The sequence below is a fragment of the Saccopteryx leptura genome, chromosome 8 (genome assembly GCF_036850995.1).
Source record: "Saccopteryx leptura isolate mSacLep1 chromosome 8, mSacLep1_pri_phased_curated, whole genome shotgun sequence".
Taxonomy (NCBI): Eukaryota; Metazoa; Chordata; class Mammalia; order Chiroptera; family Emballonuridae; genus Saccopteryx; species Saccopteryx leptura.
Genome location: NC_089510.1, coordinates 85,628,454 through 85,770,379, shown reverse-complemented (window position 1 = coordinate 85,770,379; position 141,926 = coordinate 85,628,454). Strand labels below are relative to the sequence as shown.

General features: G+C 40.1%; 1 protein-coding gene and 1 non-coding gene across 2 annotated transcripts; one reads left to right on the top strand and one right to left on the bottom strand.

Annotated features, from left to right (window-relative positions):
* Positions 1–26,808: 26,808 nt before the first annotated feature.
* Positions 26,809–111,254, top strand: PRKCI (protein kinase C iota). Its single transcript, XM_066347038.1, has 18 exons — positions 26,809–27,139; positions 54,608–54,729; positions 61,243–61,332; positions 63,818–63,868; positions 65,609–65,694; positions 67,004–67,144; positions 67,761–67,815; positions 69,348–69,406; positions 88,827–89,003; positions 89,433–89,530; positions 92,278–92,364; positions 95,720–95,855; positions 101,522–101,609; positions 102,586–102,711; positions 103,939–104,018; positions 105,214–105,303; positions 105,678–105,793; positions 108,646–111,254. Exons 1-18 carry the CDS (start codon positions 27,039–27,041, stop codon positions 108,731–108,733), a joined length of 1,791 nt encoding a protein of 596 aa, XP_066203135.1. The 5' UTR covers positions 26,809–27,038; the 3' UTR covers positions 108,734–111,254.
* LOC136380222 (U6 spliceosomal RNA) lies at positions 107,794–107,898 on the bottom strand. The gene has a single exon (XR_010746898.1). It is a non-coding gene; the product is annotated as a U6 spliceosomal RNA (small nuclear RNA).
* Positions 111,255–141,926: the final 30,672 nt, after the last annotated feature.

Here is a 141,926-nt window from a genome sequence, read left to right as displayed (position 1 = left end):
TGCTTGAATATTTGGATGAATGAGGCATAAAATTTCAGTGTACCCTGTAAGTTGGAATGATACTATGTGAAGACTTGCTTTGTCTATTCCTTGAAAGTAATATACTAAAACAAAATATTTTTACTAAACCAAATACTATTGAGACTGAAAAGACAGTCTAGTTCTGTCACCTCTCAGTATGTGAATCATATGCTTATCAGTCTTATATTCCCTTATCTACCTGTGGGTGGCACTGTATACAGTCAGCTGTGTTTCTTCAACACTGAACATTGAAGCTAGAATAGAGATTAGATACCATGTGACCCACACTGAGGAAGAATCCATGGCAAAAGAAGAATCTGAACTCTGATCTCCTATCCACCCAGTCCAGAGTATTTACCTTGTGCAGCAAAACCTTATTTCAAGCACGCAGGTGCTCAATAAACACTTGAAGATGCCATATACTTTCATTTTCATTCTGCTTTTATGCTTAATGTTTGCTTAGCATAATGGCAGCCTAGAAGAGTTGTTAGATAAGCAGGGCTTTAGAAACCCTAGATATGAATCCTGGCTCTTCCACTTGCTAACTGTGTGACCTTTTACGATCCTGTGTGCTCTAAAAGTTTAGTATCAGGGTTATGTTCACCTCATAAAATGTGTTAAGAAGTATTGCCTCTTCTTCAATTTTTGGAATGAGTAATTCTACATTTACTTTAGTTAGGAATAAAACTTCAAAAAAAAATCCTCTGCCATAAAGTGAAATAGACAAATGTCAATAAATGTAAGAACCTGAGCTGGAGACTTAGCCAGAGTGTGAGCCTAAACTGTGGCCAGAGCAACAGCTGCACCATGACCCTGAGGACTGTGAGCTTGAACTCGAACTTGACCCTGAACTTGAACTTGAACATGACTTTGAACTTGAACTTGACTGCAGCTGGACTTGAACTTTCACACTAGCATGAACTTGAACTTGACCATGACCATGACCATGAGTTTGACTGCAAATTTGAACTGGAGCTTTACCATGAACTTGAACTTTGAACTGTTACCTTCTTGTACACACACAAAAATGAACATCAAAGACAGCTTTGGAGTTAAAAGGAGAAGTCATAAAGAGAATCTGAGGTTCAAATAAACGTATGAAGCTGAGCTGGAGCCAGAGCTGGAGCTGAGCTGCACCGTGAACATGGGCCTGAATGTGAACCTGAATGTCACCATCATCTTGACCTTGTTCATGAACTTGAGATCCTGACTGTGAACATTTAGTTTTGTACATACACTAAACCAAACATCAAAGACAGCGTTGGAGTTCAAAAAGAGAAGTCAAAAAGACAAACAGACTCTGTGAATTTGTGAAGGGCACTGTTTTCTTAGCAGTAGTGATAGGTTTCTTAAGAAAGAATAAAGAGAGAAGTTATTAAGAAAACTGAGTATTAGGCTTTACTTGATCATCCCACAAAATGATGAACTCCATGAAGGCAGCCAGGATCTTATGAGTAATTCTACATTTATTTCAGTTACAGTAAAACATCTAAAAAATCCTCTCCCATAAAAGTGAAATAGACCTTAAATTAGATGTTAAATAAATGTAAGAACCAGAGCCTGAGCCTGGAAAAGAAAAACCAAAAGTAAAAAATTTTTTTGACAATTGGTTGTCTTTTTTAAAAAAGATTTTATTTATTGATTTTACAGAGAGAGGAGGTGGGGGTGAGTAAGAGGTGTCACCTCTTGGTTACTTCATTTAGTTATTTGTCAAGGCACATTGTTTGCTTGTCATATGGTTTCAAACCAGTGACCTTAGCATCTCAGGTGGACACTTTATCCATTGCACTATTACAGGCCAGGCTGGATGAATCCTTTGAAGCTAAAGAGAAACTCACAGATTAGAACCTCAAGTCATTTTCAACAAAGACTAGGACTTAATGTAGATGCAATATGGACTACTTTGAAGGAGTGGAGTTTTCAGCATCTGTTACCTCTTCATCCAAAATAAACAGGTTGTATTACATACTGAGTCCTGAATTGTTATCTCTCTTTTCTCTTCTTTTCTTTTCTTTTCATCAAAAGGAAACAGCAGCTTCGATTACTGGCCAGGGCACACAGGAGAAGCGCCCATCTGCTTCTCCACCCCTCCCCCTCTCCTTCCTCTCTGTCTCTCTCTTCCCCTCCTGCAGCCAAGGCTCCATTGGAGCAAAGATGGCCTGGGCGCTGGGGATGGCTCCTTGGCCTCTGCCCCAGGCGCTAGAGTGGCTCTGGTCGCGGCAGAGCGACGCCCCGAGGGGCAGAGCATCGCCCCCTGGTGGGCAGAGCGTCGCCCCCTGGTGGGCGTGCCAGGTGGATCCCGGCCGGGCGCATGCGGGAGTCTGTCTGTCTCTCCTCGTTTTCAGCTTCAGAAAAATACAAAAAAAAAAAAAAAAGGAAACAGCAGCAAACAAATTTAGGGAGAAAAAAGGAAAAATAAATTTAGAAAGCCTGACTTGTGGTGGTGCAGAAGGCACAATAAATAAAATGTCGACCTGGAACACTGAGGTCGCCGGTTTGAAACCCTGGGCTTGCCTGGTCAAGGCACGTGGGAGTTGATGCTTTCCACTCCCCACCCCCGCCACACACCTCTCTAAAATATATAAATAAAACCTTTAAAAAATAAATTTAAAAAGACATATTTAGCCTGACCAGGCTGTGGCGCAGTGGATAGAGCATCGGACTGGGATGCAGAGGACCCAGGTTCAAGACCCCGAGGTCGCCAGCTTGAGCGCAGGCTCATCCGGTTTGAGCAAAGCTCACCAGCTTGGACCCAAGGTTGCTGGCTCGAGCAAAGGGTTACTCGATCTGCTGTAGCCCCCCGGTCAAGGCACATATGAGAAAGCAATCACTGAACAACTAAAGTACTACAACGAAAAACTGATGATTGATGCTTCTCATCTCTCTGCGTTCCTGTCTGTCCTTGTCTATCCCTCTCTCTGACTCTCGCTCTGTCTCTGTAAAAAACAATAGCAACAACAAGAAAACCCAACCCAGATGGATCCCAGATTTTGAGAATAAAAATTATTAAAATATATATATATTTATTCCAAATATAGCCTAACATCATCACTAAATAAATACAGAAACAAGTATTCAAAGACATGGAATTTGAGCGGTTTCTGTGACCAGCATGGAATGTTGTTGGTTATTTTACAGACTGATGGAGGTGAAAAAGTTAAATACATATGACCACTTGTCTGCTATTAATCCTTTTTATCTGTGATAAAATAATTACTTCAAGTCAAATACCTTTTGGTTAATATCTTGAGAGATAAAAGCCCATTATCTCAAGGGAGAACAATACCCTCATAACCTCATGTGGGAGTCTTTCATCACTTCAGCCCATTGAGATCTAAGATTATTTAAAACTGTGAAGCTCAAGAATGGGTTATCTAGATTTAGTTCAAATACCTCTTTTTTTTTTCTTTTCTTTCTTTCTTTCTTTCTTTTTTTTTTTTTTTTTTTTTGACAGAGAGAGAGTCAGAGAGGGAAAGAGATAGGAACAGCCAGACAGGAAGGGAGAGAGATGAGAAGCATCAATTCTTCGTTGAAGCTCCTTATTTGTCCACTAAATGCTTTCTCATATGTGCCTTGACCCGGGGGCTACAGGAGAGTGAGTGACCCCTTTCTCAAGCCAGGGACCTTAGGCTCAAGCCAGTGACCTTGGGCTCAAGCCAGTGACCATGAGGTCTGTCTGTGATCCCATGCTCAAGCCAGCGACCCCTTGTTCAAGCTGGATGAACTCATGCTCAAGCCAGATGAGCACGTGCTCAAGCAGGTAATCTCGGGGTTTCAAACCTGGGTCCTCCACATCCCAGTCTGACGCTCTATCCACTGTGCTACTACTGCCTGGTCAGGTTAATTCAAATACTTCTTTAATTTTTATTTATTTATTCACTTTAGAGAAGAGAGAGTGAGAGTGTGAGAGGGAAAGGAGGAGGAGCAAGAAGCATCAACTCCCATATGTGCCTTGACCTGGCAAGTCCAGGGTTTTGAACTGGTGACCTCAGCGTTCCAGGTCAACGTTTTATCCACTGCGCCACCACAGGTCAGGCTTCAAATACTTCTTAAGTTCTAAATATAACAGATTTAAAATGCACTAAAAACAGTAGGTATGTTTACAATGAGATATAACTTGTTAGAATTTGTTTGAGATAGTTGTAAATTAAATATTAGAAAGAAGCGAGTTTACTTCTTTCTAGGAAAAGATCGGAGAGAACTTCATGGAAAAATCTTTCACAAAGAACAGTAGTGCTCTTGACTTTTGTCCCAGAGGGAGATGTTATCTTTATTATGCTGCACCATAAGCAACCCTGGAAGGACACACTACCTTTATATTCCAAGCTGTTTGCTATACAGTCAATCTTGAAAGGGTAGTCTAGAACAAGTAGTCAGTACATAAAATGATGGCAGAAATGTGAGAGGATGATAGAAAACTATCTCCTAACAGAGACAACTAGGCTACTGCAACAAAAAGGCTGAGGGAAACTCTGGACTAGGGAAGCAATATGATAGTTAAAGGAAGAGGAATAAATCACATAGGGTGGCTTAAAAGAGCTGAATAGGGTTTGCTTGAAAAAGGGGTTAGGATGCATATCTGAGAATTTAGATAAGGATAAAGAATACATATTTTTACAGAAAAAAATAACTATGCTTGTATAGATGCTGTCTTTATAATTAATTGACAAGTAGAAAATGAACCATAAATTTACATATAAATGATTCACAAAAGGATTGTGTTATAATTATTATCAGTTAAACTATTAAAGTTTTTACTTGGAAATTGGATATAGAAAACACTGGTTTCTTTATAGGATATATTATCTTTGTCATTAATCTTTCATTAGGAAGTGAAAACATTTATTCGCAAAGATATATGCACCATTATGTTCATTGCAACATTATTCATGGTCAAATACCTTTTGGTTAATAACGTGGCCAAGACATGTAACCATCCAAAGTGTCCTTCAGTATATGATTGGATAAAGAAGATATGGTGTGTATACACACACACACACACACACACTATGGACTACTACTCAGCCATAAGAAAAGATGAAATACTGCCATTTGTGACAACATGGATGAATCTTGAGAACATTATGTTATATGAAATAAGCCAGTCAGAAAAAGCTAAGAACCATATGATTTCACTCATGTGGGATAGAAAACTGAAACTCATAGATACAGACAACAGTATGGTGGTCACCAGAGGGAAGTGGTGTTGGGGTAATAATGGGTAAGGGGACCAAATACAGGGTGACAGGAGATGATTTGACTGGGTGGTGGGCACACAATGCAATATACAGAGCATGTACCATAGAAATGTACATGTGGAACCTATATAATCTTATTAACCAATGCCACTCCAATAAATTTAATTTTTAAAAAAGACATCTCGGATCTCAACACTCTGAGGGTGAGGCTGGTTTAACTTCTCTCTTACCCTTGGGTGTTACTAGCAGTTAGATTAACTCTTCCCTGGTAGTTTCTGTTATAGAACTTGGCAGAAAAAAATACAATAAAGGCCAGCAAACTCTTAAATATTCCACTTGGGGGGACTAGATCAAGTCAAGGCACTTCCACGGTGGCTTACAGTGGAAGTGTGTTTTAAAGACATCCATCAATAAGTTGGAAAAACAAAAACAAGAAAAGAACTAGCCCTGCCTGACGAAGCGATGGTGCAGTGGATAGAGCATCAGACTGGGATGCAGAGGACTCAGGTTCAAAACCCCAAGGTCACTGGCTTGAGCACAGGCTCATCTGGTTTGAACACAGCTCACCAGATTGAACCCAAGGTCGCTGGCTTGAGCAAGGGGTCACTCGGTCTGCGGTAGCCCGCCAGTCAAGGCACATATGAGAAAGCAATCAATGAACAACTATGGTGCCGCAATGAAGAATTGATGCTTCTCATCTCTCTCCCTTCCTGTTTGTCCCTATCTGTCCCTCTCTCTCTGTCTCTGTCACACACAAAAAAAAAGAAAGGAAAAAAAAGAACTAGTCCTGTACATTTCCAGCTAGTGCTATTTGGCAATTCATTTAACCTAAATAAATCATCATCACTAAAACAGAGATTACAGTAATCTTTACCAGATGAGCTTTTGAGAAAAATCAATTAATTTAAATGTGATTGTATTTGTCAAAATGTTTTATAGCTGCAGTGAATTACTGTATATGCACTTGTTTAAAGTTTACTCTTACTGCCTGACTGGTGGTGATGCAGTAGATGGATCATTGACCTGAAACGCTGAGGTTCCAGGCTCCAAACGCTGAGGTTCCAGGCTCCCTGAGGTCACCAGCTTGAGCAAGGGGTCGCTGGCTTCAGCCCAAAGGTCACTGGCTTGAAGCCCAAGGTCACTCACTTGAGCCCAAGGTTGCTGGCTTGAGCAAAGGGTCACTGGCTTGTCTTGAACCTCCCAGTGAAGGCCCATATGAGAAGCAGTCAATGAACAATTAAAGTGAGGCATCTACGAGTTGATGCTTCTCACCCCCCCTTCCTTCCTGTCTCTGTCTCTCTCTCTCTCTCTCTAAATGAATAAAAATAAATAAATAAAGTTTTTTAAAAAATAGTTTACTCTTACTGCAATATACTGGAGAAACATTTTTTCAGAGTAAGAATTAAGAAGAATTTTTCTTGTTGTAATTGTAGAAATGTTCAAGGGCAAGACCAGAGGGGGAAACACTAAAAATTGACTCAAGGAAAGAATAATAATTCACTGTCAATTTACATAGTGAAGTTTTGGATTAAAAGGGTACTTCCCATCAATGAACTTTAATGAGCTTTGAAATATTTATTTACTTTCGTAATACTCTGAAGTCCATTAGGTTAAAGCTGTCGTTTGCTCCTTACAAGGGAAATAAGCACAGAGCAAGTTATATACCTACTTGAGTCTGCATGGAGTGCTCAGACTGGAGATTACTGCTTCCACAGTAAGTACCTTATTTTGCTGAAATCATCAAAGGTTTGGTTTTATCAAAATACTTGCTGGTGCAAGCAATTAAAATATAGACATCAAATAATCATTAGGAACTCATTATCAGTGAGTAGACCACAGCAAGTCCTCTAAGATGCAGGCCTTAATTTACACTTAATGAAGAATCTGCATGCTATCTTGAGGTCCCAGAGCTACCATTCTTGTCTTTTCTGTGCCACCACTGCTCTGTTCTCATTTAAAGGACAAAAATTTTCACATTCCCCTTTTCCCTAAAACTTCAGCTGATTTAGGACTAAATCTAAAAGTCCTTCCTTGGCTTACAAAGTCTTTTTTTTTTTTTTTTTTTTTTACAGAGACAGAGTCAGAGTGAGGGATAGACAGAGACAGACAGGAACAGAGAGATGAGAAGCATCAATCATTAGTTTTTCATTGCGCATTGCAACACCTTAGTTGTTCATTGACTGCTTTCTAATATGTGCCTTGACCGCGGGCCTTCAGCAGACCGAGTAACCCCTTGCTCGAGCCAGCGACCATTGGTCCATGAGCTGCGCTCAAGCTGGTGACCTCGGGGTCTCGAACCTGGGTCCTCAGCATCCCAGTCCGACACTCTATCCACTGCGCCACCGCCAGGTCAGGCCCAAAGTCTTTTTTTTTCTGGCTCTAAAACACCTTCCCCGGCCATGGCCGGTTGGCTCAGTGGTAGAGCGTTGGCCTAGCGTCCAGAAGTCCCAGGTTCGATTCCCGGCCAGGGTACACAGGAGAAGCGCCCATCTGCTTCTCCACCCCTCCCCCTCTCCTTCCTCTCTGTCTCTCTCTTCCCCTCCGGCAGTCGAGGCTCCATTGGAGCAAAGATGGCCCGGGCACTGAGGATGGCTCTGTGGCCTTTGCCTCAGGCGCTAGAGTGGCTCTGGTTGCAGCAGAGCGACACCCCAGATGGGCAGAGCATTGCCCCCTGGTGGGCATGCCGGGTGGATCCCGGTTGGGTGCATGCGGGAGTCTGTCTGACTGCCTCCCCGTTTCCAGCTTCGGAAAAATGCAAAAAAAAAAAAACCCCACAAAAAAACACCTTCCCCTACTTTCAACCACCTTTAGCCTCATTGCATTTCTCATCAGGCACATGCTAGGCGTTTTTACTGCTTTGCTTTTACACTCAGCATTAATTCCACCTAAAATAGCCATAAGAAGAGGTTAAAGGGAGAAAGAGAAGGCTACACTCAGAGCTGAGCAAATGACCACTTGCTCAAGCCAGTGACCTTGGGCTCAAGCCAGTGACCTTGGGGTCATGTCTGTGATCCAGTGCTCGAGTTGGAGACCCTGTGCTCAAGCTGGTAAGCCAGCGCTCAAGTTAGAGACATTGTGGTTTCGAATCTGGGTCTTCAGCATTCCAGGCCAACACTCTATCCACTACACCACCACCTGGTCAGGCACCTTAATATTTTCAAGCTTCACCTACACAATAATATGTTCAGCATTTCATTCCTTTTTATAGATGAATACTATTCCATTTTGTGGAAATACCACATTTTATTTACCCATTCTTTAGTTAATGGACATTTGGTTTCATATCACTTTTTAGCTATTTTACATAATGCTTCTATGAGCATTCATGCACTAGTTTTTGTGCAAACATATGTTTTTTTTGTTTGTTTTTTTTAAAGCCAGATTTTTATTTTATTTATTCATTTTAGAGAGGAGAGAGAGAGGGGGAGAGAGAGAGGGAGAGAGAGAGACAGAGAGAGAGAAGGGGGGAGGAGCTGGAAGCATCAACTCCCATATGTGCCTTGACCAGGCAAGCCCAGGGTTTCAAACTGGCGACCTCAGCATTTCCAGGTCGACGCTTTATCCACTGCGCCACCACGATCAGGCCAGACATATGTTTTTAATTCTCTTGGTTATATAATCAGAAGTGGAATTGTTGGTTATATAGTAACTGTGTTCAACATCTTAAGCCATTAAACTGTTTCCAAAGTAGCTGCACCAATTTACATTCCCACCAGAATGTATGAGGTTTGCAATTTCTGCACATCTATGCCAGCATTTGTTATTATCTGTCTTTTGCTTATAGTCAACATAGTGGTTGTCAGTGGTATCTTACTGTGATTTTGAGTTGCATTTTCCTAACAACTAATGATGAATATTTTTCATGTTTTTATTGGCCATTAGTATGTTTTCTATGGAGAAATGTCTATTTAAATCCTTTGCCCACCAAGAGAAATTGAGTTATTTGTCTTTCATTGTTTAATTGTAAGAGTTACTAATATATCTGAACCCTATTCCCTTATCAGAGATATGATTTGCAAATATATTCTCCCATTCTGTAGGGTAACTTTTCACTTTCTTTTTTTTAAGTGAGAGGAGGGGAGATAGTGACAGACTCCCGTGTGCACCCCAACTGGGATCCACCTGGCGACCCCTGTCTGGGGCAGGTGCTCCAGTACCGAGTTATTTTTAGCACCTGAAGCTGTTATACTCAGATTAACGGAGCTATTCTCAGTGCCCAGGGGGCCACGCTTGAACCAATTGAACCACTGGCTGCGGAAGGGGAAGAAAAAGAGAAGGGGGAGAGAGAGAGAGGGAGAGAAGCAGGTGATTGCTTCTCCTGTGTGCTCTGAGCAGGAATCAAACCTGGGACGTCCATATGCTAGGCCAACACTCTGTTCACTGACTGAGCTAATGGCCAGGACACTTTTCACTTTCTTATTGATGTCCTTTGAAATACCAATGTTTTTAGTTTCAATGAAGTGCAATTTATTCTTTTCTTTTGTTATTTATGCTTTTAGTGTCACCCGAATTAACCATTGCCTAATGTAAGGTCACAAAGATTTACTACTTTTTTTTTTTCTAAGAATTTTATAATTTTAGCACTTACATTTAGAACTTGATTCATTTTAAGTTCATTTTCCCCATTGAATTATCTCAGCCCTTATCACATGTTTTTATTTTATTTATTTATTTATTTAGAGAGGTAGGGAGAACAGTCAGGAACATTGGAGCTGCTCGGGTATGTGCCCTGACCAGGGAATTACACCAGCAGCCTCCACACCAGACAACACTCCAACAAACCAAGCTATCCAGCCAGAATTTTATTCTATTCTATTTTATTTTATTATTTTATTTTGTTTTTTAGACAGACAGAGAGAGGAAGGGAGATCGAGAAGATGAGGAAGGAAAACATTCATTGGTTGTTCCACTCAGTTGTGCTTTCATTGGTTGCTTCTCGTATGTGCCCAGACCAAACATTGAACCTACAACCTTGTTGTTCGAGGAAGGTGCTCTTAACCAACTGAACAACTAGCCAGGGCCATCACATGTTTTTAAATAAAAGTTGGCATATGTCTGCTACTGTGCACTCCTTGACGACAAGTTTCTTTGTATTTCTACTTCCATGTCTACTGTGGGACTATGACATACTAAATTCTCAATAAACACATTCAATGAATGACATGCTGATTGAAGATTCTTATTGTTAACCAACAAGTATCAAGTGCCATAGACTTTGCTAAGTATTGGGGAAGTTTTATACATGAAACTCACAGTGTAGTGAATTTTTCAAACCAAAAGTTTTCATGGGGTCCCAAAATCTTACAATTTTAGATTTATAAATGGGTCTTTGAGATTGTGGACCCCCTCATTTGCCAGTAAGGAAATGCAGAACTTGGAGGGCTAAATAGTAGTTTGTGACCTATCTCATGTAAATTTAACAGAAGGTCCCAGGTCGCTTTGAACTCACATCCTGACTAGTACAAATTAACAGAGAATTTTTTCAGTTAGTCCTTGATAAAGTCCTTTCCAGATAAAAGACAATGCTTCCGTTTCGTAGCACACTTATCTTCTGAGATAACCGCTATCAGATTTTTAAAAAATTCTCCGTCCTATAGCTGTACATAATTACTCCTTTCTCTGAATATCTATAGATTTTACTTACTCTTCTACAAAATTAACAATTTGTTTTGTACTGCCCTATTGCTTTGGAATATCATATAATCTTTTCTTCTCTCTTTTTTAAAGATTTTATTTATTTATTTATTTATTTTTAGAGAGAAGAGAGAGAAAGAGAGAAGGGAGGAGGAGCAGGAAGCATCAATTCCCATATGTGCCTTGACCGAACAAGCCCACGGTTTCAACCCAGCAACCTCAACATTCCAGGTCGACACTTTATCCACTGTGCCACCACAGGTCAGGCCATAATCTTTTCTTTTTAATTGATTTTTAGAGAGAGAAAGAGGAAGGGAGAGAGACAGAGACAGAGGGAGAGAGAGAGAAATATTGATTTGTTTTTCCTCTTATTCATGCCATCATTGGTTGGTTTTCGTATGTGCCCTGACCAGAGGTTGAACCTGAAACCTCTGCATGTGAGAATAACACTCTAACAAACTGAGCTACTCGGCCATTATAATAATCTTGAATAATCTTGAATATTCTTGAATTATTGTTTATTGCAGGTTTATATGTGGCCTTCCTAAATAGACTACTTCGACTTGACTCAGGGAAAAAATTTGGATTTTACACTTTATTGTATGAAATATCAGCTATTTCCTGATATTATTTGTGTATTAAGATAATTCTTTTTTTGTATTTTTCTGAAGTTGGAAACGGGGAGGCAGTCAGACTCCTGCATGCGCCCGACCAGGATCCACCTGGCATGCCACCAGGGGGCGATGCTCTGCCCATCTGGGCATTGCTCTGCTGCAACCAGAGCCATTCTAGAGCCTGAGGCAGAGGCCATAGAGCCATCCTCAGCGCCCAGGCCAACTTTGCTCTAATGGAGCCTTGGCTGCGGGAGGGGAAAAGAGAGACAGAGAGGAAGGAGAGGGGGAGGGGTGGAGAAGCATAAGGGCGCCTCTCCTGTGTGCCCTGGCTGGGAATTGAATCCGGGGCTCCTGCACGCCAGGCCAATGCTCTACCACTGAGCCAACCAGCCAGGGCCTAGATAATTCATGTTTAAAATTAGAAGCTATTAGGTTAAAGTTTCATTCTGTTTCCCCCTTTCAGAGATAATAAGGAAGCTTACACTTAGATGCTCTAAAGAAGAAGCACATTCTCTCATTTTCTAGTGATCCTCTATTTACTTTCCTAGGTACAATTATTAGCATATACATTTAGCCTGAGGCAATGGCACAGTGCATAGAGCAGTGGTAGTCAACCTGGTCCCTACCGCCCACTAGTGGGCGTTCCAGCTTTCATGGTGGGTGGTAGTGGAGCAACCAAAGTATAAATAAAAAGATAGATTTAACTATAGTAAGTTGTTTTATAAAGATTTATTCTGCCAAACTTAGCGAAATCCGACATATAGTACTCGATAAGTAATTATTATTACATGCTTTAACTTGCTGTAACTCTGCTTTATAAATTTTATAAAGTAAAGTTACTTTCCTACTTTATAAATCACCATTACTGTGGAACCGGTGGGCGGTTAGAAAATTTTACTACTAACAGAGATACAAAAGTGGGCGGTAGGTATAAAAAGGTTGACTACCCTTGGGATAGAGTGTCAAACCCCGAGGTCACCAGCTTGAGCACGGGCTCATCCAGCCTGAGCATGGACTCACTAGCTTGAGCAAGGAGTCACTGGCTTGAGTATGGGATCATAGTCATGACCTCATGGTCGCTGACTTGAGCCCAAGGTCACTGGGTTTTTTTTTTAAGGTCACTGGTTTGAAGCCCAAGGGAGCTGGCTTGAGCAAGGGGTCACTCGCTCTGCTGTAGCCTTCCCCCCCTCCTCAGTCAAGGCACATATGAGAAAGCAATCAATGAACAACTAAGGTGCCACAATGAAGAATTGATGCTTCTCACCTCCCTCCCTTCCTATCTGTCCTATCTGTCCCTCTCTCTATCTCTCTCTGTTTCTGTCAAAAAACAAATAAAAAAAAATAAAGTATATATATTTAAATATTTCTTAATATTACCATTTCCTGTTTTAAAATTCTATTAAAAGCATTAAGCCCAACCAGGCAGTGGCGCAGTGGATAGAGCATCGGACTGGGATGCGGAGGACCCAGGTTCGAGACCCCGAGGTCTCCAACTTGAGCATGGGCTCATCAGGTTTGAGCAAGGCTCACCAGCTTAAGCCCAAGGTTGCTGGCTCGAGCAAGGGGTCACTCAGTCTGCTGTAGCCTCCCAGTCAAGGCACATATGAGAAATCAATCAATGAACAACTAAGGTGCTGCAACGAAGAATTGATGTTTCTCATCTCTCTTTCCCTTCCTATCTGTCCCTCTCTCTGACTCTCTCTGTCTCTGACACACACACACACACACACACACACACACACACACACACCATTAAAAAGCTTGGCAGAATTTTCCCAAGAACTCAGTAAATTAAACTAACACTCAAAGAAATTCTGTTGTAGTTTTGAATTACTGAGTCAGAAAATAAAGACATGTTGCTTCTCTTCTTACCTCAATCTTTCTTTCTAGTTATGAGGTGAAGGTAGGAGATGGAATAATCTAGTCTCATATTAAATAATGCCTTGCAGAACATAACCAACATCTTTGGAACTGTTTAACTGAGTTAAAAAATAAAATTAAGATTAAATAAAAGATTGGCTAATGAGAAAAAATATGCCATTACATGATACTCAGTACACTGTTATGCCTCTACAGGGTACAGCAAGCATGTTAAATGACCGTGATAAGAACAAATTATGTGTGGGTTGAAGTGATTCTCTAATAACAGTGAATACAGAAAGCATTTTAGTATGCATTTGGATCACAGGAAACAAACAAATAAAAAACAAACCTCAGAGTTTTGTGAATTTAATTCTCTTCCTCATCTGTCAATGAATGAAAACTATTGGCTCAATGATAAAAATCATTCTCATCTCACTTCTCCAGACTTCATTTGTAAAATGAGGGCTAGACTTCTTGCTCCTCAAGTTGTAATCAGTGGGCCAGCAGCATCAGCACCAGGACCAGCAGCATCAGCACCAGGACCAGCAGCATCGGCACCAGGACCAGCAGCATCGGCACCAGGACCAGCAGCATCAGCACCAGGACCAGCAGCATCAGCACCAGGGGAAAGTTGGTTTGAAATGCAAACTGGATCCCATCCTACAGCTTCTAAAGCACAATCTTCATTCTCACAAAATCCCTAATTTGCATGTATGTTTGAGAAGACTGGCCCGGAAGATATAATTTCCAGCTGGTAAATTTTACCATATGATTCTCGCTGAAAGAGTTCAAGTTAGGAAACATGAGAGCCACCTCCTTAGAAGTTATGTTTGACTTGAGTAAACTGATTGCTCAGCAAGTTGAACTAACCTTTCAGGTCCCAGCTCTAACGAGGCAAAAGAAAATAAAGACTTGCTCTGCTTGTTTGGTGTCTCCAGTTTCTTTCCTATCACACTAAGATTAATTTTAGTATTTAAAAGGACATAAATCAACGTAAAACTATATTAAATTAAATAACTTAACATTTGTTAAATTCCTACAAAACTTTCTAAGTGCCAAAAAGAACTTAAAAGGTAAGATTCCTACTCTTGAGGTGTCTAATGAAGATGGTAGCTTTGCTTTAAAAGTCATAGTGGGCCCTGGCTGGTTGGCTCAGTGGTAGAGCGTCGGCCTGGCGTTCAGGGGTCCCGGGTTCGATTCCTGGCCAGGGCACACAGGAGAAGCACCCATCTGCTTCTCCACCCCTCCCCCCCTCCTTCCTCTCTGTCTCTCTCTTCCCCTCCCGCAGCGAGGCTCCATTGGAGCAAGGATGGCCCGGGCACTGGGGATGGCTCCTTGGCCTCTGCCCCAGGCGCTAGAGTAGCTCTGGTTGCAACAGAGCGACGCCCCGGAGGGGCAGAGCATCGCCCCCTGGTGGGCAGAGCGTCGCCCCCTGGTGGGTGTGCCTGGTGGATCCCGGTCAGGCGCATGTAGGAGTCTGTCTGACTGTCTCTCCCCGTTTCCAGCTTCAGAAAAATGCAAAAAAAAAAAGTCATAGTGCCTGGAGCTCTTCGTTGATTTATTTACAGGCTGATTCATAATTTGTTATTATCCAGAATAGGAAGCCATACCAAGTCAGTAAAATATCTCATGCTTAAGTTGCAGGGTGATAAATACAATGTGCAGATGAACTAACAGGCAGCTTTATCTCTGGAGTGCTATTCCCTTTGACATTATGTATGTGATTAAGCAGCCAGATATCATTATAGACTCTGAGCTCTGCTTTTAAAAAAATTAATTTATACTTCCAAACACATTTTATGAGGCCAACATAACCCTCATACCAAAACCTGGCAAGGATGGCACAAAGAAAGAAAACTACAGACCAATATCTCTAATGAATACAGATGCTAAAATACTAAACAAAATACTGGCAAATCGAATACAACAACATATTAAAAAAATAATACATCATGATCAAGTGGGATTCATCCCAGAATCTCAAGGATGGTTCAACATACGTAAAACGGTTAACGTAATACACCATATCAACAAAACAAAGAACAAAAACCATATGATCTTATCAATAGATGCAGAAAAGGCTTTCGATAAAATACAACACAATTTTATGTTTAAGACTCTCAACAAAATGGGTATAGAAGGAAAATATCTCAACATGATAAAGGCCATATATGATAAACCATCAGCCAACATCATATTAAATGGCGTAAAACTGAAAACTTTCCACCTTAAATCAGGAACAAGACAGGGTTATCCACTCTCTCCACTCTTATTTAACGTGGTGCTAGAAGTTCTGGCCAGAGCAATCAGACAAGACAAAGAAATAAAAGGCATCCATCTCAGAAAAGAAGAAGTAAAGGTATCACTTTTTGCTGATGATATGATCCTATACATCGAAAACCCAAAGGACTCCACAAAAAGATTACTAGAAACAATAAACCAATACAGTAAGGTCGCAGGATACAAAATTAACATACAAAAGTCCATAGTCTTTCTATATGCCAACAATGAAATATTAGAAAACGAACTCGCCTGACCTGTGGTGGCGCAGTGGATAAAGCATCAACCTGGAAACACTGAGGTTGCCGGTTCGAAACCCTGGCTTGCCTGGTCAAGGCACATATGGGAGTTGATGCTTCCTGCTCCTCCCCCTTATCTCTCTCTCTCTCTCTCCCCCTTCCTCTCTAAAATGAATAAATAAAAAAAAAAAAAAAAGAAAACGAACTCAAAAAAATAATCCCCTTGATGATTGCAACAAAAAAAATAAAATACCTAGGAATAAACATAACAAAGAATGTAAAGGACCTATATAAAGAAAACTACAAGGCATTGCTAAGAGAAATAGAAAAAGACACAATGAGATGGAAAAATATTCCTTGTTCTTGGATAGGAAGAATAAATATAATTAAAATGGCCATATTACCCAAAATAATATATAAATTTAATGCAATTCCCATCAAAATTCCTATGACATTTTTTAAAGAAATGGAACAAAAAATCATAAGATTTATATGGAACTATAAAAAACCCCGAATAGCCAAAGCAATCCTAAGGAAAAAGAATGAAGCTGGGGGCATTATAATACCTGACTTTAAACTATATTATAGGGCCACAATAATCAAAACTGCATGGTATTGGCAGAAAAATAGACACTCAGACCAATGGAACAGAATAGAAAGCCCAGAAATAAAACCACATATATATGGTCAAATAATCTTTGATAAAGAGGCCAACAACACAAAATGGAGAAAAGAAAGCCTCTTCAACAAATGGTGTTGGGAAAACTGGAAAGCCACATGCAAAAGAATGAAACTCGACTACAGCCTGTCCCCGTGTACTAAAATTAATTCAAAATGAATCAAAGACCTAAATATAAGATCTGAAACAATAAAGTACATAGAAGAAGACATAGGTACTAAACTCATGGACCTGGGTTTTAAAGAACATTTTATGAACTTGACTCCAATGGCAAGAGAAGTGAAGGCAAAGATAAATGAATGGAACTACATCAGAATAAAAAGTTTTTGCTCAGCAAGAGAAACTGATATCAAAATAAACAGACAGCCAACTAAATGGGAAATGTTATTTTCAAACAACAGCTCAGATAGGGCCTAATATCCAAAATTTACAAAGAACTCATAAAACTCAACAACAAACAAACAAACAATCCAATAAAAAAATGGGAAGAGGACATGAACAGACACTTCTCCCAGGAAGAAATACAAATGGCCAACAGATATATGAAAAGATGCTCAGCTTCATTAGTTATTAGAGAAATGCAAATCAAAACTACAATGAGATACCACCTCACCCCTGTTAGATTAGCTATTATCAACAAGACGGGTAATAGCAAATGTTGGAGAGGCTGCGGAGAAAAGGGAACTCTCATCCACTGTTGGTGGGACTGTAAAGTAGTACAACCATTATGGTGGTTCCTCAAAAAACTGCAAATAGAACTACCTTATGACCCAGCAATCCCTCTACTGGGTATATACCCCAAAACCTCAGAAGCATTGATACGTAAAGACACATGTAGCCCCATGTTCATTGCAGCACTGTTCACAGTGGCCAAGACATGGAAACAACCAAAAAGCCCTTCAATAGAAGACTGGATAAAGAAGATGTGGCACATATACACTATGGAATACTACTCAGCCATAAGAAATGATGACATCAGATCATTTACAGCAAAATGGTGGGATCTTGATAACATTATACGGAGTGAAATAAGTAAATCAGAAAAAAACAAGAACTACATGATTCCATACATTGGTGGAACATAAAAACGAGACTAAGAAACATGGACAAGAGTGTGGTGGTTACCAGGGGTGGGGGGAGGGAGGATGCAGGAGGGAGGGAGGGAGAGAGTTAGGGGGAGGGGGAGGGGCACAGAGAAAACTAGATAGAGGGTGGCGGAGGACAATCTGACTCTGGGCGAGGGGTATGCAACATAATTTAATGACAAGATAACCTAGACATGTTTTCTTTGAATATATGTACCCTGATTTATTAATGTCATCCCATTAACATTAATAAAAATTTATAAAAAAAATTTATTCATTTTAGAAAGGAGAGATAGAGAGACAGAGAGAAGGGAGAGATAGAGAGACAGAGAAAAGGGGGGGCAGAACAGGAAGCATCAACTCCCATATGTGCCCTGACCAGGCAAGCCCAGGGTTTTAAACCGGCGATCTCAGCATTCCAGGTTAACACTTTATCCATTGTGCCATCACAGGTCAGGCCTGAGCTTTGCTTTTTCTCCTGGTATCTCTGTGACCCTAAATAAGATATGGTTTAATTTCAAGGTCAGCAGAAATTCCACATGAAAATATTTGAGTTCAGTAGGAAGTAGGTGGAGGTGATAAAGAAATGAACTAGTCCTTCATAAGGGAAGAAAGGTTGGCAACCTTGTGGGAGAGTCCCAGGAGTTCACTCCAGATACTAGATTCCTGAAGGAGGCCAGTGCTGGGGTGGGTGAATTGCTGAAGAAGGAAAATTTTATTAGATTCGGTTTATATTTTCTTTTTTGGTTTTTTTTTTACAGAGACAGAGTATCAGAGAGAGGCACACATAGAAAAGGAGAGATGAGAAGCATCAATTCTTCGTTGCAGCTCCTTAGTTGTTTGGTGAATGCTTTCTCATATGTGCCTTGAGGGGTGGGGTGGCTTCAGCAGAGCGAGTGACCCCTTGCTCAAGCCAGCAACCTTGGGTTCAAGCCAGTGACCCCTCGCTCAAGCTGGCGACCTTGGGGTTTTGAACCTGGGTCCTCCGCGTCTGACACTCTATCCACTGCACCACCACCTGGTCAGGCTAGGTTTATATTTTCAGTTGAATATGCCATCCTCTTGAACAGGTTTGCCATTTCAAATTAGAACATGTGATGGTTTAGTTCTATTAGTGACAGTATACATGGTGCGCAAACACCATCAAACAATGATACTTCTAAATGAAGTTTCTTTGTTTTTTTTGTGTTTTTTTTTTTCACAGAGGCAGAGATAGACAGAGACAGACAGACAGGAATGGAGAGAGATGAGAAGCATCAATCATTAGTTTCTTGTTGCGCGTTGCGACTTCTTAGTTGTTCATTGATTGCTTTCTCATATGTGCCTTGACCGTGGGCCTTCAGCAGACCGAGTAACCCCTTGCTGGAGCCAGCGACCTTGGGTCCAAGCCGGTGAGCTTTTTGCTCAAACCAGATGAGCTTGCACTCAAGCTGGCAACCTTAGGGTCTCGAACCTGGATCCTTCCGCATCCCAGTCCAACGCTCTATCTACTGTGCCACCGCCTGGTCAGGCTGAAGTTTCTTTGTTTTGATGGAGGCTTTCAACATCATTTTACCAGTCAATTTTGTGTCTTTCAGGCTAGTCAGACATAGTGGGTTCTTCTGGTTACCAAAGAAGATGAGGTAGTACTCAGGAGCTGTTGCAATTATTATTATTTTTTTTTTATAAATAAATTTTTATTTTAATGGGGTGACATCAATAAATTAGGGCACATACACTCAAAGAAAATATTTCCAGGTTATCTTGTCATTTAGTTCTGTTGCATACCCATCACCCGAAGAGAGATCGTCCTCCGCCACCCTCCATCCAGTTCTCTCTGTACCCCTCCCCCGCAATTATTTTTTTGTCATTTACAGAGACGGATTAAAGTCGGTTGAGGCCCCAGGAGCAGAAGAAAATAGTGGGCCCCTTAAAAAAAGAGAGAGAGACAGGGAAAATAAAAATAAAACTTAACCATATTTTTAAATAAATAAAAATATTATATACTATTATTAATGTTAAATTGCACATACAAAACCAAACTTAGTGTCATTAGAAAAAAGGGTAAAGTTGGGGTTTTGTGGGGCCCTTCAAGAGTTGGGGCCCAGGGTATGAGCCCAATGCGTCATTAGATCTGCCTCTGGTCATTTACTGGCACATAACTTGCTACTTAGCATTTTCCCCTCTTTATTGGTATATGTCCTAATATTCTATCTAGATTGTAACTTTCTTGAAAAGGAGAGAGCATAGTACCTGGCACCAATTAACCCCATTGGAGTCAATTATGTTGAGTTTTCTTAAATCCCTTTAATATTCAGTGACTTTCATTAAGTAAATGTTTTATAATTTTATTGCTGACTCTTTTTCTTTTTTGTTTGTTTGTTTGTTTTTTGTATTTTTCTGAAGTTGGAAATGGGGAGGCAGTCAGACAGACTCCTGCATGTGCCCGACCGGGATCCACCTGGCATGCCCACCAGGGGGTGCTGCTCTGTTGCATCCAAAGCCATTCTAGCGCCTGAGGCAGAGGCCACAGAGCCATCCTCAGCGCCCGGGCCAACTTTGCTCCAATGGAGCCTTGGCTGCGGGAGGGGAAGAGAGAGACAGAGAGGAATGGGAGGGGCAAGGGTGGAGAAGCAGATGGGCGCCTCTTCTGTGTGCCCTGGCTGGGAATCAAACCCAGGACTCCTGCATGCCAGGCTGATGCTCTACCACTGAGCCAACTGGCCAGGGCCATGACTCTTTTTCTTTTTTTTTTTTAATATATTTTTTAGATTTTATTTTTACATTTTGAGAGAGAGAGGAAAGAGAGAGAGAGAGAGAAGAGAGAGGAGCAGAAAGCATCAACTCCCATATGTGCCCTGACCACATAAGGGCAAGGTTTTGAACCAGCAACCTCAGCATTCCAGGTCAAGGCTCCATCCACTGCGCCACCACAGGTCAGGCTTTTTCTTAATGGAACTCTCCACTGATGGTTCATTAAAAAAAAATCTCTTCTGGCTCTGGCTGGGTGGCTTAGTGGACAGAGCATTGTCCCAGTGCACCAGGAACGTGTCTTTGATCTCTGGTCAGGGCACCTACAGGAAGCGGTAAATAAGTGGAACAAATCAATGGGAAAAATATCTCTTCATTCATGTGTTTTTTTGCATTAACAGAGGACTACTTTATATTTTAAGAATTAAATTTAGTCCAGTCCCAGGAAATCCTTATCAAGGAAAGCAAATGCTTATCCTTTTCTAATAGATAAAAACAAAAAGGATAAAAAACAAAAAGGAAGCAAAGTGGTATTGTTCAGTGTCAACAGACATTCAAAATCTATTATGTGCTAGATGAACAAAATAAGTTCCAACCTTATGAATGTGCCAGCAAGAAAATAAACTATGATACTGTGCAATACATACTGTAATTGATATGGAAACAGAATGTAGAGTAGGAGTGTGGAGGAAGAGGAAACATGAAGAATAAACACCTGAGAGCAGAGGTAAGGAGAGTAGAATTCAGCCAGGAGTGGCAAGAATTGAGCTAAGGAGAGCATTTCAGACCAAGTTGAGGGCATTACATATACCAGGACAGGGATATGTGTCACTGGCATCAATGAACAAGCCTCCTTTTCTGTGATTATCAAGGAACATATGACATGAGTTTTCAAGTTATTTTAAATTCAAAGTGAAGATATTTTATTTCAAAGGCAAAATAAATTGAGGCCCAAACTGCTGTGTCATTATTTGTAGTGTGGCAGGGAGATTGGGAATTGTAATGGAAATAAGTTTGTGCAGCTGGAGTGAAGGGAGTACCCAGGTAACTTGGAGATACTTTGGATCAATGTCAATAGGGTAGTGTAAAGGCATAGGAGAAAGAAGGGGAAAAGAGAACTCTTGGGGGGTATTGCTCACTATCTATGTTAATTAACAGAATAATGACTAAACTTTCTCATATAACCTCAGTTATCAGGGCTTTAATCAGGAGTTTTGGTCATAGCTTCTTCTCTTGAAGGTTAAGTAAAACAATTAATGTGATATTAGGACATGATCACACAGGACTTGTGTTGACTATTACCTTATTTGCTATTCTACAAGCAGGTTTCTGTTCCACCTAGGGACAAGCACTCTGATGATGATAAAATGAGAGAATTTTGGTTCAAAATATTTTAAATCCTTTAAGCCTGTGGATTTAAGTATTAATTACTTTTTTCTTATCAACTGTATTGCAGTTAGCCAAAGGTGAATATAATTCAGCCCAAGGCCTAGTGTCCACAGGTCAGAAAGTCTCTACAAATGATTAGGACTTACAGTTTAAACACTTTTCTCTCCTTTTGATGACACTGCCAGATGCTCAGTATAACCACTGAAAAATGTTAAGGGCAGCAGGCTTTCCCCAAACTGAGAATATAAGTAAGCATCATTGTAAGTACAACAGAAAGAAAATGGGCTGTGGGAGGTTTGTTCACAGTGTCTTTTACGAATTCTCAATTTAATTATTTGACTCTCAGTTGAGAAACAGGCGTGAAAGATCCAGTAGCAGGGTATATTAGGTGATATAAAGAACATGACAGACAGAGTTTCATATTTGATCCTGGCTGCAGGGCTCACTAGTAAGGCTGATTAAAACAGAATATACAGGTTTACCTATTTTGATCAGTCACTTTTCTTTCTTTCTTTCTTTCTTTCTTTCTTTCTTTCTTTCTTTCTTTCTTTCTTTCTTTCTTTCTCTCTCTCTCTCTCTCTCTCTCTCTCTCTCTCTCTCTCTCCTTCCTTCCTCCCTCCCTCCCTCCCTCCCTCCCTCCCTCCCTCCCTCCCTTCCTTCCTTCCTTCCTTCCTTCCTTCCTTTCTTTTGAGAGAGACAGAAAGACAGAGAGAGAGATACAGAGAGAGGGACAGGAAGAGACAGACAGGAAGGGAGAGAGATGAGAAGCATCAATTCTTTGTTGCGGCATCTTAGTTGTTCATTGATTGCTTTCTCATATGTGCATTGACCGGGAGGTTCCAGCCAAGCCAGTGACCCATTGCTCAAGCCTGTGAACTTGGGCTCAAGCCAGCGACCTTGGGTTTAAAGCCAGTGACCATGGGCTCATGTCTATGATCCCACGGTCAAGCTGGGGACCCCATGCTCAAGCTGGTGAGCCCACGCTCAAGCTGGCAACCTCAGGGTTTCGAGCCTGGGTCCTCTGTTTCCCAGGCTAATGCCTTATCCACTGTGCCACTGCCTGGCCCGGGCTGACCAGTCATTTTCTTTCTTTCTTTTTTTTTTATAATTTTTTTATTTTATTTATTTTTACAGGGACAGAGACAGAGTCAGAGAGAGGGACAGATAGGGACAGACAGGAACAGAGAGAGATGAGAAGCATCAATCATCAGTTTTTCATTGCAACACCTTAGTTGTTCATTGATTGCTTTCTCACATGTGCCTTGACCACGGGCCTTCAACAGACTGAGTAACCCCTTGCTCGAGCCAGCGACCTTGGGTCCAAGCTGGTGAGCTTTTTGTTGTTGTTGTTCAAGCCAGATGAGCCTGGGTTCAAGCTGGCAACCTCGGGGTGTCGAACCTGGGTCCTTCCACATCCCAGTCCGACACTCTACCCACTGCGCCATTGCCTGGTCAGGCTGACCAGTCACTTTCTTATTAAAACAGATCAATCTCGCCCTGGACGGTTGGCTCAGTGGTAGAGCGTTGGCCTGGCGTGCGGGGGAGCCGGGTTCGATTCCCGGCCAGGGCACATAGGAGAAGTGCCCATTTGCTTCTCCACCCCCACCCCCCTCCTTCCTCTCTGTCTCTTTCTTCCCCTCCGGCAGCGAGGCTCCATTGGAGCAAAGATGGCCCGGGCGCTGGGGATGGCTCCTTGGCCTCTGCCCCAGGCACTAGAGTGGCTCTGGTTGCGGCAGAGCAACGCCCCCAGAGGGGCAGAGCATCGCCCCCTGGTGGGCAGAGCGTCGCCCCCTGGTGGGCGTGCCAGGTGGATCCCGGTTGGGCGCATGCGGGAGTCTGACTGTCTCTTCCCGTTTCCAGCTTCAGAAAAATACAAAAAAAAAACAAAAACAAAAAACAAAAAAACAGATCAATCTCTAGAAAGGAAGCCAAATTTTCCTAAATACAGTTATGTGATTAATGTGATTCCAGGGCCTTTTTAAAACTTTTCACACAATCTGGTTTTCTTAAACCAAAGAGATGATTCAGCCCGATCAGGAGGTGGCACAGTGGATAGAGCTGGGATGCGGAGGACCCAGGTTCAAGACCTCAAGGTCTCCAGCTTGAGCGCGGGCTCATCTGGTTTGAGCAAAAGCTCACCAGCTTGGACCCAAGGTTGCTGGCTCGAGCAAGGGGTCACTCGGTCTGCTGAAGGCTCGCGGTCAAGGCACATATGAGAAAGCAATCAATGAACAACTAAGGTGTCACAATGAAAAATTGATGATTGAAGCTTCTCATCTCTCTCCGTTCCTGTCTGTCTGTCCCTATCTATCCCTCTCTCTGACTCTCTCTGTCTCTGTAAAAAAAAAGAGAAAAAGATATTAAACATAGAGTCATCTCAGGACTTAGCAATTATATTCTTAGATACACACTGAAGAGAATTAAAAATATTCCACACAAAAACTTACACATGAATGTTCATAACATCATTAATGTAGAATACACATGCAAAGAAATATTATTCAGTGATATATAGGAATGCAGAACTGATACATCATACAACATGGATGAACCTGAAAAATATGAGCTAAGCCAAAGAAGCCACACACAAAAAGCCACACATTGTATAATTTCACTTTTATAAAATGTCCAGAATAGGTAAATCCATAGTGACAAAAAATGCACTAGTGGTTACCAGAGGATAAGGAGAATGAGGAATTACAGCTGATGCATGTGTAGTATCTTTTGGGGGAATGAAATTGTTCTGGTATTAGTGTTGATGAGTGTCTGACTTTGTGAATATACCAAAAACTATTAAATTGTACACTTTAAATGAATGAATCGTAGGGTATGTGAATTATATCTCAATAATGCTGCTTTAAAAAAACCTAAGGCTTTCCCTTATAATCATAACTAAAAGCTTTCATCATTCAGAAAAGGAAAATTTATTTATATGGTGTGGTTGATGCAAATTATCAATATTTATAGATTCTTGTTGATGACAAAGTAGGCAATAAGCCTGTTGTGAAAAAAATAGTTACCTTCAAAGCATACTATGAGGCCAATGATGAAGGATCTTTCAAGTTGTTAAGGAATAAGAGCCCAAAATAAAAAGGTTCTCATGCCTTACCTTTCTTTTTTTTCTTTTTTCTTTTTACAGGGACAGAGAGAGAGTCAGAGAGAGGGATAGACAGGGACAGACAGACAGGAACGGAGAGAGATGATAATCATCAATCATCAGTTTTTTGTTGCGACACTTTAGTTGTTCATTGATTGCTTTCTCATATGTGCCTTGACCGCGGGCCTTCAGCAGACCAAGTAACCCCTTGCTTGAGCCAGCAACCTTGGGTCCAAGCTGGTGGGCTTTTGCTCAAAGCAGATGAGCCCGCGCTCAATCTGGAGACCCTGAGGTCTCGAACCTGGGTACTTCCGCATCCCAGTCTGATGCTCCATTCACTGCGCCACAGCCTGGTGAGGCTGCCCTACTTTTCTAAAGTCTCACTTCCCGTATAGCATAAATTTTCTTTTCTAGAACATTATATAATCTTTCAAAATTGTCACAATCATACTAAATATTCCACGAATCCAATTAAAATTTCACCTGTTTACTTCTGAAATAGTTCATATTCCATAGTTAATTGACTCATATTAACATACTGATGCAGATCCCAATTGCCAAAAACCCTAATAGCAAGTCTTTCAATGGGAATTTTTATTAAAGGCACATAATCCGCCTGACCTGTGGTGGCGCAGTGGATAAAGCATCAACCTGGAAATGCTGAGGTCACCGGTTAGAAACCCTGGGCTTGCCTGGTCAGGGCACATATGGGAGTTGATGCTTCCAGCTCCTCCCCCCTTCTCTCTCTCTGTCTCTCCTCTCTCTCCCTCTCTGTCTCTCTCTCCCCCCTCTCCTCTCTAAAAATGAATAAATAAAATTAAAAAAAAAAAAGGCACATAATCCAAGTTCTTAACAGTTCAAGAACATACCAGGCTAAGTGTCACAAATAACTCTGATGAGTCATCCCCCAACCCTATTTTATCATTGTCAAGAAAGTTATTTCCTTGATTAATACAGCCCTTATAGCATGGGTTGGTACCATGACTGATGCAGGGGCTGAATTCATGTTACCTCTAATTCTGGTATGAGACAGAGCCAAACTCAGTGGAACGTCAGGGATTATGCTACAAGGACGAATTCCTTAAAAATCCTTTGTTAGTCAATGTGAACAGAGAAAATGCTGATGGATGGATAGATTGATTAATTGAATAAATATTCATCGCGTACTTGATTCATGCAATGGCAATATGCAAGGGCCTAGATACGGGTTCCACGAATAAAAGTCAGTCTTCCACCGTATCTTCTAGTTGAGTTTCTTCCTTTATTACATTTGTTACATTATTTAATTTTTTCTATAAAAGAGGCTATGCTGAACAGGTGATCATATTTTTGTTCCTAAAAAAGGCACTGTATATATATATAAAAGGCACTGTATAATTGAAATGATTTATGCCATTGGAAGAGAGATTTCATCACAGAAAAAAAAATGTAGATCGTGACGAAGCTCATTCATTTACAGTGACTGGAGATACCGAAGCTGGATTGAGAATTTCCACACCGACGGTTCCTGGGGCGCAAGCAAGAGACAGATCGTCAGTGAGAAGGTAGGGCACTCCGCACGCTAGGAACCTCCTGTCCCATAATCCCGCCGGGCCTCCAAATCCCAGAAACCCGCTCAGGAAATCTACCGGAATCCAAGTCGGCTGACCACGGACGCAACCAAGTTAGTAAACTGGGGTGAGATGCCGCAGCATTTGTCCCCTGCCATTTTCCCTATAGAAAGAGGGCTTTTTACAGAACTCTAGTCACAGATCCATCACCTTCTCTCCGACACGTCTTCCACGAAAGACCCTCTCTTGGAGTGTTTGCTGTCATGGTTAGCATCTCCCATTCTCTCTGCCCCTTTTCCTTGCCCTCCGGAAGAATGGTTCAGCCGGGCAGCGAAGGTCCCCGAGTTGGCTGGGTGTTTGCGCCCGCCCTCCCCCGGAATGTGGGCCTTTGGAGCGATCGAGGTGGGAGGGCCCCAGGCTGGGAGGCGTGCTGGGTCCGGGTGGCTGTAGAGGCGGTGGCGGCCGCAGGCGGTGGGAGGAGCCGCGTGGTTCCGGCTGTCCCGGCCAGCGACCCTTGGGTCGGCGCCGCGCGCGGGGAGCACGGCTAGGCGAGCGGACTGCCGCGGCTCTGGGGGAGGCTCAGGCGGCGGAGCGCCCCACCGCGCCCGGCGCGCCCCCGGCACCCTCGGCCTCCGGCGTTGAGGCGGGGGAGGAAGGAGATGCCGACCCAGAGGGACAGCACTGCCATGTCTCATCCGATCGCAGGCGGCAGCTTCGGAGACCATTCTCACCAGGTCCGGGTGAAAGCCTACTACCGCGGGTGAGTGCCCCGGAATAGGGGCGGCGGGGGAAGTGAAGGGCCAGCTCGACCTGGCCTGGGGGCGGGGAGGGTGAGGGGCTGGAGGTGCTTTGGCGAGATGGTCTGGGAGGGCGACCCCGGGTACTCGGGTTGGGAGTTCGGAGGAGGAGCGCGGGGCGCTGGCGTGGAGCACCCTCAAGGGCGCAGGGTGTCTGGGAGTCTCCCAGCTGAGGGTCCCGAGCAGAGACCTTGGAATAGAGTAGGTCCACCTAGTGGGTTCGAGAGACCCGCCTAATAAAAAATTTTCAAGGGTTTACGTCATTAAGTCTGGACGTATTGGGGGTTGAGAGTTGATGCCTCAGTGAACTAAGTTTGCTGTGGCTTAAGACACAGGAATGCTTCAGTTTGCTGGCCCTTTTCATTTCCAGCAGGCCTAAAGCCTCCAGTTCTAAGTCAGGTTTACCTTCATCGCCTAGCCCTAGAAGAGTTCACAAAGTATCTGGACTATGGTCGGGCTGCCAGTAAATTAGACATAGGAGATATTATTTAAGAGTAGGGTTGATGCGTTTTCAGGGATGTGCATTAGGTACTTATGTGTTTCCAAGATGAGATTGTTTATGTGCAAAGTAAACTTTTGTGAACTCTTTTTTGTCCTTGTTGCTTCAGGGACCATCCGCTAGGTAGGGGCGAGATAATGCAAAGTGAGAACAGGACGAGCCTAGGCACAGCTCAAAAATCTGTGATCTTTACTCACTACCTAAGTTACAGAAATAATACAGTTCTGAGGCGGTTATATTAAATCATATTACATCATCAGTGACCTGGTGTGTCCCCCTTTCCTTGAATTAAGTTCTGATTTGAAATTTCTTTGAAAGAATAATACTTAGGAGAATTAGAAAGGTGATATGTTAGTGTGAGGATAAAGGTTTGAAACCAAGGGTTAACAGAAAACGCAACCGTTTTGGCTTGTGTTAACTGCTTGTACAAGCAAAAGTAAATTGCATTAAAAAACTCAAGCACTCCTGGCTGAAACTGCAGTACATACATTCCTGAAAGGATCAGTGAAGATAGCAAACTTTCAAAATGCCTCTCGTTGTGATTTCAAAGATAATAAATAAGACCTTAAATGTGTTACTGATTTTAATGTAAGGGCATACTAGTTGAGTTCGTTTACTGCCAGCAAGCCTCTGACCTGTGTGTATTATTAGCTTGACTGTATCGAGAAGTAGTTTGCAGGGATTATTTTGGACAGTTTCAGAGTTTTTGCTTAAATTGATCAAGGAGGGCTTGATTTTCAAACAACACCAAGAATTGTATGTAGGTTTTTAAAAAAACATTCATAATTGTCACAGTTGAGGATGGGTAGCTATGAACTTCACACTGTGGGGAAAAAAGGCTTTGCTTTCTTTATCTTACCTTTAATTTGATAGATGAGATATTTCACTTTAGAATATGTTCCATTTTATAAAGTCGACAGCCCATGAGTCCTTAGGTACAGAGAATGAAATACAGTATCTGTTTGTTTTTTAGGTAGCTGATTATTGACAGTTTAAAAACTAGATTAAAAGATGAATATACACACAGGGTAGGAAAGTGCAAATTGTACAGATATAAAAAGTGTTCCCTATCCCACCTTTCAACCTCCAGAAAAAACTACTGTTGACCGTATATTTCTGATTCTTCTGGAAGTTGCCTTTATTACTTTAAAAGTTATCGTTCTGTTTTGTGATTTATCAACATTAGGTGATATCTTAATCTATTATTTTTAGTTCTCTGGTTTACCTTTATGACTTTAAGTAATATAAATTCTTATTAAATTTAGATAGTTTCCAATAATTCCAACTATGAAAGATGGAATGGTGCTTCTTTCCTATTTTTATTAGTTTTACAAATGTAAATAGGCCTAATTAGTAAATTAAAATCATTTTGTAAGCTTCTTTGGAAAGAAATCAAAGTCTGCTATACTTTTGGAATGTGTTATCATATTTTCTTGGTTTATTGCTCCAATTACTTTTTAAAAAGAAAATAAAGAGATATAAACTTTTTAACACTTGACTAAAATTTCTCCAAGACATTCAAGTTAATTTCTTCTTTGTTTTTTAAACTTATGAATTTTTGCTAAGGGATGGAAGAACCCCTTGCCCTTAATGCTTTTAATTCAATGAAAGCTTTCTACACTTGATCTTAGCCAAAAGGCCGAGAAGCGATTCAATGAAAGCTTTCTAATAATACCTTCATTTCAAGGCTCATTTGAAGACATCAGCACTCTAAATTGTACTGATTTCTGTCCTCTGAAATTAGAGGACAGAAATGAGAGATCTGTTAAGATTATATGTTTATTAGAAACAGTCTAAACTGATGGTTATGATATTATAGTCAGCTGCTCATTACCACAGATGAAACTAAAATGAATCACCAATGAGGATAGTTAATAAACAGGTTGGCTAAGTAGAATAGCTACCTGATTTTAAAAATAGAAAATCCTTTTGTTTTGTCAAGAAATGTAAGGACAAACTGCATTGGAAAAAGTTATTTTCCTCCAGATCTTCTGAATGGCTGTTATCAAAGAGCTTCCCCTTAGTTCTTTCTAACAATAGTTCATTCCAGTAAATATTGGAATAGCAGCATTTTCTTTTAGTGAATACATTGCTCTCTCCTTTCAAAGATGAGTATAGTGTTATTTTGTTAAATTTGCTCTTAATGCAAATGTGATGTCTCTGGATATATAATAGACATTTAATTAGATTTTTTTCTACGTTTAAAACAGGAGATTAATAGCGCTGGGAATCTGATTTTATTGGAGAGCACCTGGGAGTGCCTGTCTCACAGCTGGTACTCCCTGGTTCCTTGCTACGGATTTTGTCAGTGAGTGGCCTTCCTTCAGTCACTACCTTGTAGTGTTAGTTTGGAGGAAGAGAAACAGGTTTTGTTGGTTAATGATAGATTGCCACTGGATATGATTATCCTTATATAAAGTTACTTGATATTATGGGATCAAATTTAACAAGAAAATGTCCAGACTGCTCATTTCTTTGCATTATAAGTGTAAGGGATATTTTGCAAAAAGCTTGTAAAAAATGCTTTTTAAACCATGCTGTTGAACAATTTTAACAATCCAGAGGATTCTTTGTGTGCACATTTACAAGTAAAAAGATTGTTAACTCCTTGCACATTTGGAATGTGTAGCTGGTTCAGTGAAGAAATAGGCAGAACTTTTTTTTTTTTTTACTGTTAACAAGTCTTGGCATGACTTGTTTTTAAAAAGTATTGCAAAATAATTTTAGTGATCTACTTTAGTAATGGTTCTAAGAAATTAAAATAATGTATTGAGTTGAGAGTTGGGGGAACGAAGTTACTGGTCCTGGAGCTTCTGGCAAGGCGCACGAGCTACAGGGCAGTTGGTCCTTGCTTTACTGGAGAGAAGACATGGTGGCCTGGCGCCAGGAACCATCAGCAACACCACCCTCAGACACTGGAATGAGGTGACAGGGAGGTGAATAACCCTCAGACACTGGAATGAGCTGACAGGGAGGTGAATAACCCTCAGACACTGGAATGAGCTGACTGGGAGGTGAATCGCTTGCTAGTAGAGAGGACTGAAGCTGTAGAGTTGAGGAAGAGGCTGGTGAGGCCAGGACTGACCATGTGCAAGTTGAAGTTCTGATGACTCGAAGAGGCGGAAAGCAGTTTTTTACCGAAAAATTCTCCCTAGAGGCCATGACAGCTTTCTAATACCACTCCCAGACCTCTTTTTAAGGAAGATAACTTGAGTGTCTTTTTTTATGATTGAAATGAGCCTAGTTAAAACATGAATTTTAAAAATTCCAGTCTTACTTACATTTTCACATATTACTTGTGTTTAAACTCAATTTTAAAAATTTTGTTGAATGCCTACTATAAACTAGGCACGTGGTACTAGAGTGGTCTCAGAAAATGTAATGGTGGATAATACAAGACTCTGCCAGTGAAGAACTGAGGAACTTGTAGGAGGAAAGACAGAAGAATTAATAAAGGTGTGTGTGGGTGTGTGTGTAAGGTACTTCTTTCAAGAATGGATATTGGGGAGGAGTTTGGGGTGAGAGAAGCCTTCCTAGAGGCTTTTAAAGGATAAATAGGTTTGCTGGATGGATGAAGATGTTGGGTGGGCATCATTCCAGGCATTGTACAGCTGCACGATATGTTTGGGGAATTAAAATCAGTTTGGTTGTTTAGTCCCATATGCATTCCGTATTAGGACATGAAGTGTGAAGTGGGCACTTACGAGAAGTGAGGCTAAGGATCCTGTTCATAGGCACTGGTTCGTGAGGACTCTTGAATATCTGGTGCTGCAGGTTTCAGACTTTTTCTCATTGGTGAAGAGTTTAAGCACATAAAATGCACATTTTCATTTTTATTTTTTAATTATTATGTGGGTTTTTTTTAAATTTTTTATTAATGTTAATGGGATGACATTAATAAATCAGGGTACATATATTCAAAGAAAACATGTCTAGGTTATCTTGTCATTAAATTATGTTGCATACCCCTCGCCCAGAGTCAGATTGTCCTCCGTCACCCTCTAGTTTTCTCTGTGCCCCTCGCTCTCCCCCTAACTCTCTCCCTTCCTCCCTCCTGCGTCCTCCCTCCCCCCACCCCTGGTAACCACCACACTCTTGTCCATGTCTCTTAGTCTCGTATTTATGTTCCACCAATGTATGGAATCATGTAGTTCTTGTTTTTTTCTGATTTACTTATTTCACTCCGTATAATGTTATCAAGATCCCACCATTTTGCTGTAAATGATCTGATGTCATCATTTCTTATGGCTGAGTAGTATTCCATAGTGTATATGTGCCACATCTTCTTTATCCAGTCTTCTATTGAAGGGCTTTTTGGTTGTTTCCATATCTTGGCCACTGTGAACAGTGCTGCAATGAACATGGGGCTACATGTGTCATTACGTATCAATGTTTCTGAGGTTTTGGGGTATATACCCAGTAGAGGGATTGCTGGGTCATAAGGTAGTTCTATTTGCAGTTTTTTGAGGAACCACCATACTTTCCTCCATAATGGTTGTACTACTTTACAGTCCCACCAACAGTGGATGAGAGTTCCCTTTTCTCCGCAGCCTCTCCAACATTTGCTATTACCCGTCTTGTTGATAATAGCTAATCTAACAGGGGTGAGGTGGTATCTCATTGTAGTTTTGATTTGCATTTCTCTAATAACTAATGAAGCTGAGCATCTTTTCATATATCTGTTGGCCATTTGTATTTCTTCCTGGGAGAAGTGTCTGTTCATGTCCTCTTCCCATTTTTTTATTGGATTGTTTGTTTGTTTGTTGTTGAGTTTTATGAGTTCTTTGTAAATTTTGGATATTAGGCCCTATCTGAGCTGTTGTTTGAAAATAACATTTCCCATTTAGTTGGCTGTCTGTTTATTTTGATATCAGTTTCTCTTGCTGAGCAAAAACTTTTTATTCTGATGAAGTCCCATTCATTTATCTTTGCCTTCACTTCTCTTGCCATTGGAGTCAGGTTCATAAAATGTTCTTTAAAACCCAGGTCCATGAGTTTAGTACCTATGTCTTCTTCTATGTACTTTATTGTTTCAGGTCTTATATTTAGGTCTTTGATCCATTTTGAATTAATTTTAGTACACGGGGACAGGCTGTAGTTGAGTTTCATTCTTTTGCATGTGGCTTTCCAGTTTTCCCAACACCATTTGTTGAAGAGGCTTTCTTTTCTCCATTGTGTGTTGTTAGCCCCTTTATCAAAGATTATTTGACCATATATACGTGTTTTTATTTCTGGGCTTTCTATTCTGTTCCATTGGTCTGAGTGTCTATTTTTCTGCCAAAACCATGCTGTTTTGATTATCGTGGCCCTATAATATAGTTTAGTCCCATATGCATTCCTTATTAGGACATGAAGTGTGAAGTGGGCACTTACGAGAAGTGAGGCTAAGGATCCTGTTCATAGGCACTGGTTCGTGAGGACTCTTGAATATCTGGTACTGCAGGTTTCAGACTTTTTCTCATTGGTGAAGAGTTTAAGCACATAAAATGCACATTTTCATTTTTATTTTTTAATTAATTATTATGTGGGGTTTTTTGTTTTGTTTTGTTTTTTGCGAGAGGGACAGATCGGGACAGACAGGAAGGGAGAGAGATGAGAAATATCAATTCTTCATTGCAGCATCTTAGTTGTTCATTGATTGCTTTCTCATATGTGCTGTGATGGGGCTGGCAGTGGCTACAGCAGAGCAAGTGACCCCTTGCTCAAGTTCAAGCCAGCGACCTTTGGGCTCAAGCCAGCGACCATGGAGTCATGTCTATGATCCTATGCTCAAGCCAGTGACTCTGCTTAAGCTGGATGAGCTTGCGCTCGAGCCAGTGACCTTGGGTTTCAAACCTGAGTCCTCTGCATCCTGGGCCAATGCTCTATCCATTGTGCCACCACCTGGTCAGGCTAGATTTTCATTTTTAGAAAGATCATACTTGGAACCTGTATGGGAGATGAATTGGCCATGGATGAGACTAATTTGGAGACTTTGGAAGTCGTCCAGGTGATAGATTTGAGGAAATGGAAAAGAAATATGGATTCAGTGGTGATTTTAGGGGGTAGACTCAATATGAATTAGAGACTGATTGCCTGTAGGGAAGAGAGGGTGGCTTGATAACTCATTTCTTCATTGAGAGAGCCTAGGGAATATAGAAAGAAGAGGTTTATGAGAGAAGGTTATTTATTACCTAGAACAAGTAACTGAATTTTGAGCTCAAGGTGCTTTGGTAGTATCCAGGTAGAAATGTTTGGAATTACCCTCCAATCATGGTGTACCTACTCTATGCACACAGTGCACTGTCCATGACAGCTAACCTATGTCGGATTGTGACTGAGAATGATGATAAGACAAAAATGCCACCATTGGCCTACTGTTAGATTAGAAAGCCAAGGCACTTAGCTAAAAATTTAAAATACAGAAATACATAAAGTGGAATGTTCCTCACTCCCTAGGGTAGCCACTGTTAACAGTTTGGGATATTCTATATCATATCTATATATCTAGAAGTACACCCTTTTATCCAATAAATACACACCCACTTATCCAATTAAATGGCTACATATTTTTCACATGTTTCTGCTATTGATGTTTTTCATTTATGGTCATCTTTGTTTATCAGGATAGACAGATGATTAGCTATAAATACATACATAGATACATGGATATATAGATCTATTTACTTTTTTTGTAATTCATACATAGTGTTCCACAGTATTGTTGCACCATAATTTATTTAATCTTTTTTTTGGTTGATGAACACATAAAATTGCTTTTATTAAATCACTATTTCAAATTATGCTGAAGGAACATTCTTATATTTAATATACTTACAAACATGATCAAAGATATGCTCATTTTAAAACTTGATATTATCCTCCAAAAACTTGGGAATTTATATTCCCAACAACTGTATGGATGAGGCATTTTCTTACGCCCCCATTGCATGTTATTGGTCTTTTAAATTTTTGCAAATAAGATTGGCAAAACATGCTTATTTAAAAAACAAGTATCTTTTTATACATAGTTATTCATTTGTATTTCCTCTGGGAGTTGTCTATTCATGTTTTTTTCCAATTTTTTTCTCTTAGAGTCTTTTTCTTTTTAAAAAATTTATTGGAAGGGACATGGACATCTTGTCTGTTTAAAAGTTGCCAGCATTTCTCTAACCTGTTGGTTGTCTGGAGTTTTTCATTTTTATTTATATCTGTCCTTTTCTTTATGGCTTCTGTGTTTACTCTCTTAGGTAGATATGTATCGCATCTTAGAATAGTCTATTTATCTTCTATTAATTATACAGCTTAAGTAATTATCTTTTCAATAAATCTGGTATTTGGTGGTTTAGTTATTTATGGTATACTGATACAACTTAATTTTTTCAAAATATATTCTACTAATACTAATATTGAATGGATTGCTCTATCATCCTGATTTGAAATGATAACTTTGCTATATACTAAATTTCTCAGAGCTGAATAAGTATTTTCTCTTTTTTTCATTGATTTTTGAGAAACTTGTTTTTGCATATAACATCATTGGTTTGATTATTGTATTATTTTTATAGCTAATTTTGATATATGTTATGGTAAGGCCCATTTCATAAATTTTTCTATTTCCATATTTTTTTGGCTATTGTATATTTTCTCTTCCAGATGAAAAGAAATCTTATTGGTATTTTGATTTGGAATTGCATTGAATTTATAGATTAATTTGAGAACTGCTAATTTTATAATATACAGTTTTGTCTTACTAGTATCTGGTATAAAACTTATTAATTTCCTCCATGCTTTTCAGTAAGGTCCTGTAGGTCTTGCACATTTCCTGTTATGTCTTTTCTTAGATATTTTATAAATTTCTGTTGCTTTCATTCCATTTTATTATATACTATTTTTGTATGTTTAACTCAAACTGGCCACCTTATTAGTTCTAATAATTTCTTTCTCTTAAAGATTTTATTTATAAATTTTATAGAGGGAGTGGGCACGAGAAGTGGTCGCTTCACTCCAGCGGTTCATTGGTTGCCTGTTGTGTGTGCTGTGACCAGGCAAGCCGGCAGCCTCAGCACTCCATGTCAGCACTCGGTCCACTGCTCCATCGCAGGCCAGGCAGTTCTGATCACTTCTTAGTTGGTTGTCTTTGAATTTAGAGGTAGTAATGTCATCTACAAATAACAGTTTTACCTCTTCTATATATCTCGTTTATTTTTCTTATCTGAACCATTTAGCTAGGTTTTCCAGACAGTGTTGCATTTTAGCAGTGATTGATTGTTTAATAAAATAAGATCAGTAGAGAAAACTTGCCTGACTAGGCGACAACGCAGTGGATAGATGGTTGGACAGGGACGTGGAGGACCCTGGTTCCAAACCTGAGGTCGCTGGCTTGAGCATGGGCTTGCCGGTTTGAGCGCCGTGTCACTGGCTTGAGCGTGGGATCATAGATGTGACCCCATAGTCGCTGGCTTGAGCCCAAGGTTCCTGGCTTGAGCAAGGGGTCACTCGGTCTGCTATAGTTCCCGTCAAAGCACATATTAGAAAGCAGTCAATGAACAACTAAGGAGCAGCAACGAAGAATTGATGCTTCTCATCTCTCTCCCTTCCTGTCTGTCTGTCCCTATCTGTCCCTCTCTCTGACTCTCTCTCTCTGTCTCTGTCAATAATAATAATAATAATAATAATTAGAGAAAACAATTATCTTCAAAGATTCTCAGTCTTTTTGCCTTTGAAGTATGTTAAAGAGCATAGAACTAACTTCTATGATGTACCCACATGTACCAAGTGCTTTAAACTTTAAAACCTTTTTTTCACTTATTGAGAGAGGGAGTTAAAGGGAGAAGGTATAGGAGAGAGAGAGAAGCATAAACTCATTGTTCCACTTAGTTGTTCCATTTAGTTGTGTACTCATTGATTGCTTCTCTTAAGTGTCCTACCCTGACTGGGGATGGAACCCACGACCTCAGTGCCCTGGGACGATGCTCTATCCACTGAGGCTCTCTCCACAGCCTAAACTTATTTTTGTTCAATCTTCACAACAATATTCAGAGGTAGATATCATTGTCCCACTTTATGGATGATAACATTGCAGCCTAGTAAACCACAGTACAAAGCTGAGTGTTTCTGTGCCCTTTTACTATATTGGTGGGCTTTTTAAGATTATTATTATTCTTTTATTGTCAGACTCATATTTCACAGTTATCTTTTTGAGTAAATTTTCTATCTCCTTGATTATTAAAAAGTAGAAGTTGCTTTATGACTTCTTATAACTAATTTAGGGAGTGATGCTTTGAGATTGTATGAATGAATATTCTATTCCCTTAAAACCTTTCACCCACTGGTTTTACCATCTCTGAATAATCCTGCCTAAATCTATTATATTGGTGATTTCAAATAAAATTTTGTTTTTGCTTATACATAAACTTTAGAAAAAAAGCTTATGTTGAAATACCAGAAGGGCTAAATGTGATTCTTTTTGCTTATTTCTAAATGCAGTTATTCCTAAGGAAAAACTTTAGATTTTATATTAGAATATAGGAACATAATAATTGCTTAAAGTAGTTTGTCTTCTGAAGCCCAGTAGCAAAATTAAAAATGCTTTTAAAAAAATTGAACTAGAAGTGTATCTGAATTTGTCATTTTGGGAATCTTTGTGGTGAAACAGACTGCTCTGTTGAAGACTGGTGGAAATAGGTCGTTTATGCTAACGCTGAAGTTAAAACAAGAAAAAGAAATCTTTCATGTATAATTTGCTTTATACCTTTAATTTGTATCTTTATTTTGCAGCTAATTTTTAGCTTTGGTATTATGATAAGGGCTTGTTGATTATGGAGTATATGAACATGGTGCTTCCCCACTTAGAGAAGTGTTTATAGCCTGACCTGTGGTGGCGCAGTGGATAAAGCGTCGACCTGGAAATGCTGAGGTCGCCGGTTCGAAACCTTGGGCTTGCCTGGTCAAGGCACATATGGGAGTTGATGCTTCCAGCTCCTCCCCCCTTCTCTCTGTCTGTCCTCTCTCTCTCTCTCTCTGTCTTTCCCTCTCCTCTCTAAAATGAATAAATAATAATAATAATAATAAAATTTAAAAAAAAAAAAAAAAAAAAAGAAGTGTTTATATAAAACTCCCTTAAACGTTTTAGCTCCTGGAACTTAAGGAGTGGCCATTGATAAAACATAACTCCTTTATTGAGTCTCTTTAGGAGCTATGCACTTATGTTTTCTAAGGGTTACACAGATATTTTAAAAATATTTGTATGTTCTGAAGAGTTTTAGCTCTTGAAAAATAAGATTTCTGAAAAATTCCTATTGTTTGTAGACACGCTTATGTTTGTGTTCATTTTAACTCCATATGGAATTTAATAAGGAGGTCATAGTTTTGAGGACGTCTGATCATACTAATTTTTTTCCCTTTGCATTAAAAAATGATAATTTCTGGCCCTGGCTGGTTTGCTCAGTGGTAGAGCATCGGGTCGGCATATGAATCTCCAGGGTTTGATTCCTGGTCAGGGCACACAGGAGACGTGACCATTTGCTTCTCCACTCTCCTTCCCCTTTCTCTCTCTCTCTCTCTCTCTCTCTCTCTCTCTCTCTCTCTCTGCCTCTCTCTTAGCCATGGCTCAGTTGATTTTAACACATTGGCCCCGAGTGCTGAGGATGGCTCTGTGGATCCTCTGCCTCAGACACTAAAAATAACTCGGTTGAGAGCACGGGCCCAGATAGGCAGAGCATAGGTCCCAGACAGGGTTGCTGCGTGGATCCTGGTTGGGGCACATGAGGGAGTCTGCCTCCCTGTCTCCCCTCCTCTCACTTGGAAAAGAAATGATAATGTCAAACTTGTTCTTTGCCAAGTAAATTTTATGGGAACCTTTCTTTTTCTTCTCATTTAATCTGAAATATATCCATTTCTTCCAGCCCTTCCCTTACCTACTGGTAATAACCCTGAGAGTATTGTGAAAGAAAAATTGCTTTAATTAAGCAGATTCTTTTTGATGTCATTAGAAAAAGGAATTGTTTTCTACTTTTATTTTTTAAATAAAGTTTAAAATACAATATTTCTACATGTATAAGACACACCCTTTTTTGAAAAATTTGGGGTCTAAAAACTGGGTGTGTCATATACAGTGGTTGTGGCATTTCAAACGCCATGGATGGAGCTGAGGACGAGGCAATATATGAAGACAGTGATTCATCATCAGACACAGATGAGGACAGGCTAATGGATGGGAGTTTTGACAGTGATGAGGAGTTATGAATTTTATGATGAATAAAACTTGAGTTCAATAACTTTATGTAATATATTTTTTTTTCAAATTTTGGGCCCCAGAATTAAGGTGCATATTATACTTGGGAGCATCTTATACATGGGAAAATATGGTTTTTAAAGCAATAATTTATAAAAGTAATTCAGAATTGTTTTGTCTTATATTTATTTTATTAGAAAATGAATTTTATAATCCTCTCTTTCCATGGTAGAAAAATTAATAGTCTATACCATTGAGAAGGGTTTAAGTACAAGTACATCTTTCCATCTGTGGTCTCGCCCGAATCGCCAGATCCACCGCCCATTAACTACTTTTATAGTTTTGTTTTGTTTTATTGAATCTGTTGATCAATATGAAAGATAAGGAATTGAACACTTTTTCATTGCTTCCTCTTCTATTTTTAGTTCTTGTGGTTACGTTTATAAATTAAACAATACACCTTCTCTTGCTTTTCTTTTTTTTAATTGTGGTTAAAAAAACGTAATTAAATTTTCCTACCACCTTAACCATTTGAAAGTGTACACTTCAGTAGTGATAACTACACTCATATTGTTATACAACCAGTCTCCAGAATTTTGCACTTTGCAAAACTGAAACTCCGTACATAGTGAACAACTTCTCATTTCCCTCTCCCCAACACCTGGCAATACTATTCTCCTTTGTGTTTCTCTGAATTTGATTACTCTAGATACCTCGTAAGTGGAATCATACAGCATTTGTCTTTTTGTGACTGGTCTTTTTCACTTAGCATAATGTCTTCAAGGTTCACCAATGGTGTACCATGTATCAGAGTTTCTTTTTAAAGCTGAATACCCTTTGGGTTTATATATTACATATTGTCTATCCATTTATCTGTTAATGGACACTTGGATTACTTCCACATTTTGACTATTATGAATAGTGCTGCCATGAATATGGATGTCCACATATGTTTTGGAGTCTTTGCTTTCTGTTCTTTTGTATACAGACCCAGATGTGGACTTCCTGGATCATATGGAAATTCTGTTCTTACATTTCCACCCGCAGTGCACAAGACTCTTCTTTCTCCATGTCCCTGTCAACAGTTGTTATTCTGGTTTTTTGATAGTAGCCATTCTACTGGGTGTGTGCTGATATACCATTGTGGTTTTAATTTGCATTTTTCTAAGGATTAGTGATGTTGAACCATAAGTTTGTTGGCCATTTGTATATACTCTTTGAAGAAATGTCCATTTATGTTCTTTGCCCATTTTTTATTTTATTTTTTATTTTTTTATTTTTTGTATTTTTCTGAAGCTGGAAACCGGGAGGCAGTCAGACAGACTCCCGCATGCGCCCGACTGGGATCCATCCGGCACGCCCACCAGGGGGCGATGCTCTGCCCATCCAGGATGTCGCTCTGTTGCTACTAGAGCCACTCTAGCGCCTGGGGCAGAGGCCAAGGAGCCATCCCCAGCGCCCGGGCCATCTGTTGTTCCAATGGAGCCTCGGCTGCGGGAGGGGAAGAGAGAGAGAGGAAGGAAAGGGGGAGGGGTGGAGAACTAGATGGGCGCTTCTCCTGTGTGCCCTGGCCAGGAATCGAACCCGGGACTCCTGCATGCCAGGCCGATGCTCTACCACTGAGAAAACTGGCCAGGGCCTTATTTTATTTTTTAAATTTTTTTATTTAGTGAGAGGAGGGGAGGTAGAAATAGACTCCTGCATGTGCTGGACCAGGATCCACCTAGCATGCCCACAAGGGGGCGATGTTCTGCCCTTCTGGGGCCCTTGCCCCAGTTGCAACCAGAGCCATTATTTTTTTTAGCACCTGAGGCAGAGTCCATGTAGCCCTCCTCAGCCCCAGGGGCCAACTCGCTCCATTGCATCATGGCTGCAGGAGGGGCAGAGAAGAGAGAGAAAGAGAGAGAGAGAAGTGAGAGGGGGAGGGATGAAGAAGCAGATGGGTGCTTCTCCTTTGTGCCCTCTCCAGGAATCAAACCCAGGACATCTACACGCTGGGTTGACACTACCACTGAGCCAACCAGCCAAGGTCTTGCCTTTTTTTTTTTTTTTTTTGTATTTTTCTGAAGCTGGAAACTGTCAGACAGCTGGGAAAGACAGTCAGACAGACTCCCGCATGCGCCCGACCGGGATCCACCTGGCACGCCCACCAGGGGCGACGCTCTGCCCACCAGGGGGCGATGCTCTGCCCCTCCGGGGCATCGCTCTGCCGAGACCAGAGCCACTCTAGCGCCTGGGGCAGAGGCCAAGGAGCCATCCCCAGTGCCCGGGCCATCTTTGCTCCAATGGAGCCATGGCTGCGGGAGGGGAAGAGAGAGACAGAGAGGAAGGAGGGGGGGTGGAGAAGCAAATGGGCGCTTCTCCTATGTGCCCTGGCCGGGAATTGAACCCGGGTCCCCCGCACGCCAGACCGACGCTCTACCACTGAGCCAACCGGCCAGGGCATTGCCCATTTTTTATTGGGGATATTTTTTATCTTGCTCTCTCCTTTTGTTTTTGTATTACTTGTTTTAGCTGGAGTATTGACTGTTCACTAGGAAAGAAACATTTTTGCATTTACACTTTCACTTTTTTCATATCTTGATTTTTCTTAGTAATTTTTACATTGTAAAGGTTTATAACATTCTACTCTCTACCTCAGTTTTTTTTCTTTAAAGTAATTTAAAAAAAGCATTTATAATGAATGCTTATGTAAGTGTAATGCACTTGAAGAGCCAAGTGATGGATTAACTGCTTAGAGAAGAGAAAGTAATCTTGTATCAATAATACTTCTCTTTTTGGAGGAGACAAGATGGCGCTGGAGTAGGCAGACGTACCAACTTACACCTCCCAGAACCAAAGTGGATTAAAAACTAATTTTAAGAAACATCATCTGGAAAAACCAACTTTAGACAAAACTAAGAGGACTCTTCAACCAAGAAACACTGAAAAAACCACAGTCTGGTAGGAAAAGCAGAAACGCGGAGAGGGCTGCCCAGCTCCCCGGAGTGAACGGCAGCCGGGAGAGACTCGCGTGGCGGGAAGTGAGTTTAGCAGAGAGGGGACGGTCCTGAATCCCAGGAACAAAGCCCCAGCCTGCAGCCCCAGAGCCTAGAAGAGGCGTATGGACAGTATTTAGCTGGAAACAAGTCAGGATATTGTTTGTGAGAAAGAGACTGATTTCTCATACCCAGGATTCTTCTTAAAGGGACCGTGCAGAAAACCTCTCTCACAACCACTCACCCGGGGCTCCGGGGTATGGGGAGAAAGGAGAGGACCAGAGTAGCAGGAAGAGAGTGTAATCTAGGAGGCTCAGGGAGAAACATTTTGAGAGACAGCCACCCTAACCCCTGGGATGAGGCACTCCCCAAATCTGAAGAGAATATTTCCCCTGGAAACAGCAATACGAGCAAAGGGAAGTAGGACACCAGCCAAACAAGCTCTCCCACAGCACTCAGAGCAGAGTCGTTTAGAAGGAGGGAGCTTCCGGTACTACAGTAGTGAGTCTTAGGGTCTGAGCTGCAGTGCCCCCACCCACATGACTGAGGGCTTGCCCAAGGGCAGGCAGTGGTGGGACGCGGAAGTGCGGTTCTGTTGGCAAGGACGGAAGCCTGCTGGCCACCACTGAGGCTCAGGTGTGAGCTCGGTCTTGCATGGCTGGGGAGGAGAGGACGTGCAAAAGTGGTCAAGCCCAGCTGCGGGCAGCCTGCAATCCAGCCTGCGGGAGAAGGGCGGGAGCCCCGGAAGGGGTGGAGACTTGCCCTTGAGCAAGGGCGCAGGAGCGCAGCCTTGCCCCGCCCATGTAACCGAGGTTTGTGGCCTGACTTGGGAGCTGGCTCCTCCCACGGGGGTGGAGCCAAATGCCCAGAACAGGTAGAGTCCTGCTACTGAGCATGGGCACACAGTCCCACCCGGCCTGTGGAGCCAAGGCTTACAGACTTCCCACGAGTGGGCTCCTCCTGCAAGGGCGGGGCAAAAGCCTGGAATTAGGCGGAGACCCACAGCTGAGCAAAGGTGCTCACCCCAGCCCTCAGGGCTGAGCATAACGCCACCCGCAGGGGCAAGACCGCGAAGGCCAAGACCGAGGGTTGTACACCCAAGCAGTAACACGTGATCACAGCCACTCCCCTGAAGGAGAGGTGGAGACCACAGCAAGAGCCCCAGTGGGCAGGCACTGGCAACGCCCATACCCAAACGCCCTAGGCAGCAGCAGCAGAGGGAGTGATGGGCCTGCAGATAGACCACACATAGGGAACACAGAGGCCACAACCAGTGGACTCCAGTGGCCAACACCTTCTTTTACACAGACAGTATGAGAAGGCAGAGAAATGCAACACAAATGAATCAAGAGAAATCCCAGAAAAGGGCCTGAATGAGTCAGATATAACCAAATTACCAGATGCAGAGTTTAAAATAATGATTGTTAGGATGCTCAAAGATATTAGAACAATAATAGATGGTCATTATGAACACCTAAATAAAGAGAGAGCAAATATATAAAAGGACATAGAAATAATAAAAAAACAGTCAGAAATGACAAATACAATATCAGAAATGAAGAACACAATGGAAGGAATTAAAAGCAGGATGGATGAAGCTGAGAATCGAATCAGTGAGTAAGAGGACAAGATAAATAAAGGAATGGAAGCAGAGCAGAAAGAAGAAAAGAGACTCAAAAACTCTGAGGAAACTAAGAGAGCTCTGTGACAACATGAAGAGAAATAACATCCGCATCATAGGGGTTCCTGAAGAAGAAGAGAAAGAACAAGGGATAGAGACTGTTCAAACATATCATAGCTGAAAACTTCCCTCAATTAAGGCAAGAAAACATCTCACAAGTTCAAGAAGCACAGAGAACTCTATTAAAGACAAACCCAAAGAAATCTACACCAAGACACATCATAATTAAAATACCAAAGCTAAGTGATAAAGAGAAAATATTAAAAGCTGCTAGAGAAAAAAAAAGACTATCACCTACAAAGGAGCCCCCATAAGGATGACTTCCAACTTCTCAACAGAAACACTTGAGGCCAGAAGGGAATGGTAAGAAATAGTCAAAGTAGTGCAGAACAAGAGCCTACAACCAAGACTACTTTATCCAACAAGGCCATCGTTTAAAATTGAAAGAGAAATAAAAAGCTTTCCAGACAAAAAAAACCTCAAGGAATTCACTACAACGAAACCAAGGCTGCAAGAAATGCTAAGCAGCCTGTTTTAAACAGATCAGAGGTGAAAAAGAATATAGCAAAAGAGGAATACAGTTTTAAAGAATAAAATGGCAATAAACAATTACATATCAATAATAACCTTAAATGTAAATGGATTAAATGATCTGATCAAAAGACATAGGGTAGCTGCATGGATAAGAAAACAGGTCCATTACATATGCTATCTACAAGAGACACACCTTAAAATAAAAGATGCAAAATAGACTGAAGATAAAAGGATGGAAACAAATATTTCACGCAAATGGAAATGAAAAAAAAGCTGGGGTAGCAATACTTAGACAAAATGGACTTTAAAACAAAGACTATAGTAAAAGATAAAGAAGGTCACTACATAATGATAAAGGGAGCAATCCAACAGGAATATATAACCGTTATAAATATCTATGCACCTAATATAGGAGCACCTAAATATATAAAGCAGACTTTGATGGATTTAAAGGGCGAGATCAACAGCAATACTATAATAGTAGGGGATTTCAATACCCCACTAACATCACTAGATAGATCCTCAAGAAAGAAAATTAACAAAGAAACAGCAGACTTAAAGGACACACTAGATCAACTCTATTTAATAGATATCTTCAGAACCTTTCACCCTAAAGCAGCAGAATATACATTCTTTTCAAGTGCTTATGGTACATTCTCTAGGATAGACCACATGTTAGGGCACACAAGCAGTCTCAACAAACTTAAGATTGAAATCATATCGAGAACTTCTCTGATCACAATGGCATGAAACTAGAAATCAACCACAACAGAAAAACTGAAAAAATACTCAAACACTTGGAAACTAAATCGCATGTTATTAAATAACGAATGGGTTAACAATGAGATCAAAGAAGAAATTAAAAAATTCCTAGAAAAGAACAATAACGAGTATACATCAACTCAAAATTTATGGGACACAACAAAAGCAGTCTTGAGAGGGAAGTTCATAGCATTACAGGTATATATACCTCAAGAAGCTAGAAAAAGCTCAAATAAACAACTTGACTCTACATCTAAAAGAACTAGAAAAAGAACTGTAAGTAAATCCCAAATGTAGTAGAAGGAAGGAAATAATAAAGATCAGAGCAGAAATAAATGACATAGAGGCTAAAGAAACAATACAGAGGATCAATTAAATCAGGAGCTGTTTCTTTGAAAAGGTAAACAAGATCGATGAACCTTTACGCAGACTCACCAAGAAAAAAAGAGGAGGACTCAAATAAAATTAGAAATGAGAGTGGAGAAATACCAACTGACACAACAGAAATACAAAATATTGTAAGAAAATACTATGAAGAACTGTATGCCAAAAAGTAGACAACCTAGATGAAATGGACAAATTCCTTGAAACATATAATTTTGCAAAATTAATCTGGAAGAATCAGAAAACCTAAACAGACCGATTACAACAAATGAGATTGAAACAGTTATCAAAAAACTCCCAAAAAAGAAAAGTCCTGGGCCTGATGGCTTCACAAGTGAATTCTACCAAATATTCAAAGAACTACTAACTCCTATCTTTCTCAAGCTATTTCAAAAAAATCAAGAGGAAGGAAGACTTCCAAGCTCCTTTTATGAGGCCGAGTATAATTCTGATTCCAAAACCAGGCAAAGACAACTCAAAGAAAGAAAATTATAGGCCAATATCCCTGATGAATTTAGATGCTAAAATCCTCAATAAAATATTAGCAAACCGGATCCAGCAATATATGAAAAAAATCATACACCATGATCAAGTGGGATTTATTTTCAGGAGGCAAGGCTGGTACAATATTTGCAAATCAATCAATGTGATTCATCACATAAACGAAAGGAAGGAGAAAAACCACATGATAATTTCAATAGATGCAGAAAAAGCATTTGATAAAATCCAGCACCCATTCATGATCAAAACTCTCAGCAAAGTGGGAATAAAGGGAACATACCTCAACATGATAAAGGCCATCTATGACAAACCCACAGCCAACATCATACTCAATGGGCAAAAATTAAAAGCAATCCCCTTAAGATCAGGAACAAGGCAGGGGTGCCCCCTTTCACCACTCTTATTCAACATAGTTCTGGAAGTCCTAGCCACAGCAATCAGACAAGAAAAAGAAATGAAAGGCATCCAAATTGGAAAAGAAGAAGTAAAACTATCATTTTATGCAGATGATATGCTGTTGTATATAGAAAACCCTAAAGTCTCAGTCAAAAAACTACTTGACCTGATAAATGAATTCAGCAAGGTGGCAGGATATAAAATTAATACTCAGAAATCAGAGACATTTTTATACACTAACAATGAACTGTCAGAAAGAAAAATTAAGGAAGCAATCCCCTTTACTATTGCAACCAAAAAAATAAAGTACCTAGGAATAAATTTAACCAGTGAGATTAAAGACTTGTACTCAGAAAATTATAAAACATTGATAAAAGAAATCAGGGAAGATACAAATAAGTGGAAGCATATACCGTGCTTATGGTTAGGAAGAATAAACATCATTAAAATGTCTATTACCCAGAGCAATTTATAAATTCAATGCAATACCGATTAAAATACCAATGACTTACTTTAAAGATATAGAACACATATTCCAAAAATTTATATGGAACTAAAAGAGAACATGAATAGCCTCAGCAATCTTGAAAAGGAAGAATCAAGTGGGAGGTATCACACTTCCAGATACAAGGCCATTGTACTCAAAACAGCCTGGTACTGGCATTAGAACAGGCATATAGATCAATGGAACAGAACTGAGAACCCAGAAATAAACTCACACTTTATGGACAACTGATATTTGACAAAGGAGGTAAAAGCATGCATTGGAGTAAAGACAGCGTCTTCAACAAAAGGTGTTGGGAAAATTGGAAAGCTACCTGCAAAAAAATGAAACTAGACCACCAATTTACACCATTCACAAAAATAAACTCAAAATGGATAAAAGACTTAAATGTAATCTGTGAAACCATAACCATCTTAGAATAAAACATAGGCAGTAAGCTCTCTGACATCTCTCGTAGCAATATATTTGCCGATTTATGTCCATGGGCAATTGAAATAAAATACAGGATAAACAAATGGGACTATATCAAACTAAAAAGCTTCTGTACAGCTAAAGACAATAAGAACAGAATAAAAAGACAAACTACACAATGGGAGAATATATTTGACAATATGTCTGAGATGGGGTTAATAACCAAAATTTATAAAGAACTTGTAAAACTCAATACCAGGAAGACAATCCAATCAAAAAATGGGTGAAAAAAATGAATAGACAGACACTTCTCCAAAGAGGACATACAGATGGCCAATAGGCATATGAAAAAATGCTCAACATCACTAATCATTAGAGAAATGCAAATTAAAACCACAATGAGATATCACCTTACACCAGTCAGAATGGCGCTCATCAATAAAACAACACAGAATAAGTGCTGGCAAGGATGTGGTGAAAAGGGAACCCTCCTGCACTGCTGGCGGGAATGCAGACTGGTGCAACCACTGTGGAAAACAGTATGGAGATTCCTCAAGAAATTTAAAATCGAACTGCCTTTTGACCCAGCTATACCACTTTTAGGAATATACCCCAAGAACACCATAGCACTGTTTGAAAAGAAGAAATGCACCCCCATGTTTATGGCAGCATTGTTCACAATAGCGAAGATCTGGAAACAGCTCAAGTGTCCGTCAGTGTACGAGTGGATTAAAAACCTTTGGTACAAGCCCTGGCTGGTTGGCTCAGCGGTAGAGCGTCGGCCTAGCGTGCGGAGGACCCGGGTTCGATTCCCGGCCAGGGCACACAGGAGAAGCGCCCATTTGCTTCTCCACCCCTCCGCCGTGCTTTCCTCTCTGTCTCTCTCTTCCCCTCCCGCAGCCAAGGCTCCATTGGAGCAAAGATGGCCCGGGCGCTGGGGTTGGCTCTGTGGCTTCTGCCTCAGGCGCTAGAGTGGCTCTGGTCGCAACATGGCGACGCCCAGGATGGGCAGAGCATCGCCCCCTGGTGGGCAGAGCCTCGCCCCTGGTGGGCGTGCCGGGTGGATCCCGGTCGGGCGTATGCGGGAGTCTGTTTGACTGTCTCTCCCTGTTTCCAGCTTCAGAAAAATGAAAAAAAAAAAAAAACCATAAAAAAAACAACCAAACAACCTTTGGTACATATATACTAATGAATACTACTTAGCCATAAGAAATGAAGACATCGGCCCTGGCCGGTTTGCTCAGTGGTAGAGCGTCGGCCTGGCTTGCGGAGTCCCGGGTTCTATTCCCAGCCAGGGCACACAGGAGAAGCGCCCATCTGCTTCTCCACCCCTCCCCCTCTCCTTCCTCTCTGTCTCTCTCTTCCCTTCCTGCAGCCAAGGCTCCATTGGAGCAAAGTTGGCCCGGGCGCTGAGGATGGCTCTGTGGCCTCTGCCTCAGGTGCTAGAATGGCTCTGATTGTGCAAAGCAATGCCCCAGATGGGCAGAGCATCGCCCTCTGGTGGGCGTGCCGGGTGGATCCCGGTGGGGCGCATGCGGGAGTCTGTCTGACTGCCTCCCTATTTCCAACTTCAGGAAAAAAAAAAAAGAAATGATGACATTGGCAACAACATGGATGGACCTTGATAACATTATACTGAGTGAAATAAATAAATCAGAAAAAACTAAGAACTGTATGATTCCATACATAGGTGGGACATAAAAATGAGATTTTGAGACTTGGACAAGAGTGTGGGGGTTACAGGGAGCGGGGGAGGTGAGGGAGAGAGTTGGGGGAGTGCAGGGGCACAAAGAAAACCAGTTAGAAGTTGACGGAAGACAGTTGGACTTTGGGTGATGAGAATGCAGCATAATTAAATGTCAAAATAACCTAGAGATGTTTTCTCTGAGCATATGTATCCTGATTTTTCAATGTCACCCCATTAAAATTAATAAAAAAAATTAATACTTTTTTAAGGTTCTTCTTTTGTTGTTGGGGGCTCCTATGGTTTCTGGGTCTGTTTTATCCCATGTATTTTCAGTTATATAGGACTTTCTCATACTTTCTTGTCTGCTGCTTCTGCCTATTGTGTTTTCAAAGGCTTTCATTTGTCATTTCAGTGTGCCCTTCAGTTGAAAGATATCGATGTGTGTTTCCTCTATTGTATTAAACCAGAAGCATCTGTGTTTGGACTATTTTTATCTCTCTAATGAGGTTTCACTTCTATTTAAAGTATTTCAAGAATATGTAATATTTTAAAATTTACTAAACACATATAGAATATGCTATATGCTAGGAACTATTGTAAGGATTATAAGTACTCAATCTGTTAAATTCTTTTTTAAAAATTTTTATTAATTTTGACATATTGTGTTAACATGAATTCAAGTGTCCCACTCAATGTTAAGTTCTTATAATATCATATGAGATACTATTATTCTTATTTTGCAGAAGAGGAAATTGAGCTACAGAGAGGTTACGTAGCTCATTAAAGGTTGCATGGCCCTGGCCAGTTGGCTCAGTGGTAGAGCGTCGGCCTGGCATGTAGGAGTCCCAGGTTTGATTCCCAGCCAGGGCACACAGGAGAAATGCCCATCTGCTTCTCCACCCCTCTCCCTCTCCTTCCTCTCTCTTTCTTCCCCTCCCGCAGCCAAGGCTCCATTGGAGCAAAGTTTGCCCGGGCGCTGAGGATGGCTCCATGGCCTCTGCCTCAGGCGCTAGAATGGTTCTGGTTGTGACAGAGCAACGCCCCAGATGGGCAGAGCATCGCCCCCTGGTGGGCTTGCCGGGTGGATCCCGGTCCAGTGCATGTGGGAGTCTGTCTGACTGCCTCCCTGTTTCCAGCTTCAGAAAAATACAAATAAAAAATAATGTTCTGACCATCTGGACCACTGTTCTGTTGCTTGGCAACCAAACTGTTTCATCACCTGAGGCTGTCTCAGTGCCTGGGGCCAAACTGCTCGAACTTTTTTTTTTTTTTACAAATTAGCTTCTTTTAAAAATTTTTATTTTTATTTATTTATTTATTTCAGAGAGCGAGAGTCAGAGAGAGGTATTGATAGGGACAGAGAGACAGGAATGGAGAGAGATGAGAAGCATCAATCATCAGTTTTTCACTGTGACACCTTAGTAATTCATTGATTGCTTTCTCATAATGTGCCTTGACCGTGGGGCTACTGCAGACCAAGTAACCCCTTGCTCAAGCCAGCGACCTTGGGTCCAAGCTGGTGAGCTTTTTGCTCACACCAGATGAGCCTGTGCTCAAGCTGGCGACTTCGGGGTCTCAAACCTGGGTCTTTTGCATCCCAGTTTGACACTCCATCCACTGAGCCGCCACCTTGTCAGGCCAAACTGCTTGAACCTTTAGAGCTATGTCTGCAGGAGGTAAAGAGAGAGTGAAAGCGAGAGAAGGAGGAGGAGGACGGGTGGAGAAGCAGATGGTTGCTTTTCCTGTGTGCCCTGACTGGGAATTGAACCAGAGACTTCTACATGCCAGGCTGACGCTCTAGAGCTGAGCCAACTGGCCAGGGCCCTTTCTGGAATGCTTTTTATTTTTACATTTTCCATGTTTTCTTTAGAGTCCAACATGTGACACCTCCATTCATTTAACATATGTATTAACTGAACATCATCTCTGGACCAGACACTGCTTTAGGTATTGATGACACAGCAGTGAGCAAAACAGAGTGCCTGCTGTCATGGATTTTATGTTTAGTTGGGGGAGACTTAAAATATGTATAATTTATATATGCTGGCAATGTATTTTCTCCAAAGAATCTGAATAACAAACAGAGTTAACTAGCTTCATGTACTAAAGTAGATTAATTTCCAAAACAAGGTTTACATTTTCATTAGCCACCTCTTCAAAGTGTGATTAACTATTTTTATCCATTATGTTTTTGTCAAAAATATATATGGTAATAGGTGCTGTGGAAAGTGTAGGAGGTTTATTCAGGAGTGCTCTTATAATTGACAGCTATGGAAGAAAAGGGAAGGAAGGAAGCAAGTTGAGGTAGGAAAGAATTGAGATGCCCTGAAGTCTCAACAGAAACCTCAGTTGACCCTCCAGAGAGTGAGTTCTGAAGATGCGTTGACATTTCAGGACTTATCTGAGTCACGCCTAAATCTTTATACCCCCAACATTGAATCAGTCGTTGGTTGTGGGCTGTTTCTAGGAAGGGAGTGTGACCATATGCTAGGGGTGAAATCTTTGAAGGAGACTGACAACTGGGGTTTGTCTACTGGTAATACTCCCAGCAGCTGGTGTAATACATGTTCCCTTGCTAATGGGTGATTTGGGTGGCAGGTCAGGAGGGGAAGGTCAGGTTAAAGCATCCACCACAAAAGTCATTAGACTTGGATTTGAATTCATATTCTAATTCCTGACTGTGAGACTCTGGCAAGTATTCTAGAGTTGAAAGTATTTTGCTTTCTAAATTGGTAAAATAGGATTAGTATGTCTAATTTGATGTTTATTTTGAAACAATATATATATAAAGCTTGTTTAAACATCTGAAACATACTCAGTATTCTATAAATGTTTATAGGCAAAGGAAACATAAAGTGATATTTCCTTATCCTAAGTGAATTTTCTGGAAGATGGGTTTCTCCTGGAAAATATTTTTTCTACAGTTAGTTAAGAAATGTTTGAGTCCTAATTATGTTAATAATTGTTTGAATATATTAAAAAGCTTCAAATATTTGTTTTCCAGTTGTTTATAGTTTAATTGAGGATGTGTTATCAATATTTGATGAGTTAAATAACAAAAGATGGAACATAGGGTACATGTTGGACAGGTTTAGAAGTATAGATCCCTGGTTGGCACACCGCGGCTCGCGAGCCACATGTGGCTCTTTGGCCCCTTGAGTGTGGCTTTTCCACAAAGTACCACATGTGGGCACTACCTCAATATGGAATGTACCTACCTATATAGTTTAAGTTTAAAAAATTTGGCTCTCAAAAGAAATTTCAATCGTTGTACTGTTGATATTTGGCACTGTTGACTAATGAGTTTGCCGACTACTGGTATAGACCATTGGGTTTGTTTGTTGAAAAAGGTTTAATGGAAATTGATGTTGAAGTGTCTGTTAAAGGTTTATTCCCCACCTCCCTTCATAAACTAAGCCTTAAACTTAGGAAGTGTCAGGATCAAAGCTTGCATCATCAGGGTCTTATGAGTGAGGCCTGTGAGTTAAACCAGATGTCTGTAGTAGAGTATTTTTGTTGGGAATGATGTGATCAAATTGAGAATAGAAATTAGAACCAGATTATCAAGAGTTTTCAATAGCACAGAGAGTTGCAATTATAGATTTAGGAGACCCCTACATAGAGATAATAGTTAAAGCATTGAATGTGAAGTATGTTTCAGAAAGAGTGAGAGTAAGGGAGAGAGAGAGAAGGAATCAGTGAATGAATTAATGAATATGAGAGCAGTGTAAAGACTGTCTTGTGATTCAAGACAAAAGGAGACTTAAATGTTAAAGAAGACAATTGTAGAAAGAGAGCCAGGGAAGCATACTGTCATGAAAGCCAAGGCAAGAGGGTTCTAAGAGGCAGGTGTGGAAATCCATAAGATGCTTAGGGAGGGAATGATTATTAAGAAAAGGCCATTCAGTTTCTATGCTTGGCTCTCTTCTTATCTTCAGTAGCCCCTAGGACTGCAGTTTCAACTTTTTGCCTTTGATTAAAACATTTAATTTTCTATTTCCTGCTCTATGTGCCAATTAGCCATGTTTGCTCACAGTTCCTAACAGTGTCATTTCCTTCGTTTCTTTGAAACATACTTATTGAGTAACTGTTCTGTGCTAGGCACTATGCTGGCCATTCGGAATACACGTATAATGTACTTTTATCAAGCTTACATGCGAGCGGGGGTATGTGGTGAACTATAAACATTGGGTTATCTGTTCGGTGGTAGAAGAGGTAGCCAGGGCCAGTTCACATAGGGCCTTATAGACTTCAGGGGCTTTGGATTTTATTCTGCATGAGAGGCAAAAGGCATTTGAAGAGTTTAAAACAGAAGGACATGAACTACATTAATTTTGTAAAACCCTTAGAACAAAGTGTGACATATGGAGATCATCATTGAAGTGATAAATTAGCATCATTCTGTCTCTTGAACTTACCTTTGGAAGGATGACTATGGTTGGCCACTGCAAGATTAAATCATTTGGAGGCTTTTCATGGCTCCTTGGAGGAAACCCCGGGCTTCTGCTCTAAAACATTTTGTTACATTTTAAGTTTTATAATGAATAGCTGCTATATGACTCACATACTTTTGCTTACACTTTTGTGTTTATTCTTATGTTTTTTTATTTAAAAACTAATTTGGACCTATGGGAATTTTTTTGGAAAAAAGGTGAACATAAAGGTGTGAGATCTAAAAGTCATGCCATAGAAAGAATGGTTGACAGTCTCATGGGTGGTTAGTCATGTGGAAGTAAGGGCTGAGGAAGAAGACAGGACAGATCTTTGTCAAATTTTTGAAGATCCATCTCTTAGACAAAGGATAGACTTTTTGGGAAGAGGAGATCTGGGACAGTGCTTGAAACAGTCTTCTGTTAAATATAAGGCAGAAGTTATTCATGTATGGAGTACAGTGCCTAATAAAAGAATGATCTTCTGGGCCCTGGCCAATTTGCTCAGTGGTAGAGTGTCGGCCGGGTGTGTGGATGTCCCAGGTTCTATTTCCGGCCAGGATACACAGGAGAAACCCCCATCTCCTTCTCCACCCTTTACCTTCTTCTTTCTCTCTATCTCTCTGTTCCCCTCCCACAGCCAAGGCTCCATTGGAGCAAAGTTAGCCCAGGTGCTGAGGATGGCTCCATGGCCTCCGCCTCAGGCACTAGAATGGTTCTGGTTGCAACGGAGCAACGCCCCAAATGGGCAGAGCATCGCCCCCTGGTGGGCATGCCAGGTGGATCCCGGTCAAGTGCATGCAGGAGTCTCTGCCTCCTTGCATCTCACTTCAGGGGGAAAAAAAACAACAACGATTTTCTGACCAGGAGGTAACGCAGTGGATAGAGCGTGGGACTGGGATGTGGAGTACCCGGGTTCGAAACCCTGAGGTCTCTGGTTTGAGCGCGGACTCACCAGCTGAGTGTGGGGTTACTGGCTTGAGTGTGGCATCATAGACATGACCCCATGGTCGCTGGCTTGAGCCCAAGGTCGCTGGCTTGAGCAAGGAGTCACTCAGTCTGCTGCCCTCCCCCTCACCTGGCAAGGCACTTATGAGAAAGCAATCAATGAACAACTAAGGAGCCACAACGAAGAATTAATGCTTCTCATCTTTCTCCCATCCTATCTATCGGTCCCTGTCTGTCCTTCTCTGTCTCTCTCTCTATATCTGTCACAAAAAAGTAAAATAAAATAAAAGATCTTCTGATAACATTAAAGCAGTGGTGAGACTACGCTCTGTTAGAGCACTTGCGTGGAAATTGAATTAACATTTCTTACCAATTTAATTTTTACTTTACAGAGATGGTTTACTGGAAACAGCACGTGTTCAAGTTTTCAGCATTCAGTAATGTGTAGAATGTTACTCATTTTAATCATTGTCAAACTTAAAACTCCGTTTCTTTTTCAGGGATATCATGATAACACATTTTGAACCTTCCATCTCCTTTGAGGGGCTTTGCAGTGAGGTTCGAGACATGTGTTCTTTTGACAACGAACAGCTTTTCACCATGAAATGGATTGATGAGGAAGGTGAGTGGCAAAGAGAGGGCGGCAAGTGGAAGCATTTGATTTAAGATTCTATTCTGTCATTTGTTTTTAAAATATAATAAAAGTCCTAATTTTTTAAGGGGAGAAAAGGTATACTAAAATTTTGATGCCATTTTAACTTTTTTTAAAAGTATTTAAATTGAAAGACTACCTAAATGTACCTACCATCTTTGTTTACCCCTTGCACCCTGAAATAGAGTGATGTAGTGTGACTCTTTATCCAGGAATAAGGGAAACATCCTATCAAGTAGTATTACATTTTACTTTAATTTTGAATATGTGTTGTCTTATATTTTACTAGACCTTCAGTAATGTGAAAGTATTTTTTAGTGAATATTACTTTAAAGAAAATATTATGGAATAAAAGTGATTATGACAAACATTATTTCAAAAACGGTGGCAGAAACTCCATACCTTAATGACTTGTGCTCAGAAAGTATTTGCTGAGTATCTGTGCCGAGGGTAAGGTGTTTTCTATCCCCAGACCTGCTCAGTGTCACAGGCAGATGGACATGTGAACAGCAAATGTGGTGAGTTAAACATAATGTATAGGGGCCTTAGAATACAAAAGAAGCAGCATCTATATATGCCTGAAGTATCTGTGAGGTTTGAGCTAAACTAGAACAAGGAGTGAAAGTTCTTGAAGTGGAGGAGGTGAGAGGAACAGCATTTACAGTGAAGAATAAGATACAATAAAAGGGCACAGAGGTTTGAAGAATACAGTATGTGGGAAAGAATAGTAACTCACTAAATCTAAAGTGTAGGAAGTAGTGAGGTATGAACTTGAATTAGATCCTTGCTACTCAAAGTGTGGTCTGCAGAGCTTACTAGAAAGGGAATCTCAGGCCTTATCACAGACTAGTGAATTGGAATCTTTATTTTAACAGGATCTAAGGTGAGTGGCATGAATATTAAAGGTTAAGAAGCATGGATCCCTGAAGGTTTGACAAACTACATTAGACTTTATTTTACACATTGGGAACGTCAATGAAGTGTAGTTTAAAATACCCTAAATATACTAATTGTATAATGGTTTTCTGTTAATTATGATATGAATGAAATTTCATTTTAAGGAATGTCATTATAATATTTAGTTCAATATTTGGGGCCATTTCTATGTTCCTTGATTTGTAGAGTTCCAAGCTGTAGATTGTCATTTTTTAAAGACATATTTAAAGTTTTTCTGAAGTAATCCGTGTTCACTATTTGGGGGCAAAAACTGGGACAGATGTTTATGAAGTTTAACTATCTTGGCCCTTTTGCTTCTTTCCTCCTTCTCCAATTCCCCTTCTAAAAGGAAACCACTGGTAACAGTTCAATATATATCTTTCTAGATATTTTCAACAACAAATGTTCATTTCTATGCACTATTGATAAGCACGCCTTTTATAAACAAAAAAATTATATACAAACCATGAAGCTATTTTTCCTTTACATTGTGTATTGGACATTTTTTCACTTCATTGTGCATCAGTTTGGATCATTACCTTTTTAAAATCTGCATAATATTTCATGATTTATTTATTTAATCCCTTATTGGTAGACATTTGGACTATTTATAATTTTTCACTACTATATCAGTATATAATAAACATTTACTTTTTTTACTCTTCTGAAATGAGATGCAGGCAGGCAGAGAGACAGACTCCCGCATGCACCCGACCGGAATCCACCCAGCATGCCCACCAAGGGGCGATGCTCTGTCCATCTGGGGCGTTGCTCAGTGGCAACGGGAGCCATTCTAGAGCCTGAGGCGGAGGCCATAGAGCCATCCTCAGCTCCTGGGCCAACTTTGCTCCATTGGAGCTTTGAATGCGGAGGAAAAGGGAGAAATAGAAAGGAGAAAGGGAAGGGTGGAGAAGCAGGTGGGTGCTTCTCCTGTGTGTTCTAGCTGGGAATTGAACCCAGGACATCCACATGCTGGGCCGACGCTCTACAGCTAAGCTATAATGAACATTTTTATATGTAATTTTGTGCTATCATATAGGGCTCACAGTGTGGCAAATTCGCAGAATATGCATATCATAAATTTGGTAACTAGGGACAATTTGATGTCAGAAAGAGTTAAACCAGATCATGACACGGCTACATCGACTGAGAACATCTCTTTCCCTTTGGCTTTGCCAAAGGGTATTATGAGTCCTTGACAGTTTTTGAAATTTAATAAGTAATGCTCACTTGATATTATAAATTTTTTATTTATTTATTTTTGTTTTTGTTTTTTCTGAAGCTGGAAGCGGGGAGGCAGTCAGACAGACTCCTGCATGCGCCCGACCAGGATCCACCCAGCATGCCCACCAGGGGGCGATGCTCTGCCCATCTGGGGCGTCGCTCTGTTGTGACCAGAGCCATTCTAGTGCCTGAGGCAGAGGCCACAGAGCCATCCTCAGCGCCCCGGCCAACTTTGCTCCAATGGAGCCTTGGCTGCGGGAGGGGAAGAGAGAGACAGAGAGGAAGGAGAGGGGGAGGGGTGGAGAAGCAGATGGACGCTTCTCCTGTGTGCCCTGGCCGGGAATCGAACCTGGAACTCTTGCACGCCAGGCCGATGCTCTACCACTGAGCCAACCGGCCAGGGCCTAAATTTTTTATTATTTAAGGGTAAAACTGAGTGTCTTTATCTTTTCAACAACTTTTTGACCAATTCTATCACAAGGTTATTTTCAATATTGTTAATTATAAATGGTATGGATATATTAACACTATGTCTTCAGCCTGAAAATGAGACTTTATAGTTGAGCGTAGTACAAAAAATATAGTTAGCATCAATAAACTGAATTTTACCATGAACCAGTGTTGTTTTCATTTTAATCCTCTTCTGATTATTTCATTCTATTCATTTGCCATTTAGAGGTTTTGCAGTCAGTGGTTTTCAAATTGTAGTACACATAGGAATCACTAGATAGTGCATTTTATTAAAAAGTTGATTTAGAGACCATTCATTAAAATCCCTTAATAGTGCCTTATACTTTGCATTACCTTTGCCTGGAGAGTTCCGTTCCCAGCTTGTCACATGGATGGCTCTTTCTTGTCATTTGGGTCTTAACTCAAATGTCATGTCTTCCAAGAAACCTCTTATCCCTCTTCAGTTTGTTTCTTGTTTCTGTGGTAGAATGTAAGCTCGTGAGAGCAGAGATCATGGCTTTCACCAGGGAGCTCTAGTGCTTAGAGCAGTACTCAATATACTCAATATACTATACACCAAAAAAGAAAAATGGGAACTGTGTGACAGGTTAATACGAGCCTTTCCACAATGTAGTTTAATGTCTCTTATTAGAGATTTAAGCATTGGGAGGTGCTATATTCTGTTTTTTTCTTAAAAATAGCATATTTTAATGAACCAATTCACATAGTAAATTAAATTAATTATCAGATTAAATGGTCTTATCCTTTTACAATGCATAGTTTTTCTCTAGCTATTAAGTGTCCTAATTTTCTGGAGAAAAACAACAAAACTGTAGCTTTTGCTTCATTCAAGTAAAAGGTTAAACTTTCCATTAAGGTCTGTTGATTTCCTTCTTACCCTGGTTATTACCACTTCAACATCACAGCATTCTTGAACATTTTTTACAAATATGTATTTTAAGTAATGGAACCCCTTAGAGTAGGGGGTGCAATAACTTTTACAGTGATCTGTAGTGCTCTGAACCCACGCCCAGAGCCAGTGGGAAGGTCCTGGTGGGAGCAGGGAGTCTGTAAACCTGGCAGACTCAAACAACAGGGAGAGCAGTGTGGTGGTGCTGTCTCAGAAAAATATTGAAGGTTGCCAACTTTGGTTTTAGGCCATGTTGATTCTTTTAAATGTGGGGCATTGAATTTAGTCATATGTTGAAATACCTAATACAACTAGTGTTGTATATGTGTTTCATGTTCTGTGTATTGTCAGGTTATCTCATAACTAATCAGATCTTGCATCTTTACCAAACACTTTGAGGTCCAGTGCTCTAATTTACTTCTTTCTTTTTAAAGGTGAGAAGAAAATGTAGATAGACTGAAAAATGACCAGTTCTGGTGGTTAATAAATAGATTTCATTACCTTGAAATCTATTGAACTGAGCAAGTCTCACTGTGCATATATGCCTGTTTCAGGATGTGAATTCAGATTTTAACAATAGAGTAGGCTTTAAATTTTTTAAAAATTTTAATTTCTTGATTTTAGAAGAGAGAGAGAGAAGGAGAGAGGAGCAGGAAGCTTCAACTTGTAGTTGGTGCTTCTAGTTTGTGCCTTGACCAGGCAAGCCTGGGGTTTTGAACTGGTGACCTCAGCATTCCAGGCCAACACTTTATACACTGCACCACCACAGGTCAGGCTAAGAAATAGCTTTTCTTTTCATCTTTGCTTCATGATGACTCTATGGAATGAATGTTTTACTTCTGAGTAATGTGTCCTGCTTTATCAGGCATTAAACAGTTGGCCCCAAAAAGTAATACTTGAATCAGAGACATTCAGTCCAATAAAAACAAAATAGATTTGAATGTACGTAATATCAGTTATTAACTCTTATTTCTACACTCCTTGTGGTTATTCAGACGTATCAGTCTCTAGGTACAAGTTGAAAATAGGTTCTTGGTCTGGCCTAGGTGTCAACCAACAGCAAGTAGATATTGGTTTGGCAAAAAAAGGCAATATCTAGCAAAAAGGAAAAATTGATTTTTTTTTGAAAAATGATACCTTTAACAATAGTTAATTCCATTTATGGCCTTTGATCAAAGTGCAATAAAAAAAGCCAGACATGTAATGGATTAAGAATACTATGAGTCATTTTAAATATATGATCTTTAGTTTTCCCATCATACTTGCAATATTGGTAATAGCCTTCTTTCTACAATACATCGGGAAAATTGAAGCTCAGAGAAGTAATTTTGTAGAAGTCACACAGAGAAGTGGGATCTGGAGCCCGGGGGAGAGCCTGGGCACAAATTACTGCAGGATACCTCTTTGGGAGATTTTAGACCTCTTTAAGAGATTTTTGATGATTCTTGTGTGGGAGAGAGATTTTTGGTGATTCTTGTGTGGGAGAGTGATTTTGATGCTTACTGTGTGGGAGAGAGATTTTTGAGAGGAAGACTCAAACATGCCTTTGCCTGAGCAGAGCCAGGCAAAGCCAAGATAAAAGTGGAATAAGGAAGACGAATGGAACAATACCCAGAGAAGCTAGAAGGAAGTAGGGCTTTTGTGGCCAAGCTAGAGAACAGGACACTCATTTCTTTGAGATAGCAGGACAGGCGATGACTTCATTTTTCTCTCAAGTACTAGACCAATTCTCTGCTAAGAGTGATTGAGGTTTGGACAGGGTTGGTAGCATCGAGTATGTGGTAACAATTGGGGTAACCACAGGAATGTTCAAAAGAATGACAGGGTTGAGGACCCAGCTCAGGCCGCAGCTGTGTTCACAATGACGTTTTCATCGAGGAATGCCATCCTACCGGGAAAGGTGTTCTCTTGTGGGTTGCCAGGGAAGACTCAGTTCTTTAGCTGGTTGACAGAGGGAGGTGTTCCTTCCTTCCTTCTCCATTCTGTAAGTTTACTAAAACTATACATTTACATTTAAAAACTCAAACAGGACTGTTCTTCAGTCCAGAGTACTTTATTAGCCACACTTCCTTTCCTTTAGTCTCTTGAGCAGGCTCTCGGGTGAAGGAAGAATTTGACAAAATGATTACGTGGGCACCTCTAACAGACCATGTTGTGGCAATGGAACTATATACTTTTGCTTCTTTTAAAGAAACAAGTAACAGAAAGCTTGTCCCTGGCTGAAAGTCATACTGCAGTAACAATCTAAAATGTGATCAGTGGTAGGTACTGATAGGTATATTTTGAATGTGTACATTATTGAAATGAAATAGTTTTGGGTACTTTTTGTGTTTTTCCGAAGTGAGAAGCGGGCAAGAGGCAGACAGATGGACTCCCACATGCGCCCGGCTGGGATACACCCAGCATGCCCACCAGGGGGCGCTGCTCTGCCCATCTGGGGCGCTGCTCTGCTGCAGTCAGAGCCATTTTAGCGCCTGAGGCGGAGGCCATGGAGCTGTCCTCAGCCATCCTCCCATCCTCCCAGCCCAGCCAGTGGAGCCTTGGCTGCAGGAGGGGAAGAGAGAGAGAGGGAGAGGGAGAGGGAGGGGAGAGGGGAGAAGGGAGAGGGGAGAGGGGGAAGGGTGGAGAAGCAGATGGGCGCTTCTCCTGTGTGCCCTGGCCAGGAATCGAACCTGGAACTTTCAGATGCCAGGCCAACACTCCACTGCTGAGCCAACCGGCCAGGGCGAGAATTAAATAGTTTTATATGTGTACAATTTGATATCTATGAGCCTCAATATTTTGTTGAAATAGAAATGAAGTTATATTACCCAAATGTCTAAATAAATAAAGATTTGTCCTTGGCAAATATTTCTCTTTGTATATATGTTAATTTTTTTCTCAATATTTTATGTAACAAATTGTTTACTAATCATTACCTTTAGAGGATTAAGAAAGTGAACTTTACTTTCTATATTTTGTAGGAGACCCGTGTACAGTATCATCTCAGTTGGAGTTAGAAGAAGCCTTTAGGCTTTACGAGCTAAACAAGGATTCCGAACTTTTGATTCATGGTAAAGGAGTAGTCATTTCTTCTAGAGCAATAATTAAGAAAAATAAAAACAACCCTGTATTCTCGACCAGTTTAAAGCATAATACTGATGTCATTTCTTAATCTCTATTTCTCATCGCTCTATAAATGTCTTTATTCAGTAGTTTCTCAATTGCTAGAGGTGACAAAATCAGCTTTTTTAATCTTGGGAAATTTGTTGTTTGATTATGCCCCCTTGGATAATTAAAACTCAGTGTTTCACAGCAAAGTTGAGGATGGAACTTAAGAATCAGCCTAGTTGAACCTGAGTCATCCCCTTGCAGTTTTACAGGTTTGCAGTTTATGCAAATAATGATCTCTAAAGGTAAAATGTGTTAAGTGTCCTTTTGTTTAAAGGTTAACAGTGAAACTATTTACATAGTTAAAATAGACATTAGTATGTTAAAGGTCAGCAAGCCAGAGAGGTGGGTCATAAGAAACCTAAACTCAGCCACCGTGTAACTGGGACAGTATAAACCTGGGTTGTAAATCTAGGTATTCTGATTACAGATCTGTGTTCTTTTTTCTACCATACTACCCCTCAATATTTTATCTCATGTAGAACCCACTTAATGTACTGCATTTAATTGAAATATAGTGTCATTTTTGTATGGAACATTTGTGGAGCTTCAGGAGACCTAGGGAACTCTAATGCTGGAAACATATACATTTCCCTTAAGTATAATGGATCATTTCAATACATGTTATCATTCCCTTATTCTTTTCTGTACACTGAGTTTTTTGAAAAATAGTAACTTGACTTTTTTTCTACTTTGGAATTCCGAAGGGATCCATAATCTAATTTGTTGAGATCCTAGCAGAACTTTAGAAGTCTTCCATTTTGGAGGTTATCTCTATTTGAAATAAAACTATAATGAATGTTTAAACCAGGGGTCCCCAAACTTTTTATACAGGGGACCAGTTCACTGTCCCTCAGACTGTTGGAGGGCCGTACTATAAAAAAAAACTATGAACAAATTGCTATGCACACTGCACATATCTTATTTTAAAGTAAAAAAACAAAACGGGAACAAATACAATATTTAAAATAAAGAACAAGTAAATTTAAATCAACAAACTGACCAGTATTTCAATGGGAACTATGCTCCTCTCACTGACCACCAATGAAAGAGGTGCCCCTTCCGGAAGTGCAGTGGGGGACCGGATAAATGGCCTTAGGGGGCCGCATGCAGCCCACGGGCCGTAGTTTGGGGTCCCCTGGTTTAAACAAATGATTGATAAATGGTATTAAACATTGTATTTTAAGTTTTATTTTTATACAATATCACAGATCTATTTTCTGAAGTTAGTTTATATAAGGAACTATGTTTCCCAAACTCTGTGCTCTTTATTAAACCATATCCTTTTGTACATCACGGACCACAAATAGTTGACTAAATGTTCATAAACATACTATTTCTTTATAGTCTATCTCTATATTAAAAAAATGGTCTGACTTAACTTGTTTATAAATATATAGTTCCCAAGATAAAACTTACATTGTTGGATTTGAGTACTGTTTCTGGTGTTAATTTATTCCTAAATTTAATATACAGCTTTTAAAAACTATAATTGTTTAGCTTGACCTCTGGTAGCCCAGCGGATAAAGTGTTGACCTGGAACACTGAAGTTGCCAGTTTGAAAACCTGGGCTTGCCCAGTCAAGGCACAGATGGAAAACATTCTTCCCCCTACTTCTCTCTCTCTCCTCTCTCTAAAATCAATAAATAAAATCTTTTAAAAAACCTAAAATGGTTTATGTTCATATTTGTGTACATTTCTATTATTTAATTATGATTCTTCATAGTAGTAAACTTGTCACTACAACAACAAAATTTAAGGAAATAGTAAATGATTTCTCTAAGGACAAAAAAAATCAATGATGTTAACAGGGACTGGAATGAGGTGTTTGAATTTCTAATGCATTATTTATGGATGCTCATTTTGTGAAAACTTTTTAGGTAGCATTGGTAAACTCTTTAAAAAAATAGTAATATGGATCATATACTCTACTGTTGAGGATCAGGTTGGAATTCGGGTCAATTTTTTTTGATATTCAAATTTAAAAGTCTATGTAATTTGCCTGACCAGGCGGTGGCGCAGTGGATAGAGCGTTGGACTGGGATGCGGAAGACCCAGGTTCGAGACCCGGAGGTCGCCCAGCTTGAGCATGAGCTCATCTGGTTTGAGCATAGCTCACCAGCTTGGACCCAAGGTCGCTGGCTCGAGCAAGGGGTTACTCGGTCTGCTGAAGGCCCATGGTCAAGGCACATATGAGAAAGCAATCAATGAACAACTAAGGTGTCGCAATGCGCAACAAAAAACTAATGATTGATGCTTCTCATCTCTCTGTTCCTGTCTGCCCCTGTCTATCCTTCTCTCTCTGTCTCTGTAAAAAAAAAAAAAAAAAGTCTATGTAATTTGTGTGTTTTAAATATGCTGTGTTAATTTTAGTTTATTTTCTTTCAGTATTTCCTTGTGTACCAGAACGTCCTGGAATGCCCTGCCCAGGAGAAGACAGTGAGTGTTGATATACTGTATACCTTTGAATAAAGTTATTTATGAAACAATGGCACAAGTGAAAGGAAATCAGAAATAGAACTTTTCATTCATTTGGTTTCTTTTCCAAATTTGGATTCAGCAGATGAATTAAAGACAGTGTAGGTTACCTTTACAGAGCTGTTGATGAAGTGGCTGTTCTCTCTTGGGCCAAGTGCAGGTTTTGAAAGACTTGCCATTGTAGCAGGTGTTGGCTCTAGAGTCCTATCTCCAAATCTATTGTGGGTCACTATATTTCATACTCACTTTCCCTCTTTAAAACTTGCTGGTTGAGATAGTGACTACTTCAGTATAATAAAGATTAATAAACAAGAGCATTGGGGGGAAGGCTTGATAACCATTAATTTGGTCTCTTGGCTCTTTTAATTTCTAGCCAACATTAACATGTTTAAATTATATCAGGTTGTAGTTCATGAAAGTTTCTGAAATAGGATATTCTTTAAGGTTAAGATGCTATTAACAGGAACTTTCTGCTTTGGTTACTCCTAATAGAATAAATAATTAAAAATAAAAGCATCTATATGTAAGGTTCTGTATTATACTTTCTCAAGATTTCTAATTCAGAGCATTTCAACTGGTGTTTTCTATCTTAATTTTAAAGAGTAAACCCAGTGCTACATTTCCTTTAAAATGAGTTTACAAACCTAATGGAGTCTTTCCCAGTATTAACTGTTATTTTGGAATATTATTATTAATGACTTACAGTCAAAATAATATATATTAGGTCAGTAGTGATTGACTGAACCAAATTTATGCAGGTAATCTAGATTTGATTTTGTGAGAGCTTTTAGTTTGTTTAGAAGTATTCACATAAAAACCATTGCATGAAAGGTTGGGGAAGAGAATATTCTGGTGGTTATAAAATGTCCCTTAGAAATAAGAGTAGGTACTTACAAAAGGAAAATGCACCTTTACAAAGTATTTAATACTGACTCTAATGAGGAAACAAATCCAGAATTTAGCACTTAAAACATCTGCCAGTTAAAAAAAAGTCAACATCATGAAAAACAACAAATAAAGCAGAGTGAATGTTTTAGCATGCATTCAAGAAAAGTTACAGCATTCAAATGCAATGCCTGGATCTTGGATTTGGTCCTTGAGAGAAAAAGAAAGCTATGAATGACAGACACATGGAGGACAAATAGAGAAATTTGCATCTGAACTGCATATTAGGTAATACTAAATTACTTTTAATTTCCTAAGATATGGTGATGATATTGTGCTTAAGTGGAATTAGGGGGAATGTCCTTAGTCTCAGGCAATGGGAATTTAAGGGTGAAGTGTAATGATACCTGTAACTTACATTTAAGTGATTCAGGAAGAAGAGTATATGTGTAAATAGAGAGGAAAACAAGGGCTCGCTCTGCAGCACATACAGTGGGGTTGGAGAGCGGAGTGTGGCCAGACCTTAGGCACTGGTGGGTCTTGGTGAAGGATGCATTTATTGTTTTGTCCTTTTAACTCCTCTGTAGAAGTTGGGGGGAAAATGAAAAAACAGAAAAGCAATGGTAGTTACTGAAACATACATACTCCATGGGCTTTATTTTCACCTAGTCCCTTGATGAATCTGTTTTATTTTTTCACTTCGAGGTTTTCATCAGTGTTAAGTTTTTTCTTGCAATCAATATCATGAAAAAAACTACAGACTTAATTATAATAGAATGATTTTTATTCCCACTTACTTTTTCTTACACTTCACAGAATCTATCTACCGCAGAGGTGCACGCCGCTGGAGAAAGCTTTATTGTGCAAATGGGCACACTTTTCAAGCCAAGCGATTCAACCGGGTACACCTGACTTTGTTGAATGTTGATAATATCTACTTTTTTTCTATCTATTATTAAAGAAAGGTAGTCTTGTTGTTCCATTTTAAAGGAGTGAGGTTACTAACATTCCCAGTTTTTGCAGTACACCTGTTTTCTTGAGGTAATTTATTTTATTTATTTTTGTTTATTTATTTTTCTGAAGTGAGAAGTGGGGAGGCAGAGAGACAGACTCCTGCATGCACCCAACTGGGATCCACCTGGCATGCCCACCAGGGGTGATGCTTACCCATCTGGAGCATTGCTAGGTTGCAACAGAGCCATTCTAATACCTGAGGTGGAGGCCATGGAGCCATCCTCAGTGCCCAGGCCAGCTTTGCTCTAATGGAGCTTTTGCTGTGGGAGGGGAAGAGAGAGACAGAGAAAACTAGTGCCATGTTCTGAATTTATTAATGTAAATAGAAATCACCACCCAAGGTTCCCAAATTTATGTTCCCAGTAGTGCTGATATTTAAAAACTTTGAAATGAAAAGTCACTTTAGATATTCTCTTTAAGAGAACAGGGCATTGGTTTTACCTCTGAATAGTCTGGAAGGATTAATTTTGCTTGAGGGTCCTTGTACATCTTTTCCACCAAATGTTTTTCACTTTTCCTATTGTTATTATTCTTAACCTAATGATATGAAGACTTAAAATTCTTGGACTTAAAACAGAAAACAACATGGTTTCAAATTTCACTGTCTCTTTATATTTTTATTTTGTAATTTTTTCTTAAGTGAGAGGCAGGGAGACAGAGAGACAGACTCTTGCATGCACTCTGACCGGGGTCCACCTGGCAGGCCCTTCCATGGGGCAGTGCTCTGCCCATCTAGGGCTGTTGTTCTGTTACTTGGCAGCTGAGCTATTTTATATATTTTAGTGCCTGAGGCGAGGCCGTGGAGCCATCCTCAGTGCCTGGGGCCAACTTGTTTCAACTGAACCAGGGTTGTGGGGATGGAAGAGAGAGACAGAGAGGAGAGGGGGAGGGGTGGAGAAGCAGATGGGCGTTTCTCCTGTGTGCCCTGGCCAGTAATCCAACCTGGGACTTCCACATGCTCTACCATTGAGCCAATCGGCCAAGGCCTTCCCTGTCTCTTTAAAACAAGCTCTCTTTTCTGTTTATTTTTCCCTGACCATTATAGCTTTGGAAAAGTTCTGTATGATGAAGAGAATTGAGTTAGAGAAGAAAGCCATATATTTTCACTTATTTTTTTTTTTTAGCAAACTGTTGGGGAATAATTATGACCCCCTTTTTTGGTGTGGTTACTAAATTCCGTTGAATTACTCTTTCCAGCGGGCACACTGTGCCATCTGTACTGATCGGATATGGGGACTTGGACGCCAAGGGTATAAGTGTATCAACTGCAAACTCCTGGTTCATAAGAAGTGCCACAAACTTGTCACAATTGAATGTGGGCGACATACCTTGCCACAGGTAAGACACAGTTGTCTATTTTCAATAGATCACTTGGCAATACTACCAGAACAGGCTAAAATGTGGAGGTGAGAGGTGTTAAGGAATCCCAGCTCAACAGTGTTGTTACAGAATGTGGGTAATAATACTTTACAGTCCATTTCACACATTGGGTATTTGGAAATTGTCATTACAAATTGTAGGATATTGTTAACTTTTCTGTTTGGTCTAATATAAAATCCTCTGGTCTAAATTAGAAAGATGCAGGGAGAACCATTTAAGAGATTTTTTTTTAATTCTCTTCTTTAAGCTGAACTCATTAGTTTATAGCTCCCATTATTCTAGCATCAACACTAAGCAAAGATCAGGTAAGGACAATCAGTCTTTGTGTTTGCTATTTAAAGTTTCAGATTATGGGAGAGTTTTTGCATTTAAAATTTTTATTTTTTACTTTCTGTTTTAAATATGTAATCAAAGCATTTTCATTATATAAAAATATAACACAGATTAATAAAGAAAAATTAAATAAAAATCCCCCATGAAATCTACCATTTAAAGGTTATTGTCATTTGTATATCTTTCAAGAACTTTTCCTGTACCCATTAATAAGTTACTGTTTCTTTGGAAATGTTTATAGGAACCAGTGATGCCCATGGATCAGTCAACCATACACTCAGACCATGCACAAACTGGTAAGAAGGGCGCTGTCGCGAACCATTGTTCGTTTAACAAAAGTATCTTTCAGAGACTTCTTCAGGTGACTCACCCAGGTGTAAAAATATTTCTGTTCTCCCCAAATAAACGTTAGATAACCATATTTTGCAATGGTGATATCATCACAATATTTAACATACATATTTTACATTCTAAAAAGGCAACTATGTAAACCACGATGAATGACTATTTTCTCTAATTTAGATAAATATCTTTTGAGACCCTTTATTTATTTATTTTTTTAATTTTTTTTTTTCTGAAGCTGGAAACGGGGAGGCAGTCAGACAGACTCCTGCATGCGCCTGACCGGGATCCACCCGGCACGCCCACCAGGGGGCGATGCTCTGCCCATCCAGGGCATCACTCTGTCGCAACCAGTGCCATTCTAGCTCCTGGGGCAGAGGCCAAGGAGCCATTCCCAGCGCCCGGGCCATCTTTTGCTCCAGTGGAGCCTCGGCTGCGGGAGAGGAAGAGAGAGACAGAGAGGAAGGAGAGGGGGAGAGGTGGAGAAGCAGATGGGCGCCTCTCCTGTGTGCCCTGGCTGGGAATTGAACCCAGGACTTCCGCACGCCAGGCCGATGCTCTACCACTGAGCCAACCGGCCAGGGCCTTGAGACCCTTTTAAATTCAGCAAACCTAGCTGTTTTTAGTAATGAAAGCATACTGATTTTGTGGGCCATGTTGACTATGTTAAAGTGACCTGTTTTTATTAAGTTTTATTATTAGAAGTAAGAAGTACACAAGAGATACAGATTTAGTATAAAAAATTCAAAAAAGATCATGTGAGTTCACATGTCAAATAGACACAAAATCTTCAGTGTGTATCTGAGAAATTTGAAGAGCAATTAAATGGGACAGAGAAGCTTGCTATGGGATGAATAAAGAAATAAAAAGCAAGTAGTTTTTCCTGAAAAGATGGAATGCAGTCTGTTGTTCATAGAAGAAGGTGATTGTATGAAATGTAGGCTTTTTTTTTTCTGACCCAAGTGGCTTCAAGGAATAGAAGCCTAGAATCCAATCTTTACTAGTCCTTTACTTGAACTGTGGTACAGTAGTTATGAGCATTTTGAGTATGAAAACAAGGAACGAAAATCAAAGACCCTCTGCCTCCGTGTCTCACCACCATATCTCACTCATACTAAAATTATTCAATAGGGTTTATGGAATCACCTTTATAGAATACTAAAATAATTCAATAGGGTTTATGGAATCACCTTTATAGAAGGAATTGATTAATTTGTAAAGAAGAGAAATGTTTTAAAGTAGCAAAAATATTTGGTAAAATTAGTACTTGGCTACTGATTAGTTCTTGCTCTCTTTATCCTCATTAAAGATTAGAATTTAACCCATATTTATATATACTTTGTTATTAGTGGATAGAAACTTAATTTTAAATGATGAAGACCAGAAAAAAAAAACTGAAATAATCAAATAAAGAGAAAATTTTAAGTTAAACTCAGTTAATGGATGGCATTTTTTCTCTTTTTTATGTTTGGGATTGGGTTTTTAGTAATTCCATATAATCCTTCAAGTCATGAGAGCTTGGACCAAGTTGGTGAAGAAAAGGAGGTAAGTTACATTAGTTTTATTGCATATAATGCTGTTAACTTTTATAAAGTTATTTTCTTACAGTCATAGGCTATGAAGACATTTTTATTGATTTCAGAGGGGGAAGGCGAGAAAAAAGAGAGACATCGATTTGTTGTTCCACCTAGATGTGCATTCGGTGGTGGCCTCTTGTGTGTACCCAGACTGGAGGTGGGACTCAGTCTTGGTGTATGGGGGTAATGCTCTAGCCACCTGAGCTACCATTAGCTTTTCATAAGGTTTCAGTGTGAAAGTATAACACATTGTCATGCTTAGATTTTTAGATTATAATGGTAAAATACAGGAATGATTTTTAATGATTCTAGAGTTTTCTGATTTAATCTAATAAATAAATTACTGATTTCATTTAAATTAAGAAATAATCTGGTAGAATAATTTATTTTCATATTAAGATACCATAATCTAAGAATTATAATGTATATAAGAATGTTATTTAGAATACTTGGCATTATTATTTAAATATTCTTACAGATTTTTCCATTTTATGGGCTAATTGTTTTTTAAGTGTACTGCTCACAAAACTTAGGAGATATTTTATAGCTTTGTATTCATTTTGAAATATCCCTTTAGTTTTGTAAGCAGTGTATAAATGACTAAGCATCTTAACTGCCACTATTTTTTCTGACTATTAAATATTTTATTGCCTGACCAGGCGGTGGCGCAGTGGATAGAGCGTCGCACTGGGATATGGAGGACCCAGGTTCGAGACCCTGAGCTCACCAGCTTGAGTGCAGGCTCATCTGATTCGATCAAAAGCTCACCAGCTTGGACCCAAGGTCGCTGGCTCGAGCAAGGGGTTACTAAGTCTGCTGAAGGCCCGTGGTCAAGGCACATATGAGAAAGCAATTAATGAAATAAGGTCTCGCAACAAAAAACTGATGATTGATGCTTCTCATCTCTCTCTGTTCCTGTCTGTCTGTCTCTGTCTATCCCTCACTCTGACTCTCTCTGTCCCTGTAAAAAAAAAAAAAGAAAAAAAAGAAACCCCAAGGTCTCCGGCTTGAGTGTGGGCTCATCTAGCTTGAGCACAGGCTCACCAGCTTGAGCACGGGGTCACTGTCTTGAGCATGGGATCATAGACATGACCCCATGGTCGCTGGCTTGAAGTCCAAGGTTGCTGGCCTGAGCCTAAGGTCGCTGGCTGAGCAAGGGGTCACTCGTTCTTCCGTTCTGCTGGAACCCCCCCCCCCCATCAAGGCACATATGAGAAAGCAATCAATAAACAACTAAGATGCTACAACGAAGAACTGATGCTTCTCAACTCATCTCTCTCCCTTCCTGTCTGTCTGTCCCCCTCTCTGACTCTCTGTCTCTGTCAAAAAAATTTTTTTATTGATTTTTAAACAAAATAAAATTTTAATAAAAAATACTTCATTTTTGAATATTGATAATTAAAATAACCAATGTTTTTAAAATAAATTGTAGTAAAACAGATTTATCCTGCCTCATACCTTTCACTCCCACTTTGACTTTTGAGAGGCAACCGTTTCAGTCATTCTAGTGTCTATAATGTTTATATCTCTGTTTTTCAATATTAAAACTCTACTTCTGGTCATGAAAGATTTAATTCACACTACCTCTTCTTTTTTCCTTCACTTTCTAATGTTTAGTAGGTTATGTTTTACTCTTGGTTTCCTTTAAAAAAAAACACCCAAGTTTTTATAGTGGAAAATTTATAAATAAAAGTAAACAAAATAGTATGATAAAGCCTCTGTATCCATTACCCAGTTAAAACAATCATCACTACATGGCCAGTGATGTTTTGTAGTTCTGTTTAAACTAATTACTGATCTGGGTGTAAATCTACTGTTTTACTGTGTTTTCGATATCTTACCTATTTATGTTACTTTTCTTGCCTTCTTCTGAGTAAATTATTATTACTCTTTTACCTCTTAGCTTATTTGAAATTCTTTTTTTAAACCAGTTTTTCAATTACAGTTGACATTCAATTACTTTATATTGGTTTCAGGTGTAGAGCATAGTAGTTAGACATTTACATAATTTACAAAGTGATAGCCTCTGATAAGTCTAGTACTCTCCTGGCACCATACACAGTTATTTATTATTATTATTTTTTGTATTTTTCTGAAGCTGGAAACGGGGAGACAGTCAGACTCCCGCATGCGCCCGACCGGGATCCACCCGGCACGCCCACCAGGGGCGACGCTCTGCCCACCAGGGGGCGATGCTCTGCCCCTCCAGAGCGTCACTTTGCTGCGACCAGAGCCATCCCCAGCGCCTGGGCCATCTTTGCTCCAATGGATCCTTGGCTGCGGGAGGGGAAGAGAGAGACAGAGAGGAAGGAGGGGGGGGAGGTGGAGAAGCAGATGGGCACTTCTCCTGTGTGCCCTGGCCGGGAATCGAACCCGGGTCCCCCGCATGCCAGGCCGACGCTCTACCACTGAGCCAACCGGCCAGGGCCTATACACAGTTATTTTTTTTCCCCACTGATATATGATAGAGAGAGGAAAGTTAGAGAGGGGAGAGAGACAAAGAGAAGGATCAACTTGTTGTTTCACTTAATTGTCCATTTACTTGTGTACTCATTGATTACTTCTCATATGTTCCCTGACCATGGTTTCTGGCGCACTGGGACAATGCTTTACCCCAGGGGTCGGGAACCTATGGCTCGCAAACAAATCTTTCCTCCCTCTCTCTCTCTCTCCCTCCCTCCCTCCCTCCCTCCCTCCCTCCCTCCCTCCCTCTCTCCCTTTCTTCTTTCCTGTCAGAGAGAGGGATAGATAGGGACAGACAGACAGGAATGGAGAGAGATGAGATGCATCAATCATCAGTTTTTTTGTTGCGACACCTTAGTTGTTCATTGATTGCTTTCTCATATGTGCCTTGACCGTGGGCCTTCAGCAGACTGAGTAACCCCTTGCTTGAGCCAGTGACCTTGGGTTCAAGTTGGTGAGCTTTTTGCTCAAGTCAGATGAGCCCGCACTCAAGCTGGCGACCTCGGGGTCTCGAACCTGGGTCCTCCGCATCCCAGTCCGACACTCTATCCACTGCACCACTGCCTGGTCAGGCTCGCAGACAAATCTTTTTTTTTTTTTTTTTTTTTTCAGAGAAAGAGAGGGATAGACAGGGACAGACAGACAGGAACACAGAGAGATGAGAAGCATCAATCATTAGTTTTTCATTGCACGTTGCAACACCTTAGTTGTTCATTGATTGCTTTCTCATATGTGCCTTGACCGCGGGCCTTAAGCAGACCAAGTAACCCCTTGCTGGAGCCAGTGACCTTGGGTTCAAGCTGGTGGGCTTTTTGCTCAAACCAGATGAGCCCGCACTCAATCTGGCGACCTCAGGGTCTTGAACCTGGGTCCTCTGCATCCCAGTCCAACGCTCTATCCACTGCACCACCGCCTGGTCAGGCCAGAAAAATCTTTAATAAAAAAAAATAACATTAAAAATATAAAACATTCTCGTGTATTACAATCCATTCGTTTCCTACTGTTCATGTTCATGGTTGCGGGTGGCTGGAGCCAATCACAGTTGTCCTCCGGGACAACACCAAATTTTTATTGGATAATGCCTAACGTACACAGGTCACTATATGGCTCTCACGGAATTACATTTTAAAATATGTGGCGTTCATGGCTCTCTCAGCCAAAAAGTTTCCCGACCCCTGCTTTGCCTACTGAGCCACTCAGCCAGGACCCGTACACAGCTATTACAACATTATTGACTATATTTCCTAAGCTGTACTTGACATCCCCATGACTATTTTGTAAGTACCAATTCTACTTCCTAATCTCATCATCTTTATTACCCATCTCTCACCTCCCTTTCCATCTGGCAACTATCAGTTTGTTCTTTGTATCTATGAGTCTGTTTCTATTTCGTTTGTTAACTTACATTGTTCATTAGATTACACCTATGAGTGAAATTGTAGCATATCTGTCTTTCTCTGACTGACTTATGTCACTTAGCACAATACGCTCTAGGTTCATCCATACTGTCTCAAATGGTAAGATTTCATTCTTTTTTATGGCCCAGTAATAATCCATTGTATCTGTGTACCCTTCTTTATGTAATCGTTTATTGATGGGCACTTAGGTTACTTCTATATGTTGGCTATTGTCAATAAAGATACAGTGAACATAGGGGTACATATATCTTTTCAAGTTAGTTGTTTAGATTTCTTCAGATGTATACCTAGAAGGTAAGTGCTGGATCATAAAGGAGTTCTACGTTTAATTTTTTTCAGGAACCTCCACACTGTTTCCATAGTGGCTGAACCCATTTGCATTCCCACCAGCAATGCACAACACTCCTTTCTCCACATCCTCGCTAACACTTGTTTGTTGATTTATTGATGATAACTATTTGGGCAGGTGTGAGGTGGTATCTCATTGTGGTTTAATTTGCATTTCTCTGATGATTAGTGATGTTGAACGTCTTTTCATATGTCTGTTAGCCATCTGTATGTCTTCTTTGGAGAGATATCTATTCAGGTTCTCTGCCCATTTTTGGGGTGTTAAGTTTTGTGAGTTCTTTATAAAATTTTGGATCTTAACCCCTTATCAGATGTATTGTTGGCAAATATATTTTCCCAATTGGTAGGTTGTTTTATTTATTTTATTTATTTTATTTTATTACTATTATTTTTTTGTATTTTTCTGAAGCTGGAAACGGGGAGAGACAGTCAGACAGACTCCCGCATGCGCCCGACCGGGATCCACCCGGCACGCCCACCAGGGGCGAAGCTCTGCCCACCAGGGGGCGATGCTCTGCCCCTCCGGGGCGTTGCTCTGCCGCGACCAGAGCCATTCTAGGGCCTGGGGCAGAGGCCAAGGAGCCATCCCCAGCGCCCGGGCCATCTTTGCTCCAATGGAGCCTTGGCTGCGGGAGGGGAAGAGAGAGACAGAGAGGAAGGAGGGGGGCTGGTGGAGAAGCAAATGGGCGCTTCTCCTATGTGCCCTGGCCGAGAATCGAACCCGGGTCCCCCGCACGCCAGGCCGACGCTCTACCGCTGAGCCAACTGGCCAGGGCCTGTTTTTTTTTATTTTGTTGATGGTTTTCTTTGCTGTGCAAAAATTTTTAATTTAACAGGTTCCATTTGTTTATTTTCTCTTTTGTTTCCCTTGCCTGAGGAGATATTATCATCAAATTCATAACTAAGAGTGATGTCAGAGTTTACTGCCTATGTATTCTTCTACGAGTCTTATCGTTTTGGGTCTTATATTTAAGACTTTAATCCCTTTTAAATTATTCTTATCGATGGTGTAAAGAGGTGGTCTAGTTTCATTGCTTGCATGTATTTGTTCAATTTTCCCAGCACAATTTGTTTAATAGACTGTCTTTACCTCATTGTATATTCTAGTCTCCTTTGTTATAGATTAATTGAGTATATAGGCCTTTATTTCTGGGCTCTCTATTCTGTTCCATTCATCTGTGTATCTGTTTTTATGCCAGTACCTTGTCATTTTGATTAATATAGCCTTATAGTACAGAATGATAGCAGGTAGTGTGATAACCTTCAATTTTGTTCTTTCTTAAGATTGCTTTGGCTATTCCAGGCTCTTTTGTGGTTCCATATAAATTTTTGGATTATTTGTTATAGTTCTGTGAAAAATTCTATTGGTATTTTGATAGAGATTGCAGTGAATCTATAGATTGTTTTGGGTAATATAGACTTTCAAATATGTTGGTTCTATCTATCCATGAGCACAGTATATGCTTCCATTAATTTGTATCTTTTTCAGTTTTGTTTTTTTTTGTTTTTTTTTTTGTATTTTTCTGAAGTTGGAAACGGGGAAGCAGTCGGACAGACTCCCGTATGCGCCCAACCGGGATCCACCCGGCACACCCACCAGGGGGCAATGCTCTGCCCATCTGGGGTGTCATTCTGCTGCAACCAGAGCCATTCCAGCGCCTGAGGCAGAGGCCACAGAGCCACCCCCAGTGCCCGGGTCAACCTTGCTCCAATGGAGCCCTGGCTGCAGGAGAGGAAGAGAGAGACAGAGAGGAAGGAGAGGGGGAGGGGTGGAGAAGCAGATGGGTGCCTCTCCTGTGTGCCCTGGCCGGAAATCGAACCTGGGACTGCTGCATGCCAGGCTGACGCTCTCCCACTGAGCCAACTGGCCAGGGCCTTCAGTTGTTTTTTTTAAAGATTTATTTTCATTAAATTTCATGAGGTGACATTGGTTAATAGGGTCATATAGGTTTCAGGTATACATCTCTGTAGTACATGATCTTCAGTTTCTTTTCTCAGTGTCTCATAATTTCCTGAATACAGATCCTTTTGTCTGATTAAATTTATTCTTAGGTACTTTTTTTTTTTAAGGCAATTGTAAATGGGATTCTTAATTTTTCTTTCTGATAGTTCATTTTAATGTAAGAAAATGCAACTGGTTTCTGTATACTAATTTTGTATCCTGTTACTTTACTGAATTCACTTATCAGTTCTAGTAGTTTTTTTGGTGGAATGTTTAGGATTCTTTTTTTTTTTTTAGGTAAGAGGAGGAGAGATAGTGAGGCAGACTACTTACTGATGCACCCAGCAGCCCCCAATGGGGACTGATTCTCAAATACTGAGCTATTTTTAGCACCCGAGGCTGACTCACTCACTAACTGAGCTATCCCAGTGCCTGGGGCCACATTCAAACCAATTGAGTCATTGGCTGCAGGAGGGGAAAAGGGAGAGAAAAGGGGAGAGGAAGGGAGAAGTAGTAGGTGGTCACTTTTGTTTGCCCTGACCAGGAATCAAACCCAGGACATCCACATGCTGAGCTGATGCTCTATCCACTGAGCCACTGGCCAGGGCCAGATTCTATATTTAGTATGCCATTTACAAATAATGATAGTTTTTTTTTTCTTTCCAATTTGAATGCCTTTTTTTTTCTTATCTAATTGTTGTGGCTAGGGCTTTCAATACTATGTTGAATATAATTTGTGAAAGTGGATATCCTTGTCTTATTCCTGATCTTAAGGAAAAAGCTTTTAGCTTTTCGCCATTAAGTATGATATTAGCTGTGGGTGTGCCATAAATGGTCTTTATTATATTGAGGTATGTTTCCTCTGTTCCCACTTTGCTGAGACTTTTTATCACAAATGGACGCTTGATTTTGTCAAATGCTTTTTGTGCATCTATTGATATGATTATATGATTTTTATCCTTAATTTGTTTTATGTGGTATGACATATTTTTTGATTTGCAGATATTGAACTAACTTGCATTCCAGGAATAAATCCCACTGGATCATAATGTGTGATCTTTTTAATGTATTGTTGAATTCAGTTTGCTAATATTTTGTTGAGGATTTTTGAATTTGTGTTTATCAGAGATATTCTCATAAATTGAGTTTGGAAGTCTTCCCTCCTCTTGAATTTTTTTGAATAGTAGTTTAAGAAGGACAGTTGTTAGTTGTTTGAATGTTTGGTAGAATTTACCTGTGAAGTCATCCAGTCCAGAATTTTTATTTGTTGGGTGTCCTTTGATTACTGATTTGATTTCCTTAGTAGTTATCAGTCTATTGAGATTTTCTGTTTCTTCTTGACTGTCTTGGAAGAAGGTATGCTTCTAGGAATTTACCCATTTCTGCCAGATTGTACAATTTATTGGCATATAATTGTTTGAAGTTGTTATAATACTTTGTATTTCTATTGTATCAGTTGTCAACTTCTCTTTTACTTCTGATTTTATTTGCATCCTCTCTCTTTGTTTCTTCTTCTTCTTTTTTTTTTTTTTTTACAGAGACAGAGAGAGGGATAGACAGTGACAGACAGACAGGAACGGAGAGATGAGAAGCATCAATCATCGGTTTTTTGTTGCGCATTGCGACACCTTAGTTGTTCATTGATTGCTTTCTCATATGTGCCTTGACTGCGGTCCTTCAGACTGAGTAACCCCTTGCTTGAACCAGCGACCTTGGGTCCAAGCTGGTTAGCTTTTGCTCAAACCAGATGAGCCTGCGCTCAAGCTGCTGACCTCGGGGTCTCAAACCTGGGTCCTCGGCATCCCGGTCTGACGCTCTATCCACTGCGCCACAGCCTGGTCAGGCGCTCTTTGTTTCTTTTCTTTTCTTTTTTTTTTTTTTTTTTTTTTGTATTTTTCTGAAGCTAGAAATGGGGAGAGACAGTCAGACAGACTTCCGCATGCGCCCGACCAGGATCCACCCGGCACGCCCACCAGGGGGCGACGCTCTGCCCACCAGGGGGTGATGCTCTGCCCCTCCGGGGCGTTGCTTTGCCGCGACCAGAGCCACTCTAGCGCCTGGGGCAGAGGCCAAGGAGCCATCCCCAGCGCCCGGGCCATCTTTGCTCCAATGGAGCCTTGGCTGCGGGAGGGGAAGAGAGAGACAGAGAGGAAGGAGAGGGGGGGAGGTGGAGAAGCAAATGGGCGCTTCTATGTGCCCTGGCCGGGAATCGAACCCGGGTCCCCCGCACGCCAGGCCGACGCTGAGCCAACCAGCCAGGGCCCTCTCTTTGTTTCTTAATGCATCTTTAAATATTTATCAATTTTGTTTATCTTTTTAAAGAATGAGCTCTTAGTTTTATTGATCTTTTTGTATTCTTTTTTAGACTCTTATTTCCACTCTCATCTTTATTATTTTTGTCCTTCTCCATTTAGGCTTTGTTGTTCTTTTTCTTGTTCCTTTAGTTATAAGATTAAATTGTTTATTTGAGATTTTTATTGTTTCTTTTTTATTATTATTATTTACAGGAACAGAGAGAGGGATAGATAAGGACAGACAGGAACGGAGAGAGATGAGAAGCATCAATCATCAGTTTCTCGTTGCGACACCTTAGTTGTTCATTGATTGCTTTCTCATATATGCCCTGACCATGGCCTTCAGCAGACCAAGTGACCCCTTGCTTGGGACAGTGACCTTGGGTCCAAGCTGGTGAGCTTTTTGTTCAAGCCAGATGAGCCTGTGCTCAAGCTGGCGTCCTCAGGGTCTCGAACCTGGGTCCTCTGCATCCCAGTCCGACGCTTCATCCACTGTGCCCCCACCTGGTCAGGCTTTCTTGTTTCTTGAGGTAGGCTTGCACTGCTATGAGTTTCCCTCTTATGACTGCTCTTACTGTGTCTCATAGATTTGGGGTGGTTGTGTTTTCATTTTCATTTTTCGTAAGGTATCTTGATTTCTTTGATCTTAATTGTTAACCCATTCATTGTTCCTTTGTGTCCTTGCGTGTTTTTCAGTTATCTTGTAATTGATTTCTAATTTCATACTGTTGTGGTTAGAGAATATGCTTAATATTATTTCAGTCTTCTTAAATTTATGGAGACTTGCTTTGTAGCTGAACATGTAATCTTTCCTGGAAAATGTTCTGTGTGTGCTTGAAAAGAATGTATATGCTGCTTTGGGGTGAAATGCTATAAAAATATCAAATTCATCTGGTCTAATACATCATTTAAGATTGCTGTTTTCTTCTTGATTTTCTGTTTGAATGGTGTGTGCATTAATGTCATTGGGGTGTTGAAGTCCCTAACAATAGCTGTGTTACTGTTGATCTGACCTTTTATGTCCATCAATATTTACTGTATGAATGTAGGTGTTCCTACATTGGGTGGATAAATGTTTGTAAGGATTATCCTCTTGCTGGGTTGATCCCTTATTATTATGTATTATCCTTTTTGCCTCTTGTTATAGCCTCTTTTTTTTTGTAATAGAGACAGAGAGAGAGGGACAGATAGGGACAGACAGACAGGAAGGGAGAGAGATGAGAAGCATCAGTTCTTCGTTGTGGCTCCTTAGTTGTTCGTTGTGCTTTCTCATAAGTGCCTTGACCAGAGAGCTACAGCAGAGCAAGTGACCCCTTGCTCAAGACAGCAACCATGGGGTCATGTCTATGATCCCACACTCAAGCCAGCGACCCTGCACTGAAGCTAGTGAGCTCGCGCTCAAGCAGGCGACCTCAGGGTTTCGAACCTGGGTCCTCTGTGCTCCAGTCCGACGCTCTATCCACTGTGCCACTGCCTGGTCAGGCTAGCCTCTGTTTTAAAGTCTATTTTGTCTGATACAAGTATTGCTACCCTAGATTTTTGTTTGTTTTCAGTTGCATGAAATGTCTTTTTCCATCCCTTTATATTCAGTCTGTGTGTGCCTTTTGATTTCTAATGGTTCTCTTGTAGACAGCATATATATAGATCTTGGTTTCTGATCCATTCAGCCATCCTATGTCCTTTGATTGTAACTTTTAATCCATACATTTAAAGTGATTGTTGATAGGTATGTAGCTATTGTCATTTTGTGATTCATAGCTATATATTTTATTTTCTTCTTTTTAAGGATGTCCCTTTAACATTTCTTGAAATACTAGTTTGGTGGTAATGAATTCCTTTAGCTTTTTCTTATCTGGAAAGTTCTTTATCTAATGGGGTGACATCAATAAATCAGGATACATATATTCAAAGATAACAAGTCCAGGTTATCTTGTCGTTCAATTATGTTGCATACCCACCACCCAAAGTCAGATTGTCCTCTGTCACCTTCTATCTTGTTTTCTTTGTGCCCCTCCCCACCCCCTATCCCTCTCCCATTCCCCCCTCCCCCCCGTAACCACCACACTCTTATAAATGTCTCTTAGTTTCACTATTATGTCCCACCTACGTATGGAATAATACAGTTCCTGTTTTTTTCTGATTTACTTATTTCGCTTCGTATCATGTTATCAAGATCCCACCATTTTGCTGTAAATGTTCCGATGTCATCATTTCTTATGGCTGAGTAGTATTCCATAGTGTATATGGCCACATCTTCTTTATCCAGTCATCTATTGATGGGCTTTTTGGTTGTTTCCATGTCCTGGCCACTGTGAACAATGCTGCAATAAACATGGGGCTGCATGTGTCTTTACGTATCAATGTTTCTGAGTTTTGGGGATATATACCCAGTAGAGGGATTGCTGGGTCATAAGGTAGTTCTATTTTCAGTTTTTTGAGGAACCACCATACTTTCTTCCATAATGGTTGTACTACTTTACATTCCCACCAACAGTGTATGGGTTCCTTTTTCTCCACAGCCTCTCCAACATTTGCTGTTACCTGACTTGCTAATAACAGCTAATCGAACAGGTGTGAGGTGGTATCTCATTGCCGTTTTGATTTGCATTTCTCTAATAGCTAAAGAAGATGAGCATCTTTTCATATATCTGTTGGCCATTTGTATTTCTTCCTGGGAGAAGTGTCTATTCATATCCTCTTCCCATTTTTTTATTGGTTGTTTGTTTGTTTGTTGTTGAGTTTTATGAGTTCTTTGTATATTTTGGATATTAGGCCCTTATCTGAGCTGTCGTTTGAAAAAATCATTTCCCATTTAGTTGGCTTTCTGTTTATTTTGTTATCAGTTTCTCTTGCTGAGCAAAAACTTCTTAGTCTGATGTAGTCCCATTCATTAATTTTTGCCTTCACTTCTCTTGCCATTGGAGTCAAATTCATAAAATGCTCTTTAAAACCCAGGTCCCTGAGTTGAGTACCTATGTCTTCTTCTATGTACTTAATTGTTTCAGGTCTTATGTTTAGATCTTTGATCCATTTTGAGTTAATTTTGTACAGGGGAGACTGTAGTCCAGTTTCATTCTTTTGCATGTGGCTTTCCAGTTTTCCCAGCACCATTTATTGAAGAGGCTTTCTTTTCTCCATTGTGTGTTCTTGGCCCCTTTTTCAAAAATTATTTGACAATATATATGTGGTTTTATTTCTGGGTTTTCTATTCTGTTCCATTGGTCTGAGTGTCTTTTTTCTGCCAATACCATGCTGTTTTGATTGTCGTGGCCCTATAATAGAGTTTGAAGTCAGGTATTGAAATGCCCCCAGCTTCATTCTTTTTCTTTAGGATTGCTTTGGCTATTCGGGGTTTTTATAGTTCCATATAAATCTGATGATTTTTTGCTCTATTTCTTTAAAAAATGTCATTGGAAGTTTGATGGGAATTGCATTAAATTTGTATATTGCTTTGGGTAATATAGCCATCTTGATTATATTTATTCTTCCTAGCCAAGAACAAGGTATATTCTTCCATCTCATTATATCTTTTTCGATTTCCCTTAACAATGGTTTATAGTTTTCATTATATAAGTCCTTTACATTCTTTGTTATGTTTATTCCTAAGTATTTTATTTTTTTTGTTGCAATCATGAAGGGGATTATTCTTTTGAGTTCCTTCTCAGTTGTTTCATTGTTGGCATATAGAAAGGCTATTGACTTCTGTATGTTAATTTTATATCCTGCGACCTTACTGTATTGGCTTATTGTTTCTAGTAGTCTTTTTGTGGATTCTTTGGGGTTTTCGATGTATAGGATCATATCATCTGCAAAAAGTGATACCTTTACTTCTTCTTTTCCGATATGGATGCCTTTTATTTCTTTGTCTTGTCTGATTGCTCTGGCTAGAACCTCTAATACCACATTAAATAAGAGTGGAGAGAGTGGACAACACTGTCTTGTTCCTGATTTAAGGGGAAAGCCTTCAGTTTAGTGCCATTTAATATGATGTTAGCTGATGGTTTATCATATATGGCCTGTATCATGTTGAAATAATTTCCTTCTATACCCATTCTGTTGAGAGTCTTAAACATAAAATTGTGTTGTATTTTATCAAAAGCCTTTTCTGCATCTATTGATAAGATCATGTGGTTTTTGTTCTTTGTTTTGGTGATATGGTGTATTACGTTAACCGTTTTATGTATGTTGAACCATCCTTGAGATTCTGGGATGAATCCCACTTGATCATGATGTATTATTTTTTTAATATGTTGTTGTATTCGATTTGCTAGTATTTTATTTAGTATTTTAGCATCTGTATTCATTAGAGATATTGGTCTGTAGTTTTCTTTTTTTGTGCCATCCTTGCCTGGTTTTGGTATGAGGGTTATGTTGGCTTCGTAAAATGTGTTTGGAAGTATTGCTTCTTCAATTTTTTGGAAGACTTTGAGTAGAATAGGAACCAAGTCTTCTTTGAATGTTTGATAAAATTCGCTGGTATAGCCGTCAGGGCCTGGACTTTTATTTTTGGGGAGGTTTTTAATGGTTTTTTCTATTTCTTCTCTACTGATAGGTCTGTTTAGGCTTTCTGCTTCTTCTTGACTCAGTCTAGGAAGGTTGTATTTTTCTAGGAATTTATCCATTTCTTCTAGGTTGTTGAATTTAGTAGCATAAAGTTTTTCATAGTATTCTACAATAATTCTTTGTATATCTACGGTGTCCGTGGTGATTTCTCCTCTTTCATTTTGGATTTTGTTTATATGAGTTCTTTCTCTTTTTTCCTTGGTAAGTCTTGCCAAGGGTTTGTCAATTTTGTTGATCTTTTCAAAGAACCAGCTCCTTGTTCTATTAATTTTTTCTATAGTTTTTCTGTTCTCTAATTCATTTATTTCTGCTCTGATTTTTATTATCTCCTTTCTTCGGCTGGTTTTGGGTTGTCTTTGTTCTTCTTTTTCTAATTCCTTAAGGTGTGAGAGTTAATGGTTCACTTGGGCTCTCTCTTGTTTGTTCATATATGCCTGAAGTGATATGAACTTCCCTCTTATCACTGCTTTTGCTGCATCCCATAGATTCTGATATGTCGTATTGTCATTTTCATTAGTCTGTATATATCTTTTGATCTCTGCAATTATTTCTTCTTTGACCCATTCATTTTTTAAAAGTATGTTGTTTAGTTTCCACATTTTTGTGGGATTTTTTTCCTCTTTTTTGCAGTTGAATTCTAGTTTCAAGGCTTTATGATCAGAAAATATGCTTGGTACAACTTCAATTTTTCTGAATTTGCTGATGTTGTTTTTGTGGCCCAACATATGGTCAATTCTTGAGAGTGATCCATGTACACTGGAGAAAAATGTATACTCAGTCACTTTGGGATGAAATGTCCTGTAGATGTCTATCATATCCAGGTGCTCTAGTGTTTTGTTTAAGGCCACTATGTCTTTGTTGATTCTCTGTTTGGATGACCGATCTAGAGCCGTCAGCGGTGTATTGAGGTCTCCAAGTATGATTGTATTTTTGTCAGTTTTTGTTTTAAGATCAATAAGTAGCTGTCTTATATATTTTGGTGATCCTTGGTTTGGTGCATATATATTAAGAATTGTTATGTCTTCTTGATTCAGTGTCCCCTTAGCCATTATGAAATGGCCATTTTTGTCTCTGAGTACTTTTCCTGTCTTGTAGTCAGCATTATCCGATATGAGTATTGCTACACCTGCTTTTTTTTTGGATGTTATTTGCTTGGAGTATTGTTTTCCAGCCTTTCACTTTGAATTTGTTTTTATCCTTGTTACTTAGATGAGTTTCCTGTAGGCAGCATACAGTTGGATTTTCTTTTTTAATCCATTCTGCTACTCTGTGCCTTTTTATTGGTGAGTTTAATCCGTTTACATTTAGTGTAATTATTGATACTTGTGAGTTCCCTATTGCCATTTTATATCTTGCTTTCTGTTAGTTTTGTGTCTTGTTTGATCCTTCTCTTTTGTTTTTCTATCTTTTGTTTTTATTTGGTTGTATTCCATACATCTTTCCACTGTTGCTATCTTTTTTATCTCATGTGCTTCTGTGGTGGTTTTTTCAATGGTGGTTACCTTTGAATAATGAAAAGGGTCCCTACCCTGTTCATTGTAGCGAACTATTTTGTGAGTACTTTTGCACTCCATCGTCCTTTGCTACTGTTAATCTCCATCTTCTCCCCTCTTTCTTTTTGTTGTTGTCACAGTTTAAATTTGGTTTTATTGTGTTCTTCTTGGAGCTTTTACTTGTGGCTCTGTTTTTTTTTGTTCTTTGTATCTGATTGGAGAACCCCCTTTAGTAATTCCTGGAGTGGGGGTTTTCTGATGATAAATTCCCTCATCTTTTCTGTATCTGTGAATGTTTTTATTTCTCCTTCATATCCTTTGATTTTTAAATGATAACATTGCTGGGTAGAGTAATCTTGATTATAGCTCCTTCCTTTTCATCACTTCAGATATTTCCAGCCAATCCTTCTGGCCTATAAAGTTTCTGTTGAGAAATCAACTGACAGTTTTATGGGAGCTTCCTTGTAGGTAACTAACTGTTTTTCTCTTGCTGTTTTGTCTTCAATCTTTGGCATTTTAATTATGATGTGTCTTGGTGTGGATCTCTTTGGGTTCATCTTGTTTGGGACTCTGCACTTCCTGGACTTGTATATCTATTTCCTTCACCAGGTTAAGGAAGTTTCCAGTCATTATTTTATCTAATACGTTTTCAATTCCTGCTCTCTGTCCTCACCCGCTGGTACCTCTATGGTGTGAATGTTAGTACGCCTGATGTTATCCCAGAGTTCCCTTACACTGTACTCATTTAAAAAAACATTTTTTTTTCTTTTTGCAGTTCTGATTGGGTGTTTTCTACTAACTTATCTTCCAAGTCATTGATGTTGATTCTTGTTTCATCTAATCTGCTGTTGATTCTTTCTAGTATATTTTTTATTTCAGTTACTGAATTCTTCATTTCTGACTTTCTTTAATGCCATGTCTTTTTTTAATGTTTACTATCTCCTTTTTTTAAATGTGTTTTTCTGAAGTGAGAAGCAGGGAGGCAGAGAGACAGACTCCCACATACGTTCAACCAGGATCCACCCGGCATGCCCACCGGGGGTGATATTCTGTCCATCTGGGCTGTTGCTCTGTTGCTACTGGAGCCATCTAGTGCCTGAGGTAGAGTCCATGGAGCCATCCTCAGTGCCTGGGCTATCTTTGCTCCAATAGAGCTTTGGCTGTAGGAGGGGAAGAGAGAGACAGAAAGGAGAGGGGGAAGGATGGAAAAGCAAATGGATACTTCTCTTGTGTGCCCTGGCCGGGAATCGAACCCAGGACTTCCACATGCTGGGCGGACACTCTACCACTGAGCCAACCAGCCAGGGCTGTTTACTATCTCTTTATTGAAGTTCTCACTGAGTTGATCTATTCTTCCCGTACGTTCGTTGAACATTCTTATAACCAATGTTTTGACCTCTGTATCTGGTAAATTGCTTGTGTCTGTTTGATTTAGTTCTTTTTCTAGAGTTTTCTTTTGTACTTTCATTTGGTGCATGTTTTTTGTCTCGATTTGGCTGCCTCCTTGTGTTTGTTTCTGTCTCTTAGGTAGATCTGCTAGATCTCGCAGACTTGGAAGGGTGGTCTTACGTAGTAGGTGTCCTGTGGGGCACAGTGACACAGTTTCTCTAGTCAGCTGAGCCAGGAACTCCCAGAGTGTCCCGTGTATGGATTGTGTGTGCATGCTTATTGTAGTTGAGCCTTGATTACTATTTGTTGGTCAGCGGGTGTGGCTGACCCTCAGGCTGACTGGCTGTGAAGACTGGCCACAACCATAGCGAGATTCTCCCCAGTGGAGTTCTGGTGCCTGCTGAGACCACCGTTTGTGTATGCCATTTGTGGAGCTAATCAGTGGTGTTTTGTTGTGGTCTTTGACTGGCCACCAGGTATGTTGGTTCTGGGGCCTCTCGGGAGGGGCTTTGGAGCAGGGAGGTCGCCTGCTGCCTTTGCCCAGCCAGGGGACACCTGGTAGGAGCTACAAAGTGATCTGATGTTGGCAGTTATGTGTACTGGGCCCTGGGGTTTGTGGACGCAGCCAAAGTTTAACCTGAGGTTGTGAGCACCCACACCGGTCCTGAGACTACTAAGCAAAGGCACAGGGCATACCAAGGGTAGTCACTACCTGTCTGGGGTCCCGCAGGCCTTAGAGAGTTTTTAAGAAAGCTCTCTGTGGGGGCCGAGGCTGCTTGTGAGGCACAGCCCCTGAAAGAGCCAAAGGCAGTGTGTAAGTTGGGTGGAGTGGGGTATCAGGGAGTCACCAGGGTAGAGCTAGCAGTGTTTACCAGGTGAATGCAGGTTCAGATTTGGCACCCGCCTGCCCCTGCAGGCTATGTGAGAGGAGGACTCAGTGGCAGCCCTTGCCTTGAAGCCACACAACTCAATCTCTCCCCGTATGTCTTCGGTGCCTTTCAAGCTGCTCTAGTACCTTTAACAAGCGAGTTTGCCTGAGCCCTTTAAAAGGAGGCCTTGGTGTCCAGCTGCCCTCCATCTCACAGTGCTGGGATGTGGTCCCTGCTGTCTCCACAGCCAGCCATTGTGGGAACTGCTCTTCCCCACACTGGGTTCCTGAGCGAGGGAGGCAGTGTGGGGCTGGGACCACTTGCTCCTAAGTGAGAGCTCTGCTGCCAGGGTGTCCCTCCTGATTCTCAGCCACCACTCGTGGGTGTGGGGCCAACCTGCTTGGGTCTCTGCTCCTCCTACAGGTTTTCATGTGGAGTCTTCTGTATATCCTTAGTGATAGGAGCTCTGTTCAACTAGTCTTCAGGTCGTTTTCCAAGTGGATTGCTTTATAATTCAGTTGTAATTTTGATGTGGTCATGTGAGGAGGCAAGATAGTGTTTACCTATTCCACCACCTTGACCAGAACCTATTTGTTCAACTTTCTTTTGCTATTCTCTTACTGGTTTTTCAAGGGATTGCATCCTATATCCTTATTTAAATTCAATAAAAATTACTAATTATACTTTTCTCATTTCCCATCATATGCAAGGACTTTGGAACGCTTTAAGTTTACTCACTCTCCCTTCCTGCCTTTGATACTATTTTTATTATATTTTGAAATTCTGTGTGTGTGTGTGTGTGTCAGGCTTTTTTGTGTTTTTGGCTTTTTTTTTTTTAAGATTTTATTTATTGATTTTAGAAAGGGAAGAGAGAGCGAGAGAAAGGCAGGGTGAGAGGAACGGGAAGTATCAATTCATAGTTGCTTCTTGTATGTACCTTGACCCGGGCAAGCCCAGGGTTTTGAACCGGTGACTTCAGCATTCCAGGGTGACCCTTTATCCACTGAGGCACTACAGGACAGGCAGCATCAATGTTTTTAAACAGTCTTTATTTATGTTTATCCACATTTTATTCTTTTATTCTACATTACTTCCTGTGTGTCTGCCCTCCCTTATGAGATCATCTTTCTTCTTGAAGAACTCTTGTTTCCTTTAGAGAGCGCTGACTAGGGATAAATTCCTTAGTTTCTGTTTGTCTGAAAGGTTTTTGTCTCTCTTCTATTTCGAAGGCTTTTTTTGTAGGATATAGAGTTGTATGTTAGCAGGGGTAGGTTTAGGCTCTTTGAAGGTGACATTCCTGTTTTATGATTTCTGTTGCTTTACTCAGTCTTATATTTTCTGTGAAGGCACTGTGCTTTTGTCCTGTTTGATTCTCCATTGTAGTTTCCAGTTAACCATATAAAGCCTATATATGTCTTACCTCCTAGTCAATCTCCACTTCCTTAACCTGCCCTAATCTCATATTTCTTCACTCCTCTTTACTTAACCTTTTTACCAAATCAGTTTATTATTTCTAAATTTTCATGTATGATCTGTCTTTTGAATTTTCTGTTTCTATAATGTATATTTTTCTTTTATGAGCTTGCTTGTTTTTTTATCTATCTTAAAATTTGCTATTGGTGGACGTCCTGGGTTTGATTCCTGGTTAAGACACACAGAAGAAGTGACCATCTGCTTCTCCCCTCATTCTCTCTTCCTTCCTCCACCTTCTCTTCCTCTTCCGCTCCCGTAACCAGTGGCTTGATTGGTTTGAGTGTGGCCCTGGGCACTGAGGATAGCTCCATTGGAGCACATCACCCTCAGGTGCTAAAAATAGCTCAATACTTGAGCATTGGCCCCAGATGGAGTTGCCAGGTGGATCCCAGTTGGGGTACATGCTGGAGTCTGCTTCACTATCTCCCCTCCTCTCACCTTAAAAAAAATTTTTTTTTTGGTTTTCTTGGTACTCTTCAGAAAAGTTATACTTAACTCTCATGGGTACATATATTGATTAGTATGCTGAGAGTTTTGAAGTTATCCAATAAAAATTATCTTCAGTCTTCTATAAATTACCAGAAGCCTAAGTGTCTAATTGTAAATGACTTCCTGTGCTTCTTTTCTGTTCATACTTCCCAGTGTTTCTGAATGTGTCCTTTCATTAGCTCAGATTTCATATATCAACTTTCAGCAGACTCCTTCATCTTGTCCTATTGTAAATTCTAACTAGAAAATGAAAAATTAAGCTCATTATATCAACAGCTCTGTCAGTCTTATCCTGTGCTCACACTTTATTTTTCTTTCAGTGGTACCTCCACTCACCATTGCCTCTATATCCCAAAGTTTTACCAGATCCTTTTTAAAACATCCTTTAACAGTTCTCAGATTTCAACTTCCTCTCCATTGCTATCACCACCCTTCTGACTTCAACTCATGAATTCGTCCCACTTCTTGAAGTTGTTAGATTGCATTGTTTGGAATGATGTAAGAAAGAATCGTTAAGAACTTAAATAAAACTTAAATAAAAAAAATATTTTTTAAACAACATCATAGGTATAAGTAGGTGTTAAAAGTATGGTTATTATGCAAAATACTTTCCAAGTATAACTCTTCGATATAAATGTTCTCCATAGGCAATGAACACCAGGGAGAGTGGCAAAGCTTCATCTAGTCTGGGTCTTCAGGATTTTGATTTGCTCCGGGTAATAGGAAGAGGAAGTTATGCCAAAGTACTATTGGTGCGATTAAAAAAAACAGATCGTATTTATGCAATGAAAGTTGTAAAAAAAGAGCTTGTTAATGATGATGAGGTAAGCACAATGTTTTATTACTTCTAAGCTGTTAATTTGGCTTAAGTGTACCATTTCAGAGAAAACCTCAATGTAATGTATTATTTCAGTCTACTTTTCTAAGTAATGCTTCAAATGGATTATATAAGATATATTGAAAGACATCTGATGATTATTAGATTTTTTAAAAATAAAATTATATTACGATCAAGGGAAAGTACTTGATTGAGCTTTGTAAAAGTTTTCTAGACCATTATATAATATTGAAATATTTACTGGTGGTATTTTTCTCTTTGTATATAAATTGTTGTTGCATGATTATTCATTCTTTTGATATTTAGCCTAGTTGGATAATAGTTGCATTTGTATAAATAAACTGCCAAAAACAAATATATCGTAGTTTTGTTGATATTTCAGTTTGATAAAAATTTGTTTCATATTTTACAATAGGATATTGATTGGGTACAGACAGAGAAGCATGTTTTTGAGCAGGCATCCAATCATCCTTTTCTTGTTGGGCTGCATTCTTGCTTTCAGACAGAAAGCAGGTAAGATTGGAAGATAATGAAGTGATTACTGGGCTTTACATGCTTTGGTATATTACACAATAAGGACCCTTCCTGAAGTGGATGGAAGTCATGGAGACAGACACAACAGTAGTATGCTTGTGATTTCCTGCCACTCATACTCTAATCCAGGGGTCCCCAAACTATGGCTCGTGGGCCGCATGCGTCCCCCCACCGCACTTCCCGAAAGAGGCACTTCTTTCTTTTTTTTTTTGTATTTTTCTGAAGCTGGAAACGGGGAGAGACAGTCAGACAGACTCCCGCATGCGCCCGACTGGGATCCACATGGCACGCCCACCAGGGGCGCCGTTCTGCCCACCAGGGGGCAATGCTCTGCCCCTCTGGGGCGTCGCTCTGTTGCGATCAGAGCCACTCTAGCACCTGGGGCAGAGGCCAAGAAGCCATCCCCAGCGCCCGGGCCATCTTTGCTCCAATGGAGCCTCGGCTGCGGGAGGGGAAGAGAAAGACAGAGAGGAAGGAGAGGGGGAGGGGTGGAGAAGCAGATGGGCGGGGAATCGAACCCGGGACTTCCGCACGCCAGGCCGACGCTCTACCACTGAGCCAACCCAGGCCACTTCTTTCATTGGTGGTTAGTGAGAGGAGCACATTGACCATCTCATTAGCCAAAAGCAGGCCCATAGTTCCCATTGAAATATTGGTCAGTCTGTTGATTTAAATTTACTTGTTCTTTATTTTAAATACTGTATTTGAGCCCTGGCCGGTTGGCTCAGTGGTGGAGTGTCGGCCTGGCGTGCAGGAGTTCCGGGTTTGATTCCCAGCCAGGGCACACAGGAGAAGCGCCCATCTGCTTCTCCACCCCTCCCCCTCTCCTTCCTCTCTGTCTCTCTCTTCCTCTCCGTCTCTCTCTTCCCCTCCTGGGCTCCATTGGAGGAAAGTTGGCCCAGGCGCTGAGAATGGCTCTGTGGCCTCTGCCTCAGGCACTAGAATGGCTCTGGTTGCAGCAGAGTGACACCCCAGATGGGCAGAGCGTTGCCCCCTGGTGGGCATGCCGGGTGGATCCTCGTCGGGCGCATGCAGGAGTCTGTCTGACTGCCTCCCCGTTTCCAACTTCAGAAAAATACAAAAATAAATAAATAAATACATACATACATACATACATACTATATTTGTTCCCGTTTTGTTTTTTTACTTTAAGATATGTGCAATGTGCATAGGGATTTGTTTATAGGTTTTTTTATAGTTCAGCCCTCCAGTAGTCTGAGGGACAGTGAACTGGCCCCCTGTGTAAAAAGTTTGGGGACCCCTGCTCTAATCTGTGATATCTATTGGGATTAGCATGAGGAATATGCCTGCTTAAAAAAAAATAGCCAGGTTGTAATATGGCAGTAGAAATTCAAACTTAAGTATCCCTAAGATTTTAGTTTTAGGACTTAGAGTTTCCAGAGTTTAACTAGTAGGGGAAATCCTTACTTCTTTACCTTAAGGCAGTGGTTCTCAAACTTTGTGAAGTCGGGGCACATTTAAAATCCTACAAATAATTGTAGGTGCACTATATACAAATTTCTGAGAAATACGTTATAATAATTAAGTTAAATATTAAAGAAAAAAATTAAATCCAAGCGTGCTTTTATGGTAATTAAATGAAATAAATACGACAAAATTAAATTTATTCTGACATTACAAAACATTTTTATGTTACATTTTTTGAATTATGCTTTTTAGAATTTATAAAAAAGAGGGATTAAAAATTTAAAAAATGACAAGAGAGTTATTTTATATATATAGATACATTCTTAGTAAGATTTAGTAAATTCGGCAGGTCCCAGCGTCAATGTGTTAAGTTTTTTCATTCTTGTGTTTATGAGAAACATGAGTCTGATGTGTCCTAGCGATTTCTTCAATGTTTGGGCATATATTTGAAAGGCAAACTCTCATTTCCTCATCAATACATTGAAGAATTCTTCTCTTTTTATTCTTAATTGTGTTGGGGGTAGAAAATCCTAATTCATATAAATAGGATGTTGGAAATTATAGTAAAATGTTCAAAGCTTTTTTAGATATTGCCACATAGCCTTCTTTTATAGAAATCCAAAAGGCTTTAATAGACAATTCCTTATATTTAATCATCAACCCAAAACCCCCACCATACATACCATCTTAACTTTACACCAAAGGATAGAAGAAACTTGCCTCCAGTCTTTCTGGGGAACATGGGGGGTAGTGTAAACAATCCAGCACCACAGTTTAACAGCCTTTTGCAACCTAAACAGGCAAGTGAGGTGGGGGTTGGGCAGACTGTTGGTTTACAGCCAATTCCCCACACCTCTGTCCCCCAAAAATCTAAATTCCAAAAACCCTGTTGGTTTTTTGGTCCCCAACAGGCACATATTTCTCTGGAATACCATAGGGCACACCTAGAAATCTTCTAAGGCGCACACTTTGAGAACCACTGCCTTAAGAAGTACTTGAAGTGTCTTATCTGTCAAATGGTGAAATCAGGGTGGGGGTGAGCGGCTCTAGATTGCAGGCAGTAATATAGACGTGGCAGGTTACAGAATTATCATGCTGCTTTACTTTCTTGTATCCTTCTGTGACTAAACAGTTTTTACTGCAAATACCCTTTTTACCCACCAAATTCCTGGGATTTTGTTAGGGTGAGTTATAGAATGCTGTCTATGTTGTGACTGGTCTCTACCACGTGTTTACAATGCAGAGTTACACTGCCTTATTTTGGGTGTTGGTTTCATGTGTTCTCTCCTGTGTTTCAGATTGTTCTTTGTCATAGAGTATGTAAATGGAGGAGATCTAATGTTTCACATGCAACGGCAAAGAAAACTTCCTGAAGAACACGCCAGGTGAGATTTTTGATTATTATTTGTTGTGTTGGATTGGGCGGGGGGGTGCTCTGGGACTTTTTATGTACCAGAGGTTGAAAACAGTAGATAAATCATTTATTTTGATACTAGTTAATTCTTTGTAAGTTGTGTAGAAGCTAAGCTAAAAGCTAGCTTACGATATAATATATAACATATATATATATCATTATATACTTACATATATAATAATATAATTATAAGCAATTGAAAAGTTAAACAGTATTAAAGGAGAACCCTTTAGTCAACTAAACCCAATTGTTTTTAAACATTTTGGCTATTCAGCATCAGCCTCTAAAATTGATGAATTTTTAAGTACTTACTAATCTTATCAGGTTCTCTTGACAGTTTTTCATTGACAGTAATAAAACAATTCTTCTTAAGCTATTATATATTTCCAGCTATTCTTCTTGTAAATATAATTTGTGTGTGTGTGTGGCAGAAACAGAGAGTCAGAGGGACAGACAGACAGGAAGGGAAGGAGATGAGACACATCAATTCTTCGTTGCGGTTCCTTAGTTGCTCATTGATTGCTTTCTCATATGTGCCTTGACCAGGGGCTACAGCAGACCAAGTGACCCCTTGCTCGAGCCAGCGACATTGGGCTCAAGCTGGTGAGCCTTGCTCAAACCAGATGAGCCTGTGTTCAAGCTGACAACCTCCGGTCTCGAACCTGGGTCCTCAGCATCCCAGTCCGATGCTCTATTCACTGCACCACAGCCTGTTCAGGCCATAATTATAATTTTGGGTTTTTTTTTTTTAAATTTTTTAATTATTTTTTTATTTATTCATTTTAGAGGAGAGGGAGAGACAGAGAGAGAGAGAGAGAGAGGAGAGACAGGGAGAGAGAAGGAGGGAGGAGCAGGAAGCATCAACTCCCATATGTGCCTTGACCAGGCAAGCCCAGGGTTTCAAACAGTGACCTCAGCATTTCCAGGGCGATGCTTTATCCACTGCACCACCACAGGTCAGGCCATAATTATAATTTTTGAATTGGTCTGTTGTTGGCTTTTTTCCTCTGATCCCATACATGTTGATGAATAAGAGCAAAGAGTATTAAATACTATTTGTTTAGTGTCCTTTTTTTGATACTGTTATGCAAGGTTGGAAATTATTTTTGTGTTGGAAGACTTAGGTGGGATACGATTATAGGCTTGAATAAGAAGTTTAGTGCCATGTTTTGTATTTTTACCCATAATTAGTAATTCTCATTCTTTGATGCTTCACAAGAGTAATAAAAAAATGAAGCATATGAGTTTGCACCTGTCTGTAACAAAGGTTGGAGGTTTTATTTTTTTAAATAACTTGGTTAGTGAAAATCTTGCTAGTTTATTGTTGGTTTTTTTTCTTGTCAAAAAGAGCTAATGTACAATTTTATAAGAAGGTATATATTATTTCAATCTAACCTCAGGGCCAAACTATTCTTTTTAAATTTACTGTGTGGGCCCTGGCCAGTTGGTTCAGCGCATAGAGTGTCCCAGGTTCGATCCCCAGTCAGGGCACATATGAGAAGCGACCATCTGCTTCTCTTCCGCTTGCTTTCCTCCTCCTCTTTCTTTTCCCCTCCTGCAGCCAGTGGCTCGGTTGATTCGAGCATCAGCCCCAGACAGGGGTTACCAAGTGGACCCTGGTCAGGGCGCATGCGGGAGTCTATCTCCTGCCTTCTCTCTTTAAATAAATAAATAAATTTACTGTGTGCTTATTGTTTATTTAGGCTTTACCAAGTGGTTACCCTTCACAGCAAAGCCACAGATGGTATTTTATTTCGTGAACATAGCCAGTATTTGTTCCTTGTTTGTTCAGTGGGACGGACGTAGGGAATGTAATCTAGTTTTACTATATTAAAGTTCAAATTTTGGTTTTTTGCCATCTTTGCTTTTCTAGGGACCAAAGTACAGAATAAGGGTTCAAGTTTCCTATTCATAGAATTAAGTAGCTAGAAGACATTTATTCCATTCCTCCAAACAAGATTGTCATAACATTCACCAAAGCAGCCATAAACCAGGTTGGGTTTTTTCATTTCATTGTTCATGTGAAAAGTTCTGGTTATCACCAATAAGTTGGTGGCAGTTTTAAAACTTCTTTCTTTAATGTTAAATGTTATGGTTGTAGCCTGACCAGGCGGTGGTGCAGTAGATAGAGCATTGGACTGGAATGCAGAGGACCCCGGTTCAATGAGCACGGGCTCATCCAACTTAAGCATGAGCTCACTAGCTTGAGCTAGGGGTTGCTGGCTTGAGCGTGGGATCATAGACATGACCCCATGGTCACTGGCTTGAGTCCAAAAGTCATTGGCTTGAGCCTAGGGTCCCTGGCTTGAGCAAGGGTCACTCACTCTGCTGTAACCCCCCCCAGTCAAGGCACATATGAGAAAGCAACACTGAACAACTAAGGAGCTGCAACAAAGAATTGATGCTTCTCATCTCTCTCCCTTCCTGTCTGTCCCTATCTGTCCCTCTCTCTGACTTTGTCTCTGTCAAAAAAAACCCCAAACAAACAAATAAATAAATAAAGTTATGGTTGTAGAATAATTTCTTTTAATTACTTTTCTAGGAATTTTGGTGTAGATTTTATGGTTGAAGTAGTCAACTACAGCAGTGGTCCCCAACCCCCCAGGCCGCGGACTGGTACCGGTCCATGGGCCATTTGGTACCAGTCTGCAGAGAAAGAATAAATAACTTACATTATTTCCGTTTTATTTATATTTAAGTCTGAATGATGTTTTATTTTTAAAAAATGACCAGATTCCCTCTGTTACATCCATCTAAGACTCTTGACGCTTGTCTCGGTCACGTGATACATTTATCCGTCCCACCCTAAAGGCCGGTCCGTGAAAATATTTTCTGAGATTAAACCGGTCCGTGGCCCAAAAAAGGTTGGAGACCACTGAATTAGTTTTCTTTCTATTCTAGACCAATCAGTAGGTCTTAGCATTCTGTGAGGTCATTGGTCCCTTATGATACAGACTGTGAAAGCTCTATAGAAGATGTGTATGTACACAGGTAGCTGCAACTTGACCCCAGCTCTAGGAGTGGACTGCCTGAAGTCCCTTCAGATTGAGAACCCCTGTTTGAGTCTTTCAAATTAGTAACTTCATGAAAAGTGTGAGTGTAATTGATACTGGATCTTGTATAATTGTGTTTTGGGCTCAGATATTTAAAGAGGTACTTCAGTTTTGTGTTTGGTATTGTTTCTTAAAACACTGGGAGAAAAATTCTTTTGACATGATTTTAATGCTTTAATTTGCAGATGGGAGTAGGTTTTAAATACCTTCCTCTAGAAACTTACTACAATTTAAAAACTTGAATCAAATCAGTTATTTTTCATTTTATTTTAGATTTTACTCTGCAGAAATCAGTCTAGCATTAAATTATCTTCATGAACGAGGGATAATTTATAGAGATTTGAAATTGGACAATGTATTGCTGGATTCAGAAGGACACATTAAACTCACTGACTACGGCATGTGTAAGGTGAGGGAAAATTCTAGTTATTCGAAAGGTCTCAGCTGCTCACAAAGTTGTTTTGGTAAAATAACTTCATCTTTAGAGATGGAAAAATGATTGCTCCTTTGTTTAGGATACTTTTTGGAATTGTAGCACAGGCAAATATACAGGGTTGGGCAAAGTAGGTTTACAGTTGTTCATATGGAAAATTATATAATGCAGTAACTATAATAATAAATAATAATTTTTCTGTTTACAATTGTAAATCTACTTTTGCCTCACCCTGGACTAATGTTTTAACCATTTACAAAATTCTGTATTTTCTGTGTTGTGTGCTATAATGAGTTAATTTCTATTTATGCTTTGTAACTTTTTTAAAGTTGTGATACTATTAAAAATTTGCAAATAAAAATTATCTACAGTCCCTCAACACAACTACTTGCATATCTCCTTCCAGTTTTTGCCATTAATTGTAACTCTTAGTAATGCATCTAAGATTTCCCTAGGAAATCTAACTTTTTTATATTTATCATTTCATAAGGTACAATAGAACAAAATAGGAGTTTTTGTTATTCTCAGGACATATCCTTTATTTGTTGGTGTTTTATTCTTTTTGTAACAGTGTTTTAAGGGTCTAGTCTTTTTTCACATAATGTCTAGGGTGCTACTCTTCTTGTCACGGGAGCTGGGACACAGTTACTTTCACTCAGCAACAGGCATGTAAATGTGTGAATTGGGTTGCCCTAGTCACCTGAGCGAAGTGCTTCCAGAGCCTGAAGATGATTTAAATGTTCACGTTAGCTAAGATAGTCCAATAGGACTGCAGATTTAACCTTATCTATTCAGCACCATTGGAAAAGAAAATCTTCACTTAAAGGGTTTTTGCTTTTTTATGTATAAAAGTCAAACATTTACCCTTTCTTATATTAAATTTTTATTGACTTTAATTTTTATTATGCAAATTTTTTATCATAAACAAGAGATTTGGTAGGTAAACCCCTGTGTACCATTACTCAGATTTATAATACCTTTTGATCTGTGTCATTTTTCATTTTTTTCCCAGTGTTTTTTTTTCTCATTTTATTTTATTTTCATTCATCCATTCTTTATTCCTTTTTTCTCATTTTAAAAGAAAAATGACAATAATAAAGGAGTCATAATTTATCAAGGGAAAATAAAGCAGAGCAAAATATATGAAGAATGTTAACCTTGTCACAAAGTGAACAGATTAAAACAGTTGTGAGCGGGGTTTTTTTGGCATCCCAGATACGGGTTGTAAAATTATAATAGTCTACGAGAAAGTTCAATGAAATGGGTATGCTCACATATCACTGGTGTGTGTATATATTGTTAAACCTTTTGTAAAGCTGTTTGGTGGGGATGTACCAGTAATCTGAGAAGTGGTTGTATTCTTTGGTCCAGTAATACTGCCTCTGGAATATTCTGAGTAAATATTATTGTCTGTGAGGATAGCTTTATAACCAAAATTTTCTGTTAAGTTTTTTTTATAAATATTATAATTTAAATGGCCACTGGTAAGAAGAATGATTAAGGAAATTATAGAATGACAAAACATAGCATATGAAGTCATATAAAAAGATGTTTACAAAATTCGTAAATGTTAAATGCTTATAACATTAAGTATTCATAGAATTTCCTAATTCTAGATGTATTATTATGTATTACTATGTATACTATTATATAAATTACATATCTGTTTTACATATTTTTAAGTTATTATAGTGGGCATGCATTACATAGTGACATTCACAAAAATGAATTAAGGCTTTCTTTCTGTTTCCATCTTTGTTTTTTTCTCTTTTCTTATTTAAAGAAATTTTGGGGTCCTGTTTTGCCTGGAAGATTTTATTAGAGAAAAATTACTTAATCTTTTGTTATTCTTAATGAAAAATCATATTGGTTTCTTACACATTCTCAATCTTTACAGAGATTCTCAACCAAGTTAAGCAGGATCTTTGAAAAATCTTAGAGGTCTTATTCAGTAGGTCTTTAAATTGGTTCTCTTGCCTACCTCCTTTTTTGTGTTTCCTCCTTTTTCAGGAGCTATGTAGGTTTTTGTTTTGTGGGTTTGTTTTTTTTAGCAAGAGAGACATAGAGAGGGACACACAGACAGGAAAGAGGAGAGATGGGAAGTATCAACCCATAGTTGTGTCACCTTAGTTGTTCACTGATTGCTTTTTCATATGTGGCTTTACTGAGGGGCTCCAGCAGAGCCAGTGACCCCTTGCTCAAGCCAGTAACCTTGGGCCCAAGCCAGTCACCTTTGGGCTCAAGCCAGCGACCAAGGGGTTCATGTCTATGATCCCACACTCAAGCTGGCGACCTCGGGGTTTTTTTTTTTTTTTTTTTTTTTTTTTTTTTTTTTTTTTTCATTTTTCTGAAGCTGGAAACAGGGAGAGACAGTCAGACAGACTCCCGCATGCGCCCGACCGGGATCCACCCGGCACGCCCACCATGGGGCGGTGCTCTGCCCACCAGGGGGCGATGCTCTGCCCATCCTGGGCGTCGCCATATTGCGACCAGAGCCACTCTAGCGCCTGGGGCAGAGGCCGAGGAGCCATCCCCAGCGCCCGGGCCATCTTTGCTCCAATGGAGCCTTGGCTGCGGGAGGGGAAGAGAGAGACAGAGAGGAAAGCGCGGCGGAGGGGTGGAGAAGCAAATGGGCGCTTCTCCTGTGTGCCCTGGCCGGGAATCGAACCCGGGTCCTCCGCACGCTAGGCCGATGCTCTACCGCTGAGCCAACCGGCCAGGGCGACCTCGGGGTTTTGAACGTGGGTTCTCAGCATCCCAAGTCGACACTTTATCCACTGCACCACCGCCTGGTCGGGCAAGCTACTTAGTTTTATGACTAGGAAAAGATAGATACCAGGATTGGAACTTCTGTTCCAACACTTTGCTAATAGTACTTTGCCTCTTCTTTCATTAACACATTTACACTCTTTTAATGTTAAAGCTTATGTGAAATAAATCCCCAGGAAATATGAATGTTCTTGTCTTATGACTTAGAATTAGTATTTAAACTTACCTAAGTCTGACCTGTGGTGGCGCAGTGGATAAAGCATCAACCTGGAATGCTGAAGTCGCTGGTTCAAAGCCCTGGCTTCCCTGGTCCAGGCACATATGGGAGTTGATGTTTCCTGCTCCTCCCTCACCTCTCTTTCTCCTTCTCTCTAAAATGAATAAATGAAATCTTTTAAACTTACTTAAAATATGGCCCTTGGCAAATATTGTATGAATTTCTTTTCCTTGTAACAATTTATTGGGAAATCTAAAACCCTAAAATATTTTTATGTAGTTTCTCTAGAAATATTTCCTTTAGGTTTAATTAATTTAATTCATTTCTTCACTTTCTCACTAGATATTTTTATATAAAGAGTGCTTAGGATAGTGATGACTAGAAGCATATTAAAACTGGAATTAATATCTTCAGTCTTATTTTGAAATAATTTATGAACATTGATTTTATTGACTGAAAAACTTTGGCCATTTTATGAATGAATGTACTTTTTATTATCTGCCGGAGAATTTAATAATAATGTCTCTGTTAAGCTATAGATAATTTAGCTGATGGACCTACATTTCGATATTTAGTCAACAAGTAAATGATTTAGTAAAGTTCTGTTACAGGTTAACAGTCTGCATCCCTTGCTTCTGACTTCTGCCCTGAAAGTGTATGTCAAGCCATTGCCAGTAATACAAAACAACTTAAATGATAGTCATGTTTGCTCGTGTACAAAATAGCTTGTACACGAGCTATACAAGAAAAATCCACGGACATGCCCAAATAGGGACACATGAAGAACCTCAGAGCAGCAGGGGTGGGTGTGCAAGGGTAGGCGTGGGGAGAAGCCTCAACTTTCAATGTCGATCTCCCTCCCCTGCTTTTGATTTTGTACCGTATGATTTAACAGAGAAATGGTTAAGTTCTAGGTACATACAGTCAGTTAAATTGTAGATAGTCATTCATAATAGGAAGTCTGTAATTACATAAGAAATTATATGCTTGTAAAGTAAAAGAAGCAGATGCTTAATTGTATATTTAATATTATTCCCCTTGTGTTTACACTCTTATTGTTGATTTCTTATGGGATTTCCCTGTGGCTAGCGGTGGTATTGTTCTTAGAAATGTATTGAGGTCTCCATTAAGACTAGTCAGTATTCCGTGTGTACTTAAGAAAGGATATACAGAGTGGGGCAAACGTAGGTTCACAGTGTGAGTACACAGACTACAGTTCACTCTTGAACTGTTGTTTATTAATGTAGTACGTTCCACACCAACAGCTGGGAACCTGCCTTCGCCTCACCCTGTGTGCTCTCTGTTTTACATGCAAGGAGTCTCTCTTTCATACACACTCTCTCTCCTTCTTTCTTTCTCCACACACAAATATAGATATACATAGTCTATATATATGTAATTAGTAATAATTTTTAGCTCTTAAGTTTTGTCCAAATCTCTCTCTACTTACTAATTTTTTTCTCCGTATGATCCATCATTTTTGACATATATGTGTTTAAAATCACCTTCCATGATTGGAGATTACGTTATCAGTTTGGGTTCCTTCAAAACAAGGTGACTTCAAAACCAAACATGCGTTTCTCCTGGTTCTGGAGGCTGGGAAATGCAAGATCGAGGTGCCAGCAGACCCGGTGTCTGGTCAAGGCAGTCTTCATGGTTTGCAGATGGTTGTCTTCTTATTGTATCCTCCCTTGGCTGGTAGGGAGGAGGGCTCTCTCTCTTCCTCTTTTTATAAGTACACCACTCCCCTCTTGGGGGTTCTAATCTCATGACCTGCCGCTAATTACCTCCCAAAGGCTCCACCTCCTCTGTCACATTAGGGCTTCAACAGCTGAATTTGGAGGACACAGACATTCAGTCCATTGCAGGGACTGTGAACGTCTTCTACTGATTTTGTGATTTTACTCTGTTCCGAGGCTGGGTTGTTATGTATATACACAGTGTGTTATAACTTCTTGGTGATTGTTCCATTTGTTATTGTGCAGTTTCTCTTTTTGTACATGTTGGTGTGTTTTGTCTTAATTTTCTCCATCCTGTAGCTATTAAAGTACAAAACCAAAAAACTTATGTCTTAGGAACAATAACCAGAAGGGAAACATCTTAATACCAGCAATAGTTGTATTAGGAGGTGGGATTTAAAGTGCTTCTTTTCTATACAAAATATGATTCCTTTTACTCTAATAATTTTTCTATTAAGTTTTACTTGAATATAAATTACTTTAAATGAAAATTTTATTTTAATTGAACTAGCAACATATCATGAGAACATGTTTTCTTTAAGCTATTTAAATCCATGATTTGCCTGACCTGTGGTGGTGCAGTGGATAAAGCGTCAACCTGGAAACACTGAGGTTGCCGGTTCAAAACCCTGGCTTGCCTGGTCAAGGCACATATGGGAGTTGATGCTTCCTGCTCCTCCCCCTTCTCTCTCTCTCTCTCTCTCTCTCTCTCCCCCCTCCTCTCTAAAATGAATAAATAAATAAAAAAATTAAAAAAATAAATCCATGTTTTTAATAATAAAGGCAACTGTGCTAGTGATATTTAAGCATAATGTATTACCTACAGATGATGAGCTTATATAGATGAAATATATAAAAGAGGTGAATTTAAAACAGAATCTTGGGATCTCATTGTTTCTTTCTTTTTTTACTAAAAGGAAGGATTACGGCCAGGAGATACAACCAGCACTTTTTGTGGTACTCCTAATTACATTGCTCCTGAAATTTTGAGAGGAGAAGATTATGGTAATAAATTAATAGGTGGTATTTTAGCTATGTTCTAGAAGGGTGTTTAAATGTGGTACAAATTGCATTATAGTATACTATTGCATTTCAGTATTGATGTTAATATAAACTTTCTTGATTCCCTTAAAACTCACATTAAAGCACATACTGTGAGGTTGGAGACAGTGGGACTTTGACAGTATTTGGGGGTACTGATTTGAAAGCTGTTTTACTAGTGGCAAGCACTAAAAGTTACTAGGCACCATTGTAAATAGTTTCCATAAATTAATCCCCTCAATCATATGCGGTAAGCACTGTTGATTCCCATTTTACAGACTAGGAAACTAATGTATAAAAGTTTAACTTCCCTAAGGTCATACAACTAGAAAGTGGCAGAGTAGGAATTTTAAACTTCATCCATGTGCCTCCAGAGTCATGAACCTCAGGGAGATTGTTCAGAGTTCCTGGAATATTTCCGTAAGGAATTGGAAGGATAGTGGAAAGATTGAGCACTTGTCAGGAACCAGAGGATGTGTTTATCTTAAATCTTAAGAAAACATCTGACTGCTTCAGTTCTGGACCTTTCATTTCAGCAGACATAGAGGATGGTGGGTACTCCTGATAGCTGCTCATAATCTGATTCCAAGGTCCTTCACGGATCTTTAATCAGCCAGCAGAAGATCAAGTTTCAGACCCAGGAAGGTTAGTCTCAAATGCAATTTAATTATATCCACAAAACAAAATATTAGATACAGGATATGAGTCTGAAATTATAGATTTATTTGGGAGAAGAAACTTAATGTTTCATTTTTTTAAAGTTATATTTCTGGTACCTCCCCTTGTTAAATGAAATATGCTTTATAATCCTCTGTGCCTACCATAATGGTTATAATGCATTTAGAGTTTACTTTCTCATGTAATATAGTGAATCTCAAATTAATGACTTCCAAATATGCAAATTGGGTAATTTATTGCTTTAAATTTTCTTTTTTTGAAGGTTTCAGTGTTGACTGGTGGGCTCTGGGAGTGCTAATGTTTGAGATGATGGCAGGAAGGTCTCCGTTTGATATTGTTGGGAGCTCTGATAATCCTGATCAGAACACGGAAGATTATCTCTTCCAAGGTAATTTGCCGTATTTTACAGATTCTCTGTAAATTATATATTCTAGAGCGTGAATGAAGATGGCTCAGTTTATTACTTTAATACAGCGGTTCTCAACCTGTGGGTCGCGACCCCGGCGGGGGTCTAACGACCAAAACACAGGGGTCGCCTAAAGCCACGGTGCTTTAAACCGCTGCTTTAATAAGAAAGAAGAAAGTAATCTGGACAATATACTCATTAATGTGTGAGGCTTTGATTTTTTTCTATACATTTTTTTCTACCTGTGAAGTCTTTAGTCCCATTTGCCAGTTACCATCTCATACTCAAAATGTAGTTTTCTTCAGCTTGTATATATATCGCAAACAGTAATTGGAGGAAGGAATCCTTTGGCTAGAGAGGACAGTCTTTCCACATGAACCGGAGGTTGAGTACATAAGTTCAAGAACAATATGGGGAAAAAGTAGAGTACCAAGAAGATAAGAGGAATCAAAAGGTGAAATAAAAAAAAAGCCCCACCATTGGGAACACACAGAATTGGCCAGAACAGGAACAAGCTGATAATCATAGGAACACCCAACACAGTCTAAAGAAGTGAAAAGACTGCCATAAAATTCTGTGTTTAATAATAAAGGTCATCACAGGATATGAATAAGTTTTTTATGTAATGAGAAATCCAAATGGCCATGGAATATGTAGAAAGATGTTTAATGTCACCAGTATTAGGGGTATGTGCGTTAAAACATTAATGAACTACATTTTCATACCCCATACATTTGGGAAAAATTATAAAGTGTTATAAAACCAATGTGAGTGAGGTAGTGGAACAGCTGGAATTCATAGACTGCTGGTGGGAGAGAAAACCAACACATCTTTGAAGAATAATTTGGCAATGTCCAGTCAAATCCAAAATAGTAATATGTGCCACACATTTTCCAAATATTACCTCATTTACACCTCATAACAACCCTATGAAGCAGGTATTATGTTTGTTCCAATTTTGCAGGTGAGGGAATTAAGGCACAATAAAGTAGTCAAAGAATAAAACATGCATGTAAATGGTGTAAAACATTGCTCAGATTAGAGGCTTTCTGAGAAGGAAGAGTGAAGCGCCTGGGAATGCACAGGAGACACTTAAGTAGTATATGTAATGGCTTATTTTTTTCTGCTAAAATTTTTTAAATATCTCATAAAAAATTAAAAGATTAAAGGCATGTAAAAGGTTAATATGCCATTATTTTATCTTTCTAGTTATTTTGGAAAAACAAATTCGCATACCACGTTCTCTGTCTGTAAAAGCTGCAAGTGTCCTCAAGAGTTTTCTCAACAAGGTATAAATCGTGTATAAAAGTCTTTCGTGGTTTATATCTGCATAGATGGGACTGGGAAGGAGGCGTTCAAGAATGTAAAACTCCAACATGTCAGAAGATGTCATTTTGTTTAGTTAGATCTGGAATTGGTCTCTTCACCAAAGAGGAATTTGACATTAGATACTGAGATGAGTCTCCCTTTCCATTTTGCCAACGTAATTACCCTCAGCTATCTGTTACATTTGGTGTTTTTAATGTAAATAATAGATACCATGTACTAAATTATGGAAAAAATTGTACCTTTGGAGATCGTCCCAATTATACTTTCTGCTCTAATTTTTAATTTTCTTTGATTAGTATTCATAGAATCTCTTATTGCACTTGGAGCAGAAGTGTTCTGTACAGATTATCATTTCCCAAATCCTATGATTAGATAAAATTCAGAAGAAATGAATTTTCTTAACTCTTAACAAATCTGAATACATCCATTTTTTTTTTTTTTTGACAGAGACTGAGGAGTGAGTCAGAGAGAGGGACAGATAGGGACAGACAGACAGGAACGTAGAGAGATGAGAAGCATCAATTCTTTGTTGAGGCACCTTAGTTGTTCATTGATTGCTTTCTCATATGTGCCTTGACTGGGGGCTACAGCAGAGCAAGCGACCCCTTGCTCAAGCCAGCGACCTTGGAGTCATGTCCATGATTCCATGCTCAAGCCAATGACACTGTGTCCAAACTGGTGAGCCTACGCTCAAGCCAGATGAGCCCGCACACAAGCCAGACCTTTGGGTTTCGAACCTGGGTCCTCTGCATCCCAGTCCAATGCTCTATCCACTGTGCCACCACCTGGTCAGACTGTTTATTGCAGATGGTAGGCTACAGAGTTTTAGGATCTATCTAAAGTTATGATTTTGAACTGTTTTTACTTGTAACATTTAAACACCAAACGTGTAGGGTTTTTTTCCCACAGCAACAGTTCTCCAACTCTCTGGACACTAATTGTGTGTCCTACATTTCAACTTATTTCTGACACTACCTCCCTGGATTTAGCATCAATACTCCACAGGTCTGAGGACTCGGTTCCACAAGACTGTCTTTACTTTTGATGCCAGTCACAGGTATCATTTAATAGACACAAAACACAGGTCACAAAGGTGATGTACTCTTTCTAAAGCATGATATTCGCTCACTTTTGAAATATCTCTTACTACCGTAGGACCCAAAGGAACGATTGGGTTGTCATCCTCAAACAGGATTTGCTGATATTCAGGCACACGCCTTCTTCCGAAATGTTGATTGGGATATGGTATGTAAATTGTGATTGTTTTCTGTATTAGGTTTCATTATTTTCTTGGGCCAGATTTTATTACCTTGAAAGAATATTGAAAAACTAGTGAATCACAGCTCAATTTACTTAAAACCATTCTCTAACATGTTTTTTGAAAAGCTTTTAAAACAATAAAAGCTTAGATATTAATTCAGTGGAGCAGGTTGTATAATTATTGAGACCTGCATCAGTGTTCAGATTTGTAAGTCATTTCCATCAATGTTAATATTGTAGCGCCTTGCCTAGAGATGCACTTTGATAAGAGTGGGAAACAGCTGAGGGCAGAGGAGAAATGTATAGGTAGAATTTTTCTAAGAATGCAGGCTTGAGCTGTCATCCAATATGTCTTTTAGATGGAGCAAAAACAGGTGGTACCTCCCTTTAAACCAAATATTTCTGGGGAATTTGGTTTGGACAACTTTGATTCTCAGTTTACTAATGAACCGGTCCAGCTCACTCCAGATGATGAGTAAGTAATTCTGTAGACTGAAATATTTTTAAAGTTCTTTGAACATCCCATTTCTAGTGGCTATACAATGTTTTATGATCAGACCATACCAGCGATATTCAACCTTTTTCATCTTGTGGCAGATATAAACTAATTACTAAAATTCTGTGGCACACCAAAAAATAATTTTTTGCCAATTTGACAGAAAAAAAGGTATAATTTTGATTCATTCATACCAGATGGCTATTGTGTTAACTGTTGTCTTTTTTTTTTTTTTTTTGTATTTTTCTGAAGCTAGAAACGGGGAGAGACAGTCAGACAGACTCCCGCATGCGCCTGACCGGGATCCACCCGACACGCCCACCAGGGGGCGACGCTCTGCCCACCAGGGGGCAATGCTCTGCCCCTTCGGGGCGTCGTTCTGTTGCGACCAGAGCCACTCTAGCACCTGGGGCAGAGGCCAAGGAGCCATCCCCAGCACCAGGGCCATCTTTGCTCCAATGGAGCCTTGGCTGCGGGAGGGGAAGAGAGAGACAGAGAGGAAGGAGAGGGGGAGGGGTGGAGAAGCAGATAGGCGCTTCTCCTGTGTGCCCTGGCTGGGAATCGAACCCGAGACTTCTGCACGCCAGGCTGATTTTTTTTTTTTTTTTTTGACAAACTGGGAAAGAAATCAGTGCCCCTGACTAATTATTCACATATTGCATGTTTTAAAAATTCTTGTGACACACCAGTTGAAAATCACTGGATTATACTATAATTTATCTAACCACTCACTTACTAGACATTTGAATCTATTACACCATTATAAGTTATGACAATAACTGTTATTTTCTGCTTTGATTTACACTCATTGTCTCTAATTCTCAAAACAACCTGTACACCTAGTTATTGCCATCTTCATTTTACAGATGAGGAAACCAAGGCTCAGGGAGGTTAAGCCAAGGAACTTAACTTTCAGGGAGCACAACCGCGGCTCAGACCAGATCTGAGTGACTAGCACCTGTGCTCTTTCCACTCTGCTGCACTGATTTTCATTTGGGTGATGATCGTCTTTGAGTTCTAGAAAGGGAATTAGTTCAAAGGGTATAAAATTTTAAAGCTCTTGATATGTATTGCCAAATTGCTTTTTAAAAGGATTACATCAGCTTATCAAGTCCAGGCAGCAATGATCTGACGTATTTCTGTGTTTATCTCACATCTTTTAAAAATCAGGCTTAGAATAATTTGGGGATGTTTTGTACCTTTACCTGCCATTACAGATTCATTCTCTTGTCTCAAGGAGGCCCTAACAGCATGGTATTCATTTACATCTTGTTCATTCTCATTCCATTCCGCATAGCAGCTGATCCAGACTGTCTCGACATTTTAGAAGCCTTCAGTCCTATTCCTGTCTCCATCACTCTTAATACTTTAACCGTGCCTTAGCTTGACTGCAAGGATTGAGGCCGCCCTGGCGTGAGCTTGCTCCCTTTTCAGCTGACTTTAGGCCACCTTGCATCTCAGAATTGCTCTCTAACTCTTCTCAACCTTTTTCTTCTTCCCTATTCTTGGAAGGCTATCCTTTTTTTACAAGGGGTTCTCCCTTATTTTCCTAGACCTGTTCCCTTATTTTCCTTCAGGATTTTATTTTGTCAGTTGCCTCCATTACTCCACCTTCTTTAATGTCTTTTTTCAGCTTCTTTTCCTCTGCTTACAAACATGCTCAAATATCCTCTAATTTTTCTCCTACACCTTAGTGCTTCAGTAAGTGTTTGTAAAATGAATGCTGTCTTTTTTTTTACTTTTTCAACTATTGTTTTGCTTTGCTTTCTTGATTCTTTTTTAATTTTTTTAATTACAGCTTGCATTCAGTATCATTCTGTATCCATTCCCGGTGTACAGCACAGTGGCTGGACGGTCACATACTCCACCAGGTGTTCCTGTGGCATTTCCCGTACCCGGCTGGCACCATACATAGTTATTACACTGTTATTGGCCGTATTTCCCATGCTGTACTGCAGCTGCCAGTCCGTACTTCTCAAAAAACTATGGAACGCTTCACAAATTTGCACGTCATCCTTGCGCAGGGGCCATCTTAAGCTGCTGTGTTCTTCCAGTTTTAGTGTACGTGCTGCTGGAGCAAGCACCACCCTTTCCGTAGAACTGTGGTTAGAATAGGGCTTAGCTTGTCCTGTGTGAAATTGAACTGATACTGCTTTCTCTCGTAGCTTTCTGTAATTTAAGGGACCTTCATTCTTTGAAGGACAGGTCTATATCATGTGTGGACTTTGTGCTTTGCGGTGTGATGTGTACACTAAAGTATTAAAATATTTGGTAGTACTGCTCACTCTTCTTAGATATTAACGGGAAGCCCAGAGTACAGAATGTTCTACTTCCCCCTCCCCATGCCCTGTTACCTGTCTGTGGTGTTCTCCCTTTATTCAGGGCTCTCAGTATACCTGTTCCTATTGCCTTTGCCTTTTTCCTCTTGGTTAACTTCTTCTGGGCCTTTTCTTCCCTATATATTCCATCTGGCTGTTGAGGTGACTACTAACTTGCATACTAATTCAGGCCTGGGTTTACCCATAACTATGAATGTTTGCAGGTCAAAAGTTAAGATTAACTAGAATTGTGACAACTTGTGCCTTCCTAAATCTCAGACTTCGTTTTTGGACTATCTTTTGATTCTAAAGTTGTTTGTGAGTTTATTAGCCTTTTTAAAAATTCTGGACTCTTGATTATTCTAGAAAATGTTTTGGGATTAATCTAAACACTTGTAAAACTTTTTTCATAATTTATATAAATTAGCCTTACTCTTTGTTCCTTAATCTTATTTTATCATTTAAATAATATGTTGAAGTCTTGATTGTGACAATTTATTTTTGTTCCAACAGTGATATTGTGAGGAAGATTGATCAGTCCGAATTTGAAGGTTTTGAGTATATCAATCCTCTTTTGATGTCTGCGGAAGAATGTGTCTGATCCTCATTTCTCAACTTTGCATTTTGATTGTTTTGCCACTTAATGCATGAAAAACCCATTACCAGCCTGGATATGATGAACCATTTGATATTTGCCACCTACAAAAAAATCACTCAATATCTTGTATTATTTATTGACTATAAGAGTCAATTAATACATCTCAGCTTAACTATGAAAATAAACTTAGACTAGTTTCCAGACAATTATGTCAGAATTTAGTTTTACTGGTAATCTAACAGCCTACTGGTGAGTAACAAGGTTGTTTCTTTCCTTTGAAGGAACTACTTACCACTGCTTTTAAAGAGTGTCTGTTGCATTGAGGCACACGGTGGTTTAACATCATAAGCCTCCCATGACTTTTTGATTTTTGTCATTCTTCCTTAAGTCATTTCAGTATTTAATTTTGGAATGAAAAATTAATTCAAAATTGTTATATCACCTGTTAGTTTCTGAATTCTTTGTGTTTAAAAATCCGGCTTTAAATTTTATCGTTGCCTTGGATAATTACTGATTTTTAAGGCAACAGTTATTAAATTGCTTGGTAATAAAAGGTATTGCTTGCTAAGAATTGGGGAATACAGATTCGTCTTGAGGGAAAAAATAAGCACATTTTATTAAGAATCAGATTTCAAATCATTAGCTATTTTTTAAAAACTAATACAAGTGATTTCTTTAATATTGTAAGGGGTTAGCTTCTGAGCTGGTCCCTTTAGCCAGAACTTTAACTGGAATGATAGTAAATGTAGTTTAAGGATCCAGGATGCAGTTGGATGGAAAATGTCTTAGTATATAGAAAGCAAAAAATAGAAATTTAAAGTAGATACAAAAATGTGCAATGGTAATATTTATTGCTTATTGAAGAGTAAATCTCGTAGTTGCTTTTTGTGGTTGGATTAAATAAGAAGGCACTTACTTATTTCCAGACTTATAAAAATATTCCATTTATCCAGTTGAGATGGAATGTCTACCATTTTTCCTTATAATTTAATACAAAGAAAAGAATTTATCTTCCAAACAATGTATTAAACATGCTTATTTCTTACCCCCAAACACATTATTCATACTTTTGGACCTTGTTTATAGAGTCTTCAGTGAAATCATGAAATATACTAAACATGAATAAATGTTCAGGACACACACACACTCACACACACAGTTCCAACTCCTTAAGCAAGTTTTTGTTAAGTAGGTTAACACATGTAATACAGAGTAGAATACATTTCAGGGGTAGAGTTCTTCAGATTATGTTTTATTGATATTAGTATTTAGCAATGTATTATTTAAAGGGATATCAGAGATAGTACCCTTCTGTTGTTTATTTTTAATATTTTTTATGAAAAGGGACTTAAAAAGTAACCATAATCATATAGATTACTTATAATTGCCCAATCTTAGTAAAATTTAATTTTGAGGAAAGCTATCATGTTTTTAACTTAGAATGATTTAAAATTTGCTGGCATTTAATATCTTCATTTTTGGATGCTATGTTTCATTAGAAATGTAGTTTTTCCAAAGTTTCTGGCCCTCTATGTACTCTTTTCTTTAAATAAGTCTGAAAGCAATGAAAACCTCAAAAGAAAAACGTTTATATACATCCACATGTTTATTTAAGAGGTATATATGTTTCTTTTAATACCTGAAACTTGTTTTAAAGCAAAAAGCAGTATTCACTTCAAATCATAAACTTACAGAAAATTCTGACATCTTATGTCAGAAATATGCTTATGATCTTGCTTTTAGGTGGTGCTGTTTCCCCTAGGCCCTAGGGCATTATTTCTGAAATTTTGGAATCTGGAATAAGTTTGTTTAAAATCATATTACTGGGCCTACCTTAGAATTCTGTTGGGTCTTTGAACCACATTTTGAGAAAACTTTGAGTTATTCTTTTATTTTGTCCTATAGTTAAATATTAGAAAATGTACTCATGATAAAACCTTTTGAGAAGGGGTAGGCAGTGGATTACAATTTTATCTACTATTTTAAATAAATGACTTCTTCATGATAGATATCTTCTCAAAAAAAAAAAAGTTCAGTTTTTTACTAATAATGTTGCAAACAATGAGCATTTTTCTGTGATGAGGTTTTAACCATTATTCAGGGCAGTCTTTGTTTTTAAAACTTTTTTTAAAAACTTATAAGATTTACTGTGTATATTTTATACAGAATTGCATTACAAATATGTTTTTAATTGTGTTCTGTTTTTTGTAGTCTTTAAGTGCCATGCCAATTCTTTTTATATTATATAGAAGTTCTCTGAAAATACTCACCAGGGATAAAAGGCAGTAGACAGAATGGTGTCCTAAGAAAAAATTTATTTTGTATAAGCATGTGGTCAGATCATTTTATGTGTATGCAGCCTAAATTGGCTATCAGGTATTTTGGTTTATACATTTGCTTTATTAATTTGTTTTGACTTTTGTCATGTAATATACTGCCTTGGTCATCATAATGTAGTCTGTATTTGTGTACCTTTTTTTTTTTTACTTTAAAATCTTTAAATAAAATGCTTAATATCCATCAAGAGGGGAAAGTTTTTAATTATATAACATCAGAAATTTGTTTAAAGTATATAAAAGTTTGGCCTGATCTGTGGTGGCACAGTGGATTGAGCGTCGACCTGGAAATGCTGAAGTTGCCGGTTCAAAACCCTGGGCTTTCCTGGTCAAAGCACATATGGGAGTTGATGCTTCCTGCTCCTCCCCCCCATCTCTCTCTGTCTCCTCTCTCTCTCTCTCTCCCTCTCTCTCTCCTTTCTAAAAATGAATAAATAAAATAAAAAACTTAAAAAGTATATAAAAGTTTGATCCAAAAGAGAAATGAGAATTTTAGAATTTGGAATTGTTTTGTACTTAAAGCAGCATTCTGGTAGTACTGATGCCATATTGTAGACATTCATTCATAACATGTTCAGTATATTTTTAAACTTGCCCATCTGTGCAGCTCTTCTATTAGAAAACAAATTATTAAAAAAAACATTAACTGAACGTATTTTCACCAAAATTTTTAAAATTTTTCCATTGAGTTTTGAGAGGGGGGGGTGGAAGGGACAGAGAGAAGGAAACATCAACTCGTTTTTCCCTTAGTTGTTCCATCTAGTTGTGAACTCATTGATTGCACCTAGATCAAGCTCAAACCCACAACCCCTGTGTGCCAGCCAGGACAGTGCTATATTCAATGAGCTTCCCGGCCAGGGCCAAGCATTTTTAACTAATTTTAAAACTGAAAGAAATTTGAACAGAATCAGAATAGAACAGATGATTCACAAATTATGTTCTACAGTGACCAGTTGTAAAGTTCTAGAACTTCTTTCTCAGTTGTAGGTTAGAGTCCATATATAAATGTGAGCCTGATGTCCCACATTTACCACTCTATTTAGAGTAACTTAATGTTTCTTTTCACAGGAATGAAATCTTTTTTTTAAGGTTTTATTTTTATTCACTTTAAGGAGGACAGGGAGAGAGAGAGTGGGGGGCGTGGAGGAGCAGGAAGCATCAACTCCCATATGTGCCTTGACCAGAAAAACCTGGGATTTTAAACAGGTGACCTCAGGTTGACACTTTATCCACTATGCCACCACAGGTCAGGCCAAGGATGAAATGTTAAGTGCCTTTTTTCTTTTTGTGAGAGAGAGGCAGGGACTGAGAGGAAGGGAGAGAGGTGAGAAGCATCAACTTGTTATGGTACTTTAGTTGTTCATTGCTTGCTTTCTCATATGTGCCTTGACCAGAAGGTTCCAGCTGAGCTGATCCCTTTCTCAAGCCAGCAACCTTTGGGCTCAAGCTAGTGACCACGAGGTCATGTCTATGATCCCACGCTCAAGCCAGCGACCCCACGCTTAAGCTGGTGAGCCAGCGCTCAAGCCAATGAGCCCATGCTTAAGCCGCTTACCCTGGAATCTTGAACCGGGGTCCTCAGTATCCCAAGTCGGTGCACTATTCATTGTGCCACCACCTGGTCAGGCCCTTTACTTTTTTCTTATCTGACTTGTCAGAGAGCTAGGCCTGTGTAATGAAACCAAAGACTGATCTCCTGTGTCTGTTATTTTATCCAAAGCTCATCTCTTCCTCAAACTGGAGTTAAAGGCAATATTATAAAGTACTATCCAGGATATCCCCTGTACCAAATCATCAATTTGGTTGTTTTTTCTGAGTTTGTAAAAATCCAAAACAGAGTCCAAAAAGGAGTTTGAAGCTTTAGGGAAATTTTACATTAGGCATTTAGTCACTGGAGCAACCAACCAGTTTCTCCGTGAGGTAAAGCCAACCTCCCATCTTTAAAATTCAACAGGTGGGTTTCTAGACAGCACCCAACAGTGAGTCAATTGTCTCCCTTTGTAGATTTACCCTTCTCTGCTCCTGGGCTTCAAGTATCAGTTAAAATCCAGAGAGTCTGAGCAGTTTGTACTCAGTTTATTGTTCCAGAATATACATGGAAGTTCCTATATGATGCTAAATAAGGCAGTAAAAAGACAGAACCTCTACCCTTGATATTTGAGGTGGAAAACGTACTGAGGAAGGTGTTCATCTTTACAACAAATAATCCAGTGAAGAAAGCCAAATAAATGCAGTAAAATACACATTATGTGGTCACGATAGTTTATCAGCTTCACCAATAAAACTTGTCAGTTTTACTTGACATATGTAATTGATCCATGCTAGACATTTTATTTGAATTTATTGGGATGACATAGTTCGCCAAACCATACACGTTTCAAGTGTACAACTCAATATAGCACCATCTACACACTGCACCATGTACCCTCTGCCCCAAGCAAAGTCTCTGTCCCATTTCTTTCCCCTTGCTCTCCTCCCTGTCTTCACCCTCCCTTCCCTCTGCTATTGCCACTCTATTGTCTGTATTTGAGTTATGTACTTTTCTTGCTAATCCCACCTTTCATCCAATCTCCTCACTCTCTTCCCCTCTGATAGCTCTCCATCTCTTCTATGTGTCCATACCTCTATTTTGTTCATTTTATTGTGTTCATTAGATTCCACATACAAGTGAGATCATGATATTTGTCTTTCTCTGCCTTGCTTATTTCACTTAACATAATAGTCTCCAGGTCCATCCATGTTGTCGCAAAAGGTAAGATTTCCTTCCTTTTTTGGTTGCATAGTATTCCATTGTGTATATGTACCATTGCTTTTTCTATCCACTCCTCCACCAATGGACATGTGCTGTTTCCAGATCTTAGCTATTATAAATAATGCTGCAGTGAACATGGGGGTGTATATTTTTCAAATCAGTGTTTTCAAGATTCTTAGGATATATTCCCTGAAGTGGGATTGCTCGGTCAAAAAGCATTTCCATTTTCAATTTTTTGAGGAAACTCCACATTGTTTTCCACAGTGGCTGCACCAGTTTGCATTCCCTCCAGCAGTGCAGGAGGGTTCCCTTTTCTCCACATCCTCTCCCATGCTAGACATTTTTTAGGTTTATGGTAGATTCCACAGAGCTTTCAGAATTCATATATACAATAAGACAATAAGAATAAAATCTTTGAAGCCTGCATACACATATGTATATACATATATAAAATTATTTGGGGGTTTTGGGTTCAGAAATATGTATTGGATTTAAAATGAGAATGGGAGAGAAAATTGTCCAATGCTTCTGCTTTGATTAGATTTTATATAATTTATCTCTGAAATTCATCATTTAAATGAATCCAACTCAGAATTTGAGTGATTTTTGTATGTGAAATGTAGTAGTGCAATTCACCTTCATGTAGCAATGTGTGCCTTACAAGTATAACTGTCTTTTTACTCCAATTATTATTTGTAATGTTTTTATTGAAGAAAATGGAATAACAAGTATCTAAGAATTAAGTGGCTGTTTAGTGTGACCTTTCAGAGGACATTTTTAAGTTATAAATTAAGACAGATGGATTCATTAGAACTGAGAGCTTTAGCTCAAATTTCCATTATGGTTTAGCTAGTCAGAAGCAAATTCTAATTGTGTAAGAGAGCCACTGAAAGTCTCTAGCACTTCAGATTTGGGGAGTGACTCAACCCAGGGTTTAGGGTGGCTGTTCCCCAAAGTGTTTCTCCCTGTGTCTCCTAGATTACACTCTCTTCCTGCTACTCTGGTCCTCTCAGCTCTCCCCATCCCCCAGTGCCCCAGGTGAGAGGTTGTGAAAGAGGTTTTCTGCGCGGACCCTTTAAGATGAATCCTGGGTCTGAGAAATCTGTCTCTTTCTCACAAACAGTATCCTGGCTTGTTTTGCAGCTAAATACTGTCTGTACGCCTCTTCTAGGCTCTGGGGCTGCAGGCTGGGACTTAGGTCCTGGGGCCCAGGACCCTCTCCTCTCTGGGAAACTCCCCTCCCACCGCACGAGTCCCTCCAGGCTGCAGCTCGCTCCTGGGAGCTGGGCAGCCCTCTCCGTGTTTCTGCTTTTCCTACCAGTCTCAGTGTGGCTTCTTCAGTGATCCTTGATTAAAACATCCTCTTAGTGTAGTCCAAAGTTGGTTTTTCCAGATGATTGTCCTTAAAATTAAGGTATAATACACTTTGGTTCTGGGAGGTGGAAGTTGGTATGTCCGCCTACTCCATCACCATATCTTTGCACCTAATATAGGAGCACCTAAATACATAAAGCAGATTTTAATGGACATAAAGGGCAAGATCAACAGCAATACTATAATAGTAGGGGTTTTCAATACCCCACTAACAGCACTGGATTGATCCTCGAGAAAGAAAATTAACAAACAGCAGACTTAAAGGACACACTAGATCATAGGTTGAGAACCTATGGCTCATGGGCCAGATGTGGCTCATTTGATGGCTCCATCTGGCTCGCAGACAAATCTTTAATTAACAAAATAATAACGTTAAAAGTATAAAACATCCTCGTATTACAATCCATTCATGTTCATGGTTGCGGGTGGCTGGAGCCAATCACAGCTGTCATCCAGGACAACATCAAATTTTTATTGGATAATGCGTAACGCACATGGGTCGTTGTGAGGTCAGGAAGTAAACTTCCCTCCTTTTAATCAGGTAATCAGCTAGCTAATAGCAGAAACCCTTTTGGTGAAGAAGATGGCTAAAAGAGAAAAAGATGAGGAGTAGTGTACTTTACAGCAGGAATGGACAGGAGAATTCACCTTTGTGGAGAGAGCAGGTTCTGCAGTGTGTCTAATATGCAATGATAAAATTGCATCGATGAAATGGTCAAATATAAAGTGGCACTTCGACACATGCCATACTACATTTGCATCGAAATATCCAGCGGGAGACACCAGGAAGAAAGCATGTCAAGAGCTACTGTGCAGAGTGCAAGCTAGTCAGCAGCAACTCCGTGTTTGGAGCCAACAAGGTGACTGGAATTCGGCTAGCTTTGCTGCTGCTTTAGCAATTGTGAGAAATGGAAAGCCATTCACAGATGGGGAGTATGCCAAAAGATTCATGCTTGATGTTGCCAATGAACTTTTTGACGACTTTTCGAATAAAGACAAGATAATCCAAGGAATAAAAGACATGCCTCTGTCGGCAAAAACTGTTCAAGATTGTACCATCATGATGGCAAATCAAATTGAAGCAACACAAGTGAAGGACATAAATGCAGCACCATTCTTTTCTCTCGCTTTGGATGAGTCAACAGACGTAAGCATTTATCCCAGTTCAGCATGATTGCAGGGTATGCTGTCGGTGACACACTACACGAGGAAAGTCTTGCTGTTTTGCCTATGAAAGAGACAACAAGAGGGGAGGATTTATTTAAATCTTTCACTGAGTTCACTAAAGAAAAAAATCTACCGATGGATAAACTTATTTCAGTGTGTACTGATGGTGCTCCGTGCATGGTGGGAAAAAATAGAGGATTCGAAGCGCTTTTTTGTGAACATGAAAAGAGACCCATCCTAAGTTCTTACTGCATCCTACATCAAGAGGCGCTTTGTGCTCAGATGTGTGGTGAGCAGCTTGGTGAGGTAATGTCGCTGGTCATTCGGGTGGTCAACTTTATTGTTGCCTGAGCTTCAAATGATCGCCAGTTTAAAACACTGCTGGATGAAGTTGGGAATAATTATTCTGGTCTGCTTCTGCACAGCAATGTGCATTGGTTGTCAAGAGGGAAGGTGCTCAGCTGTTTCGTGGCTTGTTCAAGCAAAATCTGGACTTTTCTTGAAATGAAAAATGTCGAGCATCCTGAGCTAACTAACACTGAATGGTTCCTGAAGTTCTATTATCTCGTGGACATGACTGAACATCTGGACCAGCTCAATGTGAAAATGTAGCATTGGAAATACAGCCTTATCCTTTCAACAAGCAGTGTTTGCATTTGAAAACAAGCTGGAACTCTTTTTTTTTTTTTTAAGAGAAGGAGATATCTTTTTTTTTTTAAATATTTTATTTATTGATTTTTTAGAGAGAGAGGAGTGAGAGAGAGAGACAGAGAGAGAGAGAGAAGGGGGAGGAGCAGGAAGCATCAACTCTCATATGTGCCTTGACCAGGCAAGCCCAAGGTTTCGAACCGGTGACCTCAGTGTTCCAGGTCGACGCTTTATCCCACTGCACCACCACAGGTCAGGCAACAAGCTGGAACTCTTCATCATCGACATTGAAACAGGTTGTTTACTACACTTTGAAAAACTGAGAGAATTTAAAGATCCATGCACAGCAAGTGACCCTGCTCAACATCTTGATCTCCAGCAGCTAGCGGGCTTCACATCTAATCTCCTGCAGTCAATTCAAAGCGCACTTTGGAGAATTTTGTGAACACATTCGTCTTTTTAAGTTCATCACCCATCCACATGAGTGTGCCATGGACAGCGCCGACCTGAGTTATATCCTCGGTGTCTCCATCAGAGATTTTGAGCTACAAGCTGCTGACCTGAAGGCCTCAGACATGCAGGTGAATAAGTTCAAGTCACTGGATGAAGATATAGAAAGACTTGCATGACAGCAAGCACAGTTGGCGAGCAAACACAAGTGGGGAGAAATGAAAAAACTTCAACCCGCAGACCAGCTGATTGTCAAAACTTAGAACGCACTTCCCATCATGTACCACACAGTGCAGTGTGTAAGTATTGCTGTACCGACAATGTTTGGCTCTACGAATGCATGTGAGCAGTCTTTCTGACATCTAAAGAACGTTAAGACCAACATACGATCACGTTTAACAGATGGAAGTCTCAATGCCTGCATGAAGCTAACCTCACCACGTATCAACCAGACTACAAATCCATCAGCAAAACCATGCAGCACCAGAAGTTGCATTAATGGTAAGAAGTACTTTATTCATCATTGGTTAGCAACAGCATAACAACGTTATTAAAAAGAATTCAGAGACTTATTGTACTTTAAAAGTGTTGGTCTTACATAAAATGCACACATTTACTTGTATTTAGTGTTAAACATATTGTATGGCTCTCACGGAATTACATTTTAAAATATGTGACATTCATGACTCTCTCAGCCAAAAACGTTCCTGACCCCTGCAGGATCAACTGGATTTAATAGATATATCTTCAGAAACTTTCACCCTAAAGCAGCAGGATATACATTCTTCATAGGTGCTTATGGTACATTCTCTAGGATAGACCACATGCTAGGACACAAAACGGTCTCAACAAATATAAGAAGATTGAAATCATATCAAACATCTTCTTGGATCACAGTGGCATGAAACTAGAAATCAATTATAATAGAAAAACTGAAAAACACTCAAACACTTGGAAACTAGCATGTTATTAAATAATGAATGGGTTAACAATGAGATCAAGGAAGAAATAAAAAATTTCCTTGAAACAAATGAAAACGAACATACAACAACTCAAATTTTATGGGACACAGCAAAAGCAGTCCTGAGAGGGAAGTTCATAGCACCACAAGCATACCTTCAAAATCTAGAAAAAGCTCAAAATACAATTTAACCTTGCATCTAAAAGAACAGCAAGTAAAACCCAGAAGAAGTAGAAGAAAGGAAATAATAAAGATCAGAGTGGAAATAAATGACATAGAGGCTAAAAAAACAATACAGAGGATCAATAAAACCAAGAGCTGGTTCTTTGAAAAGGGAAACAAGATAGATGAACTTAGAAAAAAAAGACTCACCAAGAAAAAAAAGAGGACTCAAATAAATACAATTAGAAATGAGAGAGAAGTAACAACTGACACAGCAGAAATACAAAGGATTGTAAGAAAATACTATGAAGAACTGTATGCCATAAAATTAGACAACCTAGGTGAAATGGAGAAATTCTTCAAAATATATAATCTTTCAAAATTCAATATAGAAGAATCAGAAAACCTAAACAGACCAATTTCATCAAATGAGATAGAAACATGTGTCAAAAAACTCCCCAAAAAACAAAAGTCCTGGGCCAGATGGCTTCACAGGCAAATTTTACCAAACATTCAAAGAAGAACTACTATCCTTCTTGTGGGTGGAGCACAGAGCGCATTCCTAGCAGCTGTGGCTGATGCAATGCTGTGAGAATACTCCAGCTCCCAGAACCCTCCTGGGCATACACAGGAAGGGAGCTCGCCCGCTATAAGGAAGTGATTTAGCGCCAACCACGCAGCTCCCTGATCTTTTCACCCATTGGCTATGAATGACACATTTTAACATCCTATTGGCTGAACCCATGTATATAAGCTAGCTTACTTCCTGAATAAAGTGGATCTGCGTTATTGAACCTGGTCCTCAGAGTTGGGTCTTGTGTCTCCGTCATCCTCACCCCCGGCAGGACTTGTCCACAACTGTCGCCCAGTGTGGGGCAGGGACCTAACCAGCATCCAAGGGATGGGTGAGTGACCCTCTGCAATGGGAAACCTTCTCCCCCCTCCCGAGCTCCGCAGGCTCGAGCCCTGCACGCCCTATGGCAGAGTAGGTGAGTTGAAGTTTGTGAAAAGGATCCCTGTACTTACTGAGAGATTCTCTCTGGTCTCAATCCCTGGATTGAGGATGTCCCCCTCTGGGACCGGGATACTTGGGCCCGAGCTCTCCGACGTGTTTGTTCCGCTGAGGTGCATGAGGGATGGGCCTTCCCTCTCAGCCTCACTCCTGCCTTATTGGCAATACACGCCTGCTTGACCAGGGCTCCTGCTGGGGACCCTCCGCCAGTCCCTAAGGTCCTGCAGGCTACTCCTCTTTCAGAGGAGCCCCTACCTCCCTATTCACCCCCCTGCAATGAGGAGGAAAGTAGTTTAGCCTCTGAGTTTGACGAAATCATGGTTGAGTGCGCAGAAATGAAACCAACCGAATTGCTAACTGCGCCATCAGCTCTGCAGCCGGAAAAAGCAGAAGTCGCTACTTCCACATTCCCTGCCGGGCTCAATGCCCCACCCCAGCCTCTCAGATGCCATTTTCTCCAACACGCATTCCTGCTACAGACCCATGGGCCAGCCTATACACCCCCATGTGTCTTTTTTCTTTCTGTCTTATCTATTTTTCTGTATCTCTTGCTCTCTCTCTCCCCTGCCCCCTCTCTGAAATGACGCTGGAAGGACGCAGCCACGGCACAGTGGCAGGGATCACACCCTCTTCTAACACAAGGGAGAGGTTATGCTTGTGTTTTTCAGCCAATTTTGATTCCAGGAACCCCCCAACCTGCTTGACAGGGTTTCTTGGGCACCAGATAAGTGGTTCAGTCTTCACCCATCCAAAGCCACAGCCCTGGCCTTCTCCACACCAACTACGCCTGAGGGGAGGAGGTCCTCAGCGCTCCAGAAGAGACTTCGCAGCCGGAGTGCGTGTCCCATCAGCTGGGGGGATGTGGAGGCTTTGGTGGGCAGGCCCAGAGAAAATTGCCCCTGATGGGCCCCTAGGCCCTGGTGCTTTGTTCTTTCTTATGTGTGCTATAGTAACCGCTGACTCCCAGACACAGGCGGTGGCAGCCCGGGGCTCAAGCCCGGCAGTGAGAGCTGGTGTTTCCAGTTCATCTTTGGAGGATGAAGAGAATTGGGCCGGAGTTGCATGGCCGAGTGGCCACTGGAATGGCAGGGAGTGCCTGCTAAGCCGCTGGTGGGTTCACTGACATTTTGGGACATAGGGGTGAATGCCATCATGCTCTCCAGAGCAGAGATGGAAATGCTGACTGCTATTGCCACGTGCTCCTCTTTGGGACAGTGTAAGACCTGCCAGGATGGCAGGGATGAGGGGGGTGGCTGAGGCCCCATGTGCGTGGACTGATTTCCTGGACTACAACCGGAGTGGGCACTGGCTCCTTTGTTAGATGGACTTACGGATTTTGGACAATGTGAAATATCCTGATGGGGGTGGGGGCGGCTTTGCTGGAGGCCCTTCCCCTGCCCCAGGAAGCTTTTCCCATGGCTAGAAAGAAGGCTGAGGACATTTTGTGCTTTTGGCAAAGTGCTCAGAGACTGGTGAAGTGTACCTTTGTAATTGTTGAAATTGTATGATTTGTCATGTTGTTGTAATTTGTATAATGTGCCTTGCAACCATATGCAGTACGCAGCCCATGGCAAGCCATCCGTTTTGTGTTTGGATGCTGGGACCTTTGTGGGAAGGGGGTGTGCACGGACCTATGTCCATTTTTTACAATAAAAATGGAACTGTGTTTAACGGCACCTAGAAGGTCTCTGTAACACGATGGGAGGGAAATGACATCCCGACCCCTAGGAGCCTGTTTAAGACCCCCATTCTATTTCCTAACTAGACAAACATTACAGAAGCTTGCCTCATTGTTTAATCCAGCTAATCTATTAGCATATAGTATATTATAGTTGTTTTAGTTCTACTAGGGTTCTGTTGCATAGTGTGTAGCATTCAGAAGCTACAACAGCAAGCTGACATTCATCAAGTCCAATTGGCCTTAATTAAAAGAGAAGGGGGAGATATGGGTGGAGTGCTAGCAGCTGTGGCTGATGCAATGCTGTGAGAATACTCCAGCTCCCAGAACCCTCCTGGGCATACACAGGAAGGTAGCTGACCCGCTTTAAGGAAGTGACTTAGCGTCAAACACGCAGCTCCCTGATCTTTTCAGCCATTGGCTATGAAGGACACGATGTAACATCCTATTGGCTGAACCCATATATATAAGCTAGCTTACTTCCTAAATAAAGTGGATCTGCATCACTGAACCTGGTCCCTAGAGTCGGATCTTTGTGTCTCCATCGTCCTCACCCCTGGCAGGACTTGTCCACACCTTCTCAAGCTATTTCAAAAAATTCAAGAGAAGGGAAGATTTCCAAACTCCTTTTATGAGGCAAGCATAATTCTGATTCCAAAACCAGGCGAAGACACTACAAAGAAAGAAAACTATAGACCAGTATCCCTGATGAACTTAGATGCTAAAATTCTCAACGAAATATTAACAAACCGGATCCAGCAATACATGAAAAAAATCATACATCATGATCAGGTGAGATTTACTCTAAGGAGACAAGGCTGGTACAATATTTGCAAATCAATCAATGTGATTCAACACATAAACAAAAGAAAGGATAAAAATCACATGATAATATCAATAGATGCAGAAGAAGGATTTGATAAAATCCAGCACCCATTTATGATCAAAGCTCACAGCAAAATGGGGTTACGGGGATCATACCTCAACACGATAAAGGCCATCTATGACAAACCCAAAGCCAACATCATACTTAATGGGCAAAAATTAAAAGAAATCCCCTTAAGATCAGGAACAAGGCAGGGGTGCCCCCTTTCACCACTCTTATTCAACATAGTTCTGGAAGTCCTAGCCACAGAAATCAGACAAGAAGAAGAGATAAAAAGCATCCAAATTGGGAAAGAAGAAGTAAAACTATCATTATTTGATGATGATATGATACTGTACATAGAAAACCCTAAAGTCTCAGTCAAAAAACTACTGGATCTGATAAATGAATTCAGCAAGGTGGCAGGATATAAAATCAATATTCAGAAATCAGTGGCATTTTTATACACCAACAATGAACTGTCTGAAAGAGAAATTAAGAAAACAATCCCCTTCACTATTGCAACAACAAAAATAAAGTACCTAGGAGTAAATTTAACCAAGGAGGTTAAAGACTTTTACTCGGAAAATTATAAAACATTGACTAAGGAAATCAAGGAAGATACAAACAAGTGGGAGCATATACTGTGTTTGTTGATAGGGAGAATAAACCTCATTAAAATGTCTATATTACCCCAAGCAATCTATGAATTTAATGCAGTTCCTATTAAAATACCAATGATATACTTCAAAGATATAGAACAAATATTCCAAAAATTCATATGGAACCAAAAAAGAACACGAATAGCCTCAGCAATCTTAAAAAAGGAGAATAAAGTAGGTGGTATCACACTTCCTGATATCAAGTTATACTACAAGGCCATTGTACTCAAAATAGCTTGGTACTGGCATAAGAACAGGCATACAGATCAATGGAACAGAACAGAGAACCCAGAAATAAACCCACACCTATATGGACAATTAATATTTGACAAAGGAGGTAAGAGCATACAATGGAGTAAAGACAATCTCTTTAACAAATAGTGTTGGGAAAATTGGACAGGTACTTGTAAAGAAATGAAACTGGATCACCAACTTACACCATTCTCAAAAGTAAACTCAAAATGGATAAAAAACTTAAATGTAAGTCGTAAAACCATAAACACCTTGGAAGTAAACATAGGCAGTAAAGTCTCCAATATCTCTCCTAGCAATATTTTTGATGATTTATCTCCATGGGCAAGTGAAATAAAGGACAGGATGAACAAATAGGACTATATGAAACTAAAAAGCTTTTGTCTGATAAGGGGTTAATAACCAAAATTTATAAAGAACTTGTAAAATTCAACACCAGGAAGATATACAATCCAGTCAAAAAATGGGCAAAAGAAGTGAATAGACACTTCTCCAAAGAGGACATACAGAGGACCAATAGGCATATGAAAAAATGCTCAACATCACTAATCATTAGAGAAATGCAAATTAAAACCACAATGAGATACAACCTCACATTGTCAGAATGGCGCTCATTAACAAAACAACACATAATAAATGCTGTAGAGGGTGTGGAGAAAAGAGAACCCTCCTGCACTGCTGGTGGGAATGCAGACTGGTGCAGCCACTGTGGAAAACAGTATGAAGATTCCTCAAAAAATTTAAAATGGAACCCAGCTATCCCACTTTTAGGAATATATCCTATGAATACCAAATCATTGATTCAAAAGAAGAAATGCACCCCCATTTTTATTGCAGCATTGTCTACAATAGCCAATATCTGGAAACAGCCCAAGTGTCCATCAGTGGATGAGTGGATTAAAAAGTAGTGGTGCATATACACAATGGAATACTACGTGGCCATGAGGAAGAAGGAAATCTTACTTTTTGCGACAACATGGATGGACCTGAAAACTATCATGCTAAGAGAAATAAGCCAGGCAGAGAAAGAAAAATATCATATGACCTCACTCATTTAAGGAATCCAATGAACAATCTGAACTGAGCAACGAAACAGAGGCAGAGGAGAGATCAAAGGGACCAGAGGGAAAGTGGTCAGAGGGAAAGTAGAAGAGAAATGGGACCAGAGAAGGAAAGAGATTAATGAAATTATATATACATAACACAGCATTATAGAGAACAGGACAGCAAATCTTGGAGGGAAGGGGGAAGGCATTGGGGGGAGGGGCATTGAGGGGCCCAGGGGGAGTAAGGGGGTGGGGGGAGATATATTCGGTGGGACACTTGAATCTATGTAAACACAAATTAAAATCATAAATTAAAAAAAAAGTCCCTAGCAAAATTCTTGAAAAAGATTAGATGCTTTGTCTTTTACCATAAAAGGGAAGTGCTGGGTTTCCAGAGGTAGTGCCACATAACCAGATTTAAAATTTACATGATAGAAACTGTCTGCAATGTGGGTGACTATCCTTGGTAAAATTTACATTATTAATGATATATTTAGGAGTAAAATCATGTAAAGGTAGTTAAGTACAAAAGCTTAATTTTAACAATTTTATGGCCTTTGTTACAGTTTTTTCTAAGTAATCTTTTTTCTAGGAGCTCTAGGTTTTTATGTAAAAGTTAGATTTTAGCCCTGGACAAGTAGTTTAGTTGGTTAAATACCCCAAGGTTGTGGATTTGATCCTTGGTCAAGGCACATACAAGAAGCAAGCATTAATGCATAAATAAGTAGAACAAAAAATGTTTTATTTTCTCTCCCTCTCTCTCTAAAATAAAATCAATCAATAAATTAAAATTTCAAAAAAATCAAATCTTAAAATTTAAGGATTGTGAAAGGTATACACAATTTTGAACAGTTTGACTCAAGTTTACCCAGTTTGAAAGAATATATATATATGTGACAGAGACAGAGAGAGGGACAGATAGGGACAGACAGACAGGAAGGGAGTGAAATAGAAAGTATCAATTCTTCATTGCGGTTCCTTAGTTGTTCATTTATTGCTTTCTCATATGTGCCTTGACATGAGGGAGGGAGCTACAGCAGAGCGTGTAACCCCTTGCTCGAGCCAGTGACCTTGGGCTCAAGCTGGTGAGCTTTGCTCAAACCAGACGAGCCTGCACTCAAACTGGAGACCTCGGGGTTTTGAACCTGCATCCTCTGCGTTCCAGTCCTATGCTCCACCCACTGCGCCATCTCCTGGTCAGGCCTGAAACAATATTTTAATAAGGAAATCTGAATCAGTGTGCTAAAGACTTGATATTTTTTTTATTTTATTTTTTATTTATTTTTTATTATTTCTGAAGCTGGAAACAGGGAGAGACAGTCAGACAGACTCCCGCATGTGCCCCACCGGGATCCACCCGGCACGCCCACCAGGGGCGACGCTCTGCTCACCAGGGGGCGATGCTCTGCCCCTCTGAGGCGTTGCTCTGCTGCGACCAGAGCCACTCTAGCGCCTGGGGCAGAGGCCAAGGAGCCATCCCCAGCGCCCGGGCCATCTTTGCTCCAATGGAGCCTTGGCTGCGGGAGGGGAAGAGAGAGACAGAGAGGAAGGAGGGGGTGGGGGTGGAGAAGCAAATGGGTGCTTCTCCTATGTGCCCTGGCCGGGAATCGAACCCAGGTCCCCCATACGCCAGGCCGACGCTCTACCGCTGAGCCAACCGGCCAGGGCAAGACTTGATATTTTGATAAATTATTCTTTAAGTTTAAAACTTTTTAATTTATGTATTTATTGGAGACCTCTACCGTGTGTCAAACACTATGCTGATTCTGCAGGATTTAGTAATGTTTAATTGTAAGGAATTTTTTATGATATAAAGGATACAGTCATTCCAGGAAAGTTAGCTTAAGTTTAAAACAAAAGTCTGTGTCTATGTTATCCTTTTAGGTAGAGGACATATCCAATGATTAAATAAAAATTAACGTTCTCCCCCACTAGTGAGGTCTGAAAAACACAGCAATGGAGGGAGACAGTAGTGTGTTCGGGACTCAGAATGGTTATCCTCTCTGCTTCACCACCACCAGGGGCCAGTCTTGTTGTAATGGAGGTCAGAGTTGCCAGCACCTTCGTCCTGGAGGAGGAAGTATATTCCCTAGGGGCCCCTTACCAAGAGGTTCCAAAGTTTTACCCTGTTGGTTATGCATATTTTGATTTTACAGAACTGTTAAAAATCAACGTAGCATTTGAATTGCTCTTCTGAAGGAAATATCAAATATGTTATCTGGGAGAGTAGCAAATTCTCATAGAATTGCTTTACCTTTTTTCACTGTCTTAGTGTTAGACCTTCCCTTTTAATATAACACACAAATGAGGACCTATTGTGTGCCCTGCCCTGGGGAGCATAGCAATCAAGAGTCTAGTCATGTCATATTTCATGCTGTCTGGGCACTTTTCCATCCATGAAGGGGACTTTTAGCTGAAAATGAAACCAGAGCTGATGTTGATCATTTTAATACAGAGAAAGTCAATTAAAACAAAATAAAAAATGTCTATATTCTTAGTTGTGGGACTTTCTGTATTAAATATTGCACAGCATTAAAAACTGTCATTTGTCCTGGCTGGATGGCTCACTTGGCTGGAGCATTGTCTTGCAATGCAGAGGTGACTGGTTCAGTCCTTGGCTGGGACACATACAGAAACAGATTAATGCTTCTGTCTCCCCCTTACTCCCTTCCTCTCTCTGTAGTCAATAAAAAAAAAAAATTAAAAAAAAAATTAAAAATAGGAAAAAAAAATAACGACAAAAAAAGGCAACAGAGAATAATTAAAAAAAACAAAACAACTGTCATTCACAGATTGAACCCATGAATGTGTGTGTGTAGACACTCAGATTGTCTATTAAAACTATGATTTCAAAAGAATGTTGATTGTGTTGCTAAAGGGACGACAATTTTGCCACCCGAAGCTGCTTTTTGGGGATATTTCTTTCCTAACAATTTTGTTTAGAAAAAACTCATAAGAAGCCTTTGACATGCCCCCTTTCCTGCCAAGAGATTCAGATGGAGAAGCCTGCTTGAGGAAGGAGAGCCCTTGGACGTTCAGCTTAGACTAATTGAATTAAGTGTGGTAAACAAGAGGGCTTCAGGTAGAGGCCTGTTCACCTAGACCCGCTGTGGCCCATGGTTTCTGAGTCACCCCGCAAGGACTTTCCTGCCATGTGTGAACCATTTCTCCTCAACTACCTGCACATTGCTCTTCTCGCTTATGAAATCTAAGACCCCATTTTTCCCTTTTCTCTGTCCAAAAATGTTTTATATACCTAATGTGGCCTCACTGTCTTTGGAATTTTCTCAGAATTATCATGCCTATGTGAATTCCCCATGAGCATGTATTGAACTTTTATTTTCTTCTGTTGATCTGTCTCTGTTAATTTGGTTATTAACCAGGCCTAGAAGAATCTAAAAGGTGGGAGGAAAAGTATTAATTTTTTTTAGCCCCATATTACTATATTGCACACTTTTTTTCTTTTTTTAAATTTTTATTTATTTATTCATTTTAGAGAAGAGAGACAGAGAGAGAAAGAGAGAGAGAGAAGGGGGAGGACCAGGAAGCATCAGCTTCCATATATGCTTTGACCAGGCAAGCCCAGGGATTTGAACCGGCAACTTCAGCATTCCAGGTCAATGCTTGATCCACTGCGCCACCACAGGTCAGGCTGCACAAACACTTCTGTGCTGGAGGTAAATAGTTGAAAATCAGTTTTCCAAGAAAAGACATTTTCTTGGCAATCCCGTTGAAAATGAATTCCCACCATGCCTCAATTCCAGGCAGTTGTTTACCTTATTGCCCAAAATAACTGACTGTACAACGTCCCGTGAACGACCTCAAACCTCACACCTTCCCCTTCACAGGTTCCTCAACAACTTTGTTAGATTTGTCATGCTGCTGACACCCCTATAATCTGCACGTTGTAACTTGGTAGTAAGCATAACTAGGAAGTGTGAAATCTGTTACTTACAAAGTATTCTTTAAAATACAGGAATCCCTTTTTACATTTTCAAATAGAGGGGAAAGCTTGGACCTTATAACTATAAATATGAAGCCTGGTGTTTTTACTGCTTTTTGATTTTTAAGGATGTCAAAGGAAGTTAAGCTCCCCCCCCCCCACAGATGGCTCCTCGATGTTAGGTCCACCCCAAGAGAAATATCATTTCTGATTAGAATAGCCGGCACGGGCCAGTCACGTACTCAGTGTTTGGCATGTGTCATCGAGCCCTGACAATCCTATGGCGGAGTCACCCACTGCAGAGCTGCTGAACTGAATTTTGTAGGCTAGTCTCAAGTTAAATTCTGAGAACCACTAACCTGTATTGATATGTACTATTATCACCATTCAGCAACAACAACAACAAAAAGTTTTGGAGAAGTTAAGTAACTTACTCAAGGTCCATATGGCTTCAAGTTAAGTAACTTACTCAAGGTCCATATGGCTTCAGTGCCTACTGCTTCCCAGGACAGTTTATAGAAAGTTTACTCTAAAATCTCAGTCTTCTTATTATACTAAGTGAAATAAGCCAGGCAGAGAAAGACAAGTACCATATGATCTCACTTATATGTGGAATCTAATGAACAAGGTGAACTAGGAATAGAATAGAGGCAGAGGCAGGGTCATAGGGAGCAGAGGGACAGCTGTCAGAGGGAAAGGGGATGAGGGGATGGGATCAGAGAAGGTGAAGGGATGAGTGAAATTATATATACATAACACAGATATACAGATAACAGGACAGCAAATCCCAGAGGGAAGGGGGGCGGGAGTTAGGGGGAGGGGGCAAAAGGGCTGTAAATAGGGACACAGGAGAGAGGGTGAGGGTGTTATATTGAGTGGGACACTTGAATCCATGTTAACACAATAAATTAAAATTAATTTTAAAAAATCTCGGTCTCCTGAGAAATGACACCCAGCTAAGCACTGTTTCACGGTCTTGATAAGTCCCCAATGGCCATCTCTGTGGGTCTGTTCAGATCCTTCTCTCTGCCTGTCTGTTGCGTCACCCTGCCAGCCTTTTTCTATGATGCTGCACTCTCTTTCCATGGTTTTGAGCCTCCCACATCAGAGATCTTTGAAATCCTCTTTCCTTGGACAATCCAGGACCCCTTTCTTTCAAGCACTCAGAACTGTGTGGTAGCCTGTCAGAAGATGTTCCTAAAGTCTATTCTGTGTGAGGCTGCCCAATGAAGTAATCCTGTGGCTGCCTTTCTCACTTAACTACGACTCCTCCCAAAAAGCCATGATACGGCTGATTTCCAGGAAAGTAGGTTGTCTTCCATCTCACTCCCTCCCTCCCTCCCTCACTCTCACACACATGTCTCTGATTCACCAGGTGACTGCTGGGGTTCTTTTAGACATCTTGTAGTTACACCGACATGCTGGTTATCTGTGGTAACCATCCAGGTGTGTGGTAAGGAAGCCTGCCCTGCACTCATTCCCATTCTCCTCTGTGCTTACCTTTCCTAATAACTCAGCCTTCCCGCTTCCCTCTTAACACTTCTTCTGTGATCACTGGGACCCTCTTTCCTCTGTAAAGGAACATCATTGTTCTCAGCCTATTCATCACACTTTCCTTCCCCTTCTTCTTCTTCTTTTTTTTTTTTTTTTTTTTCTGAAGTTGGAAACCGGGAGGCAGTCAGACAGACTCCCGTATGTGCCCGACCGGGATCCACCCGGCATGCCCATCAGGGGGCAATGCTCTGCCCATCTGGGGCATCGCTCTGTTGCAACCAGAGCCATTCTAGCACCTGAGGCAGAGGCCACAGAGCCATCCTCAGCATCTGGGCCAACTTTGCTCCAATGGAGCCTTGGCAGCGGGAGGGAAAGAGAGAGACAGAGAGGAAGGAGAGGGGGAGGGGTGGAGAAGCAGATGGGCGCTTCTCCTGTGTGCCCTGGCCGGGAATTGAATCTGGGACTCCTGCACTCCAGGCCAATGCTCTACCACTGAGCCAACCAGCCAGGGCTCCTTCCCCTTCTGACTGTCCCTTGAGGACATTGCTTTTCTTGCCACTCTCTCCATTGAGGCTGCACTTTCTCCTGATGGTTCCCAAGGTTCAGCATCCTCCTGGTTTCTTAATGCTGCTGCATACTGTTGTTACTCCTCCACAATGTATAGAAGTCCAGCTTCTTCAGGGTTCATGCTTTGTTGCTCGGCCTCTTTGTCATTGAGCATACTCCTGATTATTCTGTTTCATTTGAGGAAGATTTAGCACCTGGCTCACTGCACTACCCTAAGACCTGCTGTCTCTGACAACTTCAGTGTCTCAGTTGACCAGGAATCCAACACCAAATCCTATCCCTTCTTTCTTCCATCTTTTTCTACCACACTTGTTTCAGCCTAAGGACCTCGGAGCACATGATGCCCCACGTCTGTAATACTCTCCCCCTGCATCGCTCACAACGTATAATTACAAATTTGCTGATTTGTTTTACTCTCATATGTCCCCTCCACCAATTGATATGTTCCATGAGGACAGGGGGTCTGCCAATTTCATTTACTACTGCAGTCCCAGGCCCTAGAGCAGCGGTCCCCAAACTACGGCCCCCTGAGGCCATTTATCCGCCCCGCCGCACTTCCGGAAGGGGCACCTCTTTCACTGGTGATCAGTGAGAGGAGCATAGTTCCCACTGAAATACTGATCAGTTTGTTGATTTAAATTTTCTTGTTCTTTATTTTAAATATTGTATTTGTTCCCGTTTTGTTTTTTTACTTTAAAATAAGATATGTGTAGTGTGCATAGGGATTTGTTCATAGTTTTTTTTTATAGTCTGGCCCTCCAACGGTCTGAGGGACAGTGAACTGGCCCCATGTGTAAAAATTTGGGGGACCGCTGCCCTAGAACAAAGCTTGGCACAGAGACCCACCAGATATATTTGTTAGATGAATAGATAAACGAGTGAGTGAACAGCCTTAGCCCTGAACTTCGGAAGGAGAGAGTGCTCACTGGCTCATGGTCTCCCCAGGAGGAGAGGTTGGCAGGCAGACTTTCACTGCTCCAGCAGAGTCAGGCTAAGGAACTAGCATCTTTCATAGACCCTGCAAATGATTCTCAGGCTTCCATGAAGTTTGGAAAACTGGACCAGGAAAAGGCCCTCACCCACATACCTAATCAGTGGTTCTCAAACATTTTGAAGTCGGGTTGCATTTAAAATCCTACAAATAATTGTAGGTGCACGATATACAAACTTCTGAGAAATATATTATAATAATTAAGTCAAATATTAAAGAAAAAAATAAAGTCCAAGCATGCTTTTATGGTAATTAAATGAAATAAATACGACAAAATTAAATTTATTCTGACATTAAAAAACATTTTTATGTTACATTTTTTGAATTAATGCTTTTTAGAATTTGTAAAAAAGAGGGGTTAAGAAATTTAAAAAATGACAAAAAATTTATCATTTTATATATATAGATACATTCTTAGTAAGATTTAGTAAATTCGGCAGGTCCCAGTGTGAATGTGTTAAGTTTTTCATTCTTGTGTGTATGAGAAACATGAGTGTGATGTGTCCTAGTGATTTCTTCAATGTTTGGGCATATATTTGAAAGGCGAACTCTCATTTCCTCATCAATACATTGAAGAATTCCTCTCTTTTTACTCTTAATTGTGTTGAGGGTAGAAAATCCTAATTCACATAAATAGGATGTTGAAAATTGTAGTAAAATATTCAAAGCTTTTTTAGATATTGCCACATATTCTTTTTTTATAGAAATCCAAAATGCTTCAAGAGACAATTCCTTATGTTTAACCATCAATCCACGATCAGTGGATATAGCTGCCAGTTCTTCTTCTTCTTAAACCAAAATCACTTGAAGCTTCCATGGATGGGTTTCTAATCCAATCATATTGTTCGGTTTTAAGTGATGGAAAATGCTATAAATTAAATTCTGCCCTTCAACCTTTAAGTCCTAGTTTATGTACACTTAACTTTTGCTCACTTCCAGAATTGGATTCTTCAATATCATGCTTCTTTTTGAGAAATCTATCCATTTTATTTGGGTGTATTTATCTAAAAATAATATAATGATGTATTAATAATAAATACAATAATGATGTGTTAACATAAAGAGCGGTATTTCCATAATGAAATGGTATAATAGAGTAGAGTAACTGTATTTATTTTCATATCTGAGCACATGCCGCGAACCAGTGCAGCCAGTTCCTGAGTGGGAACAGTGAGGAATTAAGAAAATACAGGGTTGGGAGGGCCCTGTAATAGCTTCTGGCAAGAACAAAGCATGCCCAAAAACTGCATCTTGCTTTATTTATAGAGCAAAGTGGGCCATTAGCAAATCAATGAGATCTTTGATCATGTTTCCAAGGCAACTCAAGAATTTTACCAAGTGCAGAAAACCCCCACCATACATATCATCTTAACTTTACACCAAACAAAGGATAGAAGAAACTTGCTTCCAGTCTTTCCAGGGAACATGAGGGTAGTGTAAACAATCCAGCACCACAGCTTAACAGCCTTTTGCAACCTAATCAGGCAAGTGAGGTGGGGGGTTGGGCAGACTGTCAGCCTACAGCCAATTCCCCACACCTCTGTCCCCCCAAAATCTAAACTCCCCAAATCTAAACTCCCAAAACCCTGTTGGTTTTTTGGTCCCCAACAGGCACATATTTCTCTGGAATACCATAGGGCGCACCCAATGCTGACCTAGGCTAGAGAAACTTTTTTGCTACAGTTGGGAAGGTGCATCACTGTGGGGTTTTTCTGGGGTTCCCTAGTACTGATGTAAATGGAAGCTTTTAGAGAAGGGTCCCAAATACTCAGGTAATTATTGGAAAGCAAGTGAAGTGAGATTTCTAAAATGTTGTAGAGACTGAAAAGCATAGACTTATTTTAGTTGATTACTAGTTTTCTGTTTTGTCAGAAGAATTTAGAACAAGAACATTACAGATTCTCCTGAAGACAAAGGAAAAGACAATTCTTTCATTGCCTCTGTCACCTTAACCAGATGAACACTTTTGAAAATTCTCAACGGCAACACATTTTATACTTTGAAAATGGATTTGGTCCTCAGAATACTCAAGTCACCATAGTCAAGTTTAATGGAGGTGGCAAATCTGGGAAATATTGTTCTGGGATTATGAACCCTATCCACCCTTATTCCTCCCCCTGAGGGAGGAGTTTTTGACGGATGACTTCTTGTGATGACATCTAGGGGTAAACAGGACATTTAGCTCCTTCTCTTTGGCCAACAAAGGAAGACTTCAGTCCTCTGGAGAGAAAACCCAGAGATGCAGAGAACATATTTTTTTCTTCAGCACAATGATTCCTATGCCCTGCCCTTTGTCTCTGTATCAAGACCACTGGAGGTAACTCAAGTGCTTGCTATGTGCCAGGGTTGGGGACGGACTAGTTCGAATCCAGAAGAATATTCAATTAGTTCTGTAGTCCAGGTTCCTCATGATAGGATTCCATAGGGTTGAGGTGTAGGTGTGAGCATCTAACTGCCATTTCTTGCTCCATTTATATGAAAGATCAATACATCTATAGAAATATCATCTATGTTTCAAATGAAAGACAGATATGCAAACTAGTGGACCTAGTGTTACCATGGAAATAGTCTCTATGCATATGCATAAGTGGTCATACACATCACATACATAAAGACAGTAGCTTGGGGCATTTGCACCATTATAACCAACTTGGGGTTTAGTAAATCTCTGGCCATACTAAGTATTACTTAGGAGAGGCTATACTGCTCTAACAAATAGACCTGTAAGATGATGAAAGTTCATTGTGTTTCTCTCCTATCAGTCCAGGATAGATGCTCTGTGTCTAGAGCTGGGAGGGCCCCAAGCTGGTGATGGCTCTGCCATCTTCAAACCATAGGCAGGAGAAAGGCTGGGAAGCCTTGCTGTGTGGGTGGGTTATGGCCCTGGCATGAAAGTGACTTGCCTCTCTTAGGCTCACATTGATTTGGCTAGAACTCAGTCCTAGGGCCTTTCCTAAGCCAAGTGAGGCGAGTAAGTCCGGAAGAGGTAGATTTTGGAGACTGACCAGCTGCCTCCACCTTGCTGCAGGTGGTGTTTTTCAGACCAAGTCTAATTAGGTGAAAAGCCCTGAACTGACCTTTGGAGAAGCATCAGCATGTTTCAGGTTGAGCTACATCAAGTGGGAAGTCTTGCACTGCACTCAGAGGGTCACCAGCAACCTCCTCATGGTTCTTGGTGGCTGCAGCTGCTCTGTCCTGCTTGGACCACATCTCCTTGATTCTCGGCTATGCTGGACCCAGGTCACTCCGGTGCTCCCCCTGTGCCCTTGCCCTGCTCCCAGTCAGCATGACCCTGCTCAGGCTCACGGTCCCTGCTCCCAGTCAGCATGACCCTGCTCAGGCTCACGGTCCCTGCTCCCAGTCAGCATGACCCTGCTCAGGCTCACGGTCCCTGCTCCCAGTCAGCATGACCCTGCTCAGGCTCACGGTCCCTCCTTGCTACCAGGATCTGTCACCTGAGTTTCCTGGTTCCTTATTCAGCTGCCTGCTGGACTCTTTGACTTTTGGCTCACTGTCTTGTAAGCCCTCTTTTGTTCCTCCTGCCAGCTCTAGGTCCTCATCCTGATGCCCCAGGCCCAGGCCCCTGCCTTTCATGGCCTTCCCTGCGCTTTAGCACTTTAGTCTTCTCTTTTGTTTCTTTCAACCCCATGGGACCTACCTCCTGACCAAGTGCTGGTTTGGCCTTCTTGAAGCTGTCCCTTTCACATGCAAAGACACTTAGCTTTTGCTTCCTCAAATTCCAGACTGCATCTGTTAGGGACCTGAGGCCTCACCTTCTAGGTCTCACCTTTTCCTCCCTGTGAGGAGCTCCCTAAGCTGGAAATCTGTGGCTCAAGCAATTCAGAAAGTGTACAGATAAAATACACTCAGGAAGACTCCTTCACTTACTTAACATATGTCAACAGCCTTGCAACAGAATTTTTATGTTGGTGATTGGCCACCACCTTCCCTATCTAAGTTGGAAACCCTTGGTTTGTATTTAATGAATATTATATTATGATCTAAGTATCATGGCCCAGATATACTTCTTTGTTTACTCCATAGCACCTAACACAAACTAAACACTCACTGTCAATACTTGCTTTCCCTCATCCATTTATTATATTATGGGAAACTCTTTTATAGTGAAGAGTTAATTAGATGATTTAAAATGTTAGCTACTCAGTCCTTAAAATAAGCATTACAAATGAAGCAATGATAGAATAGATGATAGAAAAGGCTGAATATATAGCACTATGGAGGAAGATTATATCAAAAGCTAAAAACAGTTTAAAGACCATAAATAATAGAACAATGTAAAGCTAGACATTTGCTACACTAGTCTGAAGCTTTCTTTGTCTTTCTTTGTCTTTGTGCTTATAATGTGGCTTGGCTGCACTTTCAACAGGGTTACAACTCTGCTTTGAAATGAGGATCTGTCTTAATAAAACACACACACACACACACACACACACACACACACGAGAAATATCACATACATTTCTCGTTATAGAAAAACGAGAAAAAAGGTTAAAAGTTGGCCCGTGATAGTCAAAATTGGAAAAGGAAGAGCTGCTAGGTAGGAAACAAACTCATCTTTACAGATCCTAACTCATTTGAAATGAGGGAATAAACTGATGGGTGGTTTAAAAAGAAATGTTTGACTGAAGCCTGCCTGCTGTACCCATAGCTACCTGCCCACAAGAATGTGGCTCCCTGGTGACAGCTGCACTAATTATAGAACAACAAGCTGAGTAGAAGATGAATTATGTAAATTTACATTGGCTGAGGATCCTGTTGGAACATTTAGGAATTTTGACTATTAAAAATAAACCTAAGAATTTTTTACATTCAAAAGAAATTAATGTTTTAATTAAATTTATTGAGGTGATGGTTAATAGGATCATATAAGTTTCAAATATACATTTCTATGATATATGATGTGCCCACTGGCCAAAGTCAAACCAACATCTGTCACTATATACTTGGTCCCTTTTCTCCCCCCCAAAAACAATTAAAAAATGAACAATAATTTGCGATAGTCTTAGAATGGAATCTGAATCATCTGAAATAACATTATTAACATTACTGTAAATTACTTGCAGGTATCAGTCATTTTGTGGATTTGAGAGAAAGTATAAAGTATGTTTTAAACTGTGAGTTTAAATTTTAATTTTTGCTTATAAAAAACAAATGGTATCAACAATGTCACACTTTTCATAAACCTATTAAAATAGAAGCCTGAAAGTTTCTCTGCTCCATGTCAAGCAGTTTTCTTATTTTAAAATATAAGGCTAGCTTAAAGACAGGGGATTCAAAAACAACAAAGGCTGGAAAGCCACTCACTCTTCTAGAAAAAAACCTCTTCTGTTTATGTTCAAAGATGGGTCATTAAAATCAATACCTTAATAAAGATACTGAGCATGATTCTTTACCCATTTAGAAATTTGATACACTCAGGTTTAGTGAATGTGTTAACAAAAGCAAACGAAACTGGTATTTAAATTTTTTCTTAGTGAAACATTACTCAACATTATTTTAACATGCTGTAATTTTAAATGAATCTTTTTTTCCTACTCAGACACATTGAGAATGCAGCTAACTTGTTTCAGTTGCCCACTCACTGAACAAAAGAAATGACATTACTTGCTACATATCAGGAAGATGAAGGGTCGGTCTACCAGTAAGGCAGCACAAATCACAGGAGAGATTCTTTTTCTCACTCCCCAACATCATAGCACTTAGAATAAATGGGGGTCAGAAACCTCTGCGAATATAAAATGCCCTGAGTTTATTGCCACTCTATTTCCTAACTATGTATGTTTTAATAATCTACAATTCAGGGAGGAATAGCCAAGGCTTTTTCCCAATGCAGACAGACGGAGGACAGCTTGAGGATACCCGGTGTTCGTATTTAGCATTGATACATCACTTTGGTCTGTTAAGGAGCCTTACAAGCATTGTCTAGTTAAGAGTGACAACACCCCTGCAAGGTATTTTAGCAGGACGCAAAAATGAAAACCTACAAGCAACACAGCCAGGATGTATAAATCATGAAATGTAGAACCAACACGACCTGAAAACCAACAGGACTACCTCTCCCTTGTCTTGACACAATTGCCTTTTGGGAAAGGCAGGAAGTTAGAATTTTTGCCAAGTGATTATCATTGAGTGGTGGTGGTCGTGGTGGTGGGGAGATGTTTGGGTGGGGGTGGGTGGAAGAACGGTGAAGAGTTCTAAGTATCACATTTGCAAAAGGGAAATGTTCTCTTAACTCAGAGAAGGGGCTTCAAGAATATAACCCTTGGCCTTAGCTGGATGGCTCAGTGGATAAAGCATTGTCTGGTGCACCTCGGTCATGGGTTCCATCCCAGGTCAGGGCACATAGGAGAAGTAGTCAATGAGTGCAGAGCCAGATGGAACAATGAGGTGGGACAATGGGCCAATTCTTTCTCTCAAATCAAGGCAAACATTTTATATCTATGAAAGAGGTCTCAGCTGGTAACAGCATTATTCAACTATGAGTGGGATCCGTTCAGTAGCATTTAGAAGAGGGGAAGAATCTGCAGTTCAGGGCTTTGGGTGGAGAAGACTGCTATTCTCACTGCAGTGCTAGAAAAATAAATGAAGTGGACGTACAAGTGCTTAAGGGCAGAGTAGATGCTCAGTAAATTGAAGTCCTCTGCTTACTACCTCTGGCAAGCTGGAGATGTGAGGCAGGGACAGTTCTGTCTCACTCTCAGGACCTCTGCCACCATTGGAAGCAGCTCTAGAGTCAGGACACATCTCTAACTGCCCCAGGCTGCACTGGCCAGCACAGTGGCCATGAGCCACACGTCCTATTGAGCACTAGCAGTGTGGCTGGTCTGAGTTGAGATGAGCTGTTCCTGTCAACTACACACCAGATTTTGAAGATTCATTTTTAAAAAAAGTAAAATATTTTGTTAATAATTTTAATGTTTATTACATATTGAGATGAAAATATTTTAGGCATATTGGGGGTTAAATAATATATTGGGTTGGGGAATAAGTTCGTAGCGTTTTTACCGAAGACTTTTATTTAAACAAAAAACAATAATTATATCAATAAGTTAATCAATTATATATTCGCTGTTGCTGTTTACAACCTCTTCCCACCTCTCGACCAATTTGTTGATGCCGTTCCACCAAAAATCACCTGGTCTGGTGTCAAAGAAGTTGTTGAGCCAGTTTTTAAGGACCTCTTTGTTATCGAAGGTAACACCCTTCATATGGTTTGACAGGGAGCGGAAAAGATGGTAATCGGTCAGTGCAAGGTCCGGAGAATACGGCGGATGCTGAAGGACCTCCCATTCGAGCTCTTGGAGTGCGGCTTTGATGACTTGTGCAACATGGGGCCTGGCGTTGTTGTGAAGGAGTATGGTTTGACCATGTCGATCAAATCTTTTCAGTCGAATAGCCTCATTCACGCGGTGTAGCTGGGCAATGTAGAGCTCCTTGTTGACCGTGGCATTCTTTTCGAGCATTTCCCAGTTCTTCATCGAATTCAGAAGGCCTTCCGCTGCGGCACGTGTCATCGACGTCAAAGTTGCCATTTTTGAACTTTGCAAACAATTTCCGTGCTGTAGACTCGCCTATGATACCTTCTCCATACACGTCGCAAATGTCCCGGGCTGCTTTGGCAGCTTTTTGACCTCGATGAAAAGCAAAGAAGAGCAGGTGTCGAAAATGTTGATTTTTGCCTCCTGGGTATTCCATTTCTAAGCCTCAAAACTAATAAAAAATTAAATAACTCAAAAATACAATTAACATTGTTTTGTAGAGCAGAAAGAGTTTTATTGAATGAATACTTACCCTTTGCCAAACAGCAAACAAATCGTTGTAAAATAAAAGAAAATATAAAAACGCTACGAACTTATTCCCCAACCCAATATATTCAAAGTAATTCTACCTCTTTTTACTTTTTTAAATTGTGGTTATGGAAGACTTAAAAGTTACATATGGAGCTTACATTTGTGGTTCACATTTATGTTTCTGTTGGACAGTGTCACACATAACTCTCGAATATCTTGGCTCATACACTTTATCAATTTAAAAAAAGTTGGAGAATGCACTCCCAATATGTGAATTTTTTTTGTTTATAAGTATGCTTTATATACATTAGAAAACAAACAAAAATAGAAAGCAAACATATGACTAGAGGTCCGAACATCTTCTCTCCATACCCCAGGGACCACCCATGGACCCCTAGGGAACGCACTTGCCTCTTTGGAAATTGCTGCCTTAGAACTGGCCCTTGAGGCAAAGGGCCCACTTATTACACTCCTTTGGGGAGTAAGGGAACTGGGTGACTATACTTGGAAAGAAACTAACTTACCAAAAAAGTTGTAACAATATGCAGATTATATAAGTACAACCAAAGTAACATATTACAAATATATATAACACCAGTGAGACAAAAAGGCTAACAGTAGGCTCCCCTGAGTTGCCGCTACAGAATTTTGTTGGAGTGTTGATGAGTAGGCCAGGAGCCAAGTAAGAGGCAAAGAGATCTAGTCTGGAAGCTAACTCTTCATAGAACTTTACAGAAGTTTGAGAAGATGTGAATTGTTTGAATCGAAGATTATAGGAGAGGGACTAAGGCATGCCCTGGTGCTCTTTGGTACCTTCTTCACTCACCATCAACCCCCACTACAGTAAAGAGGGTTTCTAAAAGTTTGTATTTATGAGAGGAGAGGGAAAGGAATGTGCCAGAGAATAAAGAAATGAAGAACCCCTTGCCTCTTTTCAGATTCTACAAGCAGGGGCATGGAGTCCACCTGATGTGGGCCCCCAAGAGGTGGCCAGACCTTTCTGATGAGAGGTGTTGGGAGATGCTAAGACTTGAGGGCAGCAGTGAAAGACTCTTGCCCACATTTGGTCCAAGAACGGAAGACATTATGGGTTTGGGCAAGATGTGGGGTCCTACATGCATTGGAGACCAGAGGTCCTGCCCTCATATTCTAGAATACACAAGACCATCTGGATCTCTTGCATGACCTTTGGGAGGGAGAGACTCCAAATCATGATTGAGATTAATTTTCTGGCAGCATAATTATTTGAATTAGAAAAACATAGACATGTAACAAGTTGTAATAAAACATTTTTTTAAATTTAATTTAAGCTTGACCAGGAGGTGGCGCAGTGGATAGAGCATTGGACTGGGATGCAGAAGGACCCAAGTTCGAGACCCCAAGGTCGCCAGCTTGAGTGCAGACTCATCTGGTTTGAGCAAAGCTCACCAGCTTGGACCCAAGGTCGCTGGCTCAAGCAAGGGGTTACTCGGTCTGCTGAAGGCCCACGGTCAAGGCACATATGAGAAAGCAATCAATGAACAACTAAGGTGTTGCAACGTGCAATGAAAAACTAATGATTGATGCTTCTCATCTCTCTCCATTCCTGTCTGTCTGTCCCTGTCTATCCCTCTCTCTGACTCACTCTCTGTCTCTGTAAAAAATAAATAAATAAAATAAAATAAAAATAAAATAATTTAATTTAACTCTTTTAAAAAAAATTATTCATTTTAGAGAGGAGGGAGTGAGAGAGAGAGAAGGAGGGGAGGAGCAGGAAGGATTAACTCCCTTGACTAGGCAAGCCTGGGGTTTTGAATGGGCGACTTCAGCATTCCAGGTCAATGCTTTATCCACTGCGCCACCATAGGTCAGGTGAAATATTTCTTAATTAATAAAGATACATAGTTATACAATTTAAAATGTCAAAAGAAGGGAAATAAAAGTCCTTTTTCCCAGGTGCACACTCCAGATTCCCACTTCCTAGGAATAGCCACCTCCAACTAGTTAAGCTGTTTTTTTCTCACAGTTACTTCTATAATTCTAAATAAGGTATTCTTACTATTTCTGAAGTTTTTTTTAGTTTTATATGTTATCTAAGGACTTCTTACTGTGGAAGGTAAAAGGTCAACTCTCTCACACACACACTTTACCACCCCCAGTGATATCACAATTCCATAATGTTGGTTATTAATAGAGTATATTACTGTAACTATGCCATTTGTATTTATAGCAGAGCCAGGTAATGTATTATGATTTCCTTTGAATAACATTTTTTTTTTAGAATTAGTAAGTACTGTAAAAAACTTTGTTTAGTTTTTTTTTTTATTTAACTATTTATCACTCATTCATCTTCAAACTTTCTCACTACACAATAAGGCTCTCTCATCTGTTCATGCATTAGAAAATGTGTCATTTTTCTGTCTCTCCGCCTTCTGCCCTAATCTGGACTGGCACATGCTCATCACCCTGGGGCTTCCTTCACCCTCTGTCTTGCGTTTCCCTTTGGCCTTAGTATCTCTTGTAATTTTTTTTGCTTTTGTGGGTTCATGATTATTTTATGCATTTACTTCCCTTTTTGGTTAAGGAAGGTACAGATATTACTTTTTCAGGAAGGCTGCTCATTGGGTAGTGGAAACATGACATTTTTCAACCTCAGTCTTGTGGAGTAAAAGGTCAGAGCAGCCTCATAGGAACAGCAGCATCTGAAAACCATGACCAGGGCAACACCAGTGACACACGAAGAGAAGCGCCTTCTACCAACCAGAGATGACTCCTACCATCTGCACGACAGCTGGACTTCATGGTAGAGCTATTAACACACTAATTTTGTTCTATAAATACCATATTTAAGTAATTCAGAACAAATCATTTTGTAATTTCTGGAAAATAGCTATTAGTCATATGAGAAAGTAAACACTTATGTGATTGTGGGTCATTCATTTCAAGACCAAAAGCAACTCCTATGACCTAAAATGGAACATTTTGAGCAAAACCAAACTATAATGATTGAGATATGTAAAATATGCTTAAATGAGTTCAAGGACAT

Excerpts from the sequence above, each read along its gene's own strand:
- PRKCI (XM_066347038.1), top strand. The coding sequence starts at position 27,039 with ATGCCGACCCAGAGGGACAGCACTGCCATGTCTCATCCGATCGCAGGC. Across the intron at positions 27,140-54,607 it reads GTGAAAGCCTACTACCGCGG|GGATATCATGATAACACATT; the intron begins GTGAGTGCCCCG and ends TTTCTTTTTCAG. Across the intron at positions 92,365-95,719 it reads CTTCCTGAAGAACACGCCAG|ATTTTACTCTGCAGAAATCA; the intron begins GTGAGATTTTTG and ends ATTTTATTTTAG.